Here is a 127,868-nt window from a genome sequence, read left to right on the forward strand (position 1 = left end):
AAAAACCAAAGCCTTAAAAATGAGAAAAGGATTCAAATAGACATTTGCCCAAAGAAGATATGCAAATAGCTAATAAGCAGATGAAAAGATTCTCAATATCACTAATTACTAAGGAAATGCAAACCAAAACCACAATGAGATACCACCTTATACCCATTAGGATGGCTGCTATCAAAAAACCAAAACCAAAAACCTAGTGATGATGATTTGGAGATACTAAAACTCGTGTACTGTTGGAGGAATGCAAAATAGTGTAATAAATATAGAAAAGAGGACAGAAGTTTTAAAAAATAGAATTGCCATATGACCCAGCAAGTCCAATTCTGGATATATGTACCCTAACGAACTGAAGGCAGGGTCTTGAAGAGTTATTTGTACACTTATATTCATAGCAGCATTAATCGCAAAAGTCAAAAGTTAGAAGCAATCCAAGTATTCAAAGACAGATGAATGAGTAAACACAATATCCATATAATATGTTATATATATAATGTAATATTATTCAGCTTTAGAAAAGATGGAAATTTTGACATATGCTACAATGTGAATGAACTTTGAGGACAACTGCTAAGTAAAATAAGCCAGTTAACAAAAAAGGCTAATAACTTCATAGAGACCTAAAGTACAAGAATGGCTGCCAGGGGGAAGTGGGAAATAGAAGTCGGAGTTTCATTTTTACAAAACAAACATATTTCTAGAGATTGGTTGCACAGATGTGAAGTGTATGTAACACTATTGAACTGTATGTTAAGAAAATGGTTAGATGGCAAAATATTTTATATGTATGTAAACACTATTTAAAATTTTTTAAGTATGTAACTGGCCTAAAGACACACATAAACCAAGAGAATAGTATAGAAAGCCACGAAATAAACTGAATTGTACACTCACAAGTGGTTAAAATGATAAATATCATATTATGCATATTTTACTACATTAAAGAACAGAAACAATAAAACCAAACCTGATTCTTTAAAAATATTTTATATAGTCAAAATGGTCAAGAACATAAGACATAAGTTAAACAGTGAGATAAGAAAAATAATTCACAATGCAAAAGATATATAATATTATAAAAGAATAAATATGAACAAATATAGACTAATAAATTCTAAAACCTAGAAAATACAAAATGATAAAAGTGGGTACAAGAAGGATTACAAAGGCTAAATAGACCAATAAATATTTAAGAAATAAAAATACACCAAATACTTGTCTGTAAAATATTCCCCAGGTTTTAATAGTTTTATTTGTAAGATCTATTAAACTTTCAAGGAACACACTCTCAAGTACTCTCACAAGCTCAGAAAGAGATTCAGAAATATGAGAAAAAGCTCACAGACATGTAATACACACAAAACTAGCTTACCAGTGGATGGGTCCTGAAGAACGAAGCTCTCCACTAATGACCAATCTTTATTTAGATGCTTCAGTACCTTGTACACATCCATTAATTTTTCCAAATCTTCCTTATCTTCAGGGATTACAAAGTTCAGTGCATCTCTTTTTTCAGCTCAGCTATAGAATGAATTGGGTGGAAAAATGAGACGATAAGAATAACGAATCAAATTTAAGAGATTTTATCTTAACAAGTTTAAAATGCATCTCTCAAACACTATGACTTTACTATGTACCGGGTCCCAGAATAAAGAACTAAAAAATTAACTCCACTATCTTTCCAACTATCCCATATATCAAGTATTAACACCTCCCCTACCCAAAGATAGATAAAACCAGCTCAGAAAAGTTAAGTTATATGATTTCCCAAAGTCATACAATTGATAAATTATTAACAGAGTCAGGATATAAGCCCAGATAGGTGTAACTCCCAGACCAATGCTTTTAATCACTAAGCTATAACTGCCATATAACAAACATACCAGTAGTATCTGGCTGAACAGGTTAGGAATGATGCTAAATACATCCACAGTCAATTTGATATAATCTTTCTGAAGGACAACCCTACAAGTCTAGGATTCAGCAATTCCATTTGTATGACAACACAGTGAGGAAGTGTGCAAAGATAGAATAACAAACACTGAAGTGTTTTTCCAGATATTCAAAATGTTCAATAGGAAAAACACTGTTAAATTAATTATGATGCAGCTGCAAAATATTATAGAATAGAGCACCATTTAAATGATAATAAAATCCATATTTACTAATAGAAACACATTAGCTAGCAAACCATGTTACACAGTAAATATTATGATCCATACTGGTTAAAATTTAACTAAATTTGGTTAGAAGAAATACAGGCATACCTTATTTTATTGTGTTTTGCTTTCCTTCATTCAATTGTTTTTGCAAATTTAAAATTTGTGGCAACTCGGCTGTCATGACGGTTAATACTTTTCAGCAATAAAGTAGTTTTTCATTAAGGTATGTATTTCGCCTTTTTAGATATAATGCCATTGTGTACTTGGAGCTTCCCCCTGTGGCTCAATGGTAAAGAATCTGCCTGTAATGTAGGAGACACCAGGTTCAATCCCTGGGTCGGGAAGATCCCCAGGAGGAGGGCATGGCAATCTACTCCAGTATTCTTTCCTGGAGAATTCCACAGACAGAGAAGCCTGGAGGTGTACAGAGGTTGCAAAGAGCTGGACACGGCTGAAGTGACTGACCATGCACACACACACACACTGCATACTTAACAGACTACAGTATAGTGTAAAGATAACTTTTATATGTACTAGAATACCAAAAAATTCATGTGACTCACTTTATTGCAATATTTGCTTCATTGCAGTGGTCTGGAACTGAACCCACCTGTAGTATCTCTGAACTATACCTGTATAAATTTTATGCCAGTGTATTTCAGTTCAGTCGCTCTCGGGTTCCCACTCTTTGTGACCCCATGAACCACAGCATACCAGGCCTCCTTGTCCATCACCAACTCCGGGAGTCCACCCAAACCCATGTCCATTGAGTCGGTGATGCTATCCAACCATCTCATCCTCTGTCATCCCCTTCTGCTCCTGCCCTCAATCTTTCCCACCATCAGGGTCTTTTCAAATGAGTCAGCTCTTCGCAATAGGTGGCCAAAGTATTGGAGTTTCACCTTCAACATCAGTCCTTCCAATGAACACCCAGGACTGATTTCCTTTAGGATGGACCATCCTAAAGGATCTCCTCACTGTCCAAGGGACTCTCAAGAGTCTTCTCCAACAACACAGTTCAAAAGCATCAATTCTTCGGTGCTCAGCTTTCTTTATAGTCCAACTCTCACATCCATACATGACCACTGGAAAAACCACAGCCTTGACTAGACGGGCCTTTGTTGACAAAGTAATGTCTCTGCTTTTCAATATGCTGTCTAGGTTGGTCATAACTTTCCTTTCAAGAAGTAAGCGTATTTAAGGAGGGAAAAAAGCCTGTAAACGTACAGACATCATGGTTACTTTTATCGGGTAGATTAGAGGTAGATTTTACGTCTTTATTACTACAAGAGTCATGCTGATTGTCAACTCTGCAGTCATGTTGATAATCTTCTAGTTTCCCATGAAAATAACTCTGTTATTTTCAGGTATCCAACCCCCTCCATGTAGAAAAATGCTTCAAGGAAAGCTAGGGGCATCTACTGATCATGCACTGACTAGTCTAAGTTAATCACAGAAGTCCTGTTACCCTTGTTAGTGATCTGCCTCAGCACGGGCAACTAATGCAATTTAAGCTAATAAGACATAAGTTTAGTGGGAGACATCAGAAAAAATTTCTTCAGTGTTATATTAATAAATAAAAGTAAGAAATAGCTCTTTAGCCAGTTATTGTGCTGTCTCTAAATATGATACCTAAAACTATTAGACATTTTAATCAGAGAAAGCTAAACTGAGGAGAAGCAGATACATTATTAGCAGAAGAGATGAAAAGAATCTGAGTTCATAACATGGTTGAGCCTCTCAATCAAGCAGCCCTAAAACTGCCTGATCTTTGGAGGATTTCTTTTTATATATAATATTACATTTTCTTCATTGTTTAAGCTATTATTGTCTGCCAAAAGTATCTCTAATTAAATTTTTTGTATAATCTTAATTTTGTTTATAATGTTAATGTATGATTTTGACATCCCTACTTAGAAGCATAATAGATAACTCAAATTTAACTGCCGATCTTTGCCCTCAAATATGCTCCGGCCACTCACTTCTCCATGTCAGTTATCAACTCTATTTCTCTAACTCTTAAGGCTAAATCCCAGATTTTCTCTCATTTTCTGTCTTTCTTTCCTTCTCTACTCCAGCATGAAATAACAATGGTTCTACCTTCAAAACTACACTAGAGTATGACACCGTCTCACCAACTGTGTCATGACCACTCTAGTCCAAGCTACCACATTTTCTGTTAAGATTTTTCCAATACTTTCCTAACAGAGAACTCTATTCCCAATATAGATCTAGAGAGATCCTTTCCAAATAAGAGCAGAAGGATGTGGAGAAAAGGGAACCCAACTGCATTGTTGGTAGGAATGTAAACTGGAATAGCCACTATGGAGAACAGTATGGAGATTCCTTAACAAACTAGGAATAAAACTACCATATGACCTAGCATACTAGGCATTTAGCATAGTAGGCAAATACCTGAGAAAACCACAATTCAAAAAGACACATGCACACCAATGTTCACTGCAGCACTATTTACAATAGCCAGGACATAGAAGCAAACTAGATGTTCATTAACCTATGAATGGATAAATAAGTTGTACATATACACAATGGAATATTACTCAGCCATTAAAAGGAACCATTTGAGTAGTAATAGTGAGGTGGATGAACCTAGAGCCTGTTATACAGAGTGAATTAAGTCAGAAAGAGAAAAACAAATATCTCATATTAACACATATATATGGAATCTAGAAAGATGGTACTGATTAACTTATTTGCAGGGCAGCAATGGAGACACAAAAATAGAGAAGTCTCATAGACACAGCAGGTAAGGAGATGGTAGGACAAACTGAGGATAGTAGTATTTACATATATTATACACACACACACACACATATACCCTAACAAGTGTAAAACAGATAAAGAGCAGGAAACTGCTTGTAACACAGGGAGCACAGCCTGGTGCTCTGTGACAACTTAGAGGGTGGAAAATGGGGAAGGTCAGGGGGAGGCTACAGAGGAAGATGATATATATATGACTGATTTGCACTGATATATGACAGACCACCACAACACTGTAAAGCAATTATCATCCAGTAAAAAAAAAAAAATTAAATAAGAGTAAACCATACTACTCTTGGGCTTCCCAGATGGCTCAGGAGGTAAAGAAGCTGCCTGCAATGCAAGAGACACCAGAGACATGGGTTCGATTCCTGGGTTGCCAAGATCCCCTGAAGGAGGGCACGGCAACCCACTCCAGTAGTCTTGCCTGGAGAATCCCACGGACAGAGGAGCCTGGCAGGCTACAGTCCATAGGTCGCAGAGTCAGATACAACTGAAACAACTTAGCATGCATACACATGCTACTCCTCTGATCAAAATCTTTCCCAAACTGCCAGTAATCACTCAGTAAAAATTAGCCTCCATGGTTCACAAGGTCCTATATAATCTGGCCCTTCACTGTCTTACTGACCTCATCTTCTACTACTCTCCCTCTTGCTCACTCTGCCTTCCTCATTCTTGCTTTCCACTACCCCTTAAACCCACCAAACTCCTCCTTTAGGACCTTCACTGTAGATGCTGCTATTTGGCTATTTTCTTCACATCACTATATGGCTTAAATATCACTTCCCTGATGAGGATTATATTGACCATCCTATTTCATTTCAATTCAGTCGCTCAGTCATGTCCATTTGACTCTTTGCGACCCCATGAACAGCAGCACTCCAGGCCTCCCTGTCCATCACCAACTCCCGGAGTCCACCCAAACTCATGTCCATTGAGTTGGTGATGCCATCCAACCATCTCATCCTCTGTCAACCCCTTCTCCTGCCCTCAATCTTTTCCACCATCAGGGTCTTTTCAAATGAGTCAGCTATTCACATGAGGTAGTCAAAGTATTGGAGTTTCAGCTTCAACATCAGTCCTTCCAATGAACATCCAGGACTGATCTCCTTTAGGATGGACTGGTTGGATCTCCTTGCAGTCCAAGGGACTCTCAAGAGTCTTCTCCAACAACACAGTTCAAAATCATCAATTCTTCAGCAATCAGCTTTCTTTATAGTCCAACTTTCACATCCATACATGACCACTGGAAAAACCATAGCCCCAGGACTGATCTCCTTTAGGATGGACAGGCTGGATCTCCTTGCAGTCCAAGGGACTCTCAAGAGTCTTCTCCAACACTGAAGTTCAAAAGCATCAATTCTTCAGCACTCAGCTTTCTTTATAGTCCAACTCTCAGATCCATACATGACTACCAGAAAAACCATAGCCTTGACTAGATGGACCTTTGTTGACAAAGTAATTTCTCTGCTTTTTAAAATGCTGTCTAGGTTGATCATAACTTTCCTGCCAAGGAGTAAGCATCTTTTAATTTCATGGCTGCAATCACCATCTGCAGTGATTTTGGAGCCCCCCAAAATAAAATCAGCCACTGTTTCCACTGTTTCCCATCTATTTGCCATGAAGTGATGGGACAGGATGCCATGATCTCAGTTTTCTGAATGTTGAGCTTTAAGCCAACTTTTTCACTCTCCTCTCACTTTCATCAAGAGGCGCTTTAGTTCTTCTTCACTTTCTTCCATAAGGGTGGTGTCATCTGCATATCTGATTTAGTAGCACAAATAGTCCCTGCTTCTAGAAGTCCAGATCCCCTTTACCCAGCTCTACTTTTCTTTTTTCCCATGATTTTTGACACTTTCTACAATATAATTTAGTTATATGTTAAGTTTTTGGTCTCCCCACACTACTGAAGCTAGAATTATTTTTTTGTTTGGTGGTGGTTTTTTTTTTTTCCTTCATGTATGTTCTGGGTCTCCATTGCTGTGCATGGGCTTTCTCTAGTTGCCGTAAGCGGGGGCTACTCTCTAGTCACATTGCTCTAGGCACATGGGCTTCAGTATTTGCGGGTTTCAGGCTTAGTGGCCCCACTGCATGTGGAATCTTTCTGGACCTGGGATCAAACCTGTGTCCCCTGCATTGGCAGGCAGATTCCCAACCACTAAACCACCAGGGAAGTCCTATTTGCTGGTTTTTAACTGCTGTAGTCTAGCTCCAAAAACAATGTTTGGCACGTGATAATTACACACTAAATATTTGTTACATGTTGAATACATGAGTAAACAGAGGAGAGGTGATGAAACCACTGTCATCATTCCAAAAATACCTCTCAATCTTATCTGAGAAACAAGAAACTGGACTCAGAGGGAGAGGGAGAGGTTGGGATGATTTGGGAGAATGGCATTGAAACATGTATAATATCATGTAAGAAACGAATCACCAGTCTATGTCCGATGCAGGATACAGGATACTTGGGGCTGGTGCACGGGGGTGACCCAGAGAAATGTTATGGGGAGGGAGGTGGGAGGGGGGTTCATGTTTGGAAACACATGTACACCCGTGGTGGATTCATATCAATGTATGGCAAAACCAATACAGTATTGTAAAGTAAAATAAAGTAAAAATTAAAATTAAAAAAAAAGATATCCAGGAAACTATTCATGTATCTTAATAAATCAGACAGCTAAGTATACAGTTCAGGAAAAGTGCTGTGAACTGGCCTTCCAGGGTATAATCAGAACCCTAGAGAAGCAACAAGCAGACATAGAGCCAAGAAGGGAGTGTGGTCATCAGCAGCTTACCTGAAGAGGTGAGCATTCTTAACAGAGCAACCATCTCCTTCTCCTCCAATCTTAAGAACCCTGGATTCACACCCCAACTATCCAGGTATCATCCATGATACCAAGGGTAATATATCAAACAGGTGATAATAGGTAAAGTCCAAAACAGGACAGGGCAAAATGAGCAATTTCAAAGTAAGCATGTGAAATGTCAAATCCATACTTTCTGAGCATGAACCCTCAAGCGCCGGCTAGTAAGGATAGCTTCCTGGAGTCTTATCAAGTCCTTTGATCAGCTAAGATTTTAAATGAACCCTAACAATGGATAACCGGAGAAGGCAATGGCACCCCACTCCAGTACTCCTGCCTGGAAAATCCCATGGATGGAGGAGCCTGGAAGGCTGCAGTCCATGGGGTCGCTGAGGGTTGGACACGACTGAGCGACTTCACTTTCACTTTTCACTTTCATGCATTGAAGGAAATGGCAACCCACTCCAGGGTTCTTGCCTGGAGAATCCCAGGGATGGGGGAGCCTGGTGGGCTGCTGTCTATGGGGTCACACAGAGTCGGACATGACTAAAACAACTTAGCAGCAGCAGCAGCAACAATGGATAACAGGAAAAATAAATGAAATAGAAACTTTCCAAGAGGAAACTATATCATTTCAAAATAGAGACTGAAGAAAGACTAAAGAGATTAGACCAACTAACACAGAGGGTTGGTATAAGCAATGGAATTTAAAGCTCCAAGTAGCTAGGGGACACATAGAGAAGGGACATAGGCTCCAATGCACTGACCCACGAACTCTTCCTTCACTGCTCTCACTAGCAGAGATAAGAAGGGCTAAAAGAAGAATGTGGGAACCAAAGCAACAATGGTTTTATCTTTGGGGGGCAGTATTAAACTTCAGAATTAATGTCTTTAATAATCATAGGTCTACTCATGTTTTCAGTTTTGGTAATTTATATTTTTCTAAAATACTGTCTACTAGTATGGTATTGGCACAAAGACAGACATATAGATCAATGGAACAAAATAGAAAGCCCAGAGATAAATCCACACACATATGGACACCTTATCTTTGACAAAGGAGGCAAGAATATACAATGGAGTAAAGACAATCTCTTTAACAAGTGGTGCTGGGAAAACTGGTCAACCACTTGTAAAAGAATGAAACTAGATCACTTTCTAACACCACACACAAAGATAAACTCAAAATGGATTAAAGATCTAAATGTAAGACCAGAAACTATAAAACTCCTAGAGGAGAACATAGGCAAAACACTCTCCAACATAAACCACAGCAGGATCCTCTATGATCCACCTCCCAGAATTCTGGAAATAAAAGCAAAAATAAACAAATGGGACCTAATTAAAATTAAAAGCTTCTGCACAACAAAGGGAAATATAAGCAAAGTGAAAAGACAACCTTCTGAATGGGAGAAAATAATAGCAAATGAAGCAACTGACAAACAACTAATCTCAAAAATATACAAGCAACTCCTGCAGCTCAATTCCAGAAAAATAAACGACCCAATCAAAAAATGGGCCAAAGAGCTAAATAGACATTTCTCCAAAGAAGACATATGGATGGCTAACAAACACATGAAAAGATGCTCAACATCACTCTTATTAGAGAAATGCAAATCAAAACCACAATGAGGTACCACTTCACACCAGTCAGAATGTCTGCGATCCAAAAATCTGCAAGCAATAAATGCTGGAGAGGGTGTGGAGAGAAAGGAACCCTCCTACACTGTTGGTGGGAATGCAAACTAGTACAGCCACTATGGAGAACAGTGTGGAGATTCCTTTAAAAATTGCAAATAGAACTGCCTTATGACCCAGCAATCCTGCTGCTGGGCATACACACGGAGGAAACCAGAATTGAAAGAGACACATGTACCCCAATGTTCATCGCAGCACTGTTTATAATAGCCAGGACATGGAAACAACCTAGATGTCCATCAGCAGATGAATGGATAAGAAAGCTGTGGTACATATACACAATGGAGTATTACTCAGCCTTTAAAAAGAATACATTTGAATCAGTTCTGATGAGATGGATGAAACTGGAGCCGATTATACAGAGTGAAGTAAGCCAGAAAGAAAAACACCAATACAGTATACTAACACATATATATGGAATTTAGAAAGATGACAATGATGACCCTGTATGCAGGACAGCAAAAAAGACACAGATGTGTATAGAGGACTTTTGGACTCAGAGGGAGAGGGAGAGGGTGAGATGATTTGGGAGAATAGCATTGAAACATGTATAATATCATGTAAGAATCGAATTGCCAGTCTATGTCCAATGCAGGATAGGCACGCTTGGGGCTGGTACACAGGGATGACCCAGAGAGATGTTGTGGGGAGGGGGGTAGGAGGAGGGTTCATGTTTGGGAACGCATGTACACCCGTGGTGGATTCATGTCAATGTATGGCAAAACCAATACAGAATTGTAAAGTAAAATAAAAAATAAATTAAATAAATAAATAAATAAAATAAAATAAAATACTGTCTACTTCATTTTAACTTTTCAAAATTATTAGCATACAGTTGTTCATAATCTTAAAATTAATATTAATTAAAAGTTTAAATTCTGCTAAAATACTTACAAAATTTACCATCTTAACCATTAAAAAATTTTTTAATCTACTTATTTATTTTTGGCTGCACTGGGTCTTTGTTGCTTTTGCTCGGGCTTTCTCTAGTTGCAGCAAGAGGGGGGTTATTCTTCGTTGGGTGCACTGTCTTCTCATTGTAGTGGCTTCTCGTTGCAGAGCACAGGTTCTAAGCACAAGGGCTTTGGTAGCTGCAGAACGCAGGCTCAGTAGTTGTGCATGAGCTTAGTTTCTCCATGGCATGTGGGATCTTCCCGGACCAGGGATCAAGTCCCCTGCATTGGCAGGCAGATTCATATCCACTGCACAACCAGGGAAGTCCAACATCTTAAGCATTTTCAAGTGTACAGTTCAGCAATGTTAAATATATTCACACTGCTGCATAACCAATGTCGAGAACTTCTACATCTTGCAAAACTTAAAACTCTTTACCCACTAACCAACAACTCAATTTACTCTTTCCCTGCAGTCCCCTCAACCATCATTCTGCTTTCTGCTTCTGTGAATTTAACTACTGTAAAAATACCTAATATAAATGGAATCATACAGTATTAGTTTTTTTTATGATTGGCTCACTTCACTTAGCACAATATTCTTAAGGTTCATCCATGCTGCAGAATGTACCAGAATTTCCTTCTTCTTCAAGGCAGAATAAAATTCCATCATATGTCTACACCAAACTGTGTTTATCCATTCACCTGTAGACAGACATTTGGCTTCCTTCCACTTTTTGACTACTGTGAATAATACTATTATAAACATAGATATAAGTCCTGGAGACTCTGCCTCCAATTCTTTTGGGTTTACCAGAAGTGGAATTACTAGACCATATGGTAATTCTATTTTAAATTTTTTGATGCATCGTCATACTGTTTTCCATAGGGACAGCATCATTTTGCATTCCCAACAATAGTACACAGGGATCCCAATTTCTTCACATTCTTACCTATATTTGTTATTTTCTGCCTTTGTTTTTTTTATAGTACCCATCCTAACAGATGTGACGTGGTTATCTCACTGTGGTTTTGATTAGCATTTCCTTAATGACTTGTAATGCTGGGCACATCTTCAGATGTGAGTTGGCCATTTGAGTATCTTTTTTGCAGAAATATCTATTCAACTCCTTTACCCGTTTTTTAATCCCGTGACTCACACTATGCATTTATTTTTAACCTCATTGTATGTATATCTATGTCTCAGTTTTTACTTCTAATATTGTTTGTTTTCCTTTCTTTCTTGACCATCCCAGTCAGAGGACTGATTATCTTGCTAACATTTCCAAATATTACCAACTTCCGGTTTTGATGATTCTCTAAACTGCATCTTTTATTTTTCTGACTTCACTAATTTCTACTTTATCAGAATGGTTTCTTCTACTTTCTTGGGGTTTTCCCTGTCTTCTAACTCTTTGACTGGCTCACTGTGGAAATAGAAAACTGTAAACCTTATACTGGCTAACTCAATTTGTGTCAGTTCAGTCGCTCAGTCATGTCCAATTCTGCGATCCCATGGACTGCAGCACGCCAGGCCTCCCTGTCCATCACCAACTCATGGAGTTTACCCAAACTCATGTCCATTGAGTCAGTGATGCCATCCAACCATCTCATCCTCTGTCGTCCCCCTCTTCTCCCGTCTTCAATCTTTCCTAGCATCAGGGCCTTTACCAATGAGTCAGCTCTTCGCATCAGGGGACCAAAGTATTGAAGCTTCAGCTTCAGCATCAGTCCTTCCAATGAACACTCAAGATTGATCTCCTTCAGGATGGACTGGTTGGATCTCCTTGCAGTCCAAGGGACTCTCAAGAGTCTTCTCCAACAACACAGTTCAAAAGCATAAATTCTTCAGTGCTCATCTTTCTTTATAGTCCAACTCTCACATCCATACATGATTACTGGGAAAACCATAGCCTTGACTAGATGGACCTTTGTTGACAAAGTAATGTCTCTGCTTTTTAATATGCTGTCTAGGTTGGTCATAACTTCCTGCCAAGGAGTAAGCATCTTTTAATTTCATGGTTGCAGTTACCATCTACAGTGATTTTGGAGCCCCAAAAAATAGTCTCTCACCATTTCCACTGTTTCCCCATCTATTTGCCATGAAGTGATGGGACCAGATGCCATGATCTTCGTTTTCTGAATGTTGAGCTTTAAGCCAACTTCTTCACTCTCCTCTTTCACTTTCATCAAAAGGCTCTTTAGCTCTTCTTCACTTTCTGCCATAAGGGTGGTGTCATCTGCACATCTTGGGTTATTGATATTTCTCCCGGCAATCTTGATTCCAGCTTGTGCTTCTTCCAGTCCAGTGTTTCTCATGATGTACTCTGCATAGAAGTTAAATAAGCAGGGTGATAACATAAAGCCTTGACATACTCTTTTCCTATTTGGAACCAGTCTGTTGTTCCATGTCCAGTTCTAACTGTTGCTTCCTGACTTGCATAAGATTTCTCAAGAGGCAGGTCAGGTGATCTGGTATGCCCATCTCTTTCAGAATTTTCTACAGTTTATTGTGATCCACACAGTCAAAGGCTTTGGCATAGTCAATAAAGCAGAAATAGATGTTTTTCTGGAACTCTCTTGCTTTGTCGATGATCCAGTGGATGTTGGCAATTTGATCTCTGGTTCCTCTGCCTTTTCTAAAACCAGCTTGAACATCTGGAAGTTCACGGTTCACATATTGCTGACGCCTGGCTTGGAGAATTTTGAGCATTACTTTGCTAGCGTGTGAGATGAGTCCAATTGTGTGGTAGTTGGAGCATTCTTTGGCATCGCCTTTCTTTGGAACTGGAATGAAAACTGACCTTTTCCAGTCCTGTGGCCACTGCTCAGTTTTCCAAATTTGTGTAGGAAAGTTTAAATGGAGTCAGGGGTTGGAAACCTACAGTTCTGAACAAACTTTGAAAACACAGCAGACTCTTAAAAGTATTCTGAAAATATAAGTCATGTTACAATCACAACTAGTTTGATCAACAATGAAAAGGTTTACCAAATCTTTAATGTCTATTTTTACAAAATTTAACTTACATGTATACTTATTGTTTATCTTGTCATTATATATTGAAAGGTTTGTTTCAATAATTCCAAAGTATGTTTAATTTATAATTTTGGGACTATAAGGGTTTGCTACAGGAAAGGAAGATTTTAAAAATAATTGCTGTAGAAAGGGTATATGCTCATTAAAGATGTAAACTATAATTGTCAGACATTGGTTATCTTCCTGATAATCAGGGCATTATGTCTTCATATGCTAATCAACAAAACTATTTGAAAGAATTATAAAGATTCTCTTAACATTCAGAACATAAATGAGACTTTCACCCTTGTAAAACCAGTTTTACAATTAAAAAATAAAATGACTGCAGTTTCTCTTTTTAATTTAAATTTATTTATTTTAATTGGAGGTCAATTACTTTACAATATTATATTGGTTTTGAACATTAAAATACTATGCAGAATTTTCATTTACTTTCATAAAACTTACCTTATTAATTTCAGCCTTTCTCCCTTTGGAATTTAGGCTATAAATATCCCTCCAAGACAATATAGATGCATCCCTCACGATTTGATACATAAAATTTTTATTAGTCTTTCCACTCTGAATGTTTTCCAATTTCTATGATGATATCATTACTGATTCATTACACACACACACACACACACACACACACACATATATATATATATATATACACTACACACACACATATATGTTTTTAAACATGAACTTTTAAAAGTTGTTTTTGTTGCTTTCTAATTTCACGGAATGGTGATTGGAAGACAGTCTGTCAATACATATTCTTAAAAGTGAAGAATGACCTAGTGTGTATGGAGCTTTTTATAGGTTCTATGTGCACCTGAAATGAGCAAGGAAGGTTCTACATGCGCTCAGTATACCAAGCTTTTTGATTGTGCTATTCAAATCATCTACTACTTTAATGTGTTTTAATTTGCTTGATCTATCAATGACTGTGCGCCTATGTTAAAATATCTAACAATAATTATGGCTTTACAATCCTTCCCAGACAGTTTATACTTTAGTACTTGTACGGCATATTATAACACACCCAAACAAATTTAGTATCCCTAATATCATTTTTTGCCTTAAAGATCATTTTGTCTGATATCAACTTGCCATACTGGTTTTAATAACTGCCTGGAGGACTTCCCTGGTGGTCCAGTGGTTCTGACAATGCAGGGGATAATCATTGGTCCGGGAGGATTCCACGAGCCAAGCAGCAACTACAACCGTGTGCTGCAACTACTGAGCCCACACTCTAGAGTCCAAGAGTTGCAACTAGTGAGCTCACATGCCACAATTACTGAAGCCTGCATGCCCTAGAGTCTGTGCTCTGTAATAAGAGAAGGCACTGCAGTAAGAAACCTGTGTACCACAACTAGAGAAAGCTCACACGCAGCAACAAATACCCAGCACAGCCAAAAATAAATAAATAAATACAAATTTAAAAACAATTGCCTGGAGTATATTTTACAATTCTTTCACTATTTAACCTTTCTGTATTCTTTGGTTTTCTGTCTCTTTCGTAAACATGATATAGCTAAATTTTTTTCTGAATATGAGAGTGTATGTTAAACTGCAGCAACTTTCAGGCTTGTTTACCTTATTCTAGTTTTCTTTTTTTATAGCACTTGTTAATATTTTAACATACTATATAACATACTTATCCAGTATATTGTATTGCTTCCTCAGCTAGAATGTTAGTTTCTGAGAATGAGAATTTTTGTCTATTTTACTCACTTATGTCCCAAATGTTTACAATATAGCCTGGCATAAAGTTTTATGCACTCTATGGATATCTGATAAGTAAGTGACTATTTCTCTTTTAACTGCTAAGTTTAATGCACTTTCATTTCTTGTGATTACTAATATATTCAGATTCATTTCCACAATATTATTTTTAATGCATATTAAAAACAGTACACCATCTAAGGAAAAAAATGTAAATTTCTGAAAAATAATGGCTTTTTCTTGCTTGCCAAGCAGTTCTATCCTGACCAGGAAATTCAAGACTCAATGGAATCTTTCACTGAAATGTTATTTTGTCAACATTTTTGCCTTGATGAACAGGATCTCTCATTCACCATAACTGGGAATCTTTTGTCTTATATGTAAACCTGAGTGAACTCACTTTTCAAAATAACAGCTTTATTGATATATAATTTACATACCAGAAAATTAATCCTTTAATGTATATGACTGAGTAGTTTTTAGTATACTCACAGAATTGTACATTACTGTGAACTGCAGAACATGTTCATCCCCCCATAAAGAAATGCTATACCCACTTCCCACTCTCCTTCGTTTTTCCCAGCCCTAGGCAACCACTAATTTGATATTTGTCTCTATGTATTTACCTAGTCTAAACATTTCATATAAATGCAGTCATATAGTATGTGGCCTTTTATGTCTTGTTGACTTCTCCAGGCAAATCCCTGGGATATCTATTCTTCGTTTAGCCGGCCTAGTCTGCTCTGTATCTGTTGTGGAACACACCACTGAATCAAAGAGAACTCACTGCAGGAAATGAAAAGACAGAAAAGGAACTCTGAAATAATACAGTGATAGTAACTGCAGAAGCAGCTCCCACCCCTACAACCGGGGAACAAGGAAAAAGGTATAAGGAGGATTCTGGTTTAAACCCAGGGATCATGAAGAACTATAACACTGACTTCTGAAGAAGACAATGCTGTCTGACTATTTCTGGAGCTGGAGAGGAAGGCACCAAAGGTCTGGGACTCAAGCCTTTGAAGTAAGAGCACTGACTTGATGAAACTGCCATCAATGAACACAAACTATGACTGCTTCTAGAAGACTGAGAAAAAAACGGGGAATACCTATTAATGCTGAAGTTTACAACTACTGATGGACTGACATTCACGGCATGGCAAGCAAAACAGGAAAAGTACTGGTCACTTCTTCCTGTTGCATTTCATTCTACTTTTAGTGCCCTCCAGTTGGCAGAAACTGACAGGAAGCCAACTAATAAAAGAGAAATGAAGTTTGCCAACTCCCACCTCCAAGACCAAAGCAGAATATATTAATAGAAGGGTAAGTCTGAATCCAAGATGTCTCTTGGGTAGCTTAGTAACCAGTACCTATTATTTAACCCATCTAGTGAGCCTTCAATTTCAAGAACTGCTTTTAACTTTTAGAACATATATTTGGTTCTTTTCTTTTTTTAAATATAAATTTATTTATTTTAATTGGAGGTTAATTACTTTACAATATTGTATTGGTTTGCCATACATCAACATGAATCCACCACAGGTATACACGTGTTCCCCATCCTGAACCCCCCTCCCTCCTCCCTCCCCATACCATCCCTCTGGATCGTCTCAGTGCATCAGCCCCAAGCATCCAGTATCATGCATCAAACTTATACTGGCGATTCATTTCATATATGATATTATACATGTTTCAATGCCATTCAAATCTGCATGGTCTTCTGATGAATTCTGTTGCTGTCTTATGTTTTCTATTTCATTTTAAATATCTTATATGCCTTTATTATCTCAAGTTCTTGGGTGTCTAAATTCAATTTTGTTTCCTATAGGAAACAAAATAGGTTTTGAAATTTAGAATTGTGAACTCAGCAGCAGGGTCTATGTGAAAGTTAAAGTGTTAGTCACTCAGTTATGACTCCATGGATTGTAGCCCACCAGGCTCCTCTGTCCATGGAATTCTCCAAGCAAGAATACTGGAGTGGGTAGCCATTTTCTTCTCCAGGGGAATCCTCCTGACCCAGGGATTGAACCTAAGTCTGCTACATTGCTGGGATTCCCTGGTAGCTCAGATGGTAAAGAATCTATCTGCAGGAGACCCCAGTTCAATTCCTGGGTTGGGAATATCCTCTACAGAAGGGATAGGCTCCCCACTCCAGTATTCTTGGGCTTCCATGGTGGCTCAGCTGGTAAAGAATACACCTGCAATGAGGGAGACCTGGGTTCGATCCCTGGGTTGGGAAGATTCCCTGGAGAAGGGAACAGCTACCCACTCCAATATTCTTGCCTGGAGAATTCCATGGACTGTATAGTCCATGAGGTTGCAAAGAGTCGGATACAACTGAGCGACTTTCATTTTCACTTTCTCCCACATTGCAGGCAGATTCTTTGGGAAAGCACTAGGGCTTATGTGGCCTGGATTTAAAGTGTGTCCCTTCAAAGAAGATTTGCATTTATTTCTGCTAGGCATGCTAGAGGACCATATTCAGGTGAATTTCTACATCTGGAGAATAAGTGCAAGAGCCTAGACTGTGGGAATAATGAATTATCTTTACCTTTTCATCATAGACAGTTTGGCTTCAGCCAAAACAATGTATTCTTTCAGAGCCTGGACCAATTCTTCTTCTACAGAAATCAACTTAGCCATGCGCCCTACAAGGCGATAGAAGAAAGGGCCCATCAGAACTGGACGAGTGGTTTCCCAGCTTGCTTCACTGGGACAAAAGCTCCAATGAAATGTGGGTCCCCTGAGCCAGAAGAGAGAAGCTCTTTCTGGATCACTCAGTTGAGGAGCTTAAGGAGATCTGATGGTCACACTGTTTTAGCCTTTGGCTGGAAGACAGAAAGACACTCCCAGAGGGATGTTCAACACTTGGTCCATACAATGAACTCTGTCATTAGGGAAGGGCCTTTATCTCATCCTTTCACCATACAGCTAATCTTATCATGTGGGGCATGGAAATCCTGGAGGATAAAACCATTTCAATACATAGAAATGAACTCTGAAGTTTCAGGTGAGGAAGAAAAGAGGAGACTGGATTCTCAAGTCATATAATGTACACCACCTATAATCATTATGCATGTATGCTCAAACATGGATGACTCTGTGCAACCCCATGGACTGCTGCCTGCCAGGCTCTTCTGTCCATGGAATTTTCCAGGCAAGAATACTGAGGCTTGCCGTTTCCTACTCCAGGGGATCTTTTTGACCCAGGGATCGAACCTGAGTCTCCTGCGTTGGCAGGCAGATTCCTTACCACCACACCACCTGGGAAATGATCACTAGTGTGGAATCACTTTTGTGACACTCCACAAAAAGTACCTGAGCATTCCTAAAGGTTCTGAGAATATCTAGACCTCACAGAAAGGGTACACACCACAAACACATGTTTCACAGAAAAAATCTTTGGGCAATGTGCAGTCAGTTCCTTGCTGCTGCTGTGTGACCCCATAGAGGGCAGCCCACCAGGCTCCACCATCCCTGGGATTCTCCAGGCAAGAACACTGGAGTGGGTTGCCATTTCCTTCTCCAATGCCTGAAGGTGAAAAGTGAAAGTGAAGTCGCTCAGTCGTGTCCGACTCTTAGGGACCCCAAGGACTGCAGCCCACCAGGCTCCTCCGTCCATGGGATCTTCCAGGCAAGAGCACTAGAGTTGGGTGCCATTGCCTTCTCCAGGTCAGTTCCTTAACGGCCTCTAAAACAAAAAGTATTAATTTCTGGAAATTCCTTTCTCACTGTCCCCTGCTGCTGCTGCTATTGCTGCTAAGTCACTTCAGTCGTGTCCGCCTAGTTACAGGTAAAAACATGTGGGTGAGACTTTTCCACCCTGATAGAGAATAAGTCGGCCAACCTGATGTGGGGAACTAAGACTCATTGGAGGAGAATACAATCTTCCCTGGTGCATACCAGCAGATGTGAAGATCTCAGCCCATGTGTAGCCCAGAAAACCAAATGAGGCCATCACTAGCACAGACATTTGGAGTTTCATGATTCCAGAAGCCAGCATCTGTAAGGCATGTAGTAACATTAATTGGATCACTACAGTTAGAAAAAAGACTGACTAATGTGAGGAGATTAATACAAATGCATGCACATGTGCAAACACACGCAACACAAGCCACAGTAACTGACTTATACTGTGAAAGTTTAAAGGAAACTGTCTGATTATATGCTCTTCAGGAAACCAAGCACTAGAGGGGAGCAACAAGTTGGGAAGCAACCAAATGTAGGTCAAGCAGTTTTCTAATGCCAGGATGATCAATATAAGCTGGTTGCTGGGAACCTAAAGTGAAGTATGCTACAATATTCGAAACTAAACAGTTCACTCTGGAAACAAAATGATCAAAGCTGAGCACACAATTAATTAAAAAGCTAAGTCCAATCCATTAGCTGGTAAAATCTATAGTCTTCAGAAATGGTGAAAGTGAAGTCGCTCGGTCGTGTCCAACTCTTTGCAACCCCATGGACTGTAGCCTACCAGGCTCCTCCGTCCATGGGATTTTCCAGGCAAGAATACTGGAGTGGATTGTCATTTCCTTCTCCAGGAGCTCTTCCCAAACCAGGGATTGAACCTGGGTCTCCAGCATTGTAGGCAGACGCTTTACCATCTGAGCCACCAGGGAAGTCCAGACATTCAGAAATGGTATAGCTCAATAAGAAAAATACGCTAGAACAGGCAAGGTATAATTTTAGACTTCACAGATTACTCTATTACTCTATTACTTTATTTACATTTGGTCCTCAAGGTCAAAAGAAGGGGAGCATGTCCTGAAAAGTTTCAGATTTCACTGGGAAAATAAGCATAAAACATATGTGAGTACATAATAAGAAAGTTGAACATTCAGACTAAGGAAACACAGATCAATTATTCACTTTTCAAAGGACAAATTTCTTCATCAACAAAATAATATAACTGGATATCATGATTTTTAAGGCCACCTCTAAGTTTCAAAGAGAGTCTATGATATCTATAAAATTTACCTCAAAGAAGAAATACAATATAGGTATATTCTGTGCTAACTATGGAGTAAGAGAGTTTATCCCTTTACTAGCTGTGATGTTTTGGACACGATAATTTACATAAGTTGTTTTTCACTCTGCATGTGGTTAGTGTTTAATGAGGATTAAATAACAGTTAATTTAATGAGGATTAAATAACAGATTTAATGTGATTTAATCCAACATCTGCTGGATCATGGAAAAAGCAAGAGAGTTCCAGAAAAAAATCTATTTCTGCTTTATTGACCATGCCAAAGCCTTTGACTGTGTGGATCACAATAAACTATGGAAAATTCTTCAAGAGATGGGAATACCAGACCACCTGACCTGCCTCTTGAGAAATCTGTATGCAGGTCAGGAAGCAACAGTTAGAACTGGACATAGAACAACAAACTGGTTCCAGACAGAGAAAGGAGTACGTCAAGGCTGTATATTGTCACCCTACTTATTTAACTTCTATGCAGAGTACATCACAAGAAACGCTGGGCTGGAAGAAGCACAAGCTGGAATCAAGATTGCCGGGAGAAATATCAATAACCTCAGATATGCAGATGACACCACCCTTCTGGCAGAAAGTGAAGAGGAACTAAAGAGCCTCTTGATGAAAGTGAAAGAGGAGAGTGAAGAAGTTGGCTTAAAGCTCAACATCTAGAAAACAAAGATCATGGCATCTGGTCCCATCACTTCATGGGAAATAGATGGGGAAACAGTGGAAACAGTGTCAGACTTTATTTGGGGGGCTCCAAAATCACTGCAGATGGTGACTGTAGCCATGAAATTAAAAGACACTTACTCCTTGGAAGGAAAGTTATGACCAACCTAGATAGCATATTCAAAAGCAGAGACATTACTTTGCCGACTAAGGTCCATCTAGTCAAGGCTATGGTTTTTCCCGTGGTCATGTATGGATGTGAGAGTTGGACTGTGAAGAAAGCCGAGCGCTGAAGAATTGATGCTTTTGAACTGTGGTGTTGGAGAAGACTCTTGAGAGTCCCTTGGACTGCAAGGAGATCCAACCAGTCCATTCTGAAGGAGATCAGCCCTGGGATTTCTTTGGAAGGAATGATGCTAAAGCTGAAACTCCAGTACTTCGGCCACCTCACGCGAAGAGTTGAGTCATTGGAAAAGACTCTGATGCTGGGAGGGATTGGGAGTAGGAGGAGAAGGGGACGACAGAGGATGAGATGGCTGGATGTCATCACCGATTCGATGGCCGTGAGTCTGAGTGAACTCCGGGAGTTGGTGATGGACAGGTAGGCCTGGCGTGCTGCGATTCATGGGATCGCAAAGAGTCAGACAAGACTGAGCGACTGAACTGAACTGAACTTAACTTAATGTGACTGGCACACAGCCATCATTTCAATAAAGAAAACCACAGTCACTATTTGTTCCGTAAACATAAAAAGTGTCTGTTTTTATGTTGCTGTTAGCCTAAATTCTGCCTTTGGTCTACTTCTCCCTCTCTAACCTTTTAATAATAGTAGCTAGCACTTGTTGAATGATTACCAGTCTTCTACATACCATCATGTGTTGTTGTTGTTGTCTGACTCTTTGCAACCCCAGGGACTGCATGCAGCACGCCAAGCTTCCCTGTCCTGCTGTGATTCATGGCGTCGCAAAGAGTCAGACACGACTGAGTGACTGAACTGAACTGAACTAAAGGAAACAGTGAAGGTCAGCAAACATCCATATACTATTACCAATGAAGAGGACAAAGTCAAAGTTAGAAGGCTTCCTTTTATTTTCTGTGGATCTTGTTGGGCTGCTACACTTTTATGGAAACTTTGCAAAGGAAAGAGCTCCCCATAGTGACTGACAGTAAGTTTCTCACCAGCACAGCAGGAAAGAAACTCTATCATATTTAATTTAAATTAATGACCTCCTCTTTTCTCCAGGAAAGCAGGAGATAAAACTCCTCCATGAAAGATGTCCTCTATATACCAGGATGAAAGCAACTCTCTAATTCCCAGAGACTGGGAATAGAGGCCAAGAGAAATCTGTACAAATAGATCTTGTTAAAATAACTCTTAACTTTCTTTAGTCTCCCCATATACTTCATTCACTTTTTCATATTTTCTACTCTTTGTTCAACCTGGTATATAAGCACCTGGGCCTATCCATTTGGGGATCTTCATTCTCCTATGAGGACCCCTAAGTACATTTAAAATTCTGTATGTTTTTCTCCTGTTAATCGGTTTTATATTAATTTGATTTTCAGGCCCACACAGAGGCCTCAAGAGAGCAGATATAAAGTTTTGTTTCTCTTACACTATTAACCAACTCAACCTGGTATCTACAGAATACTCTACCAAACAACAGCAGAATACATATACCTTTCAAGGTCACATAAAACATTCTCCAGGATAGATCATATGCTAGGTAATAAAATAAGTTTCACTAAATTTTTTTTAAAAAAAAAAACCTCTACACACAAACACACACACACACACCCACTTTTCTACTGACATGCTGGTGGTGGTTTAGTTGCTAAGTTGTGTCCGACTCTTGTGACCCCATGGACTGTAGCCCACCAGGCTCCTCTGTCCGTGGGATTTTCCAGGCAAGAATACTGGAGTGGGTTGCCATTCACTAAATTTTTAAAGGTTCATATATTAAATGATATATTCTCCAATCAAATGGAATAAATTAAAAATTAAAAATTGCACAAAATCCTAGATTTCTTCACATATTTGGAAACTGAACAACATAACCTATAGGTCAAAGAAGAATTTGAAGTGAAATTAGAACATATTTTGATCTAAATAAAAACAAAATTACAATATATCAAAATATATGGTGCTTAGTTGCTCAGTCATGTCTGACTCTTTATGACCCTTTGAGCTGTAGTCCGCCAGGCTCCTCAGTACATGGGAATTCTCCAGGCAAGAATACTGGGGTGCATTGCCATGCCCTCCTCCAGGGGATCTTCCCAACCCAGGAATAGAACCTGTGTCTCTGGTGTCTCCTGCACTGCAAGTGGATTCTTTACCTGCTGAGGCATCAAGGAACCCCTCAAAATCTATGGGGTATAGCTTAAAGCAATATACAGAAGGAAACATATAGCTTTAAATGCCTATACCAGAAAACAAGGTCTCAAGTCAGTAACCTAAGCACTCACCTTAAGAAACTGAAAAAAAATGGAGGGGGCAAATTAATCAAAGCAAGTAGAAGGAATGAAATAATAAGGATAAAAACAGAAAGGCATGAAACAGAAACCAGAAAAACAATAGATAAAATAAAGGAAGTTCCAAATACTGTTTAGTTGAAAAGATGAACAAAGTTAACGAACTTTTAGTTCGAATGACAAGGAAAAGAGAGAAAAATTTTAAATAGACAAATAAAGGAATAAAGTAATGAGACAGAGGACAACAGTATAAACCCTACAGAAACTTTAAGGATTATAACGGAATATTATAAACATCTTTATGCCAACAAAGCAAACAACTTAGATGAAAGAAAAACTCCTAGAAACATACAATTACCAAAACAAACTCAAGAAGGTAGAGAAAATCTAAACAGATCTATAACAATTAAAGATATTGAATTAATAATTTAAAATATTACCAGAGAGAAATATCCAGGCCCAGATGGTGAATTCTGGTGAATTCTATCATTTAACTGATGAATAATAATAATCCTTCACAAACCCTCTCAAAAAACAGAGAACGCATCCACCTAAATATATAATGTCAATACTACCCAGATACCAAAGCCACACAAAGACATCATATGAAAAGAAAACAAACTACAGAAGCCTCAAGTAAATTCTAAATTATCAGCAAACCAAATGTATTCAAAAAGGATTAAATATGTAAAATGTGTAAAAAGGATTTAATGGATATTTAATTTAATATCCAGCAATATGCAAAAAGGATTTAAACACTATGATTAAGTGAGATTTATCCCAAGAATATAAGGTTGGTTTAACATTCAATTAATGTACAATACTATGTAGAACAAAGGACAAAAAACACAAATACTCAACAGATACAGAAAAAGCATTTGACAAAATTCAATACTCATTCATGACTTACAAAAAAAATACAAAACCTCAACAAAACAAATGGAAAAGAATTTCCTTAACCTGATAAAGACATGTGTGAAACTCTCATAGCTAACATGCTATTTAATAGTGAAAGACCAAATGCTTTCCTGCTAAGAACAGGAACAAAGTAAGGAAGTCTACTATTGCCACTTCTGTTCTAGCCAGAGCAATAATATAATTTTAAAAATCAGAAAGAAGTCATAAAACTGTCATATACAGACTAAAATTCACAAGAAAACTACTAGAACTAATGGAAAAGTTTAGCAGGGTGAAAGTCGCTCAGTCATGTCCAACTCTGCGACCCCATGAACTGTAGTCCATGGCATTCTCCAGGCCACAACACTAGACTGGGTAGCCTTTCCCTTCTCCAGGGATCTTCCAAACCCGGGGATCAAATCCATGTCACCAATACTGCAGGTAGATTCGTTACCAGCTGAGCCACAAGGGAAGCCCAAGAATACTGGAGTGGATAGCCTATATCTTCTCCAGGGGATCTTCCTGACCTAGGAATCAAACTGGGGTCTCCTGTATTGCAGGTGGATTCTTTACCAACTGAGCTATCAGGGAAGCCCAGGTGACAGAGTATAAAATCAATATATCAAAATCAATTTTATTTTTCTATATTAACAATGGCATACACTAAAATACTGTAAAGTAATTAGCCTCCAGTTAAAATAAATTAATTTAAAAAAACAATGCAATAAGAAAATGGAATTAAGAAAATGATTCCATTAACAATAGCATCAAAAAGAATACACTATATAGAATCAAATTTAACAAAAGTATAAGACTTATACACTGAAAACTACAAGTGCTGAGAGAAATTTTTTAAACTCTAAATATGAAAAAGACATTCCTTGTTTGTGGAATGGAAGGCTTAATATAAAGCTGGTAATACTTCCCAAATTGATTCAAAGATTCAATATAATCTCTATTGAAATCTCAGCTGGCATTTTTGCAGAAATTGACAAGCTGATTCTAAAATTCATATGGAAACACAAGGGACCCAGAGTCAACCCAGACAAACCATAGGTGGCAACAATAAAGCAAAAAGCATTTATTTGGTATCAAAGAATTGCAATAGGGGGCACACAGATTGGGCAACAACTGAGTGTCCCATTAGACAGTAACTGGAGATTTTAAAGGCAGAGAAAGGAGTTCTCATTACAAAATAGTGTAACTGGAGTTGGAGGCAGAAGTCAGTCTTGGTTAAATATGATTGAGTGCTAAACGTAACACTTAGTTCAGTTCAGCTCAGTTCAGTCGCTCAGTCATGTCCGACTCTTTGTGACCCCATGAATCACAGCACGCCAGGCCTCCCTGTCCACCACCATCTCCCGCAGTTCACTCAAACTCACATCCATAGAGTTGGTGATGACATCCAGCCATCTCATCCTCTGTTGTCCCCTTCTCCTCCTGCCCCCAATCCCTCCCAGCATCAGAGTCTTTTCCAATGAGTCAATTCTTCGCATGAGGTGGCCAAAGTACTGGAGTTTCAGCTTTAGCATCATTCCTTCCAAAGAAATCCCAGGGCTGATCTCCTTCAGAATGGACTGGCTGGATCTCCTTGCAGTCCAAGGGACTCTCAAGAGTCTTCTCCGACACCACAGTTCAAAAGCATCAATTCTTCAGCGCTCGGCTTTCTTCACAGGCCAACTCTCACATCCATACATGACCACAGGAAAAATCATCGCTTTGACTAGATGGACCTTAGTCGGCAAAGTAATGTCTCTGCTTTTGAATATGCTATCTAGGTTGGTCATAACTTTCCTTCCAAGGAGTAAGTGTCTTTTAATTTCATGGCTGCAGTCACCATCTGCAGTGATTTTGGAGCCCCCCAAATAAAGTCTGACATTGTTTCTACTGTTTCCCCATCTATTTCCCATGAAGTGATGGGACCAGATGCCATGATCTTTGTTTTCTGAATGTTGAGCTTTAAGCCAACTTCTTCACTCTCCTCTTTCACTTTCATCAAGAGGCTTTTTAGTTCCTCTTCACTTTCTGCCAGAAGGGTGGTGTCATCTGCATATCTGAGGTTATTGATATTTCTCCCGGCAATCTTGATTCCAGCTTGTGCTTCTTCCAGCCCAGCATTTCTCATGATGTACTCTGCATAGAAGTTAAATAAGCAGGGTGACAATATATAGCCTTGACGTACTCCTTTTCCTATCTGGAACCAGTTCTAACTGTTGCTTCCTGACCTGCATACAGATTTCTCAAGAGGTGGGTCAGGTGATCTGGTATGCCCATCTCTTTCAGAATTTTCCACAGTTTATTGTGATCCACATTCAAAGGCTTTGGCATAGTCAATAAAGCAGAAATAGATGTTTTTCTGGAACTCTCTTGCTTTTTCGATGATCCAGCAGATGTTGGCAATTTGACCTCTGGTTCCTCTGCCTTTTCTAAAACCAGCTTCAACATCTGGAAGTTCACGATTCACGTACTGCTGACGGCTGGCTTGAAGAATTTTGAGCATTATTTTACTAGCATGTGAGATGAGTGCAATTGTGCGGTAGTTGGAGCATTTTTTGGCATTGCCTTTCTTTGGGACTGGAATGAAAACCGACCTTTTCCAGTCCTATGGCCACTGCTGAGTTTTCCAAATTTGCTGGCATATTGACTGCAGCACTTTCACAGCATCATCTTTCAGGATTTGAAATAGCTCCACTGGAATTCCATCACCTCCACTAGCTTTGTTCGTAGTGATGCTTTCTAAGGCCCACTTGACTTCACATTCCAGGATGTCTGGCTCTAGGTGAGTGATCACACCATCGTGATTATCTTGGTCATGAAGATTTTTTTGTACAGTTCCTCTGTGTATTCTTGCCACCTCTTCTTAATATCTTCTGCTTCTGTTAGGTCCCTACCATTTCTGTCCTTTATCGAGCCCATCTTTGCATGAAATGTTCCCTTGGTATCTCTAATTTTCTTGAAGAGATCTCTAGTCTTTCCCTATTTCCTCTATTGTTGTTTTCCTCTATTTCTTTGCATTGATCACTGAGCAAGGCTTTCTTATCTCTTCTTGCTATTCTTTGGAACTTTGCATTCAGATGCTTGTATCTTTTCTTTTCTCCTTTGCTTTTTGCTTCTTTTCTTTTCACAGCTATTTGTAAGGCCTCCCCAGACAGCCATTTTGCTGTCTAGACTAACACTAACACTAGAAGGAAGTAGAAGTTCAGGTAGTCTTGCAGAGTCCTTGAAATATGTATGGTTTGGCCCACTACAAAAGTTCAGTTCCACCTGGTGAGGACATAGGTAAGGTTCACTTCCTAAAATGACCTCCTTCCTCCATTAAACAATTACTTAACATAAGTTACTCCAGTTTCTTTCATGTTTCACTTCAGAATAACCAAAATTTTGAAAATTTTGGAGAAATCTTGAAAAGAATGAAGCTGAAGGACTTACATTGCCTGAAGAACCAGGGACGTCTTCCCTAAAGGGTATCTATGCTTAGCTCCCTGAAATAAATGGGCAGACCACTCATTTCCCTTTCAGTAACCTGAGGTCAGACTCATGAATCCATCCTCATCCACATCGATCCCCAAGAAATACTTCAAGAAGAACATCTAACCAGGGGTAAGAGACTGTCTTTATGAGGTGATGCTATAATTTCATCTAGAACTCTACAGTTCTTATAACTCTCCCCTTGAGCTTACCAATCAGAAAAACTAAACCATATTTAGTTCTATTTTAAAAAAATAATTCTCTCAATTGTTTTATCTAAACAATAGACTACTTGGTTATGGAATTGATATATGATCCAACGTTTATAGTGAAGGAAATAAATGTACAGCATCATTAAGTTAACTTGCCTAAGTCACACAGATAACTAACGGATTCAGGTTATCTTACTGTCTAACCAGGATATGAAGCACTTTAAAAGTAACTAATCATGTTCTAAGTATTTACTAGCACTGATAGAGCATCCAGTAAACTCTATAAGGCAGATAAGACAAGATCTTTCCTACTGTTTGGAAGAAACCAGTGCTCTAAACACTTAAGTGATATGTCCATGTATAGACACTTGTTGACAATTTACTGGTGGCTATCTTCAAACTTGGAATACAATGTAAGGGAACAGAGAAGGCTTAACTAATTTTTACACAGATCATCATTTACAGAAATATTTTTCTTTTCACAGTGAAACTGAACAACTAAACTCACTTAAAGTAGTTTCTGATTCTTATTTTACTATTGCTGAATGATCTTAGGAAGAAACCTTGGTATTTTTCTTCCAGAAAACAAAAAAGTAACCATTAAGAGAGAGAGAGAAGAGGAGCCACTAAAATAGGAGAATATTTTTATAGCATAACTACCAATAAAAAGCCTGTATCCAAAATACATAAAGAATTCCCACAAATGAGTAAAAAACTCAATAGTAAGTGTACTAGAGACTCAAAAAGAACTCATAACAGAAGATATCCATGTGGCCAACAGAAATATGAAAGGTATTCAGTATCATGCATAATCAGAGAAACACAAAATACAACTATAGAATACAACTACCATCAGAAAGTCTGAAATTTAAGAGTCTGTTAAATACAAAATATCATTAAGAACTGCAGTGCAATGGGAACTCTTACACATAGCTGGGGAAGTGAAAATACAATTATTCTAATAAAGTAGCATAATCTAATAAATTTCAATAATCCAGTAATTCCACTCTCATGAAATAAATAGTAATTTCATTTCCATGAACTGAATAGAAACATGTGTACCATAAGCAAGTACAAAAACAAGTCCTTCTAAAAACAGAAGGACTTCCCTGGTAGTCCAGTGGTTAAGACTCTGCATGTCCACTGCAGGGCATGCAGGTTTGATCCCTGGTCAGGGAATGAGGATCCCACTTGCCAGAGAGGGCAGTCAAAACAAAAATTAAAAAACCCAAAACTTAAAAACAGAGCTACTATATGATCCAGCAATCCACTCTTAGGCATATATCCAGAAAAAACCATTAATTCAAAAAGATACATGCACCCCAATATTCATAACAGCATTATTTGCAATAACCAAAAATAGAAGCGATCCATCGACAGAGGAATGGATAAAGAAAATGTGAGATACATATGCACGTGCGTGTGCACACACACACGCATGCACACAAACATGGACTATTATTCAGCCATAAAAAAGAATGAAGTAATGCTATTTAAAGCAACATGGACAGACCTAGGGATTATCATATTAAGTGAACCAAGTCAAAAACAAATATCATATAATATCACTTATATGTGGAATCTAAACAATGATACAAATGAAGTTATTTACAAAACAGAAACAGACTCAGAGATACAGAAAACAGACCTATGGTTACCAAAGGGGAAAGGCTGTGGGGGGATAAATTAGGAGTTTGGGATTCATATATACACACTACTATATATAGAATAGATAACCAACAAGAATCTACTGTATAGCACAGGAAGCTCTACTCAATATTCTGTAATAACCTATGTGGAAAAAGAATTTGAAAAAGAATGCACATATGTACATGTATAACTGAATCACTCTGCTGCACACCTGAAACTAATACAACACTATACATCAACTATATTCCAATATAAAATAAAAATCAAATTAAATTGTCAAAAAGAACTTCCTTTAAAAAAAAATATTCACACCAGAGTTTACTGTATTCCCAAAGTGGAAGAAACTCAAATGTCTACTAAAAGAACACATAAAGAAACCATGGTATACCAGTTTCTATCCAATTAAGTGCTATGGAGTACCTAAAAGGAATGAACTATACAAACTACAGAAGAAACACAAAAATAACATTGATATATCTTAAAAATAAAGCACTGAATAAAATAAACTAGACAAATAGAACACATAGTGTATAAGTTTATGAATATAAAGTTTTAAAATTAAAGTATATTGCTAAATTATAAAATTGAACTATCTCACAAAACCACTACATTTAAAAATATAGTTCTATATATTAAGAACAGAAAAATCTTCAAGATATACTATTAACAAAGTAACCTATAGAACAATATGTTTAATATGATTTTATTTATGTAAAACAGATAACTTAGGGACTTTCCTGGTAGTTTAGAAGCTAAGTTTTGGGCTCCCCAGGCATGGGGCCCAAGTTCAATCTCTGGTCAGAGAACTAGATCCTACATGCCGCAACTAAGAGTTTGCATGCTACAGCTAAAGATTTCACACGCTACAACTAAAAAATCCCATATACTGTGACAAAGACCCCAAATACTGCAACTAAGACCCAGTGCAGCCAAATAAAAAAATTCTTTTAAGATAAATTATTTGCATGATATGTATCTTAGACATTGTTCAGTAAAACTTACTGCAATAATGAAAATTTCTAAAATCAACCATTTAATTCAGTAGGTAAGTGGCTGTTGCACACTTGAAATGTAGTTAACACAACTGAGGAACTGAATTTTTAGTTTAATCTGAATTATTTTCGATTTAATAACTGTGGCTAGTGTCTACAGTTTGGACAGTACCTATGCTCACTCAGTCGTGTCTGACTCTTTGCAGCCCCTTGGACTGTAGCCAGCCAGGTTCCTCTGTTCCTGGGGCTTCTCACTAGGCTCCTCTGTTTAAGGGATTTTTCAGACAAGAATACTGGAGTGGGTTGCCATTTCCTTCTCCAGGGTCTTCATCCCAGCCCAGAGATTGTACCCACATCTCCTAAGGCTCCTGCATTGCAGGTGGTTCCTTACCTGTGGAGCCATTTGGGAAGCCCCACTGTTTTAAATTTTAAAAATTAATTTAAATTAATATTAAAAAGCAGAGACATTACTTTGTCAACAAAGGTGTGTCTAGTCAAGACTGTGGTTTTTCCAGTAGTCATGTATGGATGTGAGGGTTGGACTATAAGGAAAGCTGAGCACCAAAAAATTGATGCTTTTGAACTGTGTTGTTGGAAAAGACTCTTGAGAGTCCCTTGGACTGCAAGGAGATCCAACCAGTCCATACTAACGGAGATCAATCTTGAGTGTTCATTGGAAGGACTGATGCTGAAGCTGAAACTCCAATACTTTGGCCACCTGATGCGAGGAGCTGACTCATTGGAAAAGGCCCTGATGCTGGGAAAGACTGAGAGCAGGAGGAGAAGGGGACGACAGAGGATGAGATGGTTGGATGGCATCACCGACTCAACAGACATGAGTTTGGGTAAACTCCAGGAGCTGGTGATGGACAGGGAGGCCTTGGGTGCTGCAGTTCATGGGGTTGCAAAGAGTCGGACACGACTGAGCGACTGAACCAAACTCTGTTTTGCCTAAATTGTTTAGCAGTAATGTATACGATCTTTATATAATTAATAATGTAAAAACTAAGGCTCTTTTTCTCATGGGTAAAATGAGAAGTATATACCTCAACTCCAAGATTACTATTACTACTAAGAACAAAATGTAAACAAATCATCAATTTCCTTGTGCACTAAGGAAAAAAACAAAACAATGGGGGGAAAAGTTCACGTTAGTTATAAATAACAGTGGAGAGAAGCTGGTATCTGGGATCACACAGGAGTTTGTAGCTGGGAGAAATGATCAATTACGTTTGCCATTCACAAAGACTGGCAAAACAAAAACAGGAACCACTTAAGCAAAGTATAATGAATCCAGTTTGGGATATATTAACCTGTGGGCATTGTAAGCAGAGCTACAGCTGCTGCTGCTGCTGCTACTGCTAAGTCACTTCAGTCGTGTCCGACTCTGTACGACCCCATAGATGGCAGCCCACCAGGCTCCCCCGTCCCTGGGATTCTCCAGGCAAGAACACTGGAGTGGGGTGCCACTGCCTTCTCCAGGGCATGAAAGTGAAAAGTGAAAGTGAAGTCGCTCAGTCGTGTCGACTCTTAGCAACCCCATGGACTGCAGCCCACCAGGCTCCTCCATCCATGGGATTCTCCAGGCAAGAGCACTGGAGTGGGGTGCCATTGCCTTCTAGCCAGAGACTAATAAAAGCTGGAATTAAAGATTTACGAGTTGTCAATACATAGGCAGTATTTGGAAATCATAAGGTTTCAGGAAAGCAAAATAGCTACGAAGCAATTCTGAGCCATAGTTGAGAATTGACAAAGAAGGACCAGGGGAGTCAAAAAGACAGAAGAAAAACCAATAGACAATTGGTTTGGCCTCTCATGGAAGAGAAGGTTTTGTTTTTAAGTGGCTAATGTTTCCTTAGGTTTCATTTCTATTAAAAAAAAAAAAAAAGCAAAACTAAACACAATGTACATTGGGACTTCCCTGGAGGTCCAGTGATCGAGGTGTCACCCTGCCAAGGCAGGGGCCCAGGTTTAATGCCTGGTCAGGGAACTAAGATTCTGCTTGTGTTGAGCAGCATGGCCAAAGACAAGAACAGAAGAAATAATTAGATCTAAATCAGGAGTGTGGTCAATCTCAAAGCAGCCCTCACTGACCATCAAGGGAGTAACCCTGGAACTGAGAAATCACTGATCACTCGCCCTACAAACCATCAAAGAAGGAAGGTTCTGCTAAAACAACAACCTTGAACCCTCACTCACGTCTATCATTCTTGCCTCCTTACTCACGGCTTTTACCAAGCACCTGGCCTCAGACCTGTTCTGAAGAGAAGAGCAGGCTACACTCTCACTCATAAGCACTATCTGAAAGGTCTGCATCAGACCTTGATCTCTGAGGAGGCTAAGGTAGATCTCATGTGGACTGTGATACACAAAATCTACACAGTTAATCAGAAATCCTCTTCTTTGGATTCCAGGCTTATCATTCTTGATTCTACTTCTAAAGACCAAGTTTCTATAAATAAGTCGTGGTAGATTGATTTACTTGTCAACGGAGACTGTAATATAATGTACTCTCACAGAAAAGCTGTAAATCTGATGCTTATCTATGAAAACACACGTTTTCATCTTATCATTTGAGGAAATCCTAACTCAAAATCTGAACTGTTGAACTGCAGCAAGTCTGGGAAACTTAGAAACCATAGGCAAATTCACAAGAGGGTTTGTCACCTCAAAGGTTAATAGCCACAATAACTTTTTTTTTCTACCTCAGGCCCTATTTATGATCATTCACTGAATAATTTGTGACACCTATTCCAGAGTTATGTGCAAGTTCCAAGCAGGAAGCTGGACCCAAGAGTCTAGAACAAGCTTCAGCATCAGCTCTTCCAATGAATATTCAGGGTTGATTTACAAAAAAAAAAAGAGTCTAGAACAAAACTCAAGACAGATGTGAGTGAAGTTTAAGAAATCAAAAGCACATAAATGATTGTTACAGCATTGAGAGTAAGAAAGCGCCTTCTTTTTAAAGTATAGTACTATGAAAAGGAAACACGGACATACACAGGAGAAATGTGGGCCAACGAAGAAAAGTTAGCAAGACAGACTGGGAAAGAAAGAAAAATCAAGAATCATGAAGTTATTTTTCCTTCACTGGATGAGAAAAAGTCAAAAGTGTCTACTACTGAGTATGACCACTAGGAGGACCCTGAACACCTCACCAGACAATTTCAGGGAATTAGTTACGGTAGATTTACCATGTCAAAAAATAAAGAATGGGAGGTGAGAGGACAGTAAATATAGGATAAAGTTTTATGTAGCTTGTCAGTGAAATCAAGACAGACAAGAAGACAGCTATGGGCCCATCAGGGGCTTTGGTTCTGACTTCAGTGAGGCCTGTGCTGTGCTGTGCTTAGTCGGTAGGGGCTGCAAGTTCATGAACCAAGGCAAAGAAAGAGGCTGTCTTTTCAGAGTATTATCAGTAACAACAGACCACCTGGGGGGTTGCTAATATTACAAAACCACTCTCAGAAACAGACCGAAAAAGTCCTTTAAAATACTCTTCAGGTTTGCCAAATATTCGTGACCTTCCACTTACTCTCTTAACCCCCAAACATTTCACACAGAAAAAAAGTTTTCCCCGAGTTTAGAGAAATAAAAAAAATCTTCACAAAAGTTTAAAAACCTCTTCAAAGTGGCCTCAGCCTTGGAAATGACATCCCAGACAGCGCTGGACACTCCCCGACCCCCCCTCAGGGCGCCACCTCCACGCCACCTGCGCTGGGAGCGCTTCCTCACGAGGACACGGTGCCTCGGGCACACGCACCAAGCAGGCCCTCGCTCGGTCAGGACTGGCCTGAACGGAGAGGCGGGCTAGAAGCCCTAAACAACAGCGGCTACGGAGACTGCATGACCCCCAACGCCGGCAGCGCCAGCGCACACCTCCTCAACTGCGCAACACGCAAGTCAGCATCAGTGCCTTTCCAGAAAGCTCTGGCCCCACCCTTTCCGCAAAAGCCCCGCCCCTCCCCTAAGACTGCCCACAGGACCCGCCCCATCCGGGTACTTAGCTTCGGGGAAGACTCGCTGGTAGAAAAGCGAATAGAGACGTGGGAAAATAAATTTCCTTCCCTCCGGGGACTTCCGTTCAAGTTGAGTCAAAACCTAATACACAGATAAGAATGTCATGTTACAGTGGCGTTGTGTGCTAGGAAGAAAGCAGAGCAGGGCGGGGGAATGAGGATGCAGATGTTCAGGGAAGTTTTGAAAGGCCAGTATGATGAGGTATCTAAGATGGGGCTTGGTCAGACTGAACGGAATGAGGATAGAAACTCTCTGACCACGTTGGGGAGGAACTTTGCAGGCAGAGGGACCAGCAAGCACAAACACCTGGGTAGGCCAGTGTGCTGGAGCGAAGGCTGCGGGGAGGGTTGTGGGAACCGAAAGGTGCTCTCAGTCTTGCCCAGCCATTTGCCCTACCGGGAAGGATTGGACATGCCCACAGGCCGCTCAGCGAGACTCGAAGCCACGGGACTGCCCCTAGGAGGCCCGTCACCTCTGCATAACCAGCGGCCAGGGTGTCGAGGCGGCCTTAGTGGACCCAGGAGCAGGCAGGCAGCTTTCTCCCCCGTGTGAAATAATGATGTTTAGGTTTGGAAGATAATATACAGGATGCCCAGTTAAATTTGAAGTTCACATGGGCAACGAATAATTTTGTAGTATCTCTCGTGCAAAATTATTGGTTATTCATCTGAAATTAAAGTTTAACTGGGTGTCATGTATTTTTGTTTGTTAAATCTGGCAACTCTAATTTAAGAGTTCAGATGCTAGGTTGGAAAACAAGACCCGTGGTATGCCAAGCCATATTAGACTGAGGCCGAAGAAATCCTGTGCAGCTAATATATGTTTCTGTGTATTTTTTGTTAGTGTTCCCAAGGTAGTAAAACTAGATGAAAAAAAGATTGGTATATTAAAATTCACATTTTTAAGTTTAAATATTTTCTTTATACCAAAAATTAAAATTACTATGTTCTATTTTCCTGGTTTTAATGGAAGCAAACTCAAGAGTAAAAATTTCAAAACTTTGAAACTCTTGATCAACTTTCTTGACCAAGTGCAATCTTAAATTATCTTAAATTAGCTTCAGTTTACTGATTATTCTTTTGTAGGATGCCACTGTGACTCCTACTTAGAACAAAATTCCCTAGACTACGTCCAAGTTTGGATAAGATTATACTAAGAAAATACGTGTCCCTGGAGAAGGAAATGGCAACCCACTCCAGTATTCTTGCCTGGAGAATCCCATGGACAGAGGAGCCTGGTGGGCTACAGTCCACGGGGTCACGAAGAGTAAAATGATTAATAAAAAAATAAAATAAAATAAGAAAATACGTGAATCAGATGATTCAAACACAATGCCGATTTTATATTGCAAGTCATTGCTATTGTATGCTGCTTAAAATTACTTCAGGTAAATCTGCCACAGGATTTAAGTTATCAGACTTATAACAGATGTATTCACAGAAAATAACTTTTCTCCAGGTAAAAATTCAAAATATCTGAAGACACTTCACTTGCTAAGTCCATACCTAGGATATCTATAATCTCTTTAAATTTCTATTTGATAAACACTTTTCGTATAATAATTAATAGACTCATCCAATAATTTGTACATTTCCAATCTCTTTGTCTTCAAATTCAGGAAGTATATTCATATCTCTTCGCAAGTTTAACATTAGTCAGACATACTTTCAGTTACTTGCTCTCACTGGTTATAAGCAAAATATGCAACTTTTTCTCAGTTCAAAACATCATCCCAAACAGGTAAGTTGCAAAAAAATTTGTAATGTATTTGTACCACAATGCAGTGTTTTAGCATGTTGTCTGAGCATGTTGTATTTAGGTTCCAGGATGTTGTATTTTGTCAATTAATGTTATATCTTTTAACATTTAACAAATACCTTTGTGTGAAGTGCCGTGATTGAATTTGATCTTAATGCCCCTCAGGATTAGTATTTGTGTTTAATGTATTTTAGACGGGCTTCCCAGATAGCTCAGCAGTAAACAATCTGCCTGCCAATGCAGGAGACACAGGTTAGATCTCTGGGTCAGGAAGATCCCCTGGAGGAGGAAATGGCAACCTGACCCAGTATCCTTACTGGGAAAATCCCATGGACAGAGGAGCCTGGCAGGCTACAGTCCACGGAGTCTACAGACAGAGAGTCAGGAAGGATAATAATTTTGTAACTGCTCAATGAATTTTACCTGTATCTATCAATATATCTGTATCTTCTGTACAGTACTAAAAATATTATATTTGAAGTCATTGAAAGTAGTCTTTTGGCACATTAAATTATGAGCTGAGAAAGGCAAAGATTTGGCATAATCATTTTGAGGGAAAGTAATAGCTTGTGTACCCTGCAATATTGGTTCCATTAACATAACCCTGGCCTCAAAGATTTTTTATTAAAAATTTCATAAGATAGCTCATATTCCCTAATCTCTTCAATAAAATCAAAATTTCTATTGTTATAACATTCTTAATGAAAACATACTTAATCTGACACACTTGCTTATAATGGGCTACATCTGGTATGGAAAGTAAGGAAAAGAATTTTGCTTATTTTATTCCAAATAGTGTTCCAAATCTAATATGATTTCCTAGCAGCATTAGGAGAAGGCAATGGCAACCCAGTACTCTTGCCTGGAAAATCCCATGGACGGAGGAGCATGGCAGGCTGCAGTCCATGGGGTCGCTAAGAGTCAGACACGACTGAGCGACTTCACTTTCACTTTTCACTTTCATGCATTGGAGAAGGAAATGGCAACCCACTCCAGTGTTCTTGCCTGGAGAATCCCAGGGACGGGGGAGTCTGGTGGTCTGCCATCTGTGGGGTCGCACAGAGTCGGACACAACTGAAGCGACTTAGCAGCCGCAGCAGCAGCAGAATTATATATCTCCCAAAATTCATAAGTTTAAATCTTGACCCCTAGTACCTTGAAATGCAACTGTATTTGGAATTACGGGCTTAAAGAGATGTTTAATATAAAATTAGGTCATATGGGTGGGCCCTAATCCAGTCTAACTGGTGTCCTCATAAGAGGAGATTTAGACACAGACAACACATCCAGGGGTGACCATGTGAGAAAGTGGCCATTTGGAAGCCAAGGAGAAAGACCTCAGAAGAAACCAAACTTCCTGAAACCTCGATCTTGGACTTCTAGCCTCCAGGAACTGTGAGAAAATAAGTTTGTTTTAAACCACCCAGCCTGTGATATTTTGACAGCCCTAACAAACTAATATGTGTTGTAAATTTGTTTTGAATTTTATTAGACGAATAAGAGACAGATTCCTTTTTATTATAGCTATATCAACATTATAATGACTATAAGTTCAATTAAATTAAGCTACATACATAGTTTTTGGTCTTTCAACTTTTAAATTCAACTTATCCTGGATAGTAAAACAAGCATCCAAAGTATAACTGACAGAAGTTAGGAAGCTTAAAAGGGCACGTGAAAGTTAATTTTAACTAGGCTAGACTGTGGTAACCAGTTGCTTGGTCAAACACTAGATCTTCAGCTCACATAGTAAAATATCAGAAATGTTACACCTTAGGGTTACAAAACAAAAAGGATGTTTGTGTTACCAGGCAAAGAAAGGACTATAAAAAAAAAAAATCAAAAAGTGACAAAAGGGAGAGGGAAGATGTAATAGAGGATAGTGAACAAAGCTAGATGATCATCTTTTAAATTTCTAAAGTGGAAAAATCAAGAGATAGCTTTGTAAATATATGATTATAGTCAGAAAAATTAGACAATTGAAAAAGGTTCCCTTAAGAATGGGGAATAGAGGAAGAGAGAATAGAGTAGGAAAGCATTATTCATGGTAAACTCTTCTGTTTCTTATTTTTAAAGCCATGTGCATGTATTTTAAACTGAGATTAGCAGACAAAAAAACAATTCCTACTTATTCTTCAAGACCTAGATCTAACAATGTGGTAACTCCTGGTTAAATGAGACCTCCTTCTCCTGTGCTACTCAAGCACTAGGTTCTCTGTTACCAAGCCTCTCAAACTTTACACATCTATTTATGATCCTGGAGAAGGATGAATCTCAGGTAGGTGAGCCAGAAGTCTGGTTTCTTTTATCCTTGGATTATTTACTGATTCTACACATGAGATAAGAGACTGAGAAACCAGATAAAGAAAGCAAGTAACAGGTAACTGCTAAAGGAGAAACCAGCAGAGATCTTGGTGATCTCAAAGGGCACTGGAAGACAAAAAATTACATTGTAATTTTTTAGAATACTTAACAGGAGGAAGGAGTATAGAACTCAGTCAACCACTCACCCTGTTTACCCATTAGGACATTTTGTAAATTCTGAAGCCATGCACAATGGAAAATTAAGAAGCTAAGCAGAAAACCTCTGGGGGAAAAAAATGGATTTGAGGAGCAGTGTCTAAATACTGAGGATACAAGGATTAGAATTATAGATCTGCCACTGAGACAAATCCAGGGAACACTCTAGGCAGAGAAGTTGCAACTCTCTATTATTTCTCAGATTCCCTTACTCACTGGCTTCCTGTTAGGTTCTGATGGTGGAAGGCACTAGAGGGAGATTGTATGGCAGTCGATAGGTAACAATTTCCCTAGAACCAGTGATTTTTTGCATGAGAGATGGTTTCATTAAGCCACTAAGATTTAGGGATTATTTTATTACACTACCACAAACTTCAGTTCAGTTCAGTCGCTCAGTCGTGTCCAACTCTTTGCGACCCCATGAATTGCAGCACGCCAGGCCTCCCTGTCCATCACTAACTCCTGGAGTTCACTCAGACTCACGTCCATCGAGTCACCGATGCCATCCAGCCATCTCATCCTCTGTCGTCCCCTTCTCCTCCTGCCCCCAATCCCTCCCAGCATCACAGTCTTTTCCAATGAGTCAACTCTTCACATGAGGTGGCCAAAGTACTGGAGTTTCAGCTTTAGCATCATTCCTTCCAAAGAAATCCCAGGGCTGATCTCCTTCAGAATGGACTGGTTGGATCTCCTTGCAGTCCAAGGGACTCTCAAGAGTCTTCTCCAACACCACAGTTCAAAAGCATCAATTCTTCGGCGCTCAGCTTTCTTCACAGTCCAACTCTCACATCCATACATGACCACTGGAAAAACCATAGCCTTGACTAGTTTGACTTGTTTACTTTGTTTACTTGTTTACTTTGACTTGTTTATTGGCAAAGTAATGTCTGCTTTTCAATGTGCTATCTAGCTTAGTCTCTCCTAATAAAATACATAAAAGAATCTCTTTAAGTAGATTCTTGCACCTCATACCATATACAAAAATAAACCCTAGGTGTATTGTATTAAAGATATAAATGTAAAGACATGACTATAATGCTTTTAGGAAAGAATACAAGAAATATCTTCATGATCTTGGGATATAGAAGAATTTTTTAAACAAGGCATAAAAGCATAAATCTAAAAGGAAAATCCTAATAAATTTGACACTGAAATTAAGAACTTTTGTTCAACAAAAGAACTAGGAGTGAAAAGACAAAGTAGAAAAAAGATATTTGCAAAACATCTAACCAACAAAAAGCTTGTGTCCACAGTATGTTAAAAATTCCAATAAATTAGTAACAAAAAGATTTGAATAGACAAAAATAAAACCTAAAGACTAATAAACATACAAAAAGGTGTTCAATGTCATTAATAATCATGTTAAGATAGATAAAACTATCTATATAATAAGCTAGCTAAAATGCAACAATGTGACAGTATCAGATATTGGAGAAGATTGGGATAACAAGAACTTTTACTTACACCTGGTGGCAATGTGCGTAACCACTCTGGAATACATTATATGTAAGGTTGAAGACCCACCTACTAAGAGTCAGCATTTCCACTTCTAGGTATATATTCTAAAAAATGTGTTTATTTGCACTAGAAATCACATATAAAAATGCAACAGCAGCCTTATTAATAAAAGACTGAAACCAATTCAAATATCTATCAATGGTATATTAGCCTATTATGATACTGTTCTATGATAGATGCTAATAAAACTGAACTATACAAATTAACATAAACTACAGCTTCACAACAACATGAAAGAGTCCTACAAACAACTATCAAATAAAAGAAGCCAAACACCCCCTAAAATATACACTTACTTCCACTACAAAAAAGTTCTAAATCAAGGAAAACAAAATAACTACTATTTTTATTTAAGAATATAGACCTGGATAGTAAAGCTACAAAGAAAAGCAAAGGCCTGACTACCACAGATCACTAGACAGTGGTTACCACTGAGGTACTGGGGGCAGGTCAGAGATGTGATCAGAGGGGCTCAGAGGGGCCCCTGAGATGTAAGGGTGAAAATAATCTCTTCTCTAACCCAGGTGATGGTGACATGGGTGCTCATGTTCACTTTCATAGTCTTTAAACTGTACATCTATGTATCACAACCAACTCTGTGTGTATGTCTCAAAATTTTAAAGTAAGACATTTCACTTTTTTTTTCTTGACATTTCACATTATAACAGCATCACAACCATGGATATACATGGTCTCTATGTTCTCTGAGATGCAAGGAGATTGTCTCTCTCACTTTCCAGAAAGAACACTGAAGCTTAGAGGTAAAATAAGTGTTGAAACCTGGTCTGGAACATCAGGGTTTGCCTCTCAAGTATTCATTATCCAGATTCATTATCCAAATGGTGAACTTGGTAAAAGCTCCCCATCTTAAAAAAATACTCCAAATAAGGCTCTTTAAGGCTTCTGGCAGGGACATTTTATTTTTGGTTAAAGCCACATTAATAGAAATTCCATAAAAACAAGCATGTAAACAAGGTGTCAGAACTTTGGTTCACTGAAACATCTCACACCTAAAGCATCTGAGGTACAAAAGCACCTTGCTAGGTGCAGACCACCTGACTCTGCTCCAACCCTACCCGAGCGTCCAGAGACAGCATGGGCTGGCCAGAGAGGCTGGGACCCAGGTCATCCAGGACCTTCCCTAGTCCACTCTCTACTCCACACAAAACATTCACGCCTCCAGAGACCCGTCTGATGGGACTGGAACATAGACAGGAGTCTGTCACATTGAACTTGAAGACAACACGGACTGTGGGGCCAGGAAGGCGAAGGGCAGAAAATGATGTCAGTCAACTTCTGTCGATCCACACGGCCTCAAGAACTCCTGTCCTCGTTCATGGAACCACTTATTGGAGACTGTGAACAGACAGAAAATATGTTACATTCCTGTTGGTTAGTTTAGCAGCCAAAATTAATGATTCCTTCATGATGACTCCTACACTAGGCCTGGGAATCAGACATGAGTAAGACTTGGTTTCAGTCATCAAGTTGCTTATGAGCTGGTAAAGAAAACAGATAATTGTACAAAAGTCTGTCAGTGACACAAGATATATGTATGGAGGTTGCCACAGAAACAGAGCTAAAGAGCGTTTAACCATGTAGGGGAAGAAGAAACCCTAGGGCTGGGACAGAAAGCTGAACGGGAGTTATCCAGGGAAGGAAATGGACAGATCAGGTGGTTCCTATACCAAAGGGGTCTGGGAAGTGGGAACAGGATGAGAAAGAGAGCAAGGCACGATCCGTGCTGGTGTGTGTGTCAGGGACCCCAACAAGCCTGGCACTACTGGAATGCGGTGGGTGGGAAGTGAGATGCAAGAGGCGAGGAAGCCTGTCAGGACTGTGGCAGGCCTGGAGTCGACCTCAGGGGCTCTGGGCCAGCAGATCAATCCTGTGTGTTGTGGGCAACAGGGAAGCAGAGCCGGTGCTATCACCTGAAGTCGTGTCTTCAATGCTCACAAACCACACTTTTCATTTCACAGACTCATAATGAATTTAGAAAATCGCTTTTAATGTACGAATGAGGTCATGGCATTTTTAAAATACACTTTGTGATAATTAAATCATACATGTACTTAGCTGAAAAAATCAAATTGTTCTACAAGGCTTCTAATGATAAATAGCAATCTCCTACCTATCCCTTCCCATCACCAATCCCCACTTCCACTGAACATTTAACTCCTTTGTCTCTTCTGATATTTATCCTCATTTTTCTAAATAACATAATGTTATTGCTTGACTTTCAACTTTAGATCTTATATGTTGATAGTCTACCATGGAAGATGGGAGCTTTGGAATTTTTTACACCACTCTTAAAATACATATTTCCCCTTCCTATCCCCCAATATAGTTATATCACAAGTTCTAGTTAAATTAATATTCAGTATTTACATTATTATGTCATGTAAATATTACTCACACTTGAGCTACCTAATAGATTATACAGCTGACCATTGAACAACACATTTGAACTGGGCAAGTCCACTTATATACATGGGTTTTTTAAAAGATTTATCACTTTATGTTTAAAATTAAATCTATCTTTTGCTGCACTGGGTCTTCACTGCTGTGCGTGGGCTTTCTCTAGCTGTGGCAAGGCAGGTGCTACCCTCTAGTTGTGGTATGTGGGTTTCTTGTTGCAGTGGCTTCTCTTGTTGAGGAGCACAGAGTCTAGGTACATGGGCTTTAGTAGCTGTAGCATGTGGAATCTTCCTGGACCAGGAATCAAACCTGTGTCCCCTGCACTGGCAGCCAGACTCTTAACCACTGGACCACCAGGGAAGTCCTATTTTTTTCAATAGTAAATACTACAGTACTACATGATCCACAATTGTATGAATTTGTAAAGGTAGAACTTTGGATATGGAGGAACCACATATATGGAGGGCCAACTATAAATTACACATGGATTTTCAACTGTGTAGAGGGTCAGCACCCCTACCTAACCCCTGCTTTATTCAAGGGTCAACTGTATTTCCTTCCTGGTACAACTTTTTCTTTTTTCTTATTTTCTTTCTCATTTGCTTAATTTTCTGTGAACTTATCACTATTTATCCTCGTAACTCTCCAAGAGGGCTAGAAATTCATCTCTTTGCGATCACTTCCTGTCACATCCTGCTTCAAGCCTCTCCATGACTCACCACAGCTGCTTCCAAAACAAAGCTCAACTTTCAGCCTCCACAGTTTGATTTCAGCCTCAAGCCTCATCTCTCAGTCTCTGAGCCACAAGCCTCCCCTTGTACAAGAGACAAAGGCAGCTGGTCTCCACACCTATGACGTTGGTTTTAGCCTGAGCCTTGTTCCACGTGGGCTTTGCTTGCCTGAGACACCTTTTCCTCTTTCTGTTTCCACTTCTCCCCACTGTGACCTCAGAACCCTTGCCAGAGCCCACTCTTCTGGGGGCCATCCTGGACCTAGGATGCCTGTATAGCTATTCTTCCTTGGGGCTTCCTTAGCTCTCTAGGCACCTCTGAAAGTGTTCCCAACCAAATGTCTTAGCACATAAGCAGCTGAGTGGACAGCTAACATGGCTGGGTGGGGCTGCTGGTTATCAAGGAAAAAACAAACACAAAAGCCCAAAATCTCCAAAAGGGAGACAGTTTTGACTCTGTGAAAATTCAGCAGCAAGTGTCTGTCAGTTCAGAGTCTCAGGCTGACCACCAGAGCCCAGAGGCCCCCACCACCACTCCAGCCGCTCACCCCACTTGCAGCCTACAAGCACGGGGCAGGCAGCGTGTCTTGTTCGGTAGTCACCTTCCCCACTCCGCAGGAGGTTGTACCAGAATACAGCCGTGCCCTGGAGAGAGAGAGCCTGTCACACAACACCCTTAGATACTGGGCCCAAGGATCTGGTGCTGAGGACCACAGAGCCCGCTCTGAGCAGAAACACTCTCACTCGCCCGTGTTCAGGGGCACAGGACTCTGGGACTCCAGCGTGGAGAAGTTCCCCCAGAAAGCTCCTACCCTCCATGGTGAGGCAGATACTGAGAATCCCACCTGGCCCCTCAAGGAATTTCCTTCTCCATTCCATCTCCCAAGGTGAACCCTCCCACAGGTCAGGGTTCAGGCGGGAAAGGACTAGGGTCCCTCAGAGTGATCGTCAAGCAAGCCAGGGAGCTGGACTAGGAGACAGGAATGAGGGCTGGGCCCTGCACTTCAACTTTTGACCCCCAAGAACCAGAACTTACCTTCTTAGGCCAAATTGCAGCCCCCAGATCAGGAAAGACGGTGGCACCACCAGCTTCTACATCACTCATCTGGGAATACAAGACACAGAGCTTGGCCCTTCTGCTCAATACTCTCAGAGCAGCTGAGCCACAAAGGACGTGAAAATTATGTGGACTGTCCTCCTCTGAGCATCAGGAGCTCCACCACCAGCCCTCTGGCCAGAAAGGCTCTTCCCACACCCTGCCCTTCCCTAAACCCTGCTTAATCTGAGTGGTTATCAGGACAGTCTCAGGAGAGATGTAGGCCTAAGGAGACCCATACCCTGGCTGTCCTCAAATGGGGAAAATCTGAGTCTGTGCTGGGAAGTTGCCTGGCTGGCCCCCACGCCCTTTATCCTCATCCAAGCTGGCCCTCGCCTAAGCCAGTGTGCCCTGTGAGCTGCCCTGTGGCTTCTGTCACCATCGGTGGTCCCAACTCCGCACTGTTTCTCTGGCTTCAGTAACTTGCAGCTCTAGTCAGACCCTCACGTTCCAACAACAGCCACCCTCCCAGAGCCAGCTAGGGTCTCCAGAGGGCCTGCTTCTCCCGCAGTAAAACCTCAAACTAAATGGAACACAATTTCCATAGCAGCAAGGCTGCACTCATGCCCACAGAGCTCAGCTCATGCCCAAAGCACAACTTCTTTCTCATCTGGCTCTCTTAATTCAAGTTTTTTTGCCTGTAAGGTAATAAAACATGAAGCTAAAATATTTCCACAGGACACATACCAGACAGACTGAAGGGCACCCAACAGACAAATGGTAAATGCGGAAAATGACAACCCCTGATGGCCTCCCACCAGAGCGAGGATCAAATCCAGGCTCTTTTCTAAAACCTGAAGGTCCTGGCAGTCTCACCTGCCTCTCCCTCTAGCCACCCCAGATTAACACACTATCTCTGAGACACACCACCCTTTTTTCTCTTTTTTCCAACATCCCAAGTTCCTTCCCTGTTCCAGGCCTCCACACATTCTCCTCTCTACCAGAAATCATGTTCTACCAACAAATTTCCACTCAACCTTTAAGTCTCAACTGACACGTTACTTCTCAAGGGAGGCTTTCTCAGAACCTCCACTCTGCATTACTTCTTCAAAGCACTTATCACTATGGTAACCAAACAATTACCTCTCCTATGTCTAAAGTCTTTCATATTAGACCATAAGCCCAAGAGAAACCACACATGTCCTGCTCACCAGCACGTTCATAGAAGTCCCCAGCACATAATAGCCACACAATGAAACTTAAACAAGACACCAAAGGGGAAAATGGACACAGGCTTCTGTCTCTAAGTTACTTCTATGCCTCTTTAGGGCTACCACTTTCAGCCAAGGGGAGAGGAACCTGTTCCTCTTGTGAGAGATAAACCTAACCCTGGCTGGAGTACAGGCAGCAGGTGGGAGGCAGGCAGGCCACTGAGCTCCAGGGAAATGAAGGCAGCTTCATCTAAGCACTTCCAGGCCACCTCCTCACTCTAATGCCAAGCAGAGACCTCTCCAGGACACCCATCCCCAAAGTCCAGACTAGCACTGGGCCCATCAAAAAGGAGCCAGGGATGTAAATCACAGGAGTAGGGAGAAGCACACAAATGGAAACATGGGGCAACACTCTACTCCAGCGAAGAAGGGTGCTGAGGGCCAGGAGGACCCAGCCATTGAGCAACAGCTGGTGATATCAGCTCTGATGGGAACATATTTAAGAGAGCACTCTGGACCCAGGCTCCCCTTAAGCCCACACACTGCAGGCATCATACTTACGTAGTTTAAGAACGTGGCCACACGATTCCCCGTCCCTAAACGCTTGAAAGCATCTTGCTCATCTTTCTATAAAATTAAGTGAGAGCACACAGGTGGGCCTGTACCCAATACTTACATAGTTAAGAAACGTCGCTAACCTATTCCCCTCCGTTTTGAGGCCGCTGTCAAAAGGTCGCTGCAATAGACAACAACTTTCACCCAAGTTTGCAACTGACTTTCCCCGCCACCCACAGGACTGAGGCCAAAAAGGTCAAGGGAAGGTACTAAGCGGGAGTTCCATACGTAGGCCTGGACCAGGGGCCAAAGTTGCAAAGGAAATCCTGGCTGGGCATGGAGAAGAAGGGGCAGGAAAGAGTTCACAGAGACCTAGTGATGTCCTCTGCTTCAGAGTCAGGGCAAAGAATGGCAGGGTTGGGTCAGGGGGACTACTCCCAATATCAGGGGAAATAGCCAGGCTTCACTTGGCTCTGAACTTGGGCTTCTCCAGTAACAAAGAGTGGGCCCTGGTGAGGCAGGGGGGCTAAGGTGAAGGCTACAGCCTTCTCAAATCAGCAAAAGCAGGGCCTTTGAAAAAACCTGAGCGGGATCTTACCCTGGAGAAGTCAAAATGTGGCTCGTACTGTCCTCCCATTCCATAATTAGCAACCTGGTAGGAAATAACAGCATTGGACTTTGTCAGCAGCACAAACCACCTTGAAGCAGCCCATCTCCCCAGGTAACAACCAGAACCCCAAGGAGCAGCCTCTCTGAGGAGGGTAGCTATGCCCTGCCACTTTGGGCAGAACAAATGCTGTAAACAGGTCTATAGTTGTGTCCAAGAGGAAGGGTGCAGCACAGACAGAAAGGACATGATGGGCAAGCTGCAGATGGCCACTGTGGTGAAGCTCCAGCCCTTGAGGGACACATGAATGGCAGCAGAGGGAGCCCTCCTTCAGGCAGGCCATGATTATTTGCAAGATAATGAAGCAGTAATCCAGAAGAATGCCAACAATAAATTCAGAACTGGTTTGTGGGGGGGAGGTTCTTTTTAGTACTAGTCTGGGAGCTACTCAGTGCCTGGCCATGCTCCTGCCACCTCTGTCACCAGGCCCCAGAAACTCATCTTGGTCAGGCTGAACAGGACAAACAAATCCCACCCCATCTCGTAATGGTCCACTGCACAGAATACTTCTGCACCCAAGCGCAGCATCAGGGCCTGGGCGGCTGGCTGCAGGGGCCCCCAAACTGCTGCTCTATCTCAGTGCCCCCAAGTGAAGCCTGAACCCAGACCAGGGCCTGAGCCACCTCAGGTATCACTAATTGGATCAGAAGTCATAAACACCTTTGTGAACAGTTTACCAGCACAATATAAGTTCTAAGTCACAATGGTTATTTTAGCTTCAATAGCTAGATGAGAGACGAAGTTCAAGATGAAATGCAAAATCTGACATGAAAGCTGATGTACCAAATGGTACCACCGATGTCCACCTGGGAACACTTGGCTACTGTGTCTTAAGGAAACCATAAACACTTTGAGGATTCAACTATTAGTCCTCAGAAAATTGGTTTCACATAAACTTTGTGGTGATTCTAAGAGTCAGGAGAGAGATGCTGCAAAACTGGCATTAATGGCCATCTATGAACAGGATGGAGGGAGAGGGAGGATGGGCTTTACAAGAGAGAAAAATCCTCCTTTTGGAGTATAAAATAGTATTTATTGAATGTGATGAAATGCAGATTTGGGGCAGAATGATTTTTTTCAATGTCCATAAAAATAAAAACATTGATAAGGAGAATCAGAATCAGTGGAAGGAAACATCCTGTCACACAGTGCTTCAGCCTTCAAGTGTCCCACACCAAAAATACTATCAACAGTGCAAGGAGGCCCGGTTCAGCAGGTGACCCTGAGACTGAAGATGCATGTAAGGAGGGAAGTGGCTAGAGAAGCTGATGAAGTGATATCACAAATGATTTTCCTTTGGATCCGCTATAGCCAAGAACTTGAAGAAAACTTTAACCATGACTGTGATCAGTTTGCCAGTGCATTCAGGAAAGTTCACTCGCTGCTTGTTGCAGGAGGTGCAAGGTATGACTGCATTTTCCAACACTCCCACTTGCTGGATGGAGTGCTTAAATTTTTACTACCTGGGGATAATGAAAGAAGCTGCATTGTTACAGGTGGCTCATCTTTTAGCAGTTTTGAGACTCATGGTGATTCTCACATTTGATCATGGTGTTCAGGCTACCATACCTATACTATTTAATACCATCCCCAAACAGTACAAGTGCCATGGGAACTTCTGGATGTGCAGCCATCAGAATCACCATCTGGGAAACTCCAGGCCCCAGACTCATACCTTACATAAAAGAAGCTGTACATCAAAGCTGATTCCTGAGAGGAGGTATTCATTTGTCACAAAAGTATTAAGAGTCAGTCCTTTGAAAGATGTGGGTATTTACAATACTGAGGTTAGAGTGAAGGGGGGAAAAATAGTTAGAAATCACTTTTTTGGTGAGACTGAGACATCAGCAGAGTCTTCAATCTTTAGGAATCCTGGCAATGCAGAATCTCTTCCACTCTCAGACAGGCCCTCATCCAATTCAAAAGAAAGCCTTGATCGCCCTTTCTTCCAAATGATCTAAAGCAAACACATCAACTACAGATGAGAGTGTCAACAGACAGCAGAAGAACCAGTTCCTTTCCAGAAGCCTGTAATGCTCCCATGGGGACCCTGATGGGAAGGCTCTTGCTAGGCGTGTATCACACTATGTGGAATGAACACTAGGAGACAGGTTCTGTCCATGTAGGATCAAAGCTTTGAACAACACTGGCTGGCAAAGAAAGCTGCGTCTTCTGAGGTTGCATGTGAGATAGGGTACAGCCTGGAAGTCATCCAGGAGAGCAACAGGGGTACAGGCCTTGTACACTCTTTTCAGCCTCTTGGTCCAGGGTATGGAGTCAGCAACCAAATCGAACATCATCCTCAGTAAGGGCCATGATGGTCCTAACACTGGCTCATTTGCAGGAAGCAATGGTAGATGTCTTAACAACAGCACAAAACCTGTTCCAGGAAGGTATGAATCACAACTACACCAACAGGAATGCACTTGAGGCATGGAGACCCTTTCGCTCTTGAAAGGGGTGTGCTCTCCCACGTAACAGGGGAGTGGGAGAGGTGGCAGAAGTCCTCTCTTGATGCGCTTGTCTGCAGATCTTACCTAAAAATTAGACTTACAAACTCAACACTAAGCTCGGTGGAATTGAAAAAATTACATAAAATGTTCACAAGACTGTAAGATAATCAGCATGCTTTAAAAAGAAAAAAACCAACTCTGGTAGACTTCACACAAATCCATAAAGACAACCTTCAAAATTGGTTTTGGTTGCTGACCCAGCTATGGAGTGGGGAATGAGTGCTGATTTGCTTGGATGTGTCCAGGCAAAGGTTCAGAGAGTATTTTCCAAGTGATCTCAGTTCAATATTCTACCGAGAGCTATGGTTGATCAGTTAAAGTGTGAGATCCTTAAATACACAGAACCTCTGGCCAAACAGATCCAGGAGACTCAAGAAAAACGCCAGTGAAACTTTTCTGGCAGTGTCTCAGGGCATCACTTTACAGCAGAATTCAGAATCTGGGATGTTCAGACGGGAGCATGCCCAGTGCTGATTTGAACTCAACAGAACAGAGACACATAAGTAGGAGCTCTGCCCATAATGTTCAGTATGGTGCTGCTGTGTGTCTTCACCCCTGAAATAAAAAGCAGGAAGCCACGGTCCCACAGAATTACTTAAAATGGAGTATTTCATCTTCATCATCCAACCAATCTAGGCCTCTCATTGCTGAAGTATTATAGAACATTTTACCTCCAAGTGCACTTGACTGAGACTCAGAACCATACCTCTGAATATATTCACAGCTCTCAGAGGTATCCCTGGAACAATTCAGGATATCAGCTTCTGTAGTCAAGATGATAAATGGACCTGCCACACCCACCAACAATCCTTAGCACCTAGTGTGATACTTGGGCACAGAGGAGATAACCAGGTGGCATTTGCGAACACTAACTGTTGAATGCCAGTGGGCCTACTTAATTCCGGCTTCCCAATAGGAGGCCACTCCATACTCGTGGCATCCTGGAGTCATACAGTTTTTTGGGCAAGCCGCCCTAGGCCCAGCCCTGAGCACCCTGGGAGATGATCTAGCTAGAAACACTCCCTTCCCAACTCCAGGGTCCCAGGAACAAGCCATACCTGCAACAATTCTGCAGTCTTCACTGTTAGCCCTGTGATGTGCTGCATCCGGAGATTCACCCGAGCCACAACAGGGTCATCGTCCTCCTCCAGCCAGGAGCTACACCAAAACAAGAGGGAGAGAAAAGCAGGGCAAAGCAGGCTTAGATGAGGTCCTCCACTCTCCCCAGCCTCAGGGCCAGCACTGAAGGCAGCACAGAGTGAAAGCTCCCTGTAGGCGGGTGCGGGCACCAGCAGGGAGGACAACCACCCAAGCCACCCGCCCTCAGTAGAAACTGGGAGGCCCCGGAGTTGGGGCGTGAGCAGCCATCCCTCCTCCACCATCACCTTTGCTAACCTTTTGGAAACCCTGTAGCTGGCGACAGTGAGCACACCTGTCTTGGGATCACGAACAGTGGCTCGTGCAAGCTGGAAGGCAGGAAGAAAGGGCACACGTATCATTCTTTGCCTTGAGTGTTTTCCTGGAGAGGCTGGGACCTGATCTGCCAATCAGACCAGGAAGGGAAGGAGCTCTGCAGGTAGTGGCTCTAGCCAAGGCCCCTTGATCCTGCAAGCCAGGCCAGGGCAGTGGTCTCCAAATTCCTGTTCTGCTGTCAGAGCCTGGCCACTGCCCACCCCTGGCTCCCAGGGCCATGCTGTCTGCAGAATTATGCCTATGGAGTCTGTTTAGTCTATTCACCCAGCTGCCTGGACAGCCCCTTTCTCCCCAGGCCCACACACCACACCAGCCCACGCCTGGCTGCTCCCACCACATTCAGACTGTGCTGCGGTCCCTGAGTCTCAGTCTTGCATGCTCCTCTAAACACGGTCAAGTCCACTGACCTTCTGAACCTCAGCAACCTCCTCTGCCCAGAAACCTACCCAAACACTCTCCTACTGCACAGCCCCTGCTGGCCTCCTACTGCACAAGGAACAAAAACAGAAAGCACAGTTTTCACTCCCTTGGGAGCTTTGTGAGGTCAGAAGATAGAGTCAGGAAAGCAATCTACAAGCAGCAGTAAGTGAACGGCTGCTGGAAGCCACCCACCTCCACGTGCTCATTCATAATAACATATACACACCTCACCTATCTCATACCCCCCAGTTTCCACAGACTGGTGCAGTGATACTCCCAGGAAGGGCCTGCTGCCTGGAGCCAGCCCCCCATGCTCCAGCTGCAGACTGTCTTAACTAGTGCTTACTCATGTGCCTAGCACAATGCTGGGTGACCAAGACATGGCTGCTATCCTCACACAACTCAGTCGGGTGGGAAGGCAAAAAAACTAGCTGGGTAGTCACAGCACAGCATGTAGAAGCCGGGAAGGGGGAAGCTCAGTGTCTGGGGGAGCGCAGTCTACAGGGTCAAGACTGGTGTCCTAAGGGGGTGATGGGGGAACCACCTCGCTGAGATTTGAACGGTAAGCAAGTTACCCAGGCAGGAGAACATTACAGGAACGGGACAGGAACAGCAACACAGGAACCCAGAGGTCAAAATGGATGTGGCGTATGACTGTGGATTAGAAGGGAGAGGGAAGAGATGAGAACAGGCTGAGGAGGCAAGAGGGGGTTGAGCTGGATGTAACCTGGGACCAGTGAGAAGCAGGGGAGGGACACCACAGCCTGAGTGTAAGAAAGATCACTGTGCATACATCATAGAGGGTTGACGAAGGAAGGGTCAGAGCAGAAACAAGGAGGCCAGTGAGGATGTCAGAGAGAGGTCAGGGCAAGAGGTGGCAGAAGGGATGGGGTGGGGGGGGGGCGGTGGATGGACCAGAAGGCTGGCCAACCTGGACAGGTGCTGCTGCAGCACATTTGGGGAAGACCCACTGCACACAGAACGGAGGGCTTCCCTGAGATCCCACCTACTGTTCTTTCCTGATGACAACTGCAGCTGTGGCTAGATCCCATCCAAACAAGTGAACCACAGCACTGGCCTGATGCCCACAGGGAGGCTCTGGGCAGCTGTGCTCGGCTCCCAGGGACAGACAGAGCTATTCTGAAAGCAGGCCAGAGACCCGCAGGCAGCTGCCTGGCATTCCCCACAGGCTAAGTTAAGCTCGTGGGCCCTACTTCAAAGCCAGGCTAGCATCTGTCCCTCACAGGCTCCGGAAAGGAGAGGTCAGCCTGTAATAGCCAACATGTTTGGCCCTGCACGGGGCTTCTATTCAAAGACTAGCTTCCCAGCCACTCTCCTCTTCAGCCACACCCATGTGCACACACACACCCAACATGAGCACACACACACACAGAGCAATGTTTCTGCCTTGGTCAGAGGGACAAGGGAGGAATCTCTCAGGAGGGTCTGGCACCACAGTGACTCCTCACCTGACAGCCAAGAAAGCAGTTTTCTTTCCCGCAGGAATCTGGAGCTGGTCCAGGGGATGGAAGAGAGTGGGGGTCTGTGGTCCCCATTCTGCACACACACCGGCTAGGCCCTCCCTCAGCAATATCAGTGACACTAACAACTGGCTCTGAGCCCTGGAGATCCTAGTACCTCAAAGCAAGGTTGTTCCAAGATGCAGTCCAGGGCCCAGGATGGGAACCTAACCTAGGTCTCTCCAGGAGTGCTGGCCTCCTGGCCTCGACAGTTCTCTTAGAAGCAGAGCGATAGAGGATCTCCAGCTAACTCCTCGCTCCTGATCACCAGTGACAGAAGGGTGGGGACATGGCAGCAAGCAGTTCTCTTTGAAAGATGTCAAATGGGAGAACATCCTTTATGAACTAGAAATAGAGGAATAATTTTGTAACATGATGACGTATATGCAAAACCAACAGCCAACTCGCACACTTACCAGCGAAACACCAAAGGCATTTCTAGGAGATTCAGGAATAAGACAAAGATTCCTAGTATAAAAATGCTCTAGAAGCTCTGGACAATTCAACAAGACAACAGAAACAGAACTATAATGTCTAGGAAGGAGAAAACAAAATTTTTCTTATTTGCAGGTGCTAGTACTATATGGACAACCTAAGAAAATTAGCTAAAAACCAAAAGAATAAGAGATGAGTTCAACTACTAGCTGTGATCTGCACCGGGTCTATTTCCTTGTGGGTAAAATGAAGATGATGGCAGAGCCTGCTGAACAGACACAGCAGTTAACACGTGTTAAGGACTTAGAAGAGGGCCTGCCACACTTCCAAACTCAGTACACATTAGCTATTATGATGAAATACGTTTTTACTATCAACAGTTTAGCTTATGATGGTAAGCTGATTTAATAACGTAACCAGTAAAATCATAATGATGAAAGGAACAAAGTGAAGTTACAATAACAATAATAACAACAGCAACAAACTGCCTAGGAATAAATTTAACAAGAGAAGTGCCGGGCTTATGTGAAGAAAATATTTAAAGGTGTGAATTCACAGAGAGACCCAGCGTGCTGCTAGATGAGAAGACGGTCCTGCAGATACTCACTCTCCTCCAAGTCAATCACTTCGTCGCAGTCCTCATCAGGAGCTCCACCGGACCCAGCCTGGCAGTACCCCATGGCATACTTCCTAAACACTCACCCACACACCAGCCACCAACCTGCCCAGGGTGCCCTTATCTCCCACCCCTTCTATCCACATTGGTTCCCTCCATGGACCGTGACTCTTCAAGGTCTAACCGAGTCTGCAGTACCTTAGTACCCGGCAGTGGACTCATGCAAGCCACCAGCAGAGGCCAGCTGGGTGAGCAACCAAACGGCCCCATGGCACCTGGACTAAGTGGCCTGAGAAGGAACGGCGGAGACACCTACTTTGGGTTTCGCAATCTCCTTGATCCTCTCAATCTCCTCGTCAGACATGACGTCGTAGTACCTGACGATGTGCGGGCTGTCCCACTCATCCTCCTCTTTGAAGGGGGCGATGAGCAGCTGCGGCACCCTGTTGCCATGGTGATACCTACAGAAGAGCCTCTTCTGCCTTCGGGGGGTCTGGGGAATACAGAACAACAGGCCCTGAACCGAGTGAGTCCTAACCCTCAGTCCCAGATTAGCTGGCTGCAGACACTGGTCTCAAACCCAGTGTCTAGCAGTTGCTCCCTCCCACCTCACCAGACAAGAAAACAAAAGCCCCTCAGTTTGGCTGGCATGAAATGATATGCCACAAATCCTGCAGAGGTTCTCCTTTCCCAAGAATACCTCATGTGACAAGTTCTGTGGCAGGGGGTAATTCCTGACCCTTCTCACAGAGACGTGAGTAGGTGAGGAGGGCTGGGGCAGGGGAGACATCTTTCTAGACAGAAGAGCCAGAGGGAGCAAGCAGACACCGGCGTAGAGAAGGCCAACAGACTGACTCACATCTGAGCCTCTGTGAGGAAGCACCGGGGTCCCAGGGCTGTCCAAGGCCAGTGATACTTCATACCAAGCTCTAGCAACTTTCTTGTCTTTGCTAGAGATCATGACTTCCGCTGGGGCCCAAGGCACATCAAGTCCCATAGGTTTTCTTAGAACAGTGAGTCAAGCAGAAGCTGGCCTCTTGGGATGGGGAGGGGTGCTCAGCAACAACTCAGAGGACTAAAACTCTGCTGGAACCTCAGGGAAGACAAGCCTCCTATTCTGTAGCTCGGAGAACATCCACATGTCAGCCTCAGCAGATACGACCAAGAACTGAGAAAACCACCTACAGACAAAGTAACATCTTCCTCACATCTGTCTGTCCAGAGCTGAAATCTAGGTCCACTGCCTGGGCCCTGACCCATCCACGTGTCTCACCAGTTTGACACCCTCCCCACGACAGAGGCTCTCGTAGACATCCCTCTCGGGCAGGTAGTCCACAGGCCTCTCGTATATGCCTTGCTGGGCTGCGAGCTCGGCTTCTGTGTGATTCGATAACATTTTTTCTCTTTCTTCTTCCAACAACCGTTCAAAGTAGTGCAGATTCCCTCCAGCTCGTTCATGGCTCGGGTCTACAAAAGGAAAGAACATGAAGGAAGAGGAAACCACAAACATCTGTTAGGTCATTTAGAGAAATTATTCTGTAAGCGGTTTTCTCTCCCGGCAGCTCACTTGCACGCAGCCTTCTGGCTTCCACAGCACCTAAGCGGGGTTTGCTGGTCATAGAGGAAAAGCCAGCAGAGGTTCTCTCCACTCTGGTCAGAGATGAGACAGGAGCACCAAAGCGGGGGGTGGCAGGGATGCTGCGCCACTGATGCAGCTCTCCTCTCAGGCTTCCCTGGAAATCCTGAGGACACGGGGCCAGAGGAGCGGCCCAGAGTTCTGCCTCCTCCTCCCAGCCTGGCTGCGTGCTAGCTTCGTCCATGCCCTAGAGTCCATCTGCTCCTTTACTGGTGAGCGCGTCACGCCCTGGCCACGGCGAGAAGGCAGGCTGAAACACCAGCAGCAAGAACAGCCACGTGACACTCCCCCGGCTTTGTCCTATGGGCCTCTGGACACGAAGGAGCGAGCCAGGCAGGAGTACTGAGCCGCCCCTCAGAGGAGGAAACTGAAGCCCAAAGACGTGAGGAAATTAAAGTGAGGTTATTCAGAGGAGGAATCCAGGTGACCCGACTCCCTGTCCAAGGCTCTTACTAACATGACAGAGTCTACAAAGCTCTCCTCCCATATCCGTCTAACAGACATCCACACTAGCTGGCCTCAGATGCAGTTCTCATGAAAAGCAGCAGCAAAAGGAAGCCTTTGCTGGCCAGTGAAATCCCAAACTATGATATCCCAAATATTAATAAGAAGAGGAACAAATAGGTTCTTGAGACACACTGCTTCTGATCTCCTTCAGTCTAACATCACAAGACACTTAAATGACCAAAGTCATGGCAAGTCCATCAGTTAGACCTCAGGCATCTAATAGCAGGCCAGGTAACTGTCACTGCAGCAACCCTGAAATACAGCTTGCCTCTCGAGCTATTGTGGATGTAATAAAGGCTCCACCCTACAGAGCAGCAGATATACTACAACCCTGGATTCCCATTTATAAACGGAATAGAAATCTATGTGCAGGCCTGAGTGTATCCATCAGTGACTGGGCAAGGGTTAAGGCCAGAACTGAGGTAGGTAAAGAGCAAGCTGGCAGCTAGCCTGGGCCTGAAAGCAGCAAAGGATTGGTCACCGGCTAGGCAACTGGTCAGACTGGCTTGGTCCCTGACAGGAGCCAGCCCTGCCACCTCCCCATCTGCACCTGACCTTCCCCCAGAGGCTCCTTACCCAGGGAGAGCAGGCGGCGGGTGAGCTCCACGGCACGGTGCAGGTCACCCAACTGGAAGACGGCGTAGCTCAGATAGTCCAGCACCTGGGCCTTGGATGTGATGGCCTCCTCCCCAGCATCAAGCTGTTTTAGCACCTGTTCCATCCACAACACTGTGTGGTAATAGTCGCCTTCATTGTAGGCCGAGCGGCCCATCCCAAAGCAGTCGTCCACACTCAGCACGGCCTGGTACTTGGTTCCTGCAGCCGGAGAGGCATGTAGTCAGGCTCCAAAGGGCCTCTGGGTTAGGGAGAGAGATTTCCCCCATTGTGGGAGCCTGGGCTCCTGAGAGGTGGGGGCGTCACCCCAGCAGAGGCCCACTAGGATTTCAGACCACACACCTCCAAGGGCCATGAGTCCAGAAAGCACAGCCATGCTGGCCCTGTCTCTGGCTGGGGTACACAGCCTGTCTCCTATCCTCAGACTCCCCTCCTTCCAAGGGGGAAGGGGCCTGTATTATGGAGGAGCCCAGGACGCCCAAGAAGTAGTGTTCAGGAGAGTAAAAAGGTCCTGCGTGCCGCACAGGAGATGTCTGCAAGGTAGCTGGCCATTTGAGACTGGAAGTTTAGAAAAAATAACTTGAATATAAAAAACAGAACTGAGGTGGCAGGTAAAGCCATGGATGAAGATAAATGCTTCCAGAAATAAGTTTCAGGAAAGAGAGACACAGTAGTTGAGGCCGGGGCCCCAGAGGCCACCTGTATAGAAACGGTGGAGTGAATAACGCTGAGAAGTACCTAAGAGGCAGAAGAAACGGAACAGGAGTGGCCCGACAGATGCCAAGGGAGGTCAAAAAATAAGACTGCAATGCCAGCTGTGACCACTAGGCGGGGGGGGCCCTTCAAAGGGAAAGTGTTAGTCACTCAGTCCTGCCCCACTCTTTGTAACTCCGTGGACTGTAGCCGCCAGACTCCTCTGCCCACGGAAATCTCCAGGCAAGAATATTGGAGTGCGCAGCCATTCCCTTCTCCAGGGGGTTTCCCAACCCAGGGACTGAAGCCAGGTCTCTCACACTGCAGGCAGATCCTTTACCGTCTGAGCCACCAGGGTGGGGCCCTTGGTTAAGGCCAATTCAGCAGGTCCTCTGACCATAGGTCATTTGCTGTTGGTTCACGCTGGAAGTGACCATGAAGAGAGTTTCAAGTCAAGAAGGAGATATGGTGTGTAAGCTATGGGGAGATGCAGGGTTTAAGCTGTGACCCTCCTGGAAAGCAAAGGAAATTCCCTACAAAACCATTAATAGCAACCCAGGCATGGCTAACAATGGAGAGTTGCCTCAGAGTGGGCTCTTTCTGGCTGATATCCAAGATGTCCAGAATGAAACCCCTGCTGCCATGGTTGGCTTCAGGAGCTGCTCACCAGGATGGCTCAGGAACAGACAATGTAGGACAGGATAGGAAAACGGGGAAAATACACACCAGACAGAGTTAGCAGGAAGACCACGGATGGGAGAAGGGAGGCATCCTTGAGTCCTTGTTCACTCTCCATGAACCTCCAGATCTCTGGCTCTGTGGGTGTAGGAACTCAACACTGATGGAGGCAGCATAACACAGGTGAGCGGGTTGGACAGAGCAAGGCCTGTGTGGGCCTACCTATGGCACCCAACAGCTGTGTGACTACGGGCAAGTTACTTAGCCTCTCTGATTCTTAGTCTGTTACCTCTAAAAAGAGATAATGCCATCAATTTTAGAGGACTTGTGCCAAGAATTCAAGATGACAATGTCACATGAAAATGTCTCCTATGAGTCCTTTGAGTATAATAAACAGTAGCTATTACCATATATCTCACAGATACCAAGAATGTCAAGAATGGCTCCCAAACACTCAGTATCTTTCCCAGAAACCAGTGTGAAAGTCTGCTCTCTGGAGAGTGCTCTCGGGAGAATACCAGTTGAGCTGAATGCTGAAGGGCCATAAAGGTAAACCTGCAGAGTCTGTGGGATGAAGAAAGAAGCCAAGCAGTGGTGAAGCTTAGTACAACGGGCAAGGAGGCCAGGGAGACAGTGCCACGCAGGACCGCAAAGACCACGTGTTAAGAGGAATTTGGATTTAGCCCTAAAAGTAAAGCACTGTGAACAGGGTCCCCTGGAGAAGGTGCTTAGGGAGACACCAGGTAGGAACAGCATCCTGGGGAACAACTCCCATCCACCCCTCACTGCCCCTCCAGGATACACACGGGGCCGTTACTGAATGTGAAGGGTCAGTGCCTGGCTCTGGCTCCCTCTTCCCACCAACCATTCTCACAGCTATAGGGTGAACGGAACCTGCAGGTGCCCCAAGCCACCTTCTTTCTCTGGCCTCCTGGCCTTATCCAAAATCTGACTGAGTGAGGATTAAGGAGACATCCCATCTTCCTGTTGGCTCCCTGGGCTTCCCAGTGCCAAGGCTCCAGCTCTGACTAGCCAACAACACAGTTCCTCCCTCTCCTACATACGGGGATTCCCTCTGCTGCGCCTCCTACAGGGTCCCCACGGGTGAGGAAGCCTCCAAGATCTGCCAGAGTCTAACTGAATCCCTGGGTTTATTGCCCTTTAATAGCTACCAAACCCCTACACATCTTATAAACATACTGAGGTAGCCAGTTGAATTGAAACAGGGCCTGTAAGAGAAATGAGAGAGAGGGGTGCCAGAAGAGAAACAGCTGAGATCAGTGTCCCAGAATTCAAAGGAGGGGAGAATATCAGGAAGAATCAGGCAATTAATACGCTGAACGCTAGTGAAAAGCTAAAGAACATTCGGCCTGAAACCTGTCTACTCACTTTACCATCCAAGTGGCCCCTGGTGATCTTGCAGGGGCAGAAGGAGGCCAGACTTTGTGTGTTCAGGAGGACACAGGAACCAAGGAAACAGGAAAAGAGTGTAGACGACTATCCAGCTGCCTAACCAGGAGGGAGAAGAGATCGATCAGCAGCAGAGACTGAAAGGGGCCTGGGATCCTGAGGCAGGGGTATTTAAGATGAGCAGGAACAGAGGTTTCCAAGATGAGCTCAGGGGGAAGAGTCCACAGAGGGGGACACAGAAGAAACAGGGGCAGAGACTGTCACTGAGGGTACACAGGCCATGGGACAACGAGTTCCAAGATCAGTCCTGGGCGAGAGGACCCTGGAAGGTGGGAACGGAAGTGGGTCTGGATACAGTCCTGAGTGGTACTCTGGAGACACAGGCCCAGGAGGTCCTGAGCGGCAGCCTTGGCATTCCCTGAGCTGAGAGAGGGCAGGCCTGGGCTGGAGGGAGGTGGGGTGGGGAGGGGCTGAGGGGAGGCAGCTGTCGTAGACCAGGGGACTGGCACCAACTGGAAACAGAGAGAGAACCATTGCCAGAGGTGACGGTGCCCCTGAGGGTAGAGACCACGAGTCAGCAGTGGCTCCAGCCCTGTCCAGACACCATAGTAGACTACACGCGCTGGACAGGCTTTGTCTGGAGTGGTGAGTTACCTGGAAGTTCCCCTTTGGAAATTGTATCTGCGTCCAGTTTGTATGTGTCCTGAAGTCTCATCAAGGCCTTGGCGGCTCCTGTTTCATCTTCGTCGGTGGGGAAGAACTGTCGCTGCACTGACAGGTTTGCAATAAAATCTTCCAAAGGAGAGAGTGAGAACAAAAGGTTACCTCCATCCAGGAACAGAATTTCACCTAGAACCAGACAGGCACCCAAAGGACGGTCTCTGTCTAGTGCAATTCCTTGCCCCTTCTCATGAGGGCCGTTTTCCCTTTCTCCAGGAAGCCCTTCCTAGTGGCTCCAGTTCAGGGAGACGTCTCCTTTCTTACTCCTCACTGTACCAACTGCCTGTGCTGCTCATCTGAACTGAACAGAACGGCCCCCTCATACCAATTAACATGTGGAAGTCTGAGATCCAAGAGTCTTGGATCCAAAGCACTAAGACAGACCTGGTGGACACAGAAGGGACAGAGAGGGTAACTGACTGGGACACAGGAAAGGACTAAGGGAGGACTTGCTGACCACTCAGCAGAAAACAAAGCACATGGTAAACTTTGATCTAGGATTATTAGGCTGGCCAGGTAATCACAGCTTCATGGCCCACATCTCAGACGGAGGAGCCCAAGGGACAGAAGAGAGCCCAGCTGGCCACTCCTTACTGACCACTGGTCCTAATCATCCAGAAAGGTAATGACGACAGTCCTGGAGGTGTATGGCGCTCTCCCCTCACCAAGATTAGGGATTACAGGCTCACCTGAGCAGGCCAAGTACTGAGATGGGTCACACATGCCCTGTTGTGCGTGATTCCCCCGCCAGACCACATCGGCCGGCTCTGCTTACTAGGATAATTCCTGCCACTCCAACTCACATTGAGCTCAGGGCATGAGCTCCCTGACTGTGGTGCTCAAGACCACAGCCCGGAGTCTGGGAGAGCCCTAACCACAGATGCAACCAAGGAAGCTATTCTGTGACTCCAAGACCCAGCTGTGAAGCAAGATATACATGTCCTGCAATCTCAGGACTCCAAGTGGGGGCCAGGCTCTCCCATGCTGATTTAGGGGCTTCAACTGTGCTCAGGAGCTGAGAATTGGAAGGGGAACTCCAAGGCCATTTCTTTTCCAGCGTCTTCCCACAGCACCCACAACCTCAGGCACAAACATCCACTTCTAGCCATGCCTGAGGAACCAGGAGCCAAGATGCTGCAACCTTGTCTCTTCATGGCTGCATGGTCAGGGACACTAAGAGTTTACAATCCAGAGAGAAAAAACGCTTTCCAGAAAAAGCCACATTGTTAGTGTTATCTCCCTGCCTCCTCACTCCACATTTCAGGGGCAAGAACTCTGAAAAAAAGAGGTAAAAACAACCTATTGCTTTCTGGGGCTGTCCTATCTCCCTCTGGGTAATTATAAGGTTTTCCAAAGGAACCAGATGTTGATGGTGGGGGCTGGGTATAGAGAACAAGACTGGAGAGCAGGAGATCATCTGGGCGGGCTCATTCTCCTGCGGTGCAGGCAGAACAGCCAGTTTGGAGCTACAGGCCCAGGCTGGGAGGCAGGGTCTGGGAAAGACAGCCACGGCTTCTGGAGGCAGTGAGCTCACCGGGCACAGCTCCAGCCCGGCTGAGTTCACCAATCCCTCCCTGGAGGCCACTCTGCTCCCAGCCAAGCCAAGACCATCCCAGTCTGGCCACATGGGCTAAAATGCCTCAGCTTGAGAGACAACGAATCTGAAGTTAATCAGCACTTCCAACTCAGGGAGGAGAGGCAGTGAGTCCGGGGGGGCTGGGCCCAAGGCTGGAAGGCCCACCTCCAGGCCTGCCCCACCATCTGCTGCTGAGAGGAAAATATTAGAGCATAGAAAGCACTATCATAGTAAAAGCACCAAGCAGAGTTCAAGTTTTAAAAGAAAAGCTCATACTCTGGCCTGCAAATCCCTCTTATGAGAATTGATCATAAGAAAATAATCAGAGTTGGGCACAAAGATAGGGGTAAGATTGCTGATAACTTGGGAACAATTCCATGTCCACTGACGACCACTTTTACACTACATCAGTGTGACATATTACTGCTGCTGCTGCTGCTAAGTCGCTCCAGTCGTGTCCGACTCTGTGTAACCCCATAGACAGCAGCCCACCGGGCTCTCCCGTCCCTGGGATTCTCCAGGCAGGAACACTGGAGTGGGTTGCCATTTCCTTTCCAATGCATGAAAGTGAAAAGTGAAAGTGAAGACGCTCAGTCATGTCCGACTCTTAGCGACCCCATGGACTGCAGCCTACCAGGCTCCTCCATCCATGGGATTTTCCAGGCAAGAGTACTGGAGTGGGCTGACGAATTACTGAGCCAGACATTAAAATCATGTGGCAGAAGAACATTTAAAAAACATACACAGCAGCTGAAAAATTCAAGGAAACAGTGTAAGCTTATGTCACAAATCTGCCAATGGATATGTCTTCTTTCTAAAAGATATGAATGGGAATGAATTTAGAGGAGGCCCACACCCCCACCACTTAGCCCACTTAACCTTTGTTAATTCGTTTGGTCCCTCAAACATTCCCTGGTATGGTTCCATTTTATACACGTGTAAAAAAGACTAGAATTTTAATAGTGATTATCATCAGGCAATTGGATTAAAAACTGTAATTTTCTTATATGATTGTTTTTGTTTTCCAACTTATCTAGAAAAATGTATTACTAAAGCATAATTAGAAAAAAGTCACTACCCCCCCACACCCCAAAAGGGACACCAAAACGCTAGAAAAAGGCAAGAACTGATTTTTCTTTTTTGGCCATGCTGTGTGACATGCAGGATCTTAGCTCCCTGACCAGGGATCAAACCCATGCCCCCCTGCAGCAGAAGCACAGAATCCTAACCACTGGACCACCAGGGAATTTCCAAGAACTGATTATTATTAATATCACAACTGAAAGCAAGGACAGCCAATTGCCAGGTCCCCACAGAGATAAGAGCCACAGGATTGGCAGCTGCTGTTCATACACTGCACACGCACACCAACATCCTGAACCAGGACAGGCTCAGACCCACACGCTGCAGGCGCAAGCCCAGGGACACACCAGCTCATGCAACCACCTGCTCATGGTCCCTCACCTGCGGCCGAGTTCTGCAGGACAAGGTCCTCCAGGGCAGGCCAGTCCGTGTTTAGCCGCTTCACCAGTTTATAGGCATTCACAGGGTGGGCCAAGTAGCCCTCAGGGTCAGCAGCCGACTTGCTGGTCAGGGCTTCCATTTTGTCAGCCCAGCTGTGGAACCACAGAAAAAGGTAGACTAACACACCCATTCACGTGGATCTTGACCTATGGTAATTTTCCTGGTGAGATTCAGGGGATCCCTATCCAGAAAGGAAAAAGCAGTAATCCTCAGCCCACATATTTAGTTACTCTGGGGGACTGGCATGAAGTAAACTCCAGGCCAGGCCCATACTGCCCCCTCAAGGGCTTCCTCTTATGGGCACCCTGGGTGGGTTCCTGGTGGGGGCTCCTGCCACCCTGCCACCCTGCCACCCTGGCTCAGGGTGGCTGTGGGGACTTAGGACATCAGACACCTCTTAATCTTGGAGAGCTTGGCTTCCTCCACCAGGATGTACTCCTTCAGGGACTGCACCAGGTCCTTCTCTGCATAAATCAGGTCTGTCATGTGTCCTGCGAGGGAGAGATAAAAGGGCCAGTAAGTGGATGAGGGACATCCAGCTCCCAACCTTCAGGCAAAACACATCAGCACAGAGGCAAGCTGAGCCAGGCGCATGTCAGCTCTCCTGGGGTCATGGGGACCTAGGGTTAAAGGAGGCCTAGGCACTCATGCGGTCCTGGCCCCCAGCTTTAGGAAGAGAGAGGCAGAGGCTCCAAGCGGATGGTAAGTGCACTGAGGACACCTTAAGGAAGAAACCCTGAATCTCACTCTCCCACTGTCACCCAGCTGGGTCATGTTCCTGGGACAAGGATGTCCTGGGGGCTTCTCTGCTCAGAACTCTCTGTAGTCCAGGAGAAAGTTGGACAGAAATGCCAGACAGCCAAGGAGCACCCTGCACTTTCCAGGGTGGAGGCCCAGCTGAGACGGCCACCTACCAGGAAGGATATCCAGGTCATCAGGGGTCAGAGGTGGAAACAGCAGCTCTGCAAGCCCGACTCTCCCCAGATCTGGTCAAAACCAGTGGACAAGGCCACCCCACCCTGAAGGAGGACAGGCCTCAGGCAGTGCCACCCGCCGGCACTTGAGCCAAGGACTGCCCAGGCAGGCGACAGTCCTGTTGGCACATACCAATAGAAGTGAAGAATTCAGCCTGCACGCAGCCCAGGACACCAAGCCAGGCCACCAGCAACGTGGACTCCCAGGGTTTCATGGTCACAGAGGACAGTGTCTGCAAGGCATTCAGTGACAGTCATTAGATCAACAATGGTAAAAAACAGCTTAGGAGAGGACACATACACATGTGCACATATTCAAAGACATTCAAACATGCCAAACTCTGAGCCAGCACACAGAAGTTAAGGAAGATATTCAGGATCACCAGTGGAAAGACACCAGGGTGTAGAACCAGGGGTGTGCACTTAATTCTGTCCCCTGCTCTGGGAGGCTGAGTGCCCATGGGAGAGACTCTGCCCTCTCAACTTCCGATAACCACTTACAACATGCGAAGGCTAAATGGGGAGGAGGGACAGTCACCCCTGGTTCTAAGGGTCTGTCAGTTCAAGATTCGAACCCAGACCTCTTCTCTGTTTGTCTTTCCTTCCAACACAAGTGCCAGGACAGTGCCCAGTGCTGAGGACCCAGATATAACACACTGCCCATGGGCAGAAAGAGAACTGGAGACAATATGCCCCAGGGGGTCCACACCCAAAACAAGGTGTACAGCAGATGGTCAGCCAGAAGAGAAATCAAACTGCTCCCTGCTGGTCTGCACCTGGCCACGGTGAGAGCAGGCCGGGCAGACACTGCTCTTCCTGTAGCGAGGCTGCTCGGCAGACACTGTCCTCATGGAGAATCACCATTCGCAAATATTTACTATGCCAGGCACTGAGCTAGGCGCTTAGGATACAAAAATGAATCAGCCACACAGGGCCAAAACCTTAGACTGGGCTGGGCTGCTGACATAAGAGGCTGTCTTCCCATCAGCCTAGAAATAGCCAGACGCAGCTCTGAAGGCAGAAGGCACACCATGGGGCAAGCCCACTGGCAGTGGACCCAAATACACAAGGTAAGCTTCAGACATCATCTCCCAGCTTAGCCACGCGGCCCGGAGCACGCAGGAGGAACATCCACCTGAACGCCAGTTCTGCCAGTCCCTCCTCTTCCCGCTCTACTTCAGCCAAGCCCCACTGGAAATTTACTGAGAGAAAACAAGGAAAATAAAGGACGTACAAAGGCCTTCCCTCCAAACTGAAAGCCTTATCTAACAGGATTCTAAGGCGGAGCTGACTAATGCCAGCTCATCAGTTTTTTGCCTGCGATGGCTGATTGGACGCACAGTCACACCCATCATTCCTCACTTCACCCTTCCAGGAGAAATTCCAATCCACTGAGGCTCCCGGGTAGGCTCAGAGAAGCCCAACCACGACCCTAAACCCCAAATGGATTCCTGTGTGAGGAAGAGGGGGGCTTCCCTGGTGGCTCAGCTTATAAAGAATCCGCCTGCAATGCAGGAGACCTGGGTTCGATCCCTGGGTTGGGAAGGTCCCCTTGAGAAGGCAAAGGCTACCCCTTCCAGTATTCTGGCCTGGAGAATTCCATGGACTTTATAGTCCATGGGGACACAGAGAGCCATACACGACTGAGCAACTTTCACACAAGGAAGGGGAGAGAATAAGCGAGTGCCCCCCTTTGCCCCCTGCCAAATGTATGCAGAGCTGACATCACGCCCATCCGCGCCCTAGGTATTAGGGGCCCAGAGATACACAGGACGAGACTATTCAGCCCAGAACCTGCTGCAGGGTAGCGAGGATGGACCAAGGGGTCCACTATAAAGTTAGGGCGGTAGAGGAGAGCAAGTCCCGGAGAAGAGGTGACAGGGCCCAGGCCAGCCCTAAGGGAGAGCCCACATCTTCCTTTTTCTAGTCACTGATCTGCTCCCAGACCTCAGCACCCTGCATCCACCCCCAGGATTCTAGAAGGCCTTTCTTCTTGCTTACGTAAGACCTTTTCTCAGGGAATGAGGTCTGCTCCTTGTACTTCAAGAGGCTTCATCAGCATAAGAGAGCACCTTCTGTACACATATAGGGAGGAAACAGTAAAAACCCAGGCCAGGAGGCTGCGTCTGCAGACAGTTCAGCCAACTGCCTGTCAGGCTGGGGTGCTGGGAGAATAGAGGCCAGGCAGGAGGCCAGACTACACACGGCTGGAAGTTGGGGGGCAAGGGTCACCGTTTGTCCCCTGTTCCATCACCAGTTGCAGTGGCATGCCTCCTCAGAGATCAGATAACAAACTTAAGGAAGAGAGAAACCTCACTTTTTCTTTTAAATTGGTGATATTGGCCATGGTTCATGCTTTATGGTTCATGCTTTATAGCACTCAGGAAAAAACAGCCAGGTTCCTTCATTACATGAATACCAGCTGTCATTTCTCTGGAATGTGCTATCTGGCTTAGACTGAGACTATCCATGAATCCCAGTCTGGAGGCAGAGCCCAAAGAATCACAGATGGGTTTCTGGGTGACCAAGGGCTTACAAAGTCCTCTTCTGATGGAGGAAGGGGCTGACAACCTGCTGGCCCAGACAGCTAGGCACTCCCACGCAGCCCCCAGACCACTTAACCTAAACTGCCACCCCATCCCATTTCTCCTGAACACTAATTTGTATTAGGTGTACAAAAGGTCATCTAATCAGGGTCAGGTTGGGAGGCGGCAGCCTCCAAGAAGGACTGCGGGTCCCAATGTGGAAGAAAACAACCAGCTGCATATCCCCCTCCCATCACATACCTATACCAGAGCTTGCTGACGACAGAGTAAGTGGGGGCCTGTGTGCCTGCCAGTGCTGCCAGAAGCCCTCCAGGAACCAACCCTCAGAAATCCACGCTGAATAGGCCTAGAAATGGGCAACACTGAGTCCCCTTTTATGAAAATAAAGTAGCACCAAGCCTGAGCAGAAAACCCATACTGAGTTTTATGTAAGCTGCATCCCAATTCCGGCCCATATCTGGCACCCAACGAAAAGGAAAACCTCACCACAGATTTGTTCCTGCCAGGAAACTATAATAACATCAGAAGATGTTACATTTCTTCCATACAATGGATGGTTATGGACTGTGTAGGAATGGATACTGTATGCTTTTTAACACCAAGAGGAAACCAAAGCATCTTGTTAAGTGAGAAAAATAGGCTCCCAAACAATATATATGCTATGCTTTCAGTTTTATAAGGAATAATTTTTATGTATGGAAATTTACATACCTGCATATATACGTAAGCAGAGAGTCATAAACCTAGTTGTTATCTTGGTGAAATAATTCTATTTTTCTCTTTATGGTTTATTTGTATTTCCTAATCTTTCCACAAGAAGTTCTATGGGAAACTTGAAATATACTTTATATAATATCTAAAATGAGAAGAAAATAAAGCAAGCCCTCTCCAATGGAATCCAAAGAGACCCAGCAGCCTGAGTTGGGACCCCCACAGGGAGGTCCTTCAAAGCTTGCCAACACCCCAGCGACAATAATTTGCCCACCAGGCAACCGGCAATATTTCTAAGCACAGGACGGTTCCAAGACATACAATCACAGGCCCCAGCAAGCCGGCTCTTTGGAGAGGATGTTCACAACAGGGCCAAACAGCCATGAAAAGATGTTTCCAACTGCAAACCAGCAGCGTCCTTAGCTTCTCCCCTTACCTCATCAGGCAGGAACCTATGCCAAGCTCCCAGCTGCAACCCAAATGCAACAGCTTGAGTTTTAACAATGTATTTAACAGCCTAGAGACAGAACATGGGTTTGCCAAGAACAAACAGGTCTCGTTTGGCTCCGAACAAAAGGATGCCTGCCTTCTGCAAAGGGGCAAGATCTGCCTGAACAGGGCTCCCTCCAGTGGCCTTGCCTCCTGGTAGTGTGGCCAACTCTGCACGGCACAGCCAAGAGGACCTGCGTGCTCAACCGAGCAAGAGTTGACAGAGGCTCCAGAGGCCCTACCACCTATGCACAAGGATGGCCACTGAGGCCCATAAGCTGCTCTCCCTGGCACCCCAGGGGAGGGATGAGAGGTGCCCGACTCTCCTCACCTGATATCATGCCTCAACTATCACCCTGATCTGAGCCACCCCTAAGTCCTTACAGCCATACTGGCCCCTGCCTGCACTGGTCTCCCATCTTTATGGCCTCCCTCCCACCTCTGCTCTACAAAGTAGCCAGCACAGCTTACTGTATCCCCTCGTTTGGTCTCTCTCTCCCTAAGAACCCTCCAAAGGCTCTCCACTATTCTCAGAATAAAGTCCAAATTCCTTAGCACTTTTTGACTCTGCATGACCTGGCCCTAGTGCCCTCTCCAGCCCCATCTCATGACTCCAGATTTCAACAACCACATCACATGAAAAACAGTCTCCTTCACTGAAAACCTAAAGAAGCCTAGGTGTTCCTGCATATCTCTCCTTACGCAGCTGTCCCTCAGGATCCACAAGGGATTGGTTCCAGGAGACCCCACAGACACCAACATCCACGGATGTTCAAGTCCCTTATATACTAGGCATCGTACAGTCAGCCTTCTGCATCGATGGGTGTCACATCTGCAGATACGGAGGGATGACCGTAGTTTCTCTATCCAGCACCTGGACATGATGACTTGTACTACCCACGTGGGTACCCTCAAAACCACAAGGTTCCTGCTTCAGTAACTAGACAACGAAGTAGCAGAAAAGGCTGTACAAATCAACATTCAAAAGCCAGCTGGGTTTTCGATCAGAGTCTTGGCAAAGACTCGGCAGTCTAGGCAAGACTAACTTATAAGGAACTCTGGGAAAGAAGAAGACCCACACATTGCTATACCGGATGTATCTACAGGACCACCTTGTACTCTCTTGGCCTCACCTGCCTCCTGGGCCACTTGCTCTACCTCAGACCCAGTGAAGGACACTGCGCAGGCTCCAAATCCCAGACTCTTCCTGCAACTTCTAAACTCCAGTGAAGTGCCTTGCTGGCCTCTCTGGGGACTGCTAGAGGGCCTGGGAGTGCAACTGAGGACTGAGCAGGGTTGCAGGGGGTGGGAGGAAATAACTCCTCCTTGGGCAACTGCGACCAGTGAAAAACAGAAACAAGAGGACATCAGCAGATAAATCCCCTCTCCAGGCCTCCACTGAGAAGCAGCAGAGCTCACCCAGAGATGCCCTGCGCAGCTGAACAACTAGAGCACCTCTGTTCAGCTGCACTTTTCTTTTCCCTTATACTTGCTACTCTGCAACTGTACCTTCTAACAAAGCATCAAATACTTAAGATCTGTTTTCTGAGAACTAGGCTAAGCTAACCACTATTCATGTTTCCAAAAATCTTTCACTTCTACCATCTAATCCTCACCAACACCTTATAAATTAGACAGATTTTCATCCACATTTCAGATAGAGATATGTAAAATACATAACTGAAGCTGCTCAACTTACATGCTACAGTAAATCAATGGCAGAGCTCAGACTCAAAGCCAAAACATATATTCCACTATTTATTGCTGCCTTCAATCCTACTCTGTAACATCTGTTGCCATATAGCATCCTAAGGACTTCCCAAAAGGAGGAGCCACACTTTGGCCTACCAGAACAGGCTTGCCCAAGTCAAAGACTTTATTGAGATTCACAGAGCAGCCTTATGATACCCATGGCTGGATCCCACCAGAAGGCAGAGAGCGACATGGGCTCAGAAAGACAAAACATGGTGCCTCCAGTTCAAGTGAGCAGTCAGTCCTGCCCAGACATCAGAGCACTCACAGATGACCAAGTGGCTCAGCTCAAGACAAGACAATACAGTCGAGCAGGCAGGCACACCAACCCTGGAGTCAGACAGTCCCAGAGTTAAAGCTCAGCTCCACAATCACTTTCAGGTTTCAGAACCTTAGACAAGTTACAGTCTAAGGAGTTACAGTTCCAAGTTACAGTCTTGGAGCCTCAGTTTTCCCATCTGTTTAACAGTGATAACATCTCATAGGGCTGTTCTGAAGACTGAATGTGCTGACAGATGTCAGCGGGCAGCCTAGCACCAGGCACAACTTCCACCAGTCATCAGCACCAAGGGTACTAGAGGAATGGCAACAGACCTGAAGCAGCTGACCCCTGGAGAGAAAGAAGGTCCAGTCTATGAGACGGTGAAGACGAAAACGAAGCGGAACTCAGAGAACCTCCACGTCCCAAGAGTGTCAAAGGAGATTCAGGAGAGGGTGGAGTCAGGCCTAAAGCAGCACACTGACCGTCGGGAAGTTAACTTTGAAAACTGGCCAATCACTAGCTCTCCCACCATGAAAGGAAAGTTCTCTGGCAAAAAACAGGTGACCAGATCTATACTCTGGAATCTCACCTATTTCTATGTCTCTGACCGGCACACTCCGAGTTCCTACAAATACCAGGTCTCAGGATCATGGCCACACCCTGGGCCCTCAAGAGTGCCAGGTACAGAGCAGGGTATATTCTAGCTAACACTTCCCGAAACCTCTAGAGCAGATGCTGGTCTGTGATCAGAGTCACATCCAGTGAGCTGGAGAATTCACTACCCAAACATTTATAACCCTCTGTCCTGAAATGACACCACTTAAACACATGCTTTCTCCTAAATCTCCAAGAAGTCTAATCCAGACTTTTCAGCCCCCTCTGCTCCTTCTGAGAATAAAAACGATATCCCTCATTCCATATCCACAGCTCAAACCCAGCGACCACAGGGGCTACCAGCCCTCTCTGCTCAAGAACAGACTCATGTCTCACCCTGGTGCACTTCAAAAGTCCAAAAAAATTGCTAGATTTTTCGAAGTTTAACTCTCACTCCAGCACCCTGTCTGGGCTTGCACGTGCCTGCATCACAGCATTTCCTGCCAACCTCCATCTGCATAAAATTAAACTTTTGACAGATCCCAGGAGCCAGGGACACACCCAACAGCCCAACGCACACCATGGCCAGCGTGGCCACACACTGGCCAAGGTCTTAACATCCAGTCTCAGGCCCTCCCAAGGATGTGGGAGGGCAGAGTCAAAAAGGGAGGTTCTCTCAGGAAATGAGCAGACCCTAGATTTGCTACCCTACTTATTCCTCAGGGCTGTACCCATGCAGTCACTCCTCACAAGCCTCACACTCTGAGCTCCTCCCTAGCATGTGACCAGCTGCCAGCATGAAGCAGCAATCTCAGAGAGATTATGAGTTACCCATGGGCAAGGATTATAGCACCATCATTGTCTCCTCTCCCTCCTCCCTCATTCCAGCCCCAGGCACACTTTAAGAAAAAGCCCAGTACACAGGAGATACTCCAGGAATGAACAGAGATCAGCCAGGCTAAAACAGTGACAAAGTAGGCACTCTCTGGGGTACACCATTTCAGAGCACTAGACAGGATAGAAGGGCCTATCACAAGCCACAGAAAATACTCAGTTGCTACCATGTCTGCCTGCAGATCTCTCAGAGAACTAGGGTGGCCGAGTATGACAGCATCTCTGGGATGAGGCCCCCAGCCAACTCACCCCATCTTTGCAACGTGGCTTCCTTGGCTGGGACACACAGTGGACAGAGTTGGCCGTCTAAAAATGAGGCTCAAGAATAAAAGGATTCAAAGCCCAAATATCCTATGAGTAGGGAGAAGTGAACAGAGAGGCTGGACCTGGAAGCCCAGAACAAAGTGAGAAACTGCACCCTGGAAGCTTTAGAGACTCTCTGAGCACAAGCCAAAGGAAACCACGGTTCATTTAACAGAGAATTAAATCATGGAATCTACTATCCCAGATATGACATGGGCAGCAGCTTGCAAAATCGTCCTCTAAATTCTTAGGGGGACAGTGGATCTCTGCAAAATCAGGAACATTTGAGAATGCCCTAAGCTGCAAAGCAATGTTCCCCAACTCTTGATCTCAGGGCCAGGATCTCCTCCAAAAGGGCTGAGGTTGTTGAGCTTCAGATGGTTTACATCAAGCAGCACAAGGCTCAGGTATCACTCTACAGCAGAAGACACCAGCCTCAGCCTTGGGAGGGACTTTGATATTCTTCTCCATCTGAAAGATGTCAATTAGAAAACAGAGAGCAGGGGCCTCTGCCCTGGAAAAGGAAATGCCCGCATCCACATTCATGCTGCAAGGGTTCACTGAGCACCCTCCACATAAAGGACACAATACCAGGCACTGTCTTCTCACTTGAGCTCTCTGGACAGGGTCTCTAGGCAGCTATCCACTAAAGGGTCCCTTCCCCCATTGCCTTGCTTCCTCTAGAGTGCCCAGGTCAGCTTCCATTCACACAGGCTATTCCTCTGTCTGGGTTACCCTTTATTCAACCTTCATCTGATCACTCCAGCTCATGGGTCACCTCCTCCAGGAAGTCCTCTGGCCTGAAGCATCCTGTCCTCTACCAAGTACCCACAGTCCAGTGCTCCCTCTGAGCACAGCACTCACCACACTGACCTGGGCCTGGCCTTTCCTGGTCTCCAGTCCGCGTGCCCCACTAGGCCAGCAACTCCTTGCAGTTTCTGATAACACTGAAGGGTTCGTTTCTTGAATTAGTTAACTAGTTACAAGTCTCCGCGGCTGCTGAGGCAAAACTGGAGAGAAGAAGAAGAAAAAAAAAAAACTTGTATCATCCAATAGCCTGTCTTAATGGGAACCAAACAGGGCCAAGGCTACAGACTCCCAAGCCTCTGGATGGAGGAGGGTGGACCTACCACCAAGTGGCCCCTAGAGGCCTGCCCGGCGCCCCTGCCTCCTCCAAGCTCCGGGTGCCCTGGGGCCGGGCCGCCCCTTCCCGGGAGCCTGACCCTCGGGGCGGCCACGCTCCCCACCCGGTCCGGCTGCCTCGAGGGGACCGGCAGGAAAGGCGCCGCTGACCTCACCGCCCTTAGCTCTGGGAGGGGACTCGGCGGCGGGACAGGAACCCACGCGGGTGCAGAAACAGGGCGGAGGGCGCGGGGCTGCGGCCCGGACAGCGCGACCCCCGGCCCCTAGCTGCCGGCCCCGCGCGGGCAGAAGGTTCGGCCCGGTGACCCCGGCCGGTACCAGAGCCCCGCGGCTGCCAGGCAGGCGGGACGCTCACCCGGACACGCACCGCTCCCGGCGTTTCCAGAACCTCCCGCGGCGGCGCCGGGCCCGCTCGGCACCTCCTCCTGGGCGGCTCCGCCTCCCGCCGCTGCCGGGCTCCGCCCGCTTGAGCCGCCGCCACGTCCCCACCTCCCTCTCCCTCCCGGTTCCCTACCTCCCGCCCACCCCCAGCCCCGCTCCCACCAGCACCCCCAGCGCGTCCCAGGCCCCCGGTTCCGCGCCCCGACAGCCTCAGCCAGGGGGCGCCACCGCCGGCGACCCCCGGGAAGACCCGGGCCGCCCGGCCGCGGGGGAGCGGGGAGCAGGGAGCGGGCCCGGGACCCGGCGGGGGCCGGCCGCCCGCGCCCTTCATGCGGCCGGCCGCTCGCCGCACGTACGCGGCGCCCGCCTCCCCTCGGCGCTCCCTTGTGGGACTCTGCCCGCCCTCCTCCCCCGCCCCCTGGGCGGCTAGAGAGGCGCGCACGACCGGAGATGAGTGCGGTGGGGGGAGCATCCCTGGATGCTGGCCGACTCCCCTGGCCCCAGCTCAGGCCCGTTTCCTCGGTGATCCTGCTGGATAGACCGCTCCTACCCTCGCCTCCCCATCGTCATCACCATCAGGTGACGGGGGTGGGGTCGCCCGGCCCTGGAGCTGGCTTATCAGAGGTTATCAGGGGTTGTCAGGGAAGCGGACAGTGGAGAAGGACCTGAAAAAGATCTGGGACCCACCCCCAGGACCAGGTTCCCAGAGGGATTCGGGCTGTCCCCAGCTCCTGGATCCTGCACTCCTGGTGATGAAATGTGTGGCTGAATAGGTTGATGAGAGGGGAGACCATCAAAGGCTGGTCAAAGCGGGGGGGAGGTGGGCGGGCGGGGGGGCACATTGGAGTCAACCTTTGTTTTTCCCAAGCCCTTATATACAATACGGGCCAAAAATAGTGGACGCCACTTTCAGCCAATCCAGCCTGGGAGGGAGTGAAGGCAGGGATGCTGCAAATCTCGGCCTGAGCTAGCGGAGGCCCTGGCTACAGAGCAGGTTCCCACGCCTGTTCTGTGAACCTTTCTGCTCATGAATGAGGGGAAATACTGTCTGAGAATCTCATCAGGGAGCTAGCCCGGAGTGGGAGGTGCCCAGCCTCCGCCCAGACCAGTGTGGGGATATTCCCTGTAGCACACTGTCCAGGCTGGCAGCCCAGACCTGGGGAAGGCCTGAGCACACACAGAAATACACATGGCACCCATAAAACACGGAGTGAACCACTATTCTGGCCTTCCTCAGCCACCAGCTGATCTCCCCAGAGCTCAGCTAAAACCAGAAAGACTTTCCTGCCTGTACTATACCCTGTTATTCCACGGGGAGCCCCCCTCTGTTTGCCCAGATCCTCCCATCCTCTCCCCCTTCTCAGGAGCTTGCTGGATGGATTATCCCTTCTCTATCTTGAATGTTCAACCTCCTCCTCTCAAATGGCTCCACCCCTTGACCTATAAATATTGACAGGCCTTGGGACCTCCTTAGTGGTCCAGTGGCTGACTCCGTGCTCCCAATGCAGGGGGCCCAGGTTCAATCCCTGGTCAGGGAACTAGATCCTGTGTGCTGCAACTAAGACCCAGTGTAGCCAAATAAATAAATAAATTTTTTTAAAAATATTTTCAGGCCTCTACTGTGGAAACAGTAAAGGGCTTCCCTTGTGGCTCAGCTGGTAAAGAATCTGCCTGCAATGTGGGAGACCGGGATTCAGTACTTGGGTTGGGAAGATTCCCTGGAGAAGGAAGGGCTACCCACTCCAGTCTTCTTGCCTAGAGAATTCCATGAACTGTATAGTCCATGGGGTCGCAAAGAGTCGGACACAACTGAGCGACTTTCACTTTCACTATGGAAACAAAACCGCATTAGACCCCACCAGCTACTGCAGTATCTCTCTCCTTCTCGACCACAGCAAAATTCTCTGAAAAAGCAATCTATCCTCACTTTTCTCCCAAACCTCAGAACCTTGCAGTGGGCCTTCTGTCCCCCTTGCAAGACCAAACAAACTCTCCATAACCTCCAAATCTAAATTCAACAGCCCACTCTCCTCATTTGACAAAGCCCCCAGCACCACCTGACACCCCAGCAGCCTTTGGTCACTGCCTCCCAGAAACACTCTTGTTCCACACTATCCTCTCTGGCCACGTCTGCCCATTTTCGCCCCCACCTCATCCCCCTCCCTCCCCATTAGTCAATAAAGGTTGGGGGTTCCCTAGAGTTCAGGCCTAGGCACTCTACTTTCCTATTCTCTTTCTAGAACTTCTTCCTATACACAGATGAAGCACATTTGTCTCTCTACTCTTGCCCCTGACTCCTGAACTCCAGACTGGCTGCACAGTATACATCTCTGCTGAGTGTCCACAGGTTCCTCAGTCAAAGCATGCCCAACATGGAGTTCATGCTCTCTCCCCTTCTGCTCCATGCCTCTGGTACTCCCTGCCTCACTGGGGAACCCACCCCCACCCCCACCCCCAGTTACCTCACTGGAAGCCTGGGAATCACCCTCAGCACTTCCCTCTTCCCTGGCCCAGGCTGTGTCCTTCCACATCCCACATCTGTTCAATTCTACCACCTAAATCTCTCTCTAATCCACTCATTTTTCTCCATCCTCTTTCCTTTTTTTAATATATGACCATGGGATGCCATCCTTTAATAACTTGGCACAGGCGTCTAAATATCAAAGAGATGTGTACTTAAAAAAAAAAGCAAAACATGACAGTTGCGAATTAGGTTTTATTTGGAGCAAAATGAGGACTGCAGCCCGGGTCTCCATCCTCTTGCCCTTGAATGACAGCAGCAGTTTCCCAGCTGACCGCCCCCTCCATTGCTTCCTCCCATCTCTCTTCCATACAGTGACCTCCTCAGAATGCAACTCTGAACCCATCTCTTTCAGCTTAGTAAACTGCATTGTTCTCAGGAAAAAAACCTCAAAGTGACCCACAAGGCCGCGAATGGTTTGGCCCCTGCTCACTTCTCCAGCCGCACTGACCTTCCCCTCCAGGCCCTCTAACTGGCCATTTCCCCTCCCCATTCCACTCCCAGGCCTTTGCACATTCTTTTCTTTCTCTCTAGCAAAATGTCCCTCCTCCCCAATTAAATCCTTCATATCCTCCCAGAAGGAATTTCCTCGCTTCCCTGACCAGGTCAAAACCTCCTATAACAGCCTTTCATGCCCTACATGCTTTGTAACACTTGCAGCAGTTGCTATAGTTCAATGATTGTTTAGTTTAATGTCTGTTCCCCCTGCCCTGCCCACCACTACACACACACACACACACACACACACACACACACACACACACACCCCCGCTGGCCTGGGGTCTCCAGGAGTACATAAACAATGTGTGTTTTTGTCAATCATCACATCCTCAGCAGCTAACACAAAACTGGGACTCAATAAATATTTCATGACTACATGAAGGGATGGATGTCTCCTTAAAGCCTTGTCATAAAACTGTAGCCAAAAGGCTGACTGAGGCCTCCACAGAGCCTCAGCGTCCTGGGCCCCACTCATTCCTAAGTGTCTGCTTCTACTCCTCTCCTGTCTCGTAGAAGGATACTTACTGTTGGACTTAGGACTCACCTGGGTAATCAGGATGATCTGACTGTCGTGTCTGCTTCCTTCACCACTTTGCCTCCCTAGAGAGGGAGGCCGCTTCTGGGCTGTTTATCACTGTGTCTCCAGGTCCAGCACAGAGCCTAGAACCCAGAACCTAGACAGAGAGTGGGAAAGAAAAATACAGGAATGAATGAATGGACATGCCCCACTAATGTGGCCTCCACAGGCTTCACTAAGTGCACCCATTTTGGGTCACTTAATAAATCAAGAGTCACTTTGAGCAGCCATGTCACACCCCCTTCCTCCCAAGTCTGCTGTGTAAATAAAGCCACACCTCCCTTCTGGTAATGGCTCTATCCTATTCATTTGTGCATTCCCTCCACAAACATTTGATGGAAACCAGCTGAGGCCCCGGAGAAGGCAGTGGCACCCCACTCCAGTACTCTTGCCTGGAAAATCCCATGGATGGAGAAGACTGGTAGGCTGCAGTCCATGCTAAGGGTCGGACACAACTGAGCGACTTCCCTTTCACTTTTCACTTTCATGCACTGGAGAAGGAGATGTCAACCCACTCCAGTGTTCTTGCCTGGAGAATCCCAGGGGACGGGGGAGCCTGGTGGGCTGCCGTCTATGGGGTCGCACAGAGTCGGACACGACTGAAGTGACTTAGCAGCTGAGGCCCTGGCTAGGGGTTCCGGGACCATGAAGATCAAAGGGGCTCTGTCTAGTGGGGAAAACTGGCAGGTGAACAGACGCCCACCTAGTCCCAGTCTTAGACCCTTCTTGGGCTCAAGATCAGGTGACTGCTACCTTTGACCCCAGCCTGGTTTCATTTGGGGCATCACCAAATGAAACCTTCCCCCCACGCTGTCCCTAAGTGGTAACCCTGGCCAATGGCTCCTCAAAGCAGGCTAGACATGTCTACCCACCACCCCCACCCCAGAGAAGGACCTGGCATCTCTCCAGAAAGAGATGACAAAAATATCTGTGCTAGACAGACAGGTAACTGGATGAATGAGAGGGCAGGTGTGATGCAGCCTTTTGCTCTAAACCCAGGGGGTCCCCATCCCCTGAGCCAAGGACCAGTACCGGTCCACACAGCAGAAGGGCGAGTAGTGAAGCTTCACCTGTATTTACAGCCACTTCCCATCGCTCACGTTACCACCTGATCTCTGCGTCCTGTTAGATTCTCATAGAAGCACGAACCCTACCAAGAACTGTGCATATGAGGGATCTAGGTTGTGCGTTCCTTAAAAGAATCTAATGCCTTATGATTCTGCATTGTGGTTAGTTGTATAATTATTTCATTATATATCATAATGTAATAATAATAGAAATAAGTGCATAATAAATATAATGTGCTTGAATCAGCCCAAAAACATTCTCCTCCCTCATCCATGGAAAAGTTGTCTTCCACAAAACTGGTCCCTGGTGCCAAAAATGCTGAGGACCTCTGCTCTAAGAGGCAGGGGTCTGAAGAGGCATCCTGAGCCTGCCCTGCTCCTGCCTTTCCCCACTCACCTATGATCCCTGACCTGGGAAGCAGGAGGTCTCCCAGACAGCTGATGACCCTTACAGGGCTTGGAGACTACCACAACAGCCAGAAACCTGGCCAGGGTTTATGAGTGCCTGGTCCCTCCATGGAATTCCCCAGAGCAGGGTTCCTGAGATCAGTGCCGCAGAGGGTATTGTGCATGTTGACACACATCTGTACCCTTCAACACAGTCAGCATGCAGCTGGACTTTGGGTCCAACCCTCCTCTCCAGGTTCCTCCCTTTAGGGACCAAGAAAAGACTGGGTATATCTTGACTCAAGGCCAGCGAGAGAGGGCAAGAAGTGCAGCTTGAGTGGGGCCACCTAGTGGTGGCCTTGCATGCATGCCAAATGGCTTCAGTTCTATCTGATTCTGTGACCCTATGGATTGTATAGCCCACCAGGCTCCTCTGTCCATGGGATTCTCCAGGCAAGAATACTGGAGTGGGTTGCCATGCCCTCCTCCAGGGGATCTTCCTGACCCAGGGATCAGACCCATATCTCATATGTCTCCTGCATGGGCAGACAGGTAATTTACCGTTAGCACCACCTGGGAAGCCCAGTGGTGGCCCTACTGCTTCAAAAATAGGGCCTCTCAGGTAGTCTGGTCTTACAGCCTGGTGTAGGATCCTGGGGTAGATAGAATCTGGCAGAATCCCCAGAAGCCTGCGGTGCCAGCCCTGGACAGGGCCAAGTGGGTCCCCCCAGAGCATCCACTTGGTGCATGCAAAAGATGAGACAGACCCAGTGGAATGGCTACAAGTCCCCTCCTAGCTGCCTCCTCCATGGGCCCTTGCAACTCAAGACAGCAATGCAAGCACAAGCTGGGCTGTCATTACAGGGTGGAGAAAGGCATCCAGGGCCTTGGGAGCTATAATTACCCAGCAGGTCCCGGGCAGGCCCTCAGGGTAGAGACAACGGGCTTAGATTTTGTCTTCCCTCCTCACCACACTCGTCCCACTTCCATCTTGAGCAAGAAGCTTCTGGGTTGGTGCCAGTACCCAAAGGGCCAGGAGTTAGCTAGGTGCAGTGCTTAGAAATCCTGATATTATAAATATATTTTTTAAAATTATTGTTATTACAACACAGAGCCCCATCCTACCCCAACCGTCACCCTGTCTTTCCTCCCCCAGCCTTGGGCGGGGGGAGGGATTAAGGATGGGTGAGGATGAGGTGAGAGTGGGGATAGCTATCAAACATCTGACTTAACCTCTGTTTAAAAGGCTGAACATTCAGTGGTTTTACTTTTTTTTTTTTTTCAAGCCTTGTCAAAATGTCAGGAAGCCAGTAGAGCAGAGGGCAGAGGAGAAACAAGAAGTGAGACTGCAGTGGTCTCGGGACAGAGCACCCTTGACTTTGCGGGCCCCCAGAATGGGTTTGGATATAATGCTGAGGGCAGGGAGCAGCTACTCCAGGGTGAAAGCTAGGGAGGTGCAGGATTTGGGAGAGCATCCTGTCTGCCTGCTGTTGGGAGGAAGAGAAGGAGGAGCAGAGCCTGGGAGTGACTGGGGATGGGAGTGGTGTAGGGTCTACATGACAGCTGATGCTCATCTCAAGTAGGGAATGGCAATGCATAGAGAAAGAAGCTGGTAGATTTAAGAATTAATAAGGAGGTAGACCAGGAAGCCTATGTTCATTCATTTATTCAGCAAATATTTATTGAAAGTTCTGCTCCCCATTCTGCGCTCCTTCTTCAGGTTGAAGCCTTAATTCACACCCAGAATGAGGTCTTTTCATCCTGGGCTCCCTTGACCCTGCCACCCCAAAGGAGGTCTTGCTAAAGGAAATCAGTGGCAGCCCTCAGAAAACACAAGAACAGGGAGAGGGTTGGTTACCCCTAGAGATCACACCAGCACCCTTGAGAGTTTCAGACTGACATGGAATCCTTAATCACAGCGTCTGGTTTCCTCCGTCATGAGGCTCCTTCCACAAACCACCCAGTTAATCATGGTCTTGGCACTAAGTAACATCACCCTTCCTCACCCTGTGCTTCATTTCCCCCCCACCCTCCTATTTTAAGTGAATGCACTTCTGCTCTAGTGATGCACGTTTCTAAGGCACCTCATACCCTGTCTGGAATGAGATGGATATCCATCCACGAGTGACCCTAGCCCAGTCAAGTTGTGCAGATTCTGTACTGCACAAGCCTGGGGCTCCATTCCCATCACAGACATTGTAGATTTGATTATTTATGACAATGTACCAGTAGATAGAAATAAAATGAATTGCAAATGGGGTATTCTTTGCTGATTTGTACAAAACAGTTGTATGATTCTGTATGTCTGCTTCCACACAATCACAGGATCCTGAGTCACCCTTGTGGATGAGGCCTTCAGGAGTCCAACCCCTCCTGTGGGCTCTCTCCAGTCCTCAGCCGCCCGGCCTGTATCAGCTGTGGTTGTGGCTCTGACTCTCCCCCAGCCCCTTGAGGAGACGCAGTCATCTGATCTTGCTGGTGAGCCCCGTCCTCTGTCCAAGGAACTCTGCGCCAGACTCTGACCCACCACAGGGAGGCCAAGGCATTCATTCCTCTGGATGCCCTCACTATACCACACCACATCAAACTTACGCCAGTACACTCACATCTCATACAAGTACATTTTGTACTTACCCAGTAAAAACATGGCTGAGTCGCAATTAACTAGTTTCCATGACATAACGTTATAGCTACTAGCATTTCATATTCACAATTTTATTTTTTGTAGTTTTCTACATTTTCCCCTGTGTCCATCATTCGCATGAACCTGTGAGAAGCTTGACTGACCTGGCCACAGCCTTTGGTGGGAGGATCCTTACCCACTGGACACACAGGCGCATGCATAGAGGTGTGCACGCATGCACAAGCTTGTGGGACTTGGCTTCTCACATGAGAAGGAGGAGATTCTGTGCTCTGTACCTTGGCTGTGCCCCTAACCTTGACTCTGTCTCACAACTTAATGTTAACACTGAACCAGAATCTGACTTTATCCCTAACCCTGAACCAGTCAGTTGATACTTGGAATCAAAAAGATGTCCGCTTCTATCACCCATAAGAATCACACCTCCAAGGGGAGCAGGGATAGTTTGGAAAGGGTATCTCCCTGGCTGAAAAGGGAAGGTAGAGACATGGCTGTCGTGCAGTGTCTGGCCATCAGATACTGTCATGTGTCAATAGTCAGGGAGCAAGCGTTATTCTCTCATCCCAACAGTCACCAAATACGTCTAGGCGAGGCTGACCCATTACCTTCATCAAGACCTGGAATTTTTTTTCTTTACTTCATCCCAGAACAAGAGCAGTTATCTGGGTCCCTGGGCTGACATGCAATGGGGCCTCAAATCTCTTTGGAAAAATTCTGCTGCTCTGGTCTTGACCCAACAGCTCCAGCTGCAAAAATGAGGATGGCCAGCAGAGGGTGCATGGAACCCACCACGGGCCACCCAGTTAAAGGAGCAGTCCCAGCTTTGCTCAAAAAGCCCCTCAGTTCTTGATCTCGGGCTCTATTCCTACAACCTGCCAAGGTTTAACGGGAACCCTTGCCTAGAACTGCATAAACAGGAGCAACCATAAACATGGGCAGATAGAGATGTTTTCCAGGCCATATGGAATACCTCCAATGCTGGGACCTCTGGTAGTGGGAAAGGCAGAGAGGGTACCATGGGTGACCAAGGCCCTTCACAGCCAGTTAAGTTGACTTGCAGCCTGGGGAGAGCCTCAGGCCATAGGATCCAGTAGGCCTAAAGAAAACCCAAGGGCCAGTAGCTCAGTGAAGTTAGGTAAGGAGATGGGGAGGCGGCTGATAGGACTCTGAGCGTGCCTAGAATATCATGGCTCCTGTTGAGGTGATTCCTTGAAGAGAGGGGCCACAGGAGAAGGGATGGGCAGTCCTCTTTTGGGTTCCCCTGATGCTCCAAGTGCTTCTCTGATAGGGCAGCTAAGGGATGGCGCGCTCTCGCTGGCCCAGGGAGTGGAAGCTAACACTTCACAGACATCATCTGCGGAGGACACTTCTGCTGCTCCTTCAGACCCTTGTCTCTCTCTCCCCTCCTGCTGTGTGCTCCTGACTGCCAACCTACATGATGACACAGCAGGTGCTCCTGCCCTGTGACTTTTGGTTGGATTCAATCTATGGGGAGCACCAAGCCAGGAGGAAGACATGGACTCTGGGAAAGTTGCCTGCAGCCTACACTTGAGGGTCCAGCTCAGTGACCTACCTAGTTTCGGGACTGCCCTGGCTATACTGAGGGGCAGCCAGGCCCATCTGCTTTCTTTCACAATAGGATCACTCAGCCCAAGGCAAGGCCTCAGAAGCCTTCTACACCCTCACTTACTTTCAGTCAGTCAATAGTAATTGCTGACACAGTCTCTGTGCCCAGCCCTAGGTGCCCAGGGATACAGACACAGAGCTGAGGTGAGTCTGACAAAAGCCTTTGACAGAGCTAATGGGGTTCTTTTTTGGCAGGGGAGGGGGCAACGACCCAGACAAGGAAATTGATGATGAGTCACAGGGGCTGAGGGAACCTGCAGAAGGGTATCTCACCTCCTAGTGGTCAGTTGAGGGAGTGGGGTTTGGGCCTCTGAAAAGTCAGCCAGGGGGAGTAATGGAGGTCTGGGAAACAGAAGGTGCAAAGGCTGGGGTGGGGGAATTCCCTGGCAGTTTGGGTAGACTCCGGCAGTTGGTGATGGACAGGGAGGCCTGGCGTGCTGCGCTTCATGGGGTCTCAAAGAGTCGGACACGACTGAGCGACTGAACTGAACTGAACCGAACCAGTGGTTAGGACTCTGTACTCTCACTGCTGAGGGGCCACGTTCAGTCCCTGGTGGGGAACTAAGATCCCACAAGCCATGCTGTGTGGCCAAAATTAAAAAAATAAAAAGGCTGGGGGGAGGGGGATGACTAATTCACATGGAAGCCTGTGCTGGCCAGGCAGGGCCTCCTTCTGCCCACTGGAAAGCTGCTTGAACTTCATAGACTCCTGCCAGCAGGCCTGGAATGGCATGTGCAGCCAGGGCCACTTTAAACTTTTGTTTAAAAACGTATTAAGATATAATCAGGTGGTACTACATAAGAGACGTAGGTTCGATCCCTAGATTGGGAAGATCCCCAGGAGTAGGGAAATGGCAACTCACTCCAGGATTCTTGCCTGAATCAGACACAACTGAGTGCACACACACACACACTCAACAAAAAGAAAACTGCTCATCTTAATATATAGCCCAATGTGTTTCAAATATATGTAAATTCATATTACCATCACTTAGACCAAGATATAGACTACTTCTATAATGTCAAAAGGCTCCCTTGTAACCCAATGATAGTCAATAAACCTTCCCAAAGTTGACCACTATTCTTTCTTCTTTGATTATGTTTTTTAGATTTTGAATTTTAGAAAAGTGAACTTATACACTATAGACTTTTATGTCTGCTTCTTAAATTCAACATTATGGTTGTGGTATTGCCCCATCTTGCTGTTTTTGATAGTACATCATTCTATTTCATTGCTGTATGGTATTCCATTATTTGAATATATCATAATTTATCCATTCTATTGTTGGCAAACATTTGGACTGTTTCCAGTTTTTAGTTATTTTAAATAAAACTGCTTTGTATATGGAGAAGGCATTGGCGACCCACTCCAGTATTCTTGCCTGGAAAATCCCATGGATGGAGGAGCCTGGTAGGCTGCAGACCATGGGGTCGCTAAGAGTCGGACACGACTGAGCGACTTCACTTTCACTCTTCACTTTCATGCATTGAAGAAGGACATGGCAACCCACTCCAGTGTTCTTGCCTGGAGAATCCCAGGGATGGAGGAGCCTGGTAGGCTGCCGTCTATGGGGTCACACAGAGTCGGACACGACTGAAGCGACTTAGCAGCAGCAGCAGCTTTGTATATATTTGCACATGTACGTTCTTATTTCTTAGTGGAAATAAACATTCACTTATGTAGACTATAAACCCAGAAGTGGAATCACTAGGTCATAGGATATACACATATTTAGCTATAGTAGTTACTTCCAACCATTTTTCTAGATGGTTGTACAAAATTACTCTCCCAGCAACAGTGTGTGAAAGTTCCAGTTGTTCCACACAACAATGTGGGAAATCCTCAGGGGAAAAGCCAGGGTAAATGTGAAACTCACTACACATTATTCCCTTTTCTCAAGGATCATAATCCTTCCATTCTTACCTGCATTAGTTGTTCTCCAATGTCCTCAAAGAGTTGTCCTTTATATTTCATCCAAGTTTCTTAACTGTTTTTGGCAGGAGTATTATTCTGATACTACCTGCCACCAAGGCCAGAACTGGAAGTTTTATTCGGTTCAATTCTGACACCAGATTAGAAAATACTGGAAAGGGATGGGCCCCACTCCAGCTTAGAGTCTCAGACACCTGTGGCATCACATCCACATTCTGAATTAAGCCTCCCTATTTTCCTTTCTTCTTGTAAAATTTTATTAGATTCCAACCATGGGTGAGTTACTGGTAATAAACTAACTTCTCCACTGTAAACAAATACAAAGCTAGATAAAACATTTACAGTAACTGATTACAGGCATTGGACATCAAACAACCTTCATCCTTGAGAGAAAGGATACACAAGAGGTGAATTCCACATTCACTAAAGCTCTTTGCCTAGGGCATTTTCCAAACTAAGGCAGAAGGAAGTGGAGCCCAAACAGAGCAAAGTAGATGAGTAAAGGAAATAGAGATCAGAGATAGAGGATACTGAGGTGGCTGAACTTGTGGCGCAGGGTATTAAAGAGCAAGGAGGGAGCTGCATGGAGGAGCTCTAGAAATCTGCCCAGATACACTCTTGAGGCTTTGTCTAAGTTGCACAGTTGCAGAGAAAGACTCTTTGAAGCCTGATGGATAAAAAAACTCTGAGTCTGTGAACTAAACAGAGGTTCCAGAGTTCACACAGGGCTGAGACCTGATCTGGCCAGAGTGGAAAGACCTTGCTGAAAACCCTGAACATTTAATTAAAATCTTAGAAAGTCCATACCTTAGGAATAGGGCCACTCTAGCCATATAGAACTGTGGTGTTGGAGAAGACCCTTGAGAATCCCTTGGACTGCAAGGAGATCCAACCAGTCTATCCTGAAGGAAATCAGTCCCGAATACTCATTGGAAGGACTGATGCTGAAGCTGAAACTCCAATACTTTGGCCACCTGATTCGAAGAACTGACTCATCTGAAAAGACCCTGAGGCTGGGAAAGATTGAAGGTGGGAGAAGGGGACGACAGAGGATGAGCTGGTTGTATGGCATCACTGACTCAATGGATATGAGTTTGAGTAAGCTCCAGGACTTGGTGACAGACAGAGAAGCCTGGCGTGCTGCAGTCCATGAGGTCACAAAGAGTTGGACACAACTGAGCAACTGAACTGAATGAGCCACACAGAATGCATTACTTTACACCCGCCCTAACAAAGCCTCAATAAGATCAAATTAACCCTCTAGTAGATTTACTGCCCAATGAAACAAACTCAACACTCCATAAAGAAGAGCATAATCCAGACTCAAAAATGTTCTGTCCGCAGTTCCCAACATACAATCAAATATCACCAGACATATGAAGATGCAGGAAAATATGATATATAGCCAGGAGAATAGGAACAGATTCAGAGATAACACAGATACTGGAAATAGCAGTTAAGGACTTTAAAACACCTATTATAAACATGTTCAAGAATTTTTCAGTGATAAGATGGACATAATAAATGAAAAGATATGCCATCTCAGCAGAGAAATGGAAACTGTAAAAAAGAACTAAATGGAAATTCTAGAACTGAAAAACATAATATATAAAATGAAAGTTTTACCAGGTAGTCATAAGAGTAGACTGGGCTCTGCAGAAGAAAAGTTCAGTAAACTTGAAATCAAGTCAGTAGAAATCATTTAAATGGAAACACAGAAAGAAAATGGACTGAAAAAAAAGTGAATAGAGCTTCAGGGAAATGACCTGGAAACAATATCAGGCAGACTAGTACACAAAAATTAGAGTCCCAGAAGGAAAGGAAAGAGATTATGGTGAAACTTTAAATAAAATAGTGACTAAAATTCTAAATTTTATTTTAAAAATTATTAACTCATCATCCCCAAAAGCTTAGGATTATAAAACCTGCTGCTGCTGCTGCTGCTGCTGCTAAGTTGCTTCAGTCGTGTCCGACTCTGTGCAACCCCACAGACGGCAGCCCACCAGGCTCCCCTGTCCCTGGGATTCTCCAGGCAAGAACACTGGAGTGGGTTGCCATTTCCTTCTCCAATGCATGAAAGTGAAAGGTGAAAGTGAAGTCGCTTAGTCATGTCCAACTCCTAGCGACCCCATGGACTGCAGCCCACCAGGCCCCTCCGTCCATGGGATTTTCCAAGCAAGAGTACTGGAGTGGGTTGCCATTGCCTTCTCCATTACAAAACTTCAACCAGGATAAATACAAAGGAAACCACATCCAGGCACATCATAATCAAATATCTTAAAACCAAAGAAAACATCTTAAAAACAATGAAAGGCACAAACACGTTACATTAAGAGGAACACTTATCCATCATCAGAAGTAATGTAAGCCAGAAAACATGAAAACATAAAAAATATATAGCATATTAAACATGCTATTAAAAATCAACCAAGAATCCTATATCCAGAAAAACTATCTCTATAAAAGAAATGAGAAATAAAAATATTTTGAATTTTTAAAAAAGCTGAGAGACTTTATCACCAGTGAAACTGCATTACCAGAAATGTTCAAGGAAGTTCTTAATGCTGAGGAGAAATGACACCTGATGGAAACTTGGCTCTAAACAAAAGAACAAAGATCTGTAATAAGTAAATATAAAATATATTTTCTTGTTTCCTAAACAATTAAAGAGATAACTGAGTATTTAAAGCAAAAATAACAACTCTTCATTATGGAGTTTATCATGTTTGTAGAAGTAAATGTGCAATAACACAATAGAAAGGAAGGGAAGGGTAAGTGGAAGTATATTAGTGTCAGGTTTTTATATAAAAAGGAAAGTTTATCCTTTTCTTCTTTTCTTTATTTTTCATTTTATTACCTTCACCTTTCTAGTTATAAATACAATACAGATTTATTTACATAAAATTAAAACCCTGACAAAACACGAAACCTAGAAAATGTAAATGTTTCAAAACATTATCACCAGCGGTAAATATCAGTAGTTGTGACTTAATAGTTTAAAAAGGTATTAAAAATCTGAACACATATACGAATATACCTTATTCTGCTCCATCTGACTAGATCCCTCTACTAGTCATGGGAGTTTTTCAATTGATTCTCCTGGATTTTATGAAGACACAACTATGATAACATCTGCCAGTAATGACCCTCTGACTCTTTCCATTACTTACTTCTTTTACTAATCCATTTTTTCTTTTTTTTTCCACCTTATAGTCCTAGTAAGGACCTCCAAAGCAGCCCTGCATTGCAGTAGTGAAAGAGACATTGTTTGGATAATGTCCATTGTTTGGACATTAATGGGAACTGTAGAGTTGTAAGTCCAATATTGGCTTTTGGTTTCCAGTATATGTCATTTAGGGCTTCCTCAGTGGCTGAGTGGTAAAGAATTGCCAGCAATGTGTTAGAAGCAGGTTTAATCTCTGGATTGGGAAGATGCCCTGAAGGAGCAAGTGGCAACACACACCAGTATTCTTGCCTGGAAAATCCGATGGACAGAGGAACCTGGTGGGCTACAGTCCATGGAGTGGCAGAGTCAGACACGACTGAGTACACACACACACACACACACACACACACGTTATTTAAAAAGTTAACGTTTCCTCCTCTTCACGATTTTCCAACATTTTACTGTGAATAGCTGGTGAGTTTCCTCAAATGTCTTTTGGGCTGATCACAGTGTTCTTTTTTTCTCTTTAATCTATTAATCAATGGATTTTATAATGTTAAATCAAGCTTGCAATCCTAGAAAATCACCAAGTCAGAAACTATTTTAACATACTTTGGAAATCACTTTGCTGTATTCACGAATTAGATGGATCTGCCATTTTCTTTGCAGGGGGCTGCCTTGGTGTTAACATAATAAATAGATCTTAACAATAATTGTGGGAACTCTGGCTCAGGAACACCACAGTTCTCAGAGGGAGAATGCTTGTGTTCCTTGGCTGGGCCAACAATGCTGCATGCTTGAACGCCCAATGTCACAGCTCTTTGTGGTCAGCTTGTTTAATCCTAGATGCAGCTACCTCTCAGGGCCTGCTGGTTCCAGAGTTGTGGGCAAGGTCCATTCCAACACTCAGCACATGTCTAGTCCAGATCTGCCATTTTCCCTTCCTCTTCCCTGAGATGAGACAGTTCTTGCTTAACTCTCAGCATGTAGAAAGCTCATTATACATTCTTTTGGAGCACTCCTGGCTTCCCGTGTGGGAGAGGCACCCCTCTACACCCCCTCAACCCTGCCTCTCCTGTTCCTTAGGCAATCCTACCTTCCTGCAAATAAGATGATCTCACAGGCAGCAAACAATCTGATCAAGTGTCCTCTCAGTGGGGGCCACGTCACATGTACACTCTTTGTAGGGGGTGGGAACAAGAGATGTGGGGTGTGAGGAACTCAGACCCTGACACTGAGGACTCTGCCCACATCCCACTGCTGAGCCTGGGTCCGCACAGCTATGGGCCTAGCCTTGGGAGGAAAAGTAAGTGGGAAAGGATTTTTGAAGATTCCTGGGAGCCAAAAATATAGCCACCCAGGACATGAGGCTGACTCATGAATCCTCCTGCAGCCCATTCACCCCATGGGCATGGACTAGCCTGAACCCAACTTCACCCTTCCAGGCCTGTATCTGGCTTTTTCTGCTCTAATCCCCATGGCCCCCTGCACCTGGATTCCCATACCCTGAGGCCAGCTGGCAGCTGCTGCACTCTAGGGGCACAGCTCTGCTCCACTCTCCTAGCAACACAGATGGCCAAGCTCACACCAGGTGGTCACAGCTGGGGTGCCCCAAAGCCAGGCCCGGAGGTGAAGTCAGCCTGAACAGTCCATGCCAGCCTGTGACTCAGTCGCTAGAGGCACCACAAGCACCGCTTGGCAGTGCTGGGCACCACCAGGCAGTGCATTTCACCAAGACAAATCAGAGACTAAAGTTGCTGGTGCTGTAGAGGGGTGGGTGGCCCTTAGAGACAGAGGATGCAGCTGGGACGACAGGCTGGACACAGGGCCATGCTTGCTGGACTCTTGGGGAAGTCTTCAAGGCCTCCGCCAATCTCATCATGGTCTCCAATACTCTTGGGTAGTAGGAGACAGAGGCTAAATCTATACCAGTAAGAAAGTTATGAGGGGTAGGGGCTGCTAAGGTTCATCTTGAGGAGGACTAGGCAGTCTGGAATTTAAATCTTTGAAGTTCTCTCCAAATGAGGCTATACATTTTACATGCGTGTTATAAGCGTTCAATACTCAGGCCTAAAACAGTGCCTGACCCATAGAAGGCTCTCAAAAATATTTGTTGAATAAATGACCAAAGCATAAATATCATAAACCATGACTCTTGAAACACAATTTTCAGGGACTTCCCTGGTGGTCCAGTGGTCAGCCCGCCAATGCAGAAGACACAGGTTCAATCCCTGGTGCAGGAACTAAGACCCCACATGCCAAGGGGCAACTAAGCCTGTGCGCCACAACTACTGAGTCCATGCACCTAGAGCCTGTGCTTCGCAACACGCGAAACCACCGCAGTGAGAAGCCTGTGCACCACAAGAAAGAGTAGCCCCCGCTTGCCTCAATTACAGAAAGCACGCGCACAGCAATGAAGAGCCCATGCATCACAATGAAGACCCGGTGCAACCATTAGATAAACAAATAAATTTAAAAATCCTTACAATGAATAAAAAACACTATTCTCACATTTTTTTCCATACTTATTTCACTGAAAGCCTAGAAATATGGAAGTGGCCTGGCCTTCTCTCTGAGTGGCCTCAGTGTCAGCTCTAATGGTCAGAAGAGGAGGAAAGTCTTCAGCCAGGAGAACAGAGTGTCCTGGCCAGATCCCTGCCAAATGTGAGTGTCTGTGGATGTGTGGCCTGGGGCAGAGCTAAGCTGTGCCAGGACTCCAGGCCCGGGGAGCCAGTCCCAAGCTGACAGAGGAGCAGTGGCATGTGTCTCAGGAGCCTCAGTAATTCCTGGGCCACCTCCCATGCTCGTTCCTCTTTGTCATCCTTGCACTTTCTGTAGTCTGACCTGCCCCGACAGCTCACGTCCCCCAGAGCTGCAGAGGGATGGATCCTGAGCCCCTGCTTATGCTAGAGTATGGTACTGGTCAGGCCAAGGCCAAGAGCGTCTAGGGAACAGAACGGACCATCCAGTTGTTCCCTGATTCCTCTGCTCTTCTGCCTGGAGAAGCCTGATTTGTAAAAGAAGGCACCTTCTCTGCTCAGGGACCCAGTGTAGCTGGCTGATAGAAGCCTTCAACTATCACGGGAAGCTGCTGAGAACCCCAGCATTGGGCCTCTATTTGGGGGCTACAGGTAGCAGCACTGAGGCATTTGGTGCTAGGAGAACCTGGGTGATTCTAAGGCAAGCTGACTATACCCTCTGGGCTGAGCAAGAAGCAGGAGAGAGGGTAAGCTTGGGGGTGTCTTTGAGGCAGGGGCTGAGACCACGGTGCCTTTGTAAGCTGCTTTCTTGAAGAAAGCACTCAGTCACATGGGCCTCACTCCCACCTCTGACAACCTGTTCTGTCACTTCCCTACTTGGGCTGGGCTGCTCCTGACTCTCCCACCTGTCTGCTGCCTCCCTCCATTCTTCCCAACTCCCTCCACTCCCAGGCCTCAGGGCCAGAGCCTCCTTGGGCCCAGCTGGGTAAACCTGCCCCCACCCTGCTGCCTGGCAGTCCCTTTGTCGGGGCCCAGAGCAGATGGGTTTTCTCTGTAGAAACAGAAAGGGACTGCAGGCATGATCAGGACATGTCTAGTCTCTGGTGCAAGGGGCATGGCATAAGTCACCAATGCAGGGTCTAAACCCCTGATTGACTGCATAGAAAATATATGAGCTTGGGGTGGACGCTCACCCTTCCCAAGGCTCAGTTTCCTGATGATAATTGGTTCTGCTTTCGTGTCTGCCCTGGAATCTGGCTCAAGGCCAGTAACTAGGCTCCGATTGTCAGAATTGGCTTTGTCCCTGTTTGGATCTTCAGAGGCTGGTTTCCTCTAGAGCCTCTAGCTTCTCAGCCCCCAGGGTGGTTGCGGCGGGGTGGGGAGTCCCCACATCTCCAAGCCGACTTAATCAGGTCTAGGCTAAACACACAGCATGCATTCAAAAAGTTTGCTGAGGGATCAAATGGCACAAAACTAAAGCTGGGAAACTCCCTTTGTCACAGGCACGCCCTCCCCTGAGCTCTGCTGCACCAAACACAGCTCACAGGCCAGCTTTGTTGCCTCCTTGACTAGCCCTGTCATCCCAAGATATGGGGGGCATTGCCTCTAGTCCACTTCAAAAGCTACACCACCTCAGACCTTCTTTCCAGGTGTTACCTGGTGCCCATGCCCCTGGCTGTCTCTCCCCTGTGCTCTCCCCTTTGAGAGCCCCTCAAATCTTGCTAAGGCCTGCCTTGCTCCCTATCATTATAGGGCCAAGCTCTGGCCCTGCAGAAGGCCCCCACAGCCCCTCCCCATCCAGACGTGCCCCAGACTGCTGTTCTCTCCACCCTGCACACTCACAGGTTCCTAGCCTTGACCAACAGACTGCTTAGTGGACAGACCCAAAGAAGGCCAGAGGCCATGGGACCTGGAGTCAGGCCACATAGGCTACACTGAAATGGGAGTTTCTCGGGTTCTTCTTTGGGTACCCTCTGGGTCCTGGAGTGGCCAGAACTGTGAAGTGGGCATCCCGTGAAGACAAAGTACCCCATCAAGACTCAGATCTCCTTGGAATCCAGGCTATTGACTGACAGGAGAAGGCTGGGCCTTGAAGGAAGGCTGTATTGGGCTGAATAGAGCAGATTGGATCTAGAGATCTGTGGCCCCAGGGCCAGGACAGGGCAGGTTAGGGTCTTGGCTCTCTGGTCAGCCCCTGGCACTTCACAGGAAGGTATCTGGTGGCTCAGAGGTTAAAGCATCTGCCCGCAATGAGGGGAACCTGGGTTCGATCCCTGGGTCAGGAAGATCCCCTGGAGAAGGAAATGGCAACCCACTCCAGTATTCTTGCCTGGAGAATCCCATGGATGGAGGAGCCTGGTGGGCTACAGTCCACAGGGTCGCAAAGAGTCAGACACGACTGAGCGACTTCACTTTCACTATCCTCAAGGGCTGCTTCATCAGTTTCACTACACACCCTACTCCGGGCTGCTTCCAACTCTGGGCAGTCCCCTGGGTTGGCCTCAACTTCAGCCAGAGATTGTTCCTGTTTCGGCCCTTCCCTCAACCCCCACCCTAGGCTGAGTCCCAAGGGCATCTCCCAAGGGCATCTGTTCCTGCTAGAGCCTGCCAGTCCATTGAGGAAAAAGCATTGTAGTTTCTCCTGACCTTGGACAGATCTGGCCGCACACAGCAGGCCTGGGCATAGTGCCCTGAGCTACTTGAGGCTCCCCTGAAGGACAGGGCCCCTGAGCATGCCTCCAGGATGGCAGGAACAGAAGAGCACAAGTCTCTGCCTCCTGGATCCCCTCATGCCCTGCCTCTCTCTGGGCCATGGCTGAGGGATGAGCTGTAATAATAATTCCTGTAACAACAATAATATTGTTACTAACAAATGTTTTTGAACACCCTCTCTGTGCCAGGCTCTCTGTGGCTGCTGGGGAAACATAAATAAATAAGATAGACACTGTCTTTGTCCCTACAGATCTCTCTACCACAGCCCTGGGCAGGCATGGGCCCTGGCATATGGAAAAGCACTCAATATGTTTTTGTTGAATGAATAAAGAATGCATGAAGTGAGCAGTCTGGTTGTACCGAGCAGCAAAGATGCCTGGTGGGGTGTGCAATGAATAAGTGAAGGCCACCAGGGCAGAGGTGACGCATGACCCAGCTGCCATCATCCCCACCTTGGAGAGGGCTTCCAGACCCTGTAAACTGCCCTGTGACCTGGTGCTTCAGCATGATAGGGATTCAGCAGTACAGCAATCCCCCAGGGAATAAGAGCAACAAGCCTGAAAAGGAAATTCTGAGACTTTCCTGGAGGGCGCATTGGGGATGGACTGAAGTAGCTTGCCTAACTGACTGTCCAGAAGCAGGGCATCTCAGCAGTGAGCCTAAAGTGTGACTCCTAAGAAGGTGTGCCTCCAATCTCCAGGAACACAGCCTTGCCCAGGCCTGTGTCCTGTGGGAGGGTGCTGTCTGAAGCGGGCCTCTGACGTCCCCTCAAGTCAGGGGTGCCATCAAGGACCCACTGTGGAGGATGACTGCCATGGACCCTGGAACTACCCCAGAAACTGCTCAATGAAATGGGAAAGTTTATACCTCTGACTTTGGAAGAGCCACTCCCCACCACACCCCTGTCTTCAACGCTAAGGCCCAGAGCCTCAAGGGCTAGGAAAGACATACTCAAGCCGACCACTCCTGGACAGGGGTGATATACTTCCCCCAAAGGAAGTAAAGAGGAAGGCAGTGAAGGAATTTCAGGATGGGGGTGGTGGTTGGGAGTCCTGAGGGTGTGTAAGCTGGGAGAAGTCTAAGGAAGAGTTTCAGGAATCCACTATGGGATGCCTTGGGCAGGAACTTCCTCAGCCTCCTGAGGTCCCACCTCCCCACAGCAAAGATCTGCACCGTTTACATTCACCGTGGCTCTTGGAGTGTCGTTGAGGTGTCTGATCGCCCAGTCAGGCTGTGCACTTAGTTTTCAGGCAGTCAGCAAAAGTGTTAGCTGCTCCCAATCTCCACATCATTCAGTGGGGTCCAAGTCCTAGGGATCCTCTGGCCTAAGGGCCCCTGGGAGACCATCCAACCACTGACTCTTTACTAGCCCTTCTGCTTTGTTGGTCCCTGTTGGACACAAGTCTGTACAGAGTTGAACAGAAACCTCCTTGCTCACAGAATTGAAAGTCCAATGGCTGGCACTCTCTGGTTATGTCCCCGCAACCCGTGCATTCCCATATATATCCTCCAACACACACACCACTGCCACACACACCACTCATGTTTCTCTGCCACTTGAACAGACAGCAAACAGCACCCCTTCTCCCAGAGAGGCATCCACGTTCCACCTTGAAGAGCACACCCACTTCCTTGGACTACCCTAAGTACGTGCCTCTCAAGTGTCCTCTTTCTTGAGGTGTTACAGACCCGACAGATCTATCTTACCCCATAACCTGTTAGCCTCCCAAGGGCAGCGTTCTTAACAGAAGTTGGACAAGAGGGCACACAGAGTTATCAAGAATGGCTAAACGAGGGGCCTCTTCAGGGTCTGGAACAGCACACAGTGCTTCCCTAATGTAGCCAGGCCAAAGTGTCCATGGCGGCCTGAGAGTGGTCAGTGGGGCCCTTACCAGGCCATAGCACCTGCAAACGTGGCACCCTGAAGGACAATGGCACCCTTCATGGCACCCCGAAGGACAACAGTTGAGAGAGAGGACCAGGAAGGTCCCAAGTGAAGGGCTACCCCAGATTCCGCTCCGCTCAGGTACTTCACACCCCTGCAATGTTTCACAGCCACAACCCGAGCCACACTAGTTGCTCCTTTCCTAGGTAGGCAGCTTTCCAAAACTCCTTACAAGGGAGGGTGAAAAAGGGCCATGAATGCAGGAAGAAAGCCTGGTAGGATAGGGCAGCTGGAGAAGGCCTGAGTGTCCTGGGGAAGCAGGGACACTTGTAAGGACACGCCAGGGCACCCAAGAGAGCCTTCCTGACCTCCCCAGACGAGGTCGGGTACTTTTCTGTCCCCCCTGCCATACTCGCACTGCCCGCTGTCAGCCTGCGTCTGCGACACTGGCCTAGATCTGCTCAGGGGCAGGGCTCCCCATCAGTGCTCGAGGTTCAGAGGACTCCTCGCGGAGGTGGGTCCCAGAACTGCCTGCCAGGACCCTGCGGAGGTTCGAAGCAGGGCGAGGCCCCATCCCCCATCTGGGCAGCCCCTGCCCCTCATCTTTCCCCGGGCTGGGGCGCCGCCCCTCAGAAGCAACTTCAAAGGACCCGGCTTTTGCTTCCGCAGCCCGCACAACTGAGGCTCGGGTAGATCTCGGACGTTGGAGCCGTCAGGGTCCGGGGTCTCTGAGAACCTGGTGGGACTGCCGGGCTTCAGGCGGTCTGGGCTGAGGGGCGGGTCCTCAGAGCCCCCCGAAGTGGGAGGGGAGGGTCAGCCGCGGGGCCAATCCCGGCGCGCAGGGAGCGGGGGCGGGGGCCGGGAGGAGGGGGGGTGAGGGGGCGGGCGGGCCGGGGGCGGGGCGCGGCGTCCAGGCGGCGGCGGGGACGGCGGCGGCTCCTCAGTGTCCGGCTCAAGCTCCGGCTGCGGCTCCGGCTCGCGATGCCCCACTCGGTGACCCTGCGCGGCCCTTCACCCTGGGGCTTCCGCCTGGTGGGCGGCCGGGACTTCAGCGTACCCCTCACCATCTCGCGGGTGAGTCCAGCGACCACAGGGCGGCGGGGTGGTCCTGAATCTTGAGACCCAACCCTTGAGGTCCACTCGGGACCCGGATCCCCGACGTCCTGGAGGCTCGGAGGCCAAGCGTTGGCCTCGGTGACCCACAGGCTGTAGAGGTGGCTTCCAGGCTGGGCAGCACCGCCCCAACCCCCTCCCTCTCTCCCTGGGCCTGCCTGCCCTGTCCCTCTGAGGACTCCCCCGCCCCACAAAGAGTTCACAAAGCAGCCTCCCTGCTGGCCTCATTTGGGGGGACTCAAGCGCAGGCCATGGAAGGACCAAAGTCATAGGCCAGGGATCGGGACTGGTCAACAGAGGCCCAGAAATGCTGCTTACATTTGAACCCCTCCTGAAGATTTGGGGCAAAATGACTGAGAGACCCCCCCTTCCCTATCAAGGGTCCCTGCCAGCAGAGCTGTGCCACCCCAGAGAGGTCTGGGGTCCTCTCTGAAACTGAAGAAATAAAGACCCAGCCAGTTCCTCTCTCTGGTTTTGGTCAGTCTCTCATTCGTGACCTCAGTTGTCCTAAGGGGAAGTGACCAGGAATTTTTGGCTTCCAGGGGAAGGGGAAGCCTGTCTGTGCAGTTCTGAGACCCCTTCCCCACAAGACTCACAAGGCCAGGGGCCAGGATAACCTCAACCCAGTTCCTCAAGTTTCTATGGCCATGCACTGCCCCAGGCTTAGGACAGCTGAGGAAGAGGAGGGGGCACAGCCTGGGTGGTGGCTAATCCAAGGGGAGCAGGGGAGCAGAGGGGAGGACTCGGGCCCTGTCAGGGGGTGCCCAAACTGGGAAAGACGGCATCCTGGCCCAACCTTGGGGTCCCGTATTTGAAGGGCCAGAAGAGGAGACCCAGGCTCTGCCCCTCGGAGTCCCAGTGTAGGGGTCCAAAGACGACAGAACCCTGCCCTTGGGGGCTCCCAGTGCGAAAGGAAGGCAGGCAGGGACCTGGGCCATCCCTTGACCCCACACAGGCTACTTTGGCCTTCGAGACCCTGTGTCACAGGAACTGAGAACACCTTCCCCCACCCTTCCGCCACTTCTTGCCATGGGGGCTGGACCAAGCTGGCTGGGCTTTCCGAGACGTCTTTCTAGTTCTCGGGAGGGGTTGGGCACCTGGTGGAGCATGGCATCATGGAATACTCTTTCTGGGGGCCAGGGTGACAGGCAGGCCCAGCTGTCCTGGGAGGAGTCCCACATCTGCCCTCACCCCGTGGCCACTAGGTCTCTGGGGCTGAGTGAGGTGGTCCTTCAGCGCATCCGGGAGCCTTTCATCTCCCACTTTCCTGAGAGCCCTTCGGGGTGTGGGGGTGTGGGGGTGTGTGAGGGGGCGGGAACACATCTGTGTCTGCCTGTGAATGTCATGCTGTGTGTCCACCCACCGAGGCAGGCCAGCCGGCCAGGCACCCTGGGCGTGAGGCCGCTGACAGGCTCAGTGGCGGCGGCTGACGGCCGCAGGCGGCAGGGAGCAGAGACATCTGTTGCCCACGCGGCTGCCTGCCCGCCGAGGAAAGGCCTCCACACGTCACAGCGGCAGCAGCAGCGGCCTTGTTTGGAGCCGATCAGGATGCAGGCCGCTGGCAGGCAGACAGGCTGAAAAGAGTTTGCCGGGAAGAACCCCTTCTTTGTCCCCCAAAGTCACACAGCAGCAGCTCAGGCCTGAGGAGCCAGGATGGCTGAGCCTGGATTTGGGTGGGATCTGGGGAGATTTACGGGGCTGAGGAGGCACAGGCCACAGCTTGCCCAGCAGGTACCTCAAGGGTAATTCTACAGACACTGATGATATGTGGGAGTGTCCTCATCAGGGGGGTTCAAGACCCAACCCCTCCCACGCTCATGGGGCTTCCCCCACCCAATGGAGGCAGCCACACTCAGACAGAGAAGAGGCTGGCTGCCTGGCAGAGCCGGGACTATGCAACCTCAGCCCACAAAGCTTTGGGGAGCCCCCCCAAAAAAAAACACAGGGCTCCTTCCTTGCAAACTATAGTGACTGCTGGCCTTGGCATCCTAATGAGCATTGCTACTACCAAGTCCCTAGAAACTAGTGCCCCGAACAAATACAACCAACTGTATGCCCAACTCCCTGGAGGGGCTTTTTGTATCTAGATCAGGTGGAGTGACACGGGGGCTTTAAAAGTAGCTGCCATAGGTGAGACGGCTGGTTCATGCTCCAGTCTCCCAGGTGACCTCCTTTCTCCTCTGTCTCTTCCTTTTATCTGTTTATCCTGCATTCAGCATCCAGAAAAATCGGCCTGCATTCAACTCTGTCCTGTGATTTCCCTGTTTAGAATCCTCCCTTTTCCCCAACTGCCCGGGAGAGATGCCAGCTTTTCTCTTGGGCCTACAAGGCCCACAGATCTGGTCCCTGCGTTTTTTTCTGATTTCATCTCTTCCATTCTCTCCTCACCAATGATATTTTGGCCACAGAAGCCTGCGTTCACTCTCACTCCAAGATGAGCCATTATCCATGCTGATCCTCCTATTCAGAACACCTCTCTGTTTTGTAGAAATGCACACGGTGGTTAAGAGCAAAGGATTTGGAATCGGTTGGCCTGGGTTGAAATCCTAACTCTGCTGGTTATCAGCTGAGTGTCCTGTGCTTCTCTGGGCTTTGGTTTCCTCATCTAGGAAATAGGCTTGCCTTGAGGACTAACGAAACAATGCATGTAAAGGCAATTGGGAGAGTCACGGTTTCCTGGCCTTGCGCCCTCTCTGACCAGAACTCCCGAGCTAGCAGCGCTGGCAGAGCCCCAGCCACCCCTGCTTTCGAGAACTTCCTCCACCCACAAGGGCCTGAATGCACCCCTTGTACTGGCTGAGTCATCCTGCCGCTAGCCACCCCCTGAGGAAGAAGACTCCTCTCCAAAATGGGGAATGGGGCAAAGTACCCCATACCCAAAACCTCTCTTTCTTCATCTCTATATAAGGATGAGAACAGCCTCTGTCTCATTAGGTGGTTGAGAGGTTGCCATGAGCTAGTTATGGCTAAAGCACTGAGCCCAGGCCATGCCACAGAGCAGGTATCCATGAAGGAGAGGGTCCTGGCAGGGCCTTGAGTGGGGAGGGTGGGATCGTGCCAAGTGGGTGCCTCCCCAGGAAGAGGGACCTATGTTGGTGCCAGTGTCCAACAATGGAATATTAATGGTGGCTGAGGGTATCATGCTCTAGAAGAATATTCCTTGGGGCAGCCTATTCCAGGGCAGGTCAGCTTGGCAGTGCCCACACCAGAGCTCCAGCCAAGGAGCTGCCAGCACCTCAGCTTTGTCTGCTCACTACAGAGAACTGGCTAAGCGGAGCCTGGCCAGGCTTCCAGTAGCTCCCACCCCATAGGAACAGTGTCACTGACAGTTCTTGAGCCATAGCTTGACACTAGCAAAGAGGCTAGGAAGAATGAGGGTCCCTAAAATCTCTCTCCAAAGGCTGTGCAGGGACCAGAGACAGGGTAAAGGATGTCCCATTGCCTGAATTCCCCCCAGGCTGCTTACTCAGGCATCCCATGAGTCTATCCCCAACCTCGTGTGACTCATGTCAAGGGATCAGCATTGAAGGAGGCTCCAGTGTGGACGCTGCTGACCCTCTGGGGTCCACAGTGGCACCGGGCTGGCCTCAGTGCCTGTCCTCCAGAGGAAAGGGAGCTGTGATCCAGGAATGCAGGCTGGCAGCTGGAAGTAGATGGCCTTCAACTTGCCTGGGGAGGTGACGACACAGAACGAGGTGCTAACACTATTAGGGGAGCTAAGTGGTAAAGGGGGCACACAGGGGACAGTGGGGCACCAGAGGAGAGGCTCCAAGGGGGAATGCCTCCATGGAGAGCCGAAGACCTGAAGGATGACAAGGTAACTAGGGTTTAGGGGCTCAAAGGAGCGTGTTCCGGGTAGAGGTAACAGCACCTGCAGAAGTGTGGCGGTAAGAGAGAGCTCTTTGCTGCCTGTGAGTAATTCACGTGGTCTGGATAGAGTGTGGGTAGGTGGAGGTAAATATGGAGGGATGGGGATGAGAAGAAACAAGGTCACTAAGGGTTTGAGTGTCAGGTCAAGGGACTTACTATGTGGTCTGGCTGGATGGGGCAATGTAGGCTATGTGTCCATGTTTTGTGTTAACTATCTATTTGAGAGCACGTATGCCTGTGTGTCCCCTGCATGTCCATGGGCATATATGCAGACTGCAAGAGTGACATCGTACTTGTTCCAGCCCAGAGGAATCTCCTGTCAAATGCCATCATGTCCTACCAGACCTCTGTGAGCTGGAGTTGGGGCCTTTAGAGCAGAGGCTCCAGCCAGGCCATGTGGGAACTCAGTCAGTCTTATGGTATGCCCACCCAAAGGTCACATGAGCAGCAGGGCCGCACTGGCACGGTTCTGGGGTTGGCAGGGGTCTGCATGGCCTTGAGCAAGGCCATGTAATGACCAATGCCCAGCCATCTGGCTTGTCCATCCACAGGTCCATGCTGGTAGCAAGGCTGCCCTGGCTGCCCTGTGCCCTGGAGACCTGATCCAGGCCATCAATGGTGAGAGTACAGAGCTCATGACACACCTGGAAGCACAGAACCGCATCAAGGGCTGCCACGACCACCTCACGCTGTCCGTGAGCAGGTACGCACGGGGCCGACTGAGCCAGAATGAGGGGTGAGTCAGGGGAGGGTGCACTCTGGGCCACCAGCATCCTGGGAGAGCAGGGCCTCACACAGCCTTTCTACTTCTGTTCCCTGGCACCCAGGCCTAAGGAGCAGTGCTCTCACGGGGGTTTGGCAGGCACTGTTTGGAGACGTGGGTGGCTTAAGAAAGGAAGAAGCCCCCATTTAATCTATTGCTGGAACTATGTTGGGATCTTATGGCAGGGGTAGACAACCCAAAATCAGGGCTGAAATAAGACCTGGGGTAGCCTCACACCGGGGGTGTCGGTGGTGTGTGATATCTGTCCTTTCCCCACCCATGAGTGACCAGCTTGATGAGCAGTTCAAAAATTTTTATCGACCAACACCTTGTTTAACCGTCAAACCAATTTGATACGGTAAAATCTAATATAGGCTCCACTGTACATGTGAGACAACTGAGATTCACACAAAGTCTGGAGGGTGCTTCAAGTCACACAGTGGAGCAATGGGAAAGCACGGTTTGACTGACCTGAGGTCTCTCTCACTCTCACCAAAGACGCCACTCCCTCTGCTTGACTGCTGACCCGTCAAGCCTTGCTGAGGCTGATGGCAGTTGGCTGGGTCCTGCCTCAGCGGGATCTCCCTCCCCCTGTCTTCCCTGGATGCAGAGAAGTCAGACATAATTGCTCAGCTCTGCCACGTTCCCTGTTAACAGGGACTTTCCACGACCCCCTGTGGATGTGTGTAGGCGAATCCTCCCCAAACCACAACGTGGCCAACCAGGCCTTAGAGCCGGTGGGGCAGAGGGTAATCCACTGGCTCAGAGCCATTAAACATGGTGGGAAGGCTTCTGAAGTAGCCCCATTTGAGTCTGGCCCTGCTCTGGGCTGAAGTCAGGACCTCTGACTCTTCTCCGGGCTGAGTGGGCCCAGCTGCAAGTCCAGGACCTGGTACACTCCACCTGGCCTGCAGTGAGGAGGCCCTGGCCCAGGAGTTCAGCAGAGCTGGCCCTCTTCCAGACTCTGAGGGCTCTTAGGTACACGAGATGACCTCAGTGAGCCTGGGTTTCCTTCTCCATAAAGCATGATCACATTCATCACCCTCTCTGAGACGGGGGTACAGGCTGGCTGGGGGAAACATCAGTACTGCTCTGCCCACGAGCCACCCAACTTGGCTGGTTCTTGGGCCCTGACTCACCTCTGGCCTTGACTCTGCTCGGCTGTATAAAGCAAGCCCTGGTAGTAGTGGGGCGAGGGGCAGGGGAGGCTCACAAGGGGCCTGATTCAGGAGGTCCATAGAGGGAATAATGTCAGGGGAGGGTGGCAGGATGGGGGCAGGGTGGAGGTCCCCCTTCCTTCCTTCCTTCCCTGGTCATTTGTTCCAAGCCAGGCATGGATGGAGCCAGGGGTCCCCTGACCTGTTTCACTCTGGGTGTTTCAGCTCCCAGACGCTGCTGGACATGGAGCCGGGGAGAGCACATTCTCTCCTATCACAGATTCTGGGTTCTAGCCCTAGCTCTGCACTTGAGAACTGTGCTGTCCTCCAGCTGGTGACTTACTATCAGAGCCCTTAGCTTCCTCAACTTCAAAACGGAGGATCTGGGATGGAGTGATCATGACATACAAGGTCTGCTCAGTCAGGGTGAAAAGCTGGGGTCCTTTCCCCCACCCCCTATCCTAATTCTCACGCATGCAGATTCTGGGGGATCAAGACAAGGACCACCTTGACTTTCTGGGCCAGCATCTCTTATCCTGGGGACTTTCTCACCTACAAGGCCCCTGATCCTGTTCTGTCCAGCCTGTTGTGCCAGCACTTATGCCTGAGGCCCCAACCTGGGCCTGGTGAGCTGGCTGGAGGGAGCTTCTGTGTGGAGCTCTGCCCAGGCCAGCCTCCCTACCTACTCTCTTATGTACAGAGAGCTCTAATCCTCCACAGACTAATTCCAATTCATCACAGCATGAAAAGTGAAGTAAGGGCCCAGCTTCCCCGCTATGCTTACTTTGTCTGGAACTCAGTCAGATATCCAGCAGTCCAAGCTAACCCACAATGTCTGGGTACGTTCTGTAGGTCCAGGACCTTCCTGGCATCAGCTCCAACCCCAGGGCCTTTGGTCGGATCCCTGTCACCTATTACATGTGACACAAGATGGATTTGCACAGCCCACCCTTTGGGGGACTTAAAGATGGCAGATAGAGCTACCTGTCCAGCCTAAAGTATGGAGATCTGGGGATGGAATTTGACATACAAATAAGCCTTTCATTCCAATCTGATGCCTTGGGCTACTCTCATGGCTCTGGGCACTTTGTACCCTCTAATCCTCAGACCTCAGGCTTGTACCTCTCTTCTGGGCAGGACTTCAAGGAAGTTTAAGGCCAAAGAGCCACACAAGATGTCCTAGGTTTATCCCAGCAGAGTTCCATGTCCAGGCCATAGTTAGAGCTGTGAGCTAGGGCAGTATCTTGGGAGCACGGCTGAGGGTGCTGGAGCCAGATGCCAGTGGGGGTGGGACAGCAGAACCTTGGTGCTACAGGCTTCTGAAAAGCTGTGGAGGAGAGAGGTAGCCTGCAGGGGACCAAGGAATGGGCAGTTGTGAGCAAGAGCCAAGGGACTGTGGACAGGTGTGGTCAGATCGTTAAAATCCTCTTCTGAGTGGAGGGAGAGGGGCAGGGTTGAGCTGCTAGCCCAGTGGTGAGACCCCTGAGAAGTCTCAGGAGGCCCTGTGGGGTAGAGTTGGGACTTTATTCCCCTTCGATGTAACCAGCCTCACTCACACTCACCTGCCGGTCCAGGGTCCACACACCCTCCTGGCCTGCCCTCTCACAGGACTAGTTGGTGGCAGGACTGGGCCCCAGGCCTGTAGCCTCTTGGCCCCGCCTGCCCCACTGATGGCAGGTTTATGATGTTTTTCTCCCTCCTGAGTGGTGTTTGGCTTTTGGTTTCTATGGCGAAGCAGGAATTTCCTAATGGCCTGTTTCCCATCTGGGCTGGGCAGACATTGGTGATGACTCTGCCGGCGGCTACAGGAGGGGAGGTGCACCCCACAGAGCCTCCATCTCACCTCCCCCCACAGTCCCCGGGTGCCTGACCCGCAGGCCTGGGCAGAGCTGTGGATGGAAGAGGGATGAGCGGTGGGCTCCCAGCTGATCAGTGTGTGAGGCCTGGCTTGCCCCGCCCCGCCATGAGCTTGGCCCTCTTTGTGTGGAGCTTCCGGAAGTGACAGAGAGGGTGGAAACGTGGGGAAGCTGTAGGGCTTCCTTCCTAGGAACCAGACCAGAGTGGGAAGGACCAGCTGGTGGAGAAGGGACACACAGCCTACCCCAGAATCCTGAGCTGTGTCTCCTTGCCATAACGGCCGCCATTCTGGTGCAGGGGCAAGTGCTGGGGTGGTATCCTTATCCATGCAGAGTAACAAGCCTGGTCCAGGTGGCCCTGGGCCCAGACCCCAACCCTTCTTGGTCCTTGTCCCAGGCATAGTGGGCTAATAAGCAGAGATTTGTGACCATCCTAATTTCTGCCACAGGCCTGAAGGCAGGAGCTGGCCCAGTACCCCAGAGGACAACAAGGCTCAGGCACACAGGATCCACATCGACTCCGAGGCCCAGGTTTGTACATATACCACCTGGCCTGGCCTGGCCTGGCTCAGAGCAAGCCCAGCACAGAGGGGCTGGGCCTCACCCACAGGTTAACTGCGGGTGTCCTCACCGTAGTTCTCAGGTGCCCACGCCAGAGACTGAAGCAGAAGGCTTCTCTGAGCCCTGTCCATGCCCCTCCAGGTGCTCCCCAGGTGATGGCTGTCTGCACTGGGCTCTGCTGGTACCCCAGGCAGTCCTGGACTCTGGGACAGTAGTGCCCGTGATGGGCAGGGACTGGGCCAGGCTTTGGCTCAGGGCTACCACCTACCCAGCTGGGTTTCACTCTGTTGCCCAGTGATGCCAGATCAGGAGGAAGTCACCAGGCTTGGGGGCAGGGTGGGGGACAACCACAGGCTGTGGAGTGACCACAGGCTATGGGGTACTCTTCTGTCTCATCCTAACCTTGGGCACCTACCTGGCCAGAGCCAACCTTAGAATATAAGGCACTGCCCTGCCTATCCAAGACTGAAGTTTCCTCCTGGCCATTCTGCAATTGCAGCTAGCAGACCTCAGGCTGCAGGCCTGTCTGCTCAGCTACCTTTCTGTGTATGACAAGAGTCACAGCTATGGTGCTGTCCTCAAGGAATGTAAGGTGGGGCCAGGCTGCTTTAGGGCCTCATTTTGCCATGGGCCAGAGGGGTAGCCCAGGTAGCAAGGCTGAGGTATCCAGAGTGAACTTGACATCTCTGGGGCCACAGAGTTTAAACAAGGTAGAGACTCGACTGGTCTGTGATGGATCCAGAACTTGGGACCTAGCATGTGGGACTGTCTGTCTCTCCGTGGCGGCTTTGCTGTATGTACCAGAGGGAAGGATCTGCTGTGGCCTTGCCCTCACCATCTATCCCAGTCCCCATCTTTCTCTGATGTTTGTTTCCAACCTTGCTTTTACTGGCATCCCCGAGGCCAGATATGTACCATATGCAGGAAGTGCCCATTCTGGAAGGGGAGAGGCACCTTGCAGTTCCAGGATGGCAGAAGCCAGGTGTCGAAGGAGTCCAGAGAGGTATAAAACTCAATCAAGGGGTCAAAGAGGACTGGAGGAGGGCATATCCAAGCCATGACCTGAGGGGCTAGGAAGAATAAGGCAAGCAAAGGGGCTTGGAGAGAAGTGTGCCACATACAAAGTTAAGCACATACAGAGGCCCAGAGGTGAGATTGTGCACCAGAGGTTCAGAGAAAAGTCCCAGGGGTGGCTGGGGGCAGAGGGGAGGGCTGAGGTCTCTCAGTTTCCTCTGCCCCGGGCCTCAGCTGTTCTTGCAGTGATCTGTGGCCACACCTGCGTCTCAGGAGCTTGCTCCTGGTAGTCCCATGGACCCATGGGGACAGGGGGTGGGAGACATAGACAAGTCAGCCAGGCCTGATATGGGGCTGACCAATGGGGACAGCGTGGTGCAGGCCCCCAGCTCATGTGTGAGCCCAGCACTCACGTGTAAGTGTCCTTTGCAATGTGAAGCTCAGGTCTGCTGAGTCTTCTGGGAGAGGCTCTGGGCCAGGGGGGCTGGGGGCTGGAGGGCAGTTCCCCCTGCTCCCACACTTCCCCTCACTGGCCTCCTCAGGGGCCAGGCTGCTGGTGGCTCAGGCTGGAAGCAGAGGGATTTTCCACAAGCAGCAGGGCAACCCCTTAGCTGCTGCCTCCATTCTGTACTTAAAAGGTCATGAGCTCCGTGGGTGGCGACAGAAACACCCCCACCCAGCCCCTGCCCGGTCGTGTCCTCAGTAACACAGACACAGGGCCCATTGTCCTCAGACTGCTCCCACCCTCTGCCTGCAGGGGGGATGGGGGTGGGCCCAGCTGGAGCCATCACAGGAAGGGAAAACCACAGCTGGCCCTCAGAGCAGCACAAGGTACCCTGGCACTCAACAACTGGGGTTTCAGGCGCTCCTTCCATATAGGGTCATAGAAGACTTCTCTCAGGCCTCACATGGGAACACAGCCCAGAGTGAAGGAAGGATGGTGATCAGGAAAGGTTTCCCAGAGAGGGTGGCATTTGAGCTGAGAACCAGGTGATGGTTTAAGGCAAGCCAGGTGCAGCAGGCAGTGCAGGACTCAGCCTGTCCTCTCCAGACAAGCAGAGAGCCGAAGCTCAGCCTCTGGGAGGTGCCCCCTGCTCACCTGGAGTTAGTGCCCACCTCTGTCCCAGTTGAGTGTCCCAGACTCTGACCACGGGCATGTGGGAGCTGATGAGCAAGCCCATGGTTACCCCCTTGCTGTGGAGTGACACTTAGAGTCTTCAACAACTAAATCAGCACCTGGCAGGGACTCGGGCCCCGACAGCACACAGGCACATCACGGAGAGGGGAAGTTCGGAGTCGGGGCTCAGGAATGCTCGCGACAGCCATTCATCCAATGATGGGTGCGTGCCAGGCACTATGCTCAGCGCTTTATGTGCAAAGGTCTCATTTCATACCCGCCAGGAACTTATGATATAGAAACCGTCATGCTCCCTTCACAGATGAGGAAACTCAGGTTCACAGAGGTAATGTAACTGGCTCAATGAGTGAGTGAGAAAGTTGGGACTCAAACCAACACTGAGGTCATCACGTGTGTCTTAACCGCTGAGGCTGCTGCATGGGTGGCCATGGGGACAGGGGCTCTGATGACCCTGCAGTAAATCCCCACACCCTGCTGGGCAGGGGTAAGTGGAGGGCCTTCCTCCTCTAGGTCCTTCCAGCCCCGCATCCTGTTGAAGCCTCCTTTGTATGGGGCCCAGCCCTGCCCCAGTCCATGGCCCATCTGGTCCCCATTAGAGGCCAGGCCAGCCCCGGCCTGCCTGCCCTGCAGACACACATGGGAGAGTGCTCGGGTTTCTCAGGGGCTTTTCATGGACCCAGTGGGATAAAGGGTTTTCTGCTGCTGTTGCTTCATTGATGGGGGCCCACCTGGGCAGCGAGAGACCCTCTCCTTTGTCCTTTAGGGTGGAAGAATCTGGGACTCCAACCCTACCCAGTCACTCAGCTGCTAGTTCACCCATTCCTCATGCTTCTGCCCAGCTCAGAGCCTGTAGAAAGCAGCAGCTTGGGCAAAGCCTTGCAGGTTCAACTGTGCCCCAGCTGGAGGCTGCCTAAGTCCTAGGCTTGCTCTTTCCCCCGATGGTAGGCCCCCTCTCCTCCCACCTGACAGCCCTGTTCACATTGTAGAGTGGCGGGACAATTTATATGTCTCCTCCCAGAATGGGGCTGAGGATACCTTCACAGCCTGGACTCTTGGGCCCTACCCTAAAGTCAGGGTGCTCTGGCCACCAACTGTGTCCCTGTCAATGGATAGGGACATGGTCATCCCCAGCATGACCAGCTCTTGTTCCAAGTACACATAAGTGTGTGATTAGGTGTATGTAGGTGGACTGGCTGATTCCTGTGTGTTGCCTTCCTGCATGGGTATGTCTGTAAAGGTATTGTGAGAGTGTGCATGCCTGTTTTCATACTGCTGAGGACAGGCCTGTGTGCCTACAAACTAGAGGCAACACGGCCCTGAGCACTGCAGGGACAAAGGTCCCCAGTCCCCATTCAGACCCGCACCTGCAAAGAAACTTCCCTCTTCTCTTGGGTTGAGGAGGCATATTCAGGGCATCCCTCCCCTAGATGACTCGGTCATGGGCATCAGGCTGGCTGTGGGGTTGTGGGATGGGGAGCTTTGAGCTCTGGCCTGCTCTCTGCCCCTCATCTGCCCTGTCTATGGAAGGCCACCCATCTTTTGCCTGGGAAGCAGGAAGTGGGGGTGAAACTACAGGCCTAGAGGGGGCTGACCTCACAACGGTACCTTTTCTTAAAGAAAAAAATTTTATTTATTTGGCTGCACTGGGTCTTAGCTGCAGCATGAGGGATCTTTGAGCTTTGTTATCATTGCTTGCTGGATTTTTAGTTGCAGCAATCAAACCCTTCGTTGTGGTATGTGGGGTAACGTTCCCTGACCAGGGATCAAATCTGGGCCCCCTGCACTGGGACTGCAGAGTCTTAGCCACTGGACCACCAGGGAAGTACCACAATGGTACCTTTAAACCTCCTGCTCCTGCCAAAGGGTCCTGGAACACGATGATTGATGACCCTTCCTGGCTGTAGAACAGGAGTTCCTGTTTTGCATTCCCAGCCGTGGGCCCATCTAGTACCCAGTGTGGTTCTGACAGGTAAAAAATACCTGGCACCAGGACCACCTTCGCAAGGAAGCCACACACTCTGCAACAGACATGCTGGCCTTAAAAGTCTTCTTGGGATGGTCCTGCCCAAACACCACCCACATGGGCACTGGGAGTCAGAACCACCACAGGGCTCATGAGCCAAGGTTGAGTCTCAAGGATTCAGGGCTTTTGTGTCTGACTTTCCATAAGCATTTCTCATTTCTTCAGGGGTTGAACCAGGCCCAAGGCTTAGCCTTTCCTCCACAGACCCATTCCCTGACTAGACACCATAGCCCAGAGATGCGTGAGCAAGAGTAGCCAGGCAATGCCCAAGAAGGCTTGGCGTAGCAGGGCATAGGTGGGTGTACCACAGACGGTCTCCCAGTGCCTCCGGTTTCTCTCTCTCCTAGGATGGCAGTCCTCTGACAAGCAGGCGGCCCTCAGCCACCGGGCTTGGGCCAGAAGATGGCAGGCCAGGCTTGGGATCTCCTTACGGGCAGTCACCTCGCCTCCCAGTCCCTCACAATGGCAGCAACAGTGAGGCTACTCTACTGGCCCAGATGGGTGCCCTGCACGTGTCTCCACCCCACAGGTAGTACAGAGGCAGGACCTTTGATGCCCTACCCAGATCCCATCTTAATTCCTGATCCCTCAAATCTCATACCAGGTCCAGTCTTGACCCTTAACCTTGGGTCTCAGCTGGTTGCATTCTGACTCATGAAACCTCACCAGAACCCTGAACTGGCAGGGGGAAGGCTAGTACTGCAACCCTGTCCCTTGGTGCATCTCTTTCGTCCAGCACTGACCCAGCCAGAGGCCTTCCGAGGAGTCGCGACTGCGGAGTCGACCTGGGCTCAGAGGTGTACAGGATGCTTCGAGAGCCAGCCGAGCCTGCAGCTGCGGAGCCCAAGCAGTCAGGCTCTTTCCGCTATTTGCAGGGCATGCTGGAGGCCGGCGAGGGCGGTAGGACTCTTCTCTTTACCCCACCTGCCTTCCCATTCCTTGAAGTCGCAAACTCTGCCCTCCGAACCTCCCCCATCTGCACTTTCGCGACCCCACGTCTTGCTTCCCAGCCTTTAGCCCCTCCCACGTGTCCCGCGTGACTTAGCGACTGAACAACGCGTGTTCTCTGCGCCTCCTCACACCCCTTGCTGCACCGGGGCTTTGTGATTACCACTCCACTTGTATCGCAGCTCCTCCCTTCACGCCCTTCCAACCCCCTTCCCAATCTCTGTGCGGGTGGCTCTGGAAGTAGGGCGCAGCCCCGCACTCCGCAGAAGTGAGGTTTTCCGCTTTTTCTGACCTTCGCAATGGGCTCTTCCAAATGGGCTTCGCTCTCTGGCTTTCAGGGGAACGGCCCGGACCTGGCGGTCCCCGGAACCTCAAGCCCACAGCCAGCAAGCTAGGCGCTCCGCTGAGTGGCCTGCAGGGGCTTCCCGAATGCACGCGCTGCGGCCACGGCATCGTGTGAGTACCTCCCCCACCTGCCCCGAGCGTCCTCCGTCGGAGGCCCTGAGTAAGGCCGCGCTTTACGGAGCTGTCCGCCCCTGACGCCGTCCTCTCCGATCACCCACTAGGGGCACCATCGTCAAGGCGCGGGACAAACTCTACCACCCGGAGTGCTTCATGTGCAGCGACTGCGGCCTCAACCTCAAACAGCGCGGGTACTTCTTTCTGGACGAGCGGCTCTACTGCGAGAGCCACGCCAAGGCGCGCGTCAAGCCTCCCGAGGGCTACGACGTGGTGGCGGTGTACCCTAATGCCAAGGTGGAACTCGTCTGAGCCGCTCCCGGAACGTCGCATCCCCGCCTCTGCTTCTTTTAACGTCCCCGCGCGGTCCGTGTACATATGTGTTTGCGCCCTGGCTCCCTAATAAACTTCCTCCGCTCCACCTGCGCTGTGTCGGTGCCCTGGCCTGTCTCCCTCCAACACAGGCTCTGACTCCCGAGTGCTGCACTGGTTCAGATCCCAAGCATTTTCTCAGGCACTGGGTATAACGGTGAGCAAGATAAATACTGTGCTATCTGGCTCAGATGGTAGAGAATCTGCCTGCAATGAAGGAGACCTGGGTTCGATCCCTGGGTTGGGAAGATTCCCTGGAGAAGGAAATGGCAAACCCACTCCTGTACTCTTGCCTGGAGAATCCCACGGACACAGGAGGCTGGCGGGCTGCAGTCCATGGGGTAGCAAAGAGTCGGACATCACTAAGCACCTTAGTGTACCTGTCCTTAAGGAAGCCACAGCCTGGGTGGATGGCAGACATGAATCACAGGCGCAAGTCTATTAATAGGGAGGGGAGGTCTGAGGTGCTTATAAGGGGACATCACTTAAAGGGTTTGATCTGGATGGAGTCCAGGAAGGTGTCAGCTGGGAACTTAAGGGATGAAGGAGGGAAGAGCTCCTCAGGGTGAGGGGCTGTGTGTGCAAAGGAATGTTAGAAGCGAGCACAGGCAAGAAAAGCCCCGTGTGGGCACCACCACGGAGAAGGCAATGGCACCCCACTCCAGTACTCTTGCCTGGGAAATCCCATGGGCGGAGGAGCCTGGTAGGCTGCAGTCCATGGGGTCACGAAGAGTCGGACGCGACAGAGGGACTTCACTTTCAGTTTTCACTTTCATGCATTGGAGAAGGAAATCGCAACCCACTCCAGTGTTCTTGCCTGGAGAATCCCAGGGACGGGGGAGCCTGGTGGGCTACCGTCTATGGGGTCGCACAGAGTCGGACACGACTGAAGCGACTTAGCAGCAGCAGGGCACCACCAGGAGCGCGGGCGGCCCCTAGCAGCCGCAGGAGGGACTACACCGCGGGGATATGACGGGAGATCACCGGTTTGGCTGAGGGCGGTATCTGCCTCCCGGCCATCTCAGCATTCTCTCTTCCGGGTCTGCCCCCTACCCGCGCGCCACCACCCCCACGGCCCTGTAGCTGTATTAATTCCTTTCCTTCTCCTTCCCCAACTCTGCCCGCCAGAGGGCGCGCGGAGTGAGTGAATGAGTGAATAAGTGTGTGCGTGTGTGTGAGAGAGGAAGGTTTTAGAAAGAAAAGAACACTCGCCTCCAAAGTCGAGGGTAAACTCCACTCTTCCTCGGAAGCCCGGCGGTGACAGTGTGGTGAGGCGGTCCTGAGCCTTTCCTTGCTCCGTTGCACAGTCTGGTACAGACTCGCACTTTTAAAAAAGATGAGTGGTAGCAGAGTTGATGAATCCTGGCTATTCACACACGGTGATGACGCGTCCTGGACTCCGAGTCACGTGGATTCACCCTCTTGTTAAGTTGCTCAGGACAGGAAGCAGCCTTGTTTATTTAGTGAGCCCCGAGTAATGTACGTTTGTGCTCTTTTCAGTTTTGTACTATCACAAACCACAAAAGACTGCTATCAGTTCACACTCACCATCAGCATACGATAGTACTCATTTCCTCACGCTCCTGCCAACTCAGGGTATTATCAGGTTTTGTTTTTTTTTTAATTTTTGCCAATCTGATAATAAAATGAGATATGTAGTTGCTTTAATTTGCATTTCTCTGGTTACCCCTGGTGGCTCAGATGGTAAAGCGTCTGTCTACAATGCGGGAGACCTGGGTTCGATCCCTGGGTCAGGAAGATTTCCTGGAGAAGGAAATGGCAACCCACTCCAGTATTCTTGCCTAGAAAATCCCATGGACAGAAGAGCCTGGTGCAGGCTACTGCCCATGGGGTCGCAAAGAGTCGGGCACGACTGAGCGACTTCACTTTCTTCTGATTACCAGGGATGAGCATTCATTCAACAGATATTTGTGGTGTTTGCTAGTGAGTGCTGAGTGAACAGGAAACAGAATGGTCTTCTCCTTCCAAGAATTCCTCTAAACCCTTCACTCATTTTTCTGAGGTTTAACTGCTTAATGATAGATAAGAACTTTTTATATTTTTGCATGAATCTTTGTTATTGGACTCTATTCCACTGAACTGTTTTCTTGTTATTGAGACAGTATCATATTGATTTAATCATTACTTTTTAAAGAGGTTAACGTGCCAATCTCTCCTCCTTGTTCTTCATTTACAAACATGCCAAGATTATTCTCGTACATTTCCGTTTGTCCAGCAATTTAGAGTCAATATTAGGTTCTGGAAAAACAGACAACAAACCTCTTTGAACCGTGACTGAGGTTGCCCTGAATCTACAGACTCAGGTAAGAAGAATTAGCTATAGTTCTTTCCTCCCAGAGAAATCTATGATCTCTGCTTATTTTGCATTTTTTCAGGTTGATGAAATAAAAACTCAGATCTTAAGGCAAGACCAAAAAAATGTAAAACATAAAACTTTCTCTGCCCTTTGGCCTCCTCCTTTCCCTCAAGTGTGTATTGTGCAGCTGCCAGGTGGTTAAACAGACCTCCACACTGGCAGAGATGCCTGCTCAACCTTAAAGATCAATTTTTCTCCAGGTACCAGCCATGTAATTCCTTAGAAAGTAACATTCCTTTCTCAACCTTGTAAGGGTTCATGCTGACCCACCACCACTTGCCTTGTATGTGCAAACATATTTGGGGAACTTTATATGCAATGCTAATATATAATTTCCCTTAAAGATAGCGACCAGTGCAGAATAGACTGGTCAGACCACCTGGGTAAATACTGTGCCACACCTAATAGACATTCTTAGCTTAAATACTTAACTTATGACCTTATTAAGTTACTAGATATATATCTTATATTCTGCTTATTTTACCTGATTATTGTTTCTTGCATTATCAAATGTGTGACTGAACCTCAGATAAAATCAGTGATGATTAGGCAACTTGAAATGACTGACCAAATATATAGTTCCATGAGAGTCATGATAGTGCTAGTGTAACTAGATATGTGAAGAAGCAACAAGAGGAAACAACTTCCTGGACCAAAGCAGGCTAGTGAGATATGCAGTCCAAAGGCTTTGGGTTACTGTTAATAGGGCCTAGTCCAGGAATAGCACACTGAATGGCCCATCGTGAAATCTCCGACTGACCTGGGAATGAACATTCCTAGTGCGTGAGACAAATTGGTCATGAAATGTACCCCCCCAAACCTTGGTTGAAATTAAGACCAAAAGGGATTGTAAAATCCAAAATGTTGCCATTTTACAAAAATGAAGTCGGTAGCCACTGCAGTCACTGACTTAAAATAGACCCTGTAAAGAAGGGGAAGATCAGGATGAGGCAAGGCACTCTGTGTTTTGGAAAAAGTGGCAGAAAAGGCCTTCAGACAGATTTCAGGAGAAAATTTTTATGAACTTGGATTCTTGCATCTTCCCATACTAAGAAAAAGCACTAAAACCATTAACTGAGATGTCTGCTGCTCATGACTAGCAGCAACCTTCTCCTGAGATGTGAGCTGGATTGCTAGTATCCCCTTAATGAAAATCACATGTATACTGACCTCCCCGCTTTTCCTTGTCAAATGGTCCTCAGTGCTCTCAGACTGTCTGTTGGGGATAAACCTCAGTTTAGCTCAAATAAAATCTTTCATTTCTTTCTTAGGTTGACTTTTTTTTTTTCATCCCCAGAGTGTTGTATAGTACTTTTGTATATTTTCATTTCCATTTTCTTCTCATAGATTTTGTGTTCCTGCTTTAATTTGTTTTCAAGAATTCTTTCTAAGGCTTCTCCCACATACCCCGCCCCTCCCTCAAGGAGCGCAGTCCAGGGCAGTAGGCAAGTGTTCCCTGGAGAAGTGAACTCCCCACCACCCCTTGGGCCACACCCAGTAGGGTGGGGGCAGTGAGGAGTCTGCCCTTCCCTCCCCACCCCCTCCACCCGTCTCATCTACAGACCAGGTCCCGACAGCACCAGGCTGAGCCGAGGGCTGACATGCATCCCCAGCCAAGTAAGTCATCAGTCTCGGGAGCCCCTGTCACAGGCCCCCCACACCTCTCCCAGACTCAAACTTGTAGAGACCTGGCTCCTCACTCCCAGCAGCTGCCCTTGCTCACCTTAATCCCACAGTCACCACCACCCCACACATGGCCTACCCAACCAAATTGAGGGGTTCTTGAGTTGCCTATGTACCAACAGCCCCTCACGATCAAATAGGGCTGCAACAACTATTGCTAGAAGTCTGTTCACCAGTGCCAAATAGAAATTTGGAAACAGAGTTCTGGATAAAGTAGGGAAGAGTAACTTTTATTGCTTTGCCAGACAAAGGCTAATGAATGCCTTCAAGTCTGTGTGACCCACCCTGGAGGAGGTAGTGAGGAGTTTAATAGTGTTCAAGGGGCAGGGTGTGATCAGCTCGTGGATAGTTCTCCGATAGGTTGACATTAAGTTGAAGTTTCAAGTATCATCAACTTTCTGGTTTCAACCAATGTAGGGTCTCTGTTCTTGGGGTCAGTGGTTTTTATCTGGTGGGGGTCTGCTTCCTGGTAAAACATCCTAGAAGTATGTGTGAGGCCTGTATCTGTATCTTTCAGGGAGCTAGGAGTTTGGAGATTCTGCCATGTGGCAGATTTATAGTCTAATTGTTACCAGTTCCCCAGCCCAACAGCCATTCTTTGTTTCTACAACTTCACATTTCCCAATCATTAACTTGTGAGTCACTCTTTTACTCCAAAAGACAAGGACAGAGGAACCTGTACATTGTTTTTCACAAGATCAACCCTTGCTGAGGTAGGCATCCTGTTGAGGGCTAGGGGGACAAGAGCCAAGGAGAGTGGCACGCAGAGCTGCCAGTCTTCCCTGTTTCAAGGCCCAGGCTCTGTTCACTCCCCCAACTACCAGGCAGGGTCCCTGTGGACAGGATCTCTGTGACCCAGGGTCCCAGTCCTGAGACAGAGCAGCTGAGTCTCCAGGAGGAGACACAGAGCCAGGATCCGCAGTTCAGAGAGTGCCCAACCCACCAACCCCGCCAGACCGACCTCTCATTATTATCCCCAAAACTGCCTCTCTTCAGGTCTTCACCTCAGGGGCCTTCAAATCAGAGACTTGGACATCATCCTTGACATCTCCCCAGACACCCCATCCCACCCGTCACTGTGTCTGGGGTTCTGCCTCCTAAGTATTTCTGGGGTCTGTTTCAGGACTCCTGGAGGATCTCTCGCTCCCTTGCTTCATGGACCTCCTTCCCTGGCCAAGGGCATGGCCTTAGGGCCCAATCAATTACTGGCCTACCAATTAAAGCCTCTCAGACTTCAGGTTGCTGACCAACTGCCTGTTTTTACTTCTTCTGCTACACAGGACGGGAGAAGGCAATGGCACCCCACTCCAGTACTCTTGCCTGGAAAATCCCGTGGACGGAGGAGCCTGGTAGGCAGGTTCCTTAAGGGTGGGACATGACTGAGTGACTTCACTTTCACTTTTCACTTTCATGCATTAGAGAAGGAAATGGCAACCCACTCCAGTGTTCTTGCCTGGAGAATCCCAGGGACAGGGGAGCCTGGTGGGCTGCTGTCTATGGGGTCGCACAGAGTCGGACACGACTGAAGCGACTTAGCAACAGCAGCAGCAGTCACACAAGACAGTTCACGATTCCCTGAGCAGTCCTGCCACCCTCAGACCTTTTCTCAAGCTCAAAATGCCTTTACTCTTTCTTCTTCATTCAGGAAACACCTAATCACTTTTTACGGCCCAGCTCCACTGTTTCCTCCTAGAGTAGAGCGTTGGCCAGCCTGACCCCAGGCAAAGTCAGTAGCAGCTTCCAACCACAAGCCCTTCCTCCATCCTGCCCCTTCCATTCCTTTCTGGTGCTTCTGGCACAACCTGTGGTCTCCTCAGTCAGAGCCTGGCCCAGACCTATCTCCATACTGCCCAGATCCCACCCAGGGATGGAGAGCCCTGGGGCCAGCACCTGCTCTCTCTCTCACATACACACATACCCTGGGCAGGATCCCTGCCTCTTACCTCTTTCCTCCTCACCTTGCTGTCCTGGTTTCTGCTAGCATGCTGCCTAAACCCTGAAAAGGAGGTAAGGCCACCTCAACTCATTCATTCAACTATTTACTAAGAGTCTACTATGTTCCAGTCATTGTGCTATGTAATAGGAAACATTTTGAACAAACATATTTAAATGTTTTTTCCTTATTTTTTTGGCTGCGCTGCATGGCACGTGAAATCTCATTTCTCCAACTGGGAATCAAATCCAGGTCTCTCGCAGTGGAAGTGCCAAGTATTAACCATTGAATCACCAGGGAACTCCCCTGAATAAACATATTTTAAAAGCACAGATAATAAGCAGTGCCATAAAGAAAATAAATAGGATTCACAGTAGAGTATAAATGATCTCTTCACATCAGGAGTGGGGGAGCTTCTGTGAGTACATCTAGGAAAACTACATTTCAGGCAGAGGGAACAGCGGACACAGAGGCCCTGAATGGGGCAGAGGAGAGGAGACACAGGCTTGTGTGTTCCAAGAACAGAGGAGCAATGTCTGGAGTGGTATAAGTGAGGTGCTAGTAGAAGCAGATGAGCTCAGAGAGAGGTGGGGTGGAAATACTGCCCATGTTGACCTTTTAAACCTCAGGGAGGACTTTGGTTTTTACTCTGAGAAGAGAAGCCAGAGGAGTAGCATGGCCTGGGCTTTTATGTTTTAACCAGGATGACTATCGCTGTATGGAGAATAGACTGCCAGGGGCAAAGGTAGAAGCAGGGAGACCAGTTCGTAGACCTGACTGCATTCATCCCTAACTAATCCCTAACTAGCCCACTTCCTTCTGCCTCCATAGCTCCAGCTCCAGTTCAGGTCCCCCACCTTCCCCTGCCTGGGGCTGTATCAGCCTCCTGCCTGGCCTTCCTGTCTCCTGTCTGGCTCCTCAATCCTTTCTCCACACAAGACAGAGATTTTAAAATGCAAATCTGATTATGTCACTCTTGTTTTTTAAAGCTTCCCTGGCTCCTCTTTGCTCTTAGGACAAAGTCTAAATTCCTGCACACAAGGCCCCAGGAGGTGTTCAGTTCAGTTCAGTTCAGTTCAGTCACTCAGTCATGTCTGACTCTTTGCGACCCGTGAATCACAGCACGCCAGGCCTCCCTGTCCATCACCAACTCCCGGAGTTCACTCAGACTCACATCCATCCAGTTGGTGATGCCATCCAGCCATCTCATCCTCTGTCGTCCCCTTCTCCTCCTGCCCCCAATCCCTCCCAGCATCACAGTCTTTTCCAATGAGTCAACTCTTCGCATGAGGTGGCCAAAGTACTGGAGTTTCAGCTTCAGCATCATTCCTTCCAAAGAAATCCCAGGGCTGATCTCCTTCAGAATGGACTGGCTGGATCTCCTTGCAGTCCAAGGGACTCTCAAGAGTCTTCTCCAACACCACAGTTCAAAACCATCAATTCTTCGGCACTCAACTTTCTTCACAGTCCAACTGTCACATCCATACGTGACCACTGGGAAAACCATAGCCTTGACTAGACAGACCTTTGTTGGCAAAGTAATATCTCTGCTTTTGAATATGCTATCTAGGTTGGTCATAACTTCTCTTCCAAGGAGTAAGCGTCTTTTAATTTCATGGCTGCAGTCACCATCTGCAGTGATTTTGGAGCCCCCCAAAATAAAGTCTGACACTGTTTCCACTGTTTCCCCATCTATTTCCCATGAAGTGATGGGAGTGGATGCCATGATCTTAGTTTTCTGAATGTTGAGCTTTAAGCCAACTTTTTCACTCTCCTCCTTCACTTTCATCAAGAGGCTTTTTAGTTCCTCTTCACTTTCTGCCATAAGGGTGGTGTCATCTGCATATCTGAGGTTATTGATATTTCTCCCAGCAATCTTGATTCCAGCTTGTGCTTCTTCCAGCTCAGCGTTTCTCATGATGTACTCTGCATAGAAGTTAAATAAGCAGGGTGACAATATACAGCCTTGATGTACTCCTTTTCCTATTTGGAACCAGTCTGCTGTTCCATGTACAGTAGTCTCCGCTGGACTTCACTGACAGCCCTGCCGCAAGCCGCTGTAATCCCTGTTTTGCTAATCTGTAAATTCAGCCTCCTCAGGATCTTTTGCCAGATTCTAACAGGCTTCCTTGACCCTCCAAAGAGTTAGCAATGAAAACTGAATTCTCCCTTTTGGTTCTGTGTGACAAGCTTTATTGCCCTCAGTTTCCACCTTAAGAACCAAGGAAAGGGGTGAGAGCAAGAGAAACTCAACTGCTGCTTCATGCTAGCTCTCCTTTCCTGTCCAGGGTCTCAGGCCCTCTGGGGGCACTGCAGCCTGGCCCTGGGGGCATAGCCCATGAAGAGCTGAGTCAGGGGTGTGTGACCCCCACTCTAGTGCCCAGAAGCCTGGGCTAAGAGCCCAGAGAGTCTCTCTGACCACTCGGGGAGAGCCCTGCCCCTCCACCTATGGGTCTCCTTGTGTAGCTTATCTGCACCCCAGCTCCATCTTGGAGCTCATTCTTACCCAGGGTAACACCTTCTTGATTTGGGGCCCCTGACTTGCTTACCCACAGCTCTGGGTAATTTCCTGACTTATCCTTTTCTCACACAATATTCAAAATTTTCCCACAAAATAGTCCTTGGTATCTCTAACAAGAGGTGGAAGTCTAAAAAGAAACATGTAGTAGAGGGGTCTCTCTAATAAGCATGGACTGTCCTTCTGTCCCCTTTGTACCACAAGTAGGAAACTATACTTGGGAAACAACTTTATCTTTGCTCCTGTCTGATGTGGACCATTTGTGGCTGAAGCAGAGTCTAGAAATCCCAGGAAAGGCTGCCAGAGGCCTCACTTCTTCCTGCAGTGTCTGGTGTTGGCCTCAGCCATGTGGGCTCAGAGACCTGACTGACCAGCGCTGAGCAGCTCTGTCTCCCCTCTGAGCAGCTCTGTCTCCCCTCTGAGCAGCTCTGTCTCCCCTCTGAGCAGCTCTGTCTCTGCTGAAGCACCACACCACACACCAGCTTCTTTACCAACATAGGTAGCAGCAAAAGGACCCTTGGCTGCTCCCCAGGGTATTCTTGGCCTAAAGGTACATTTCACGGGAAGCCAGAGCACAGTTACAGACAGAGAGGAATGCAATTTGCATCTCAAGGGATGCAAATTGGATAAGAAATACAATAGGAGCTAATATGTCCCAGGCCTTCATCTTCAAGTCCTTAGTGAACTGATATTACTCTTCTTTCATCCTCACACAAATCTGAAAGGAAGTACAGTTATTATCCTCATTTCATGAAAAGCTGAGAAACTCGCCAAGGTCACATGCTGGTTAGCTGATCTCCATGGCAAGGACACCTAGAGCAACTGCAAGTACGCGTCTTCCCTGGAGAACATTGCCTGTCCTACCAATGGTCTGGAAACCCTTGCCAGGCTACTTCTGAAGGGTGCTGACCTATCTCTGCTTGTCGAGGTTCCCAGAGCAGCCCAGAGTGCAGGTTCAGATTCACCAAGTCCTCACACACAGCCAGGCTCCTCCACGGACCATGAAACGGTGGAAGATGAGTTGAGTCAAGGGCTTCCCTGGTGGCTCAAATGGTAAAGAGTCTACCTGCAATGCAGGAGCTGCTGCTGCTGCTGCTAAGTCGCGTCAGTCGTGTCCGACTCTGTGCGACCCCATAGACGGCAGCCCACCAGGCTCCCCCGTCCCTGGGATTCTCCAGGCAAGAACACTGGAGCGGGTTGCCATTTCCTTCTCCAATGCATGAAAGTGAAAAGTGAAAGGGAAGTCGCTCAGGCATGTCCGACTCTTAGCGACCCCATGGACTGCAGCCCACCAGGCTCCCCCATCCATGGGATTTCCCAAGCAAGAGTCTGGAGTGGGGTGCAGGAGACCTAGGTTCAATTCCTTGGTCGGGAAGATACTGTGGAGAAGGGAATGGCAACCCACTCCATGGACAGAGGTGCCTGGCGGGCTATACTCCATGGGATCCCAAAGAGTCGGACACGACTCAATGACTAACACACACACACACACACACACACAAGCTTTGGGACTGGGTATAGACAAGGCTGGTGCCCACAACACTTGTTCGTAAGCTCTGGTCAGCACGAAACCACCCCCATACTTGCCTGACTTGTGCTTGAGGTCAGGTCATGATCCCTGTGCTAAAGAACTACTATGACTCCTTACCCCTTCCCCTCCTACTTCATGCGATGCCTTCTCAACCTATGTTCCTGTCCACTGCCCTGCCTGTCCCTGACCCAGCTTCTCCCTTCTCCAAATGTTCATCCTCAAGAGTGATCCCTTCTGAATTGCTCCTCGCCTCTTTCTATAGTCTCGCTCAGTCCCACTGGAATTGGTCAAGGGGATAGAGCTCAGAGGTCCAGCCAAGAGATGGTTCCTCCTCTACAGGCTTGATGTTAAGCAGGCTATGATTCCAGTTAGGTTTGTCTACTTCCCAGCACTCAGAACCACTTCCACAGCAGATTTCTCGCTTTTCCCTACCAGATATCGAACTCTCCCATCAGTTCTTGGAGTTCTGTTCCTTGAAGTCTTTGTCCATGCACAGGGCCTCAGAAACTCTGCACTCAAGACCACTTCCAAACATTATACCTCCAGCCCAGACCTCTAACCAACTGGCCATCTCTACCTGGATGTCCCAAAGACACCTCAAGCTCAAAACAACCCCAGTGTACCTCATCATCTTCTCTCCAACACCTCTTATTACTGTGCTTCTCAGACAAAGACACCACCATCCACGCATCCACCCAATTCTCCAAATCTGTCATCCTCTTTGTCTTTCCCCCTCCCTAATTTCCATATCTAGTTGGTCATCAAGACCTGTCCTTGCCACCTCCTTAACAGCTCTGAATGCATGCTCAGTCATTCAGTTGTGTCTGACTCTTTGTAACCCCATGGACTGAGCTCTATCCTCCCAGACCAATCCCAGTGGGGCTGGGTGAGGAGCCCATCAGGCTCCTCTGTCCATGGGATTCTCCAGGCAAGAATACTGGAGAAGTTGCCATTTCCTCCTCCAGGGGGTCTTCCTGACCCAGGGATAGAACTTGGGTCTCATGCATCTCCTGCCTTGGTGGGCGGAATTTTTTTTTTCTTTTTACCACTGGGAAGCCCCCTTAACAGTTCTAGAATCTAATTTCTCAGCCACCACCACCATCACCCTCTTGGACAGCTAATCATAGTCTCTTCCCTGGTGTCTCTGCTTCTATTCTAGCTCCCTCCTTTGCATTCTCAACTTGGCCACCAGAGGGAATCACCCTAAAACATAAGGTTTTCCTCTGACTTCCACTGCCTCAGAATTAAATCTAAGGCCATTTAACAGTCAAGAATTTTTAAAAGACGCTCAACATAACTAATTATTAGAAAAATTCAAATCAAAACTACAATGAGGCATTACCTCACACCAGAGAGAATGGCCATCATCAAAAAGCCTACAAATAATAAATGCTAGAGAATGTGTGGAGAGAAAGGAGCCTTCCTACACTGTTGGTGGGAATGTTAATTGGTAGAGCCACTATGGAGAACAGTATGGAGGTTCCTTAAAAAAACTAAAAATAGAGCTACCATATGGTCCTGCAATCCCACTCCTGGGCATATATCTGTAGAAAACCATAATTTAAGAAGACATATGTACCCTAATGTTCATTGCAGAACTATTTACAACAGGCAAGACATGTAGGCAACCTAAATGTCCATCAACAGATGAGTGGATAAAGAAGATGTGAGATACACACACAGACTCTCTCTCTCTCTCTCTCTCTCTCTCACACACACACACACACACACACACACACACACACACACAGTGGAATATTAGTCAGCCATGAAAAAGAATGAAATAATGCCATTTGCCACAACATGGATAGACCTAGTTCAGTTCAGTTCAGTCGCTCAGTCGTGTCTGACTCTTTGCAACCCCATGAATCACAGCACGCCAGGCCTCCCTGTCCATCACCAACTCCCGCAGTTCACTCAGACTCATGTCCATCGAGTCGGTGATGCCATCCAGCCATCTCATCCTCTGTCGTCCCCTTCTCCTGCCCCGAATCCCTCCCAGCATCAGGGTCTTTTCCAATGAGTCAACTCTTCGCATCAGGTGGCCAAAGTATTGGAGTTTCAGCTTTAGCATCAGTCCTTCCAAAGAACACCCAGGACTGATCTCCTTTAGAATGGACTGGTTGGATCTCCTTGCAGTCCAAGGGACTTCCAAGAGTCTTCTCCAACACCACAGTTCAAAGACATCAATTCTTCGCCGCTCAGCTTTCTTCACAGTCCAACTCTCACATCCATACATGACCACTGGAAAAACCATAGCCTTAACTAGACGGACCTTTGTTGGCAAAGTAATGTCTCTGCTTTTGAATATGCTATCTAGGTTGGTCATAACTTTTCTTCCAAGGAGTAAGTGTCTTTTAATTTCATGGCTGCAATCACCATCTGCAGTGATTTTGGAGCCCCCCAAAATAAAGTCTGACACTGTTTCCACTGCTTCCCCATTTATTTCCCATGAAGTGATGGGCCCAGATGCCATGATCTTTTTCTGAATGTTGAGCTTTAAGCCAACTCTTTTACTCTCCTCTTTCACTTTTATCAAGAGGCTTTTTAGTTCCTCTTTCTCCCATAAGGGTGGTGTCATCTGCATATCTGAGGTTATTGATATTTCTCCCAGAATCTTGATTCCAGCATGTGCTTCATCCAACCCAGCATTTCATATGATGTACTCTTCATATAAGTTAAATAAGCAGGGTGACAATATACAGCCTTGACGTACTCCCTTCCCAGTTTGGAACCAGTCCATTGGTCCATGTCTGGTTCTAACTATTGCTTCTTGACCTGCAAATATATTTCTCAGGAGGCAGGTCAGGTGGTCTGGTATTCCCATCTCTTTCAAAATTTTTCACATTTTGTTGTGATCAACACAGTCAAAGGCTTTGGTGTAGTCAATAAAGCAGAAGTAGATGTTTTTCTGGAATTCTCTTGCTTTTTCAATGATTCAACAGATGTTGGCAATTTGATCTCTGGTTCCTCTGCCTTTTCTAAATCCAGCTTGAACATCTGGAAGTTCACCATTCATGTACTGTTGAAGCATGGCTTGGAGAATTTTGAACACTACTTTGCTAGCGTGTGCAATGACTGCAACTGTGTGGTAGTTTGAGCATTCTTTGGCATTGCCTTTCTTTGGGATTGGAATGAAAACTGACCTTTTCCAGTCCTGTGGCCACTGCTGAGTTTTCCAAATTTGCTGGCATATTGAATGCAGCACTTTCACAGCATCATCTTTTAGGATTTGAAATAGCTCAACTGGAATTCCATCACCTCCAATAGCTTTGGTTGTAGCGATGCTTCCTAAGGCTCATTTGACTTCACATGCCAGGATGTCTGGCTCTAGGAGAATGATCACGCCATCGTGGTTATCTGGGTCATGAAGATCTTTTTTATAGTTTTTTAAGTTCTTCTGTGTATTCTTGCCACCTCTTCTTAATATCTTCCGCTTCTGTTAGATTCATACCATTTCTGTCCTTTATTATGCCCATCTTTGCATGAAATATTCCCTTTGTATCTCTAATTATCTTGAAGAGATCTCTAGTCTTTCCCATTCTGTTGTTTTCCTCTATTTCTTTGCATTGATCACAGAGGAAGGCTTTCTTATCTCTCCTTGCTATTCTTTGGAACTCTGCATTGAAATGGGTTTATCTTTCCTTTTCTCCTTTGCCTTTTCTCTTCTTTTCTCAGCTACTTGTAAGGCCTCCTCAGACAACCATTTTGCCTTTTTACATTTCTTTTTCTTGGGGATGGTCTTGATCCCTGCCTCCTGTACAATGTCATGAACCTCCATCCATAGTTCTTCAGGCATTCTGTCTATCAGATCTAATCCCTTGAATCTATTTATCATTTCCACTGTATAATCATAAGTGATTTGATTTAGGTCATATCTGAATGGTCTAGTGGTTTTCCCTACTTTCTTCAAGTCTGAATTTGGCAATAAGGAGTTCATGATCTGAGCCACAGTCAGCTCCTGGTCTTTTTTTGCTGACTGTATAGAGCATCTCCATTTTGGCTGCAAAGAATATAATCTATTTGATTTCAGTATTGACCATCTGGTGATGTCCATGTGTAGAGTCTTCTCCTGTGTTGTTGGAAGAGGGTGTTTGCTATGACCAATATGTTCTTTTGCAAAACTGTTAGCCTTTGCACTGCTTCATTTTGGAGTCCAAGGCCAAATTTGCCTGTTACTCTAGGTATCTCTTGACTTCCTACTTTTGCATTCCAGTCCCCTATGATGAAAAGGGCATCTTTTTGGGGTGTTAGTTCTAGAAGGTCTTGTAGGTCTTCATGCTGCTGCTGTTGCTAAGTCGCTTTAGTCGTGTCCAACTCTGTGCGACCCCATAGACGGCAGCCCATCAGGCTCCCCCATCCCTGGGATTCTCCAGGCAAGAATACTGGAGTGGGTTGCCATTTCCTTCTCCAATGCATGAAAGTGAAAAATGAAAGTGAAGTCGCTCAGTCATGTCTGACTCTTAGCAACCCCATGGACTGTAGCCTACCAGGCTCCTCCATCCACGGGATTTTCCAGGCAAGAGTACTGGAGTGGGGTGCCGTTGCCTTCTCCGTGTAGGTCTTCATAGAACCATTCAAATAATACTATTACTTAATTTGTATGACAACCTCACCCCTAAAATCAAGAGCTAGTGATCAGAAGGCTGATGACAACTGCCACAACAGAAAATAGTATTTCCTTATCAATTTCCCAGATTCAGACCAGTTCACAAGCTCAGAACCTATTGATTGAAAAGGAGGCCAAGTCTCTTTAAGAAATAACTCTCCTATACTGCCAAAAGTATATATGATAATTATTTCCCCAATTTTTTCCCACAAGGGATCTGTGACTGTCTCAGGCTACTCAGGCTGCTATAACAAAATACCACAGATTGAGGGGTTTAAGCAACAGAAATTTATTTCCTCACAATTCTGGAGACTGGAAAGTCCAGATCAACTGCTAATCAATTCAGTTCCTTGTGAGTCTTCTTCCTGGCTTGTAGATACCTCCCTGACATCCGTTTTTTATAAGGGCACTAATCCCATCATGAAAATCCCACCCTCATGATCTAAACTTAATTATTTCCCAAAGGCCCCATCTCTAACCACGCCTCTACACTGGAGGTTAGGGCTTTAACATATGAATTTTAAGAGGGTACAATCAGTCCATAGCTGTGGCCTTTTACCTGAATAACTCTGGCCTGAAGAGAGGGAAAGACCCAGCCTTTTTGGATACAGAGTATGAGCTGGCACTGATACCAAGGGACAGCAAGCAACATTAGGATCCCCTAGTTATACTTGGGGCTCATGAAAGCCAGGTGGTAAATGGCATTCTCCTGCAAGCAAATGTGATGGATCCAAAGATCCACACTGGATCTTTAGAAGTTCCCTGGTCCCTAAGTGCGTAACTAGGATAGATACACTTAGCAGCTGGCAAGACCTTAACATTTACTCCCTATTAAATAAGAGCAATTATGGTGAGGAGGACCAAATAGAAGCCTCTAACACACCCACATTCTTGACTAATTTATTTCATCAGAAGTAAAACCACCTTCTGGGAAGAAATGTCGAGGTCCGCACCAACAGAAGGTTTTCTTGTTCATATCCTTCAGTGAGGATAAAAATCTCTTCACTTTTCTGTGGAATAAATAGCAGGACATATCACTGTCTTGCCCTGGGGTTAGGTTAATTCTCCTGCTCTGTCACAATATAGTATTTAGTGACTTTGATTGTCTTGATATTCCATGGAACATCAAGATGGTCTATGGAATTGATGTATTGATGTATTAATGACATAATGCTAATATGTCAGAAGCTAGTGAGCAGATGGCCTAGAAGATGGGAGATAAAAGTATGATTGAGGGCTTTCAATGAAGTTGATTTTTTACCTTTTTTGTTCCAGAATGAGTTAAATGTATAAAAAGTAGACAAACTAGTAAAAAATGAATCCCTAGGGCTACTATTATAGCCAAACTTATTTCATCTGTATCCTTGCCCACTTATCCCATTCCCTATGATTTTGAAGCTAACTGGTGAAGTTATTAGGGATCCAGTTGGCTGGAGCATGCCAGGCCATCGTCTGTAAGGTAAAGGCAAGTTGTTGTACCTTGTACCCTCTACCACTAATAAAAAGACATAGTGCTTGGTGGGAAGACTACTGTAACCCACTTAATGGGTATTTTGGGAGGCTCTCACTTTTGAGTGAAGCCCAGAGCAAGAGAGAGTGCTACAGAGTATCCAAGGTTCCCTGCCACTTGGACTATGTGACCCATCAGAATCAATAGTGCTAGAGATGTTCATGGTGATAACGATGCTGGCCAGAGTCTCTGATAAGCCCTAATAAAATAATTTCAGTAAGATCTCTAGGATGCCGGAGCAAGGTCATGCCTTCTGCAGCAGAGAGCTATTTGCCTTTAGAAAAGTGGCTATTTGGCTATGGTAAAAACTGAGTACCTGGCAATGTGACATCAAGGGTCTATGCAACTAGAAATATCTAGTAAGAGCTGGGCATTGTCAAATTCTATCAAGTCATAAGATTAAACAGGCACATCAGCAATCCATCATATAATAGAAATGGTAGGGTCAGGATCAGGACTGAGCAGGTCCATACAACTCATGTAATTTAATGAACAGTGACTCTAACTCCATAACACCTACACCTCAGCGCTACCAACACTTCTCCTCAACTCAAACCTATGGTTTTATGGGGGTTCTCTATAACCAACTGAGAGGGAAGAAAATACTCAGCCCTGTCTCACAGATGCTATCAACCAAAAAACGGATTGTTTACTGCAACATAGCCCCACTTGGGAGTGGCCCTAAAGGACAATGGTGAAGGGAAATTTTTCAGTGGTCCAGGTATGAGTAGGGTACTTGGGCATTCATTATGTATGGCAGGCAAAGTGGTTCAAGGTATGGATTTACATATACTCATGGGTGGGGGCAAACTGTTTTGTCAAGTAGGTACCTGTTGACTCTCACATACGTGTACAGCCCGGAAGTACAGGGGAGTTGACCAATGGAGCCAGAACTAGTTTAAACCCAAAAAAAAGCCTCTTCATTCTCTATAGCTCTTTTCTTCATTCTCTGTGGCTGTTTAGAAGATCCCAGCAGGATTGAACTCCAATTATCCATAGAAATTAGGGTTGATAAAAAGCTGAGGCAAGTGAAATGAGTGAGGCACTTGCCTCCGGTGCAAAATTTAAGAGGGTGCCAGGAAATTCAATAATCAAGATAAGTAACACTTTAACACAGTATTTTAAAAAATCAAAACCAATATGAAACTCTATGAGGAACAAAGCTCCAAAATTTTAAGTAAAGATATGATCAGTTATTATTGACTTTTTCTGGGTCCTCAGGCTCGAGTCTCAGCACGGCACTGTCACTGATCCTGGTGACTACCAACGCCCAGTTCAATTACACAGTCTTGTGTTGGCCTTACCTCCTTTCCTGTTCACTCTCCCTGGTCCTTCATTCCTTTCCCTAGGATCACTACTATAAATAAATGATCTCCACATAAATTCTTATCTCAGGCTTTGATTTTTATTGGGGTTGAAGGGAGGATGAAATCTAAGCTAAGTAAGACAATGACCGCAAGAAATACTGTTCAAAGAAGGATACTTTTGAAAGGAAAGGAAAACACTTAATCAAACAGCGCTGTCCTGGCACATCCAGACATAAGGTCTTATTACACATAAGGAAACAGGTTCCAAGCGGATAGAAAGCCAGGCAAGACTACAGGTTATTAAAAATGGAGCAGAGATGCCTCCCACCTCTTAATCAGGGCCTGGACGCAAATGCATTTGTATAAAATCTCCAAGAGGTGGGCCC

At 46.8% G+C, this 127,868-nt stretch overlaps 2 protein-coding genes and 1 non-coding gene across 13 annotated transcripts; 1 reads left to right on the forward strand and 2 right to left on the reverse strand.

The window, feature by feature from the left end:
* Positions 1–19,635: 19,635 nt before the first annotated feature.
* Positions 19,636–19,707, reverse strand: TRNAC-ACA. The gene has a single exon. It is a non-coding gene; the product is annotated as a tRNA-Cys (tRNA).
* A 20,573-nt stretch (positions 19,708–40,280) lies between these two features.
* Positions 40,281–111,408, reverse strand: LOC120864739 (prolyl 4-hydroxylase subunit alpha-2). 11 transcript variants are annotated; one of them, XM_040241812.1, is made up of 17 exons: positions 111,227–111,408; positions 76,811–76,940; positions 72,585–72,730; positions 64,303–64,402; positions 63,590–63,686; positions 63,136–63,287; positions 60,030–60,167; positions 56,556–56,795; positions 55,110–55,303; positions 54,153–54,329; positions 50,768–50,838; positions 50,431–50,530; positions 46,791–46,844; positions 46,314–46,373; positions 44,427–44,495; positions 43,939–44,035; positions 40,281–41,598 (listed from the first exon to the last, which is right to left on the reverse strand). In XM_040241812.1, exons 4-17 carry the CDS (start codon positions 64,382–64,384, stop codon positions 41,528–41,530), a joined length of 1,602 nt encoding a protein of 533 aa, XP_040097746.1. In that variant the 5' UTR covers positions 64,385–64,402; positions 72,585–72,730; positions 76,811–76,940; positions 111,227–111,408; the 3' UTR covers positions 40,281–41,527. The 11 variants fall into 11 exon arrangements, 10 of the variants coding, with proteins under 10 accessions (XP_040097746.1, XP_040097740.1, XP_040097743.1 ...); XM_040241806.1 differs by lacking the exon at positions 46,314–46,373 and adding an exon at positions 46,199–46,264 and having other exon boundaries at positions 111,227–111,403; XM_040241809.1 differs by lacking the exons at positions 46,314–46,373; positions 76,811–76,940; positions 111,227–111,408 and adding exons at positions 46,199–46,264; positions 66,171–66,244; positions 73,219–73,324.
* PDLIM4 (PDZ and LIM domain 4) lies at positions 95,639–110,083 on the forward strand. The gene is made up of 7 exons (XM_040241816.1): positions 95,639–95,814; positions 100,275–100,426; positions 103,949–104,030; positions 108,583–108,764; positions 108,972–109,135; positions 109,522–109,639; positions 109,750–110,083. Exons 1-7 carry the CDS (start codon positions 95,722–95,724, stop codon positions 109,952–109,954), a joined length of 996 nt encoding a protein of 331 aa, XP_040097750.1. The 5' UTR covers positions 95,639–95,721; the 3' UTR covers positions 109,955–110,083.
* Positions 111,409–127,868: the final 16,460 nt, after the last annotated feature.

This window comes from Oryx dammah, unplaced genomic scaffold (genome assembly GCF_014754425.2).
Source record: "Oryx dammah isolate SB20612 unplaced genomic scaffold, SCBI_Odam_1.1 HiC_scaffold_5, whole genome shotgun sequence".
NCBI classification, from domain to species: Eukaryota; Metazoa; Chordata; class Mammalia; order Artiodactyla; family Bovidae; genus Oryx; species Oryx dammah.

Coding starts and splice junctions, on each gene's coding strand:
- LOC120864739 (XM_040241815.1), bottom strand. CDS start 64,384: ATGAAACCCTGGGAGTCCACGTTGCTGGTGGCCTGGCTTGGTGTCCTG. Junction 46,265..46,313: donor TAGCGACGTTTCTTAACTAT/GTAAGTATTGGG, acceptor TTAATTTTATAG/AAAGATGAGCAAGATGCTTT. Junction 44,496..46,198: donor TGGCCACGTTCTTAAACTAC/GTAAGTATGATG, acceptor TTGTATTCCCAG/ATGAGTGATGTAGAAGCTGG.
- PDLIM4 (XM_040241816.1), top strand. CDS start 95,722: ATGCCCCACTCGGTGACCCTGCGCGGCCCTTCACCCTGGGGCTTCCGC. Junction 104,031..108,582: donor ACATCGACTCCGAGGCCCAG/GTTTGTACATAT, acceptor TCTCTCTCCTAG/GATGGCAGTCCTCTGACAAG. Junction 109,136..109,521: donor GCTGGAGGCCGGCGAGGGCG/GTAGGACTCTTC, acceptor TCTGGCTTTCAG/GGGAACGGCCCGGACCTGGC.